Raw genomic sequence first — 144179 nt, forward strand, 5'->3', positions numbered from 1 at the left:
AATATCACTTGGGAGGACCGCCTCTGCCCCATAAACCATGAAAAAAGGTGTGTAACCTATTGATCTGTTGGGGGTGGTGTTGATGCTCCATAACACAGAAGGTAATTCTTCCACCCAACAACCCGGCGTCCACTTTAAAGGAACCATGATCCGGGGTTTGATACCCTCCAAAATTTCTTGATTAGCTCTTTCAGCTTGACCATTAGACTAGGGGTGAGCCACGGATGCTATATCAAGCCGGATGTGCTCTCTCTGACAGAAGTCCTCCATCTCACCTTTAGAAAGGTTTTTGCCATTATCTGTGATGATGCTATGTGGAAAGCCAAAGCGGAAGATAATCTTCTTGAGAAATTGAACCGCCGTAGCTGCGTCACACTTGCTTACGGGCTCCGCTTCAACCCATTTAGTGAACTTGTCAACCGCCACCAATAGGTGGGTCTTCTTATCCTTGGATCACTTAAAGGGCTCCACCATATCAAGCCCCCAAGTAGAAAATGGCCAAGTGATGGGAATCATCCATAGCTCTTGAGCCGGAACATGATCTCGGCGTGAAAACTTCTGACAAGCGTCACACCGCTTTACCAGATCCTTAGCATCAGCATGAGTTGTCAACCAATAGAACCCATGAAGAAATGCTTTAGCCACCAGGGACTTTGAACCATCGTGATGACCACAATCCCCTTCATGGATCTCACGCAGAATCTCTTGGCCTTCTTCAGGAGAAACACAATGCTGGAATACGCCTGAAACGCCACAGCGCTGTAACTCGCCATTGTGAATAACCATGGATTTTAATCACCGGATTATCTGTCTGGCTAGAACTTCATCATCTGGCAACTCGCCCCGGTTCATATACACCAGATATGGAACCATCCAATCCAGAATTATATGTAAAGCGGCGACCAATTGGGCCCCCGGATCAGGAACAGCCAAATCCTCCTTTGTAGGCAACTTAACAGACGGGTTATGCAAAATATCTAAAAAGGTATTAGGTGGTACCGGTTTACGCTAAGATCCCAGCCGGCTTAAAGCATTTGCTGCTTCATTTTTTGCGCCGATCAATATGCTCAACCTGATAACCTTTGAAGTAACCCGCCACAATATCCACCTCGCGTCTGTAAGCCGCCATGAGGGGATCCTTAGAATCCCAAGTGCCAGAAACTTGCTGGGCCATCAGATCAGAATCTCCAAAGCATCGTACCCGGCTCGAACTGAAGAGGGGAGGAAGTACCCCGGCGAAGACGCTAGTGTGGAAACCGACTCTGCAGACGGAGACGCCGCCACCCCGACAAAGAAGGGTCGGCGTCGCAACAGGAAGCGCAAGGGCAAGGCCGTGCTTGCCGTGAGGGATCCAATGACAACGGCGCTGCCAAGAAGGCCAAGGCAAACGACCCCGGCAAGGAAATTGCTGGGTACGCCGCTTGCCGGGCCTTGACGGCTACCAACAAGCCAGGAAGCTCCAACAAGTAGTACTGCAAGACCCACCGCACTAAGGGCCATGACTTCTAGAACTGCCGACAAGTTGAGCTGCTTGCTGAGAAGCAAAAACCTGAGTATGAGAGCCAGGACAAGGAGAAGGGTCAGGACTGTGCTGGGGGATCCGGCAAGAAGTGTGGTGGCCAAGAAGGACGATGCGGCAAGGATAACCAGCAAGAGAGGCCTGCTAGGGGCCGCGACAATAAGCAGGAAGATGATGATCATGACGAGGACGACGAGTCCGGTGACCATGAATTTCAGAAAGCTACGGAGGCCATGTGCATCAACGGTAGCGCCTCGCTGCACACCTCTCACCGCCAGCTCAAAGAGTGGGCGCGTGAGATCGCAGCGGCGCAGCCATCATTCGACGCTTAGAAGCCACTGAAGTGGTCGAGCACGCCTATCATTTTTTACACCAAGGACCACCCTGATCCCACAACTGCGGTCGGGTGTTTGCCGTTGTTGGTTTCACCAACGATATGCAACCTCAAGGTGACGAAGATGCTAGTTGACGGCGGGGCCGGTCTGAACTTGATCTCGCCTATTGTGATCAAAAGGCTGCAGATTCCTGATGGAGAACTCGAAGAGACGGGCACATTCCGAGGAGTCAACCCGGGAAGGAGTCAGCCAAAGGGAAAGGTCATGCTACCCGTGACATTTGGAAGCGAGTTGAACTACAGGACGGAGAGGATTGTCTTTGATGTAGCCGAGATCGCCTTGCCCTACAACGGGATCCTCGGCCACCCGACACTAGCCAAGTTCATGGTGGCATCCCATTACGCCTACAACACGTTGAAGATGCCTAGGCCGATTACCATCATCACCGTCCACTCAGACAAGAAGGACGCGCTGATCTCTGCTGACCAACTCTAGCGGGAGGCGGTTGCGGCGACTGCCGCCAAGGCACTTGCTCTTGCCGCCGAAGCTCCGGGAGGGAAGAGGACCGGCAAGACCTGCCGCACCCACTCCGGCAAGCACACCTCCTCGGAGTGTTGTGCTCCCATTGAGAACGTGCCAGAGAGCTCCACCGACAGGAGCAAGAAATCCAGAGCTGCACCACCAGAGACCAAGAAGGTGTCCGTCAAGGAGAATGGCACGGGAGGGACTTTCACCATAAGCTCCACCCTCGATAGCAAATAGGAAGGCGCGCTCGTCACTTTCCTGCGGGAGAATGTCGATGTGTTTGCATGGGAAGCATCCGACATCCCCGGCGTTCCCAGGGAGGTGATTGAGCACCATCTTGCTGTCTGTCCTCATGCGCGACCCATCAAGCAGAAGGTTAGGAAGCAAGCTTTGGAAAGGAAGGAGTTCATCATAGAGGAGATCAGGAAGCTGGAGGCGACAGGCTTGGTGAGAGGGGTACTCCATCCGACGTGGTTGGCCAATCCGGTGGTGGTGTGCAAGGCAAATGGGAAGTGGAGGCTATGTATTGATTACACAGATATCAATAAGGCCTGTCCAAAAGACCCTTTCCCGTTACCGCGCATTGACCAGATTGTTGACTCTATGGTTGGGTGTGACCTGCTATCATTCCTTGACGCCTACTCAGGATACCACCAGATCTTCATGACAAGAGAAGATGAAGAGAAGACAACATTCATCACCCCATGTGGCATGTATTGCTTTTTACGGATGAATTTTGGGTTGAAGAGTGCTGGTTCAACGTTTGCAAGAGCAGTCCAAATTGGTTTTGAGCCCCAGCTCATAAAAATATGGAAGCTTATATGGATGACATAGTGGTCAAAACCAAGGACAAGGCAACACTTGTACAAGATTTAGAAGAGACGTTTGCAAATCTGCGCAAGATCAACCTCAAGATGAACCCTGAGAAGTGTGTCTTTGGCATTCCGTTTGGCAAACTTCTCGGGTTCTTTGTGTCGCAGCATGGGATTGAGGCGAATCCAGAAAAGATCAAAGCCATTGAGCAGATTGAGGCGCCTAGGCGGATCAAGGACGTGCGTCGGCTCACTGGTTGCGTTGCCGCCATGAGTAGATTCATCTCCAAGTCTGCTGAGCGCGCCCTTCCCCTTTTCAAAATCTTGAAGAAGGCGGGCCCAATGGAATGGACCCCAGAGACCGAAGCAACATTGCAAGATTTGAAGAAATACCTCTCCTCCACGACAATACTTGTTGTGCCAAAACCACAAGAGCCGCTGCTGCTGTATCTAGCAGCAAAAAATCAAGTGGTCAGCTGCGCTAGTGGTGCAGAGGGAGGCCGACTAAGAGGTAGCGGCAGCGACAGGACTAGTGGATGGCGAGCCAGAGCTCCCCCCGGCAGGGCCTGATGCTGGCAAGGTGAGGCCCCGGCAGGGTCTGGCACCGGCGGGACAAAGCCTGCGCAACCAAACGAAGTGGTGCACAAGAAGAAGATGATGCAGTACCCGGTTTACTTTGTCAATTCCCTCTTGTAGGGGGCTAGGTCAAGGTACTCTGGTGTGTAGAAATTGCTCTTCGGCCTCCTTATGTCCTCGAGGAAGTCGCGTCATTACATCCAAGCGCACGAGATCACCATTGTCACCCACCTCCCGTTGCAATGGATACTGCATAACCCGGACGCAACCGGGAGAATTGTGGAATGGGCCTTGGAGTTGTCAAGATTTGGTTTGAAGTTTGAAAGCACCTCGATGATTCAGAGCAGAGTCTTAGCAGAGTTCATTGCAGAGCGGACCTCGACGCCCGACAAAGAGATCCAGGAGACCACTCTTCCCGGCAAGGAAACAAGTCGCAACTGGATAATGTACTTTGACGGGGCTTTGTCGCTACAAGACGCTGGTACTGGTGTGCTGCTCATCGCACCCACCGGAGAGGACCTCAAGTATGTAATCCAGATGCACTTTCCGAGGGAGATGTCGACGAACAACACTGCTAAGTACGAGGGGTTGCTTGCCGGTCTCAGGATCGCTGCAGACCTCAGGATTAAGAAGCTCATCGTCAGGGGTGATTCACAGCTTGTCGTTAGGCAAGTCAACAAGGATTATCAAAGCCCATTGATGGAGGCCTACGTAGATGAGATGAGGAAGCTGGAGGAGCCTTTTGACGGTATACAGGTGGAGCATGTTCCCCAAGTGGAGAACAACATCGCCGACTACCTGTCAAAGCGTGTGCCTTCAAACTACCTGTGGAACCAGGTACTTTTGTGCTTCCGTTAACTCAATATTTCGTTGAACCGTCGACAGAGCAGAACAAGCGGAGGAAATTAGGCCCCGGCAAGTACTTTCCCACCGAGCTCCCAGGAGCCACCGGCAAAGATGTTGTTGTGGACATTGAGCCTACCATGGGGCAACCGACTCCGACAGGGCGTCAAGCCCTGGTCGTAGAGACAGCCGCTCCCATGGCAGAGGAAATGCCTTTAGTCCTTGCCGTCGATCCCCAGGCTCCGGCATGGGCACAACATACCGTTTGATTCCTCCAAACAGGTGTGACACTCCAAAACATTTTGTGGTTTTTGTTTTCAGAAAGAGCCTTGCTTGGTTTAAAGAAGGTCATTTAAATCCTTCTTAAAAACCTCTCTTCTGAGTTTGCCCTCTAAAAATCTTTTCTTGGATTTAGTTTCTTCTAAAAAGAAAACCTTTTTGGTTTTGGGCTTTTCTTTGGTTTTGATCCCTTCCTGTTTTTACCATGCCTCTTATGGTAAAATTCTCCCAAAACCCTCCTTCCACTTTGGGACAACCCAAACATGCTGTCCCAACTAGTTAAATCCATTTTTTGATTTTATCTCATTTATTTCTTTTCCCAAAACATTTTTGTCCTTTATTTTGAGCCTAGGTAATTTGCGAAGCAAGTACCTTAATGCCTTTGAACTTTGGTCTCAAATCAACTCCTCTGGATAGTCCTTAGCACCCACAACCTAGAACCATCAAGATCCACTCTTCTTCTTTTCAAAATTTTAAAAATTCACCCTCTGCAAGTTTGGACCAGATTTGTAAAATTTGGTGAAATTCATATCTCCACTTCTCCAAAAATTCCACCAAAATTCAGGCAACCCCCAATTGAAATGAGAGACCACTCCACCAAAAACCAGCTCAAGGAAAAATCCCTACATGCCAAAATCATTCTGCCGAACACCTGGCCTCCACTGTTACTATACATCTTCGGAAAATTTAGTAAGTGCAGTGTCGTTTCTTCGCCAGAGTTCAGTCACGCGTCGACTGTGCGCCTGGCGCGTTGCGCACGACTCCACCTCCCTGTTCGGAGCACCACACGCGCTCTTGGCTCGTTCCTGGCGTCGGTGGCACCCTGGCCCGCCTGCGCCGGCGTGTTTCGCGGCGGCAGAACCCCCGTGGCGGCCGACAGGGGGGCACCCTGCGGCATAACGCCGTTCGGCACTGCCCAAATCATCTGAGAGCTCCGCGTGGCCATCTCCCTTGCCAGCACACACATGCAGCACCGTCGCCGTGGCCTGGCACGCACAGGGCGCGCTCTCTGCCGCCGACGTGCCGTACGGCCGTTCCGTCGGGGACAGGCCGTAACCACCCTTGCCATGTTGGGTTAGGCACTGGGATGGAACCAGTGATCCGTCTAGAGGATGCTCAAGCCCTTAAACCAGCCGTCCAGCCATAGCGCCGCCGTAATCGCTCGCCGGACTTATCCCGTTCACGGCAACCGCCTCGGGCCGGCTATAAATAGCGCTTCCGAGCTCGCTCTCGCCCCCGCACAACTCCACCACCTCACCAGACCCCGCCCAGCCACTGGAAGAGCCTCGAGGGGCCCTTCTTCCTCCACTCCGGCCACCTCCATCCGCCTCGGGCTCCGGCAGCATTCTCTCCGGTGAGAACTCCTCCACTGCCCTAGACTTGCCCGTAGTCTCATGGCACCTCTAGGAGACTAACCCCCACTCCAATTTGACCCCTGCAGCTCTCTCCGGCGAGGCCCACGACTACCCGAACCACCGTCCGCCGGAGCAAGGGCCGCTGTCGACACAGTGCTCACCAGCGACCACCACCACCACCCACCGACGCGGAAGGACGTACTGAACACGGAGGTACCACCCGATCCCCCTGCCTCGCTGTGGATCGCCGTCGGCGACCACCGCAGCTCTCGGGCGCCGTAGAGCCCCGTCTCCCTCATTTGAATATTCAAACCTGGCGGGTGGGACCCGCCTGTCAGTCTCTCATTCTTTTATTTTAAACCTGGCGGATTTTTGTTTGACTCTTTTTCTGTTCTCTTTAAAATTTTGTCTAGTTTTTTATCAGATTTATTTGAAAATTATTTACGTTACGTGCATATTTTCTTATACCGTAGATACCGGAGGAGGTGACGGAGCCGCGAACTTCACCCAGTTAAACTCCGACTACTCCGAACCAGGCAAGCATGTTTGAACTCTTGATATGATGAGTGTTTGTTGCATGTTTGCATATAGGAGTTTCATGGCATGTTTATGAACATTTCTTTGAATGTTATATTTCATGCACATAAGTGGAAAGTAAGTTTCGGAAAGCCATATGTTGTTGGATACATATTTGCATGGCCATGTGATGGCATGAGGATGGGTAAGATGGCAGTGTTGTGGCATGCCAGTCTTATGCCAGTCTATTTGACTTTAGTGTCATCGTGAATCAAATCACATTCCATTCATTTCCTTCCTGTACTGCCACTTGTTTTCCGCAAGGAATATGGCTTAGTAAGTTGCAAACCGTTTTCCTGGTACACACCAAGTAGAGAGGCCGGGATGAGGGTTCCATGGCCCTGGATTAAAGCCCGTCATCCGGTCAGGGGGCATGGGTGTTTCCGGTTGGGACCGAGAGGGGGGCACCCCTTAGAGCACGCGTATAGAAATTTGATTCCATGCTATTCGAGGTTGTGACCTCCCCGTCTCAAAGTTTTTCTTGGACGTGTCTAGGGTGATTCCTGGCATCGTGAGGTGGAATGGGTGTGTACTGGTTAAATGTGTTTCTACTGAAATACCATAAACGGAACTAGTCCTTCGTGACTACGGAAATCCGTTGGTTGTGGTCAGTCAGTACAAACTCTGCAGAGTCACAAATCCTTCAATCATCTTGTACATGTCCAAGTACTGTGTTCATCTTATCTTGTCAGATATCAGCCTCAGTGACAAGGACCCGGTGGACTACATGAGTTTAAAATCCGGTTAAAAGTTTATTCCTGTGGATGGACTAACCCGTTATTTACTTTTGATATAAGCCCTTTCTGTGATGTCGCTCAGACGTCCGACTGTGGCACACTTGTTATTTACATTTGATATAAGCCCTTTTTGTGATGTCGCTCAGACGTCCGACTGTGGAAGACTTGTTATTTACATTTGATACAAGCCCTTTCTATGACGTCGCTCAGATGTCCGACTGTGCCATTTCTTTTACAGGCCCTTTCTGTGATGTCGCTCAGACGTCCGACTGTGGCATTTCTTTTATAAGCCCTTTCTGTGATGTCGCTCAGACGTCCGAATGTGGCATTTCTCTTATAAGCCCTTTCTGCGATGTCGCTCAGACGTCCGACTGTGGCATTTCTTTCATAAGCCCTTTAAGTGGTGTCGCTTAGACGCCCGACTGCGGCATGAGCTTTAATTGTTTACCTTTCGAGGCATCGCTCCAGACACCCGATCGGTTTTCAGTTATTTTACTTATCAAGTCATGCATAAATATTATTATTGGAATGAGCATCATTATTTTTGTTCATGACGCATTCATGCATACATTTATTATATCTTTTGTCCGAACTGTCTTGCGAGTACTTTCAAAGTACTCTCCTGGCTTGTTGATTTGGCCAGATGTTGATGAAGGCGATATCATGGATGAAGAATTCAATAGCGAGTCCGACGCCTAGAGGAGTCCCAGTCAGTCCCGTGCGATCCTGCATTTGGTCACTGTATTACATCTGCTTCTGCCACCCCAGAAATAAATACATCGAGCCTCACCTCGGCGCTTGATGAACCGCCAGTTAGGAGTCAAGTTATCCACGACCACTTTTATCTCGAGCTAGTAGCATGTCACCACACCCCTGTGTCATAACCGCCCTTATGTAAGATATTGGCGAGTTTGTAATATATTTAATGCTACTGGCCCTCTGTTTATCAATGTTTGTCTACCAGTGAGGATAACTTTTCCTATACTAGGATCTAAAGATCGATTTTCTCAATAATTATTTTATTGAAAAACCGGTCGTGACAGACTTGGTACTAGAGCCAGGCTGACTATAGGAAGCCACTAGGTGCGATCGCTAATTGGTTATTAGCATGGTAGAGTTTATTCATGTTTTTACAAATGTAGTCATTTTTTTGACAGTCAGCATAAAATTTATGATCTGATCGCTCAGAATTTTTGCCTACTTTTGTAGATGGCTGGCAACGACTGTGAGTCACAAATGTTCGCCAACATGCCTGAGGAGTTCGTCAAGGTCCTCTCCTTCATCCTTCAAGTCGCGATGGGGCCATCCGTGCGCCTGGTCTTCACACTTTATCCGCACAAGATCAATGACAGTCTGACCATGCACCAGGCGCGGTGCAATTCAGGAGAGGGCATGCTGAGATACGCCGCTTCTGATTCTTGGGGAGAGCCATGCCTACAAAGAGACATGCTATGCAGATGGCTGCCCGCGAGGCGATAGCTCGTCTTCGGGGTGTCCTTCCTGCAATGAAGACACGTCGCTACCGCTACCTTCCAAGCCACGTGCCTTACACCTATCACTACTCATTCTCTTGCCCCAGAGGAGAGCGAGACGAGGCCTTTGAGATGCTTGCCAAGTACCTCCGAGCCCTGGAGGCAGCCTTCGACAGCATGGTGGACGACCTCGTAGCTGCCCGCATGGACTCAGTCCATGGCTCTGCCGCCAACAGGAGGGAACTCCTGCACACCGCTCCACCGCTAACTTTTATCTCGTCCTCATCTTCCCATTCATCTACCATTCTCGCCACTGCTCGTCGGCTGCCTACCACTGAGGAATTTAACCAAGCTATTGCACCCACTCTCGTTTGCTCTGCACCACTTATTGCACCCACTCCCATACGTGCTACTCCACCTATTCCACCCACTCATATTCGTGTTACTCCGCCTATGGCACCTGCTCCATTAGCTCAGCGCAACGTTTCTCGTCTGGAACCTATTAGTGAGGAGGAGGTTGAGTCCCCAGCGTCACTGCATCTCACCCTCGGCAGGCCAAGGGAGATCCTCACCATCTCCGACTGAGTACGCGTAGACGCCATGCGATGTACCGACTTGTGTGATATGTTTATATGTACATAGGTTGTGAGAAGTAGCATGTTTGCGCATCATGTAGGATCTGGAGAAGTGCACTAGTCTAAATAACATGTCAGGATTATGTACGCATATCCTGAGTGATGTAATGTATAATTATGCCTGCGTGTAAGATATGTAATAGTCCTTCTCCGCGCGCAATCATGTAGTTTCAAAAAAAATCCTGGAGTTTTATGTGTGATTTTATTGACTTTTGCGACTCTCTTTCTTGTCTTACGAGTTTCACAAAATATAACCACAGAGTGAAAGATGTCTTGTCCATGGACGCGCTCCATGCCAAATCAGCCCGGAGAAAATTATGGCACACCACCAAACCACAATTTCACTCAGGGATAGACAAGTCAACAGGACAGTGAAACAGCATTTACCCAAGTATGTCGTCTGTATGAACAGAGTCAGCAACAACACCAGGAAATGATGAACCAATTCATCAATATGGGAAATAACCGTGGTCAGTATCAGCATCAATCCAAGTTGTCTGAGTTACAGAAAACGCGTCCCCCAACATTTTCTCATACCGACAAGCCTCTTGAGGCCGAAGACTGGCTTCGAGACATGGAGAGAAAATTAATTATTGCACAGTATTCAGACCGTGAAAAAGTATTGTATGCACCACATTATCTCACCGGAGCAGCTGCATCATGGTGGGAAAACTTCCTGCACATGCACCCCAACGAAAATGAAATAACCTGGGAGGATTGCAAAGAAGGTTTTCGTGGGGCACACATTCCTAAGAGTGTTATGAAAATCAAGAAGAGAGAATTTGATGACCTCAAGCAAAGGACCATGACAGTGTCAGAATACAACAGCCAATTCACTCTGCTGTCTCGCTACGCCAACGAAGAGCGCATGACCGAGAGCAAGTTGATGGAAAAATTCTTGGAAGGCCTGGCACCCGCACTTAAATGCCAGCTGGTTGTGCATACCTTCCCAGATTTTAAAACACTGGTGGATAAGGCCATTACTCTGGAAAATGAGCGACGCAGTTTGGAAGATTTCCGCAAACGCAAAAGGGACCAGTCTACTTTTGCTCGCAGCCATAGAAGCAAGACAGAAATTCAGAAGGGTGGAATACACAAAACCCCGACGAATAATTCGCGCCCAATCAAGAATTTCCATGCAAGAGACAAGGAGTTCACATATCGCCCATGCGTTACTTGTTACGCTTGTGGAGAAGAAGGGCACAATGCCAAACAGTGCCCCAAGCCAAGGAACTCAACCCCGAAGCCTAACAATGGTGGCAATAATTCAGCGCCAAAGCGAAACAATTTCAACCCCAATAACAACCACCGGAAGGGTCACCTGAACCACGTGACCAAAGAGGAAGCACAGAACGCCCCAGATATCGTACTCGGTACGTACCCTGTCAACACAATACCTGCCATGGTTTTGTTTGATTCTGGAGCTTCTCACTCGTTCATTTTGAAAAGTTTTGCTTTGCAAAATAATTTTTCGATGCTTCCCTTGGAAAAATCCATGACCATCAAGTCCCCTAGAATTAAGCAAGTGACCCAGAGTTACTGTCAAGGTGTGGTTATTGAATTTGAAGGATTGAAGTTTTACGCCAACCTTATTGTATTGGAAAGCAAAGGATTGGATGTCATCCTAGGGATGGATTGGTTAACCACCAACAAAGGTTTTATTGACTGCTTCAACCGGACCGTGATTCTCACACACCATCGCGGGAAGACAATAAAAGTTTCAGCCAAAGGGAGACAAATACCTCGGCAACCGAGATTAAACAAGGTGGACGTTTCTGAGCTGAACAAGGTTCCAGTAGTATGTGAATTTCCAGACGTATTTCCAGAAGAACTACCAGGCATGCCACCGGACCGAGAGATAGAATTCAGCATTGAGCTAGCACCCGGAACCGCTCCCATTTAGAAGAAACCATACAGAATGGCACCATCCGAATTGGTGGAATTGACGAAGCAAATAAAAGAATTATTGGAGAAAGGATACATACGAGCCAGTTCCTCACCTTGGGGTTCTCCAATTTTATTTGCCAAGAAAAAGGATGGAACACTGAGATTGTGTATTGACTATCGAGCTCTTAACATGGTCACAATCAAGAACAAATACCCAATGCCCCGAATAAATGATTTATTTGATCAGCTCGCACAGGCCAAAGTCTTCTCAAAAATTGACTTGAGATCAGGATACCACCAATTAAAACTGCGAACGGAAGATATTCCCAAGACAGCCTTCACTTCCAGATATGGACTGTATGAGTTCACAGTAATGCCATTTCGGCTAACCAACGCCCCTGCATATTTTGTTCACCTCATGAACAAAGTATTTATGAAGTATATGGACAAGTTTGTTGTGGTATTCATCGATGATATTTTGATATACTCCAAAACACCAGAAGAGCACGCCGAGCATCTCAGGATTGTACTAGAAGAACTCAGGAAACATCAACTGTACGCCAAATTCAGCAAATGTGAATTTTGGCTAAGACAGGTGGGTTTTCTGGGCCACGTACTCACCCAAGAAGGTATTGCAGCAGACCCGGAAAAGGTCAAGGCCGTACTTGGCTCGAAACCACCAGCTAGCGTAACGGATGTACGGAGTTTCTTGGGAATGGCAGGCTATTATCGGAGATTTATTGAAGGGTTCTCCACCATAGCAAAGCCAATGACGCAGTTGCTAAAGAAAGGCAAGAAGTTTGAATGGACGGAAGCATGTGAGAAAAGCTTCCAAGAGCTAAAAAGCAAATTAACAACGGCACTAGTATTAATTGTGCCAGACATACACAAGAATTTTGAGGTATATTGTGACGCATCCCGGAAAGGCCTCGGATGCGTATTGATGCAAGAAGGTAAAATAGTTGTGTATGTCTCCATACAACTTCGCAAGCATGAGGAGAATTATCCCACTCATGACTTAGAATTGGCAGCGGTCATCCATGCACTCAAGGAATGGAGACACTTTCTACTTGGGAATCGTTGTGAAATATACACAGACCATAAGAGTCTTAAGTATATTTTCACACAGCCGGAACTTAATTTACGGCAACGACGCTGGTTGGAGTTGGTGAAGGATTATGATGTTGGAATCCACTATCATCCCGGAAAAGCAAATGTTGTGGCAGATGCCCTTAGTCGGAATCCCAGCACAGACAACGACAATATACCAAATTTGAGGCCAGAATTTCAACAGGAATTTGCCAAACTCAATTTAATAATGGTCACCGAAGGCAGTGTGTCGAATTTGGAAATACAGCCTACCCTGATGGAAAAGATTAAGGAGGCTCAGCATGGACACCCCAGCATTGATGGCATAAAAAGGAAAGTGAGTTTAGGCAAAGCCTCAGAATTCAACGTAGATGAGCAAGGAATATTGTGGTACGGAGAGAGACTTTGCGTACCAAATATCAAGGACCTCAAACAATAGATTCTGGCTGAAAGCCACACCGCTCCGTATTCAATCCATCCTGGAGGAACAAAAATGTACAAAGACCTTCAGGAAAATTTTTGGTGGCACGGTATGAAGAGAGACATAGCCACGTTCACTGCATGTTGTGACTTGTCAACGCATCAGGGCCGAGCACCAGAAACCAGCCGGGCTATTAGAGCCAAACAAGATACCCGAGTGGAAGTGGGACGAGATTGGAATGGATTTCATTGTTGGACTACCACGGTCACGACACGGAAATAATGCCATATGGGTCATCACCGACAGATTAACTAAGGTAGCACACTTTATCCCGGTGAAGACAACTCACACCACTCAGAGACTGGCCAGACTTTATCTTGCCCGTATCGTCTGCCTGCATGGAGTCCCAAAGACTATCATATCTGAAAGAGGCACACAGTTCGTCTCTAGATTTTGGGATCACCTACAACAGGCACTGGGAACCCAACTAGCATCCAGTACCGCATACCACCCCCAGACTGATGGGCAAATGAACGCGTAAACCAAATTCTAGAAGACATGCTGAGAGCCTGTGTCCTCACCTACGGAACCAGTTGGGAAGAAAGTTTGCCATATGCAGAGTTCGCATACAACAACAGTTGTCAAGCCAGCTTGCAAATGGCACCCTTTGAAGCTCTATATGGGAGAAGATGTCGTACCCCGCTAAACTGGTCAGAAACCGAGGACAGCCACATCTTCGGCCCAGATATGCTCAAAGAGGCTGAGGAGAAAGTTAAGACGATTAGAGATCGACTCAAGACAGCTCAAAGTCGGCAAAAGATTTATTACGATCGAAAGCATCGGGAAATCAGTTTTGAACCCGGAGAATTTGTATACCTAAGAGTTTCTCCTATGAGGGGTCTGCAGCGATTCAGGATTAAGGGAAAGCTAGCACCAAGACTCATTGGACCATTCCGTATAGTGGCCCGAAGAGGCACGGTAGCCTACCAGCTAGACCTACCCGGGGATTTATCCGATATCCACAACATGTTCCACATCTCGCAGTTGAGAAAGTACGTGAGCAACCCAGAGAAGCAAGTATCACATGAAAATATTGACGTACAACCAGACCTCACCTACCGGGAGCACCCAATAAAAATATTAGAAGAGTCTGAAAGCAGGACCCGACAAAAAACCATCAAGTTTTTCAGAGTTCAATGGAGCAATCACACCGAGAATGAAGCAACTTGGGAGAGAGAGTATTTTCTTCGAACGGAGCACCCACACCTGTTTAAGGATCAGCTGAAATCTCGGGGACGAGACTTTTCCTAAGGGGGTAGGTGCTGTGACACTCCAAAAAAATTTGTGGTTTTTGTTTTCAGAAAGAGCCTTGCTTGGTTTAAAGAAGGTCATTTAAATCCTTCTTAAAAACCTCTCTTCTGAGTTTGCCCTCTAAAAATCTTTTCTTGGATTTAGTTTCTTCTAAAAAGAAAACCTTTTTGGTTTTGGGCTTTTCTTTGGTTTTCATCCCTTCCTATTTTTACCATGCCTCTTATGGTAAAATTCTCCCAAAACCCTCCTTCCACTTTGGGACAACCCAAACATGCTGTCCCAACTAGTTAAATCCATTTTTGGATTTTATCGCATTTATTTCTTTTCCCGAAACAATTATGTCCTTTATTTTGAGCCTAGGTAATTTGCAAAGCAAGTAGCATAATGCCTTTGAACTTTGGTCTCAAATCAACTCCTCTGGATAGTCCTTAGCACCCACAACCTAGAACCATCAAGATCCACTCTTCTTCTTTTCAAAATTTTCAAAATTCACCCTCTGCAAGTTTGGACCAGATTTGTAAAATTTGGTGAAATTCATATCTCCACTTCTCCAAAAATTCCACCAAAATTCAGGCAACCCCCAGTTGCAATGAGAGACCACTCCACCAAAAACCAGCTCAAGGAAAAATCCCTACATGCCAAAATCATTCTATCGAACACCTGGCCTGCACTGTTACTGTACATCTTCAGAAAATTCAGTAAGTGCAGTGTCGTTTCTTCGTCAGAGTTCAGTCACGCGTCGACCATGCGCCTGGCGTGTTGCGCACGACTCCACCTCCCTCTCCGGAGCACCACACGTGCTCTTGGCTTGTTCCTGGCGTCGGTGGCACCCTGGTCTGCCTGCGCCGGCGTGTTTCGCGGCGGCAGAACCCCCGTGGCGGCCGACGGGGGGGCACCCTGCGGCATTACGCCGTTCGGCACCGCCCAAATCATCTGAGAGCTCCGCGTTGCCATCTCCCTTGCCAGCGCACGCATGCAGCACCGTCGCCGTGGCCTGGCACTCACAGGGCGCGCTCTCTGCCGCTGACGTGTCGTACGGCCGTTCCGTCGGGGACAGGCCGTAATCACCCTTGCCATGTTGGGTTAGGCACTGGGATGGAACCAGTGATCCATCTAGAGGATGCTCAAGCCCTTAAACCAGCCGTCCAGCCACAGCACCGCCGTAATCGCTCGCCGGACTTATCCCGTTCACGGCAACCGCCTCGGGCCGGCTATAAATAGCGCCTCCGAGCTCGCTCTCGCCCCCGCACAACTCCACCACCTCACCAGACCCCGCCCAGCCACTAGAAGAGCCTCGAGGGGCCCTTCTTCCTCCACTCCGGCCACCTCCGTCCGCCTCAGGATCCGGCAGCGTTCTCTCCGGTGAGAACTCCTCCACTGCCCTAGACTTGCCCGTAGTCTCATGGCACCTCTAGGAGACTAACCCCCACTCCAATTTGACCCCCGCAGCTCTCTTCGGCGAGACCCACGACTACCTGAACCACCGTCCGCCGGAGCAAGGGCCTCCATCGAGAAAGTGCTCACCGGCGACCACCACCAACACCCACCGACGCGGAAGGACGTACTGAACATGGAGGTACCACCCGATCCCCCTACCTCGCCGTGCATCGCCGTCGGCGACCACCGTAGCTCTCGGGCGTCGTAGAGCCCCGTCTCCCTCGTTTGAATATTCAAACCTGACGGGTGGGACCCTCCTGTCAGTCTCTCATTCTTTTCTTTTAAACGAATCATTTTCTGGACTTTTCTGCAGAACCCCCTCGGAGTTTTCTGTTTTATTTAGAAAGGTCCCTAAATCAAAACCCTTATAACTTTTAAACAGAAAAGGATTTTTGTTTGATTCTTTTTCTGTTTTCTTTAAAATTTTGTCTAGTTTTTTATCAGATTTATTTGAAAATTATTTGGATTATGTTTTGTGCACCTCACGGTATTTACGTTACGTGCGTATTTTCTTATATCGTAGATACCGGAGGAGGTGACGGAGCCGCGAACTTCACCCAGTTAAACTCCGACTACTCCGAACCAGGCAAGCATGTTTGAACTCTTGATATGATGAGTGTTTGTTGCATGTTTGCATCTAGGAGTTTCATGGCATGTTTATGAACATTTCTTTGAATGTTATATTTCATGCACATAAGTGGAAAGTAAGTTTCGGAAAGTCATATGTTGTTGGATACATATTTGCATGGCCATGTGATGGCATGAGGATGGGTAAGATGGTAGTGTTATGGCATGCCAGTCTTATGCCAGTCTATTAGACTTCAGTGTCATCATGAATCAAGTCACATTCCCATTCATTTCCTTCCTATAATGCCACATGTTTTCCGCAGGGAATATGGCTTAGTAAGTTGCAAACCGTTTTCCTGGTACACACCAAGCAGAGAGGCTGGGATGAGGGTTCCATGGCCCTGGATTAAAGCCCGTCATCCGGTCAGGGGGCATGGGTGTTTTCGGTTGGGACCGAGAGGGGGCACCTCTTAGAGCGCGCGTATAGAAATTTGATTCCATGCTATTCGAGGTTGTGACCTCCCCATCTCAATGTTTTTCTTGGACGTTGTCTAGGGTGATTCCTGGCATCGTGAGGTGGAATGGGTGTGTGCTGGTTAAATGAGTTTCTACCGAAATACCATAAACGGAACTAGTCCTTCGTGACTACGGAAATCCGTTGGCTGTGGTCAGTTAGTACAAACTCTGTAGATTCACAAATCCTTTAAATCATCTTGTACATGTCCAAGTACTGTGTTCATCTTATCTTGTCAGATATCAGCCTCAGTGACAAGGACCCGGTGGACTACATGAGTTTAAAATCCGGTTAAAAGTTTGTTCCTGTGGATGGACTAACCCGTTATTTACTTTTGATATAAGCCCTTTCTGTGATGTCGCTCAGACGCCCGACTGTGGCAGACTTGTTATTTACATTTGATATAAGCCCTTTTTGTGATGTCCCTCAGACGTCCGACTGTGGCAGACTTGTTATTTACATTTGATACAAGCCCTTTCTATGACGTCGCTCAGATGTCCGACTGTGGCATTTCTTTTACAGGCCCTTTCTGTGACGTCGCTCAGACGTCCGACTGTGGCATTTCTTTTATAAGCCCTTTCTGCGATGTCACTCAGATGTCCGAATGTGGCATTTCTCTTATAAGCCCTTTCTGCGATGTCGCTCAGATGTCCGACTGTGGCATTTCTTTCATAAGCCCTTTATGTGGTGTCACTTAGACGCCCAACTGCGGCATGAGCTTTAATTGTTTACCTTTCGAGGCATCGCTCCAGACACCCGATCGGTTTTCAGTTATTTGTTTTACTTTCAAGTCGTGCAAAAATATTATTTTTGGAATGAGCATCATTATTTTTGTTCATGACGCATTCATGCATACATTTATTATATCTTTTGTCCGAACTGTCTTGCGAGTACTTTCAAAGTACTCACCTGGCTTGTTGATTTGGCCAGATGTTGATGAAGGCAATCTCATGGATGAAGAGTTCGATAGCGAGTCCGACGCCTAGAGGAGTCCGAGTCAGTCCCGTGCGATCCTGCATTTGGTCACTGTATTATATCCGCTTCCGCCACCCCAGAAATAAATACATCGAGCCTCACCTCGACGCTCGATGAACCGCCAGTTAGGAGTCAAGTTATCCACCGCCACTTTTATCTCGAGCTAGTAGCATTTCACCACACCCCTCTGTCATAACCGCCCTTATGTAAGATATTGGCGAGTTTGTAATAATTTGTTGAGCAGCCTCAGCTCAACCCTGTAATATATTTAATGCTACTGGCCCTCTGTTTATCAAGTATCTGTGTACCAGTGAGGATAACTTTTCCTATACTGGGATCTAAAGATCAATTTTCTCAATAATTATTTTATTAAAAAACCGGTCGTGACAACAGGGGAACTTCCTGAGGAGCAGGAAGAAGCGGAGAAAGTAGCATGTTGGTCTGCCATGTATCAGTTCGTTGACAATGTTCTGTATAGAAAAAGACCAAACGGAGTGAAATTGAAGTGCATTCCCCGGGAGGAAGGACTATAGCTGTTGGCAGAGATACATGGAGGCATATGTGGCTCCCACACAGGGTCGAGGGCCCTTGCCGGCAAGGCCTTCCGGCAATGTTTCTTTTGGCCCACCGCCCTCCAGGATGCGACAGCACTAGTAACCAAGTGTGAAGCGTGTCAGTTCCATTCAAGGAAGCTTCATCAGCCAGCTCAAGTCCTTCAAACAATCCCTCTCTATTGGCCATTTTCGGTCTGGGGGCTCAACATTCTGGGCCCTTTCCCCCGCGCTGTTGGGGGCTTTGAGTACTTGTACGTTGCAATCAACAAGTTCCCAAAGTGGCCGAAGGTGGAAGTAGTGAGGAAGGTGACAGCACAGTCAGCCGCGAAATTCTTCAAGGGGCTAGTCTGCCATTTTGGTGTCCCCAGCAGAGTCATCACCGACAATGGCATGCAGTTCACAAGCCACACCTTCATGCAGTACACCCAAGACCTCGGCAGCAAGGTCTGTTTCGCTTACGTGGCACACCCACGGAGCAACGGCCTGGCGGAGAGGGCTGATGCTGAAGTACTGTGAGGCCTGAGGACAAAGACTTTTGACAGGCTGCACAAGAGCGGAAGGCGCTAGATTGATGAATTGCCGGCGGTTCTTTGGTCGATCAGAACGGCGCCAAATCGAGCCACTGGCCAGACACCCTTTGCCCTGGTATACGGGGCAGAAGCAGTTCTCCCCACAAAACTCACATACGGGTCACCTCGAGTGCTCGCTTATGACGAGCTTGAGCAAGAGCGATTGCGGCAAGATGACGCAATGCTCCTCGAGGAAGATCGTCTTCGGGCGGCCGTGAGAGCAACGCGCTACCAACAAGCTTTGTGCCGCTAACATACCGCAAGGTTCATACCCGAAGCTTTGAGGAAGGCGACCTGGTTCTTCGGCGCGTTCAATCGGCCAAGAATTCCAACAAGTTGACACCAAAGTGGGAAGGCCCTTATTGGGTAATACGAGTCACCAGACCCGGCACAGTCCGCCTGGAGACCAAAGATGCCATTCCAGTGAGCAACTCCTGGAACATCGAGCATCTTCACAAGTTTTACCCATAAGGCGCGGTTGCCGGCCCCTCGGCAAACCACCTTTTGTACAAGCCTTGCCGGCAAGGCATGTAACCCTCTGTACAAAGCCAGGCACAGACCCTGAGCATAAATAAATGAAGCGCTGGCGCCCTAAGTTGTAGGATGCATGCTAGGTTAAGTCTCTCCTCGGTTAGGGTTGATAGTGCTTAGCAGTGACTAACCCCTAGCATAAAGGTCGAGTGTGCGTCTCTCTGTTCCTTTCCGTCCTCTTTGGTTCACAAGGTACATGGACATTTCTACTGAGCTATTTTGAATAGAGAGAACAAGCCGGTGCTCCGGTCCCGGCAAGCCAAGGTTGCCAGGGGCTGCAGACACAAGGGTCCAACCACGGCAACCCACGGTTGCCGGAGGGCTACAGATTCAGATAAGTCCTTTATCCCCTGTTGTGCATTTCCGTATAGAATTGGGACGTATGAAACCACATTTTGTTCCTAGGCTACCGTGGTCCCCTTTTCCTATGCCCAAGAACTATTCCATGGGTCGGAACTTGGTTGTAGTCACGATAACAAGGAAACAAACGGAGGGCCTAACCCTACTTCGCCCTGCCTCCGCCAAGAGCGTGAGTATGGTCGAATGAAGTAAGGGGACGACAAGGCCTGTTGCCGAGCGATAATGTTTATCTTAAAAATAACAAGGATTCATTCCTTGGCATGGGTTTCGCTCATGCACAAAGAACCCGTAAAGCACCCTTTTTTCATAAATATGCCCATACAGGTACAGTTCATACGGAATGTAAACACGGGCAAGGGGATTACAAGGTTTAAATCTGACAATTGCCCGAAGGCTTGAAAACTAAAAAGAGATAAGATGCCCGTAATCCCTTTCTTGTCCCACTCCCCAGGAAACGGAACAAGATGATAGGAGGGTAAAAGGAGCGCCTAGGCGAAGTACAAGCAGCAGAAGACAACAAGAGAACATCCATGTGGCCGTCCGGAAGAGGGCTGGTGATGATGGTGCCGGGAGAAGAGCCGAAAGATGAGGCAGCGGGCCGGCAATACGAGACGAAGGCATCGGGTCCATCGTAATCCGACTGGACGGCCCGCCACCCGCCTTCTTCGTCTTCTCCGGCCTTCCCACGCCAGCCGCCCAAGGAGGTGACCCCAAGAAGTTCAAGGAGCTGGCCCCACCCCCGACAAATCACTCTATCGGGGGAAGGGCCAGGTGCTGATGCTGCTGCTGCCAGTGCCACCTAGGGACGGTGTGTCCGACGCCTAGTCGGACCCGTCATCCTCCCGCTTGGCGCCCTCGTCATGGTTGTCGCTGTCCTCCTTGCCACTCTCGCTTGAGGAGGAATCTTAATCATCGGAGGAGCTCTCCACGCAGCACCTCAGGTGAGTTCCCAAGTGCCCAAAGACCTTGATGGAGAGCAGACCGTTCTCCATTAATTTGAAGTGGAGAAGGAGCCCCTCCGACAGGCTGTGGGCACGAGCGAAGGCCTTCCATGCACGACGAAGATACATGACGTGAGGGGTGGGGAAGTCAACATCGACATGCATGCTGCCATTCCTGCAGCCCCTCATATGCAACCTCAGAGCATGTGGCGAGTCGAGCTCCATCTCCTAACCGAACGGAGTAGGGAGACGGAGACGATGATGCATTGGCCGGTATAGCTTGATGACAAACTCGCAGGGCTGGTCTCCGATGTAACCCTCCATTAGGGGAGGGGCCGCTGGTGGAGGCGAGGCCGGTGCACCGCCCCGTCCTCTTCCTCCCCGAGCGCCACGGCGACCTCGGCCTCGCCCCCTCCCCCTTCCTCTCACGATCGTTTCTGCTGCCACGAGCTCTTGGGAAGGGGGGCACGTTGTCGAGCGGAGACCCTCGTCGCCACCATCGGAGCACCGACGTGCCCTCTCGCCATAGCAGTGGATGGAGAATGGAGATGAAGGGGAGACGCGAGGGGATGCTCCTCCTCCTCCTCCTGGGTCCCCTTTTTATAGCTAAGTAGAGAAGACTAAAAGACTAGCTCTGAGCCTCTGAAGAGCCCGCTCGGGTCTGTCTAATTAAGTGGCGATGAGTAAGGCCATCGACCTCCCTCCTCACCCAATCAAGGCACGTGAGTATCGACCATCGCGTGCCTTCCCATATCCCATGCGTTTGCTGCCTACCCCACATAGTGCATGCGGCTTACGTGGCGCAAGGGGCGGGCATAATGGGAAACGTGGAACGATGGTTCCAAGGCGGAGAAAGTAAATGAGCACCGGCCCTGCAGTTTTAAAGGGACATGCAAGCCGCCTCTTTACTGTCCACTGCAGGGTGACGCAAGCATCCTGCGGTCACCCCACGCACGACCCCCACATCACGCATTCAACATGAGTCGTGGGGAAGCGTAGCCAGCGATGGAAGTTACCGCAGTAAAAACCCGCACCGCCTGCCCGCGCACTGTTATGGGCCTGGCCTAACAACACATCACGCTTATGTGTGGCCCAGGCCCGGGGGCCCGAGGGCTTTGTACCCCTTTACTTGTGCACGGGCAATTAGAGCCACGCCCGCGCCACACTTAGCAGGGTAGAGAAGGGAAGCCGTAGCGCAAAGCAATCAAAGCAATGCCAAGACTAGAGACACAAAGAGCAAGAGGGTGAGGTGGACTCCCCCGGCAAGACCCTTGCCAGGGCAGCCTCCACAACCCCAGTGAGAATCTTGCCAGGGCGACTTGCCCAGTGCTAGCGGAGCGCGCCACCCTTGAGCCCAAGGGTTCCAAACACCATCAACCACGTTGGAACCAAGGCTCGGGAGGCACCTCCATGGTGGCATGCAGATCTTTCTGAAGACTAGAAGCACACAAGATCAGATTAGAACCAGAAGACTACGATCCTCAGCAAGATCCTTGCCAAGGAAAACCACGAGACCTCCGGCAAAATCCTTGCTGGGGACGACCACGATGCCATGGAAAGACCCTTGCCGGGGGCCCGGCAAGACCCTTGCCGAGGATATCCACAGGGCCGCTGCCAGGCCCACACCCGCCAGGACTCCATCGCCGTTCCCATGCGGCTACCAGCCCACCAACTAGGCGAGCACATGCGTGTCGACGTGAGGCATCTAGGCCAACTCAGCAAGCACCTGCGTGGTGGCATGTAGATCTTCACGAAGACCCTACCACCACGCCAACTCAGCAGCCTGCCAGTCTACATGGCACTGCACGCCTTCTTGGCCTATACGCGTGTCGAAGCGAGACGGAGTGGCGACGGACGGGACGGGCCTCGTTTCCGTCAGCAATAAAGCAAGGGGACACCTAAGGGGCGCATTTGATGCGTCTTGTCTCGTAATGACAAGCGATAAGCTCAGCCACTATATACCTTTCCACCCCTTAACTATAAAAGGTGTCTCGAGGCATACTGGAGAGGGATTCGGATCCTTGGACGAGTGATGCACCGTAGCTAGGTCAAGAACTCCAAGAACACTCAAATAGACACAAAAGCAGGACTGGGGTATTACGCATCCTCATGACCCGAACCTGGGTAAACGATCTTTGTACTTGCTAACTCCTGATCCCGCTCTTTCCACAACCACGCGACCGCCAAACCGTAGTAGGGATTCCAGTGATCCCATAGGTGTCGTTTTCCACCAACAATTTCACTCTTCGCTGACTCCACTTCTCCATCGTCTTCTTCGAGAAACCACCTCACCGCACTAAGCTGGACGGATGACGCTATTATGTACTAGTAGTACTAGTACATTTACGCATCCTTTGGTTCAATGGACTTCCTGGATGCAAATAAGGCGGTTGTCTCGGCTTGCAGGCGGCACTTGCAAACAACTTACAGTGGTCTCCCTTAATGGTGTTCTCCATCGAGCGCACTTCGCCAAACCACAACGTTTGAGATATCGTCGATGTCACCGCAGTGGGGAAGGAAGGTAAATATAGTTACTACCTACATTTTTTTGTACACAAGGCCAATATATCAAAATTAAAATTTGCAAAAGGCCACTAACACTAATCAAGGCAAAATTGATGGGGTTTGCCTCGTACTAGTAACCAAGGACATTAATATACCCTGCATGCATGCGTAAGTGAGAAGGTTGGTTTGCATGGCGCTGCATTAATCAAGCGGTGAGGAGTGAGATGGTTAGCTCTTTGGGCTTTGGAGAAAAAATACGCATTAATTGACACATCAAACAAGGATTTGTATCGATTAATCCCGCGAAGGAAAACCCCGCCTTTCTTTTTTAACACTAGTACTCCTAGTACGTACGTACTTATCCTGTTTGGGTCTAGGCCTTGCATTACCATACTTCACCACACATTTTTGCCAAGCTTGCCTAAAGTTTTCAAAATGAAAAGGAGGTACACTTGCGCACGGCTATCGCGGTCGCACTGCACCCTCACATGGTCGCTCCTGCACCTCGCGTTCGCACCGCACCCTCACACAGTCGCTCATGCACGACGTAAACCCAACCAAGGGAACACACCGTCACTGACACACGTTGTCAAATGTGAACAAACCAAACTTAGCCATCCTACCGCATGTTGGGGAGGATCCGTACGGCCCATGCGGTGGTCTGTTGGGGAAGAAGAAGAGGTGAGTAAGAAGGGTTAGGAGATGTAGGATATTCTCAGGATATTCATCCAACCACCTGAAATGTTAGACTGACCCAAATGATGGAAGTAAGGCGACTTGCATAACAATATATGTTTTTACACAGCAAAAGATCCATAAAAACAACAACATAAAGAAAAACCATCACTGCTCGCGGAATGAGACAACCTCATTGTCTTTGGCTGCCGGCACGAACCAGTCGTAGCTGCCGACATGTGTCTTTGCACCGTGGTTGTCCTCGGCCTCCAGCTATTCGTTCACGCGGAGCGTGCGGGCGCACTGCACGGACGAGAGCACCACCCGGTTCAATTCGAGGACGTCTGGTTCCGCCTGCAGGAGGGCCTCGATGGCAGTGGCATCCGCGCGCTCCGCGCCGATTTGAGCCATCGCCACCCTGTTCAAGTCTAGGACGTTCAGTTTCGCCTGCAGGAGGGCCTCGATGACAGTGGCATCTGCGCGCTCCGCGTCAAGTTGAGCCTCCGCCGCCCGGTTAGAGTTCAGGATATCCGGTTCCGCCTGCAGGAGGGCCTCGATGGTAGCGGCATCCACGCGCTCCGCCTCAAGTTGAGCCTCCGCCGCCCGGTTCACATCCACGACATCCAGTTCCGCTTACAGGAGAGCCTCGATGGCAGCGACATGCACGCGCTCCGCATCGAGTTGAGCCTCTGCCTCCTGGTCCTCCTTTAGTATCACCAGGTTGAACCGCTAGTCCGCCTGCACCATGGGGGACTCGGACACCGGCACAAAGTTGACGTCCATCGTCTCATACCCATCATGGGCCTTCTGCGCCGTGATCTCCGCCATGAACATTGGATCGGCTTCCTCCTCCTCGTAGCTTGGCTCCAGAGAACTCGGGGATTGGCCCGCTGCAAAGCAAGCTTGGGAACAGAGGTCTGTGGCGCCGACCGCCACCGCGATTTCCGCGCGGCGCTCCAGCGTCAGCATCTTGTAGTACGTGATCTTGCAGCACACCATGGCTTTCCGGTGAACTAGGGGACGCTTGATACGGGCTAGGGGATCGAAAGATGGGGGAATGTGTGACGACCAGTTTTCCGGGTATTAATTTCCAGAAAATGGCCCTTGTGCTCACCAGCCCAAGGATTACTGTTAGCTGATGAGGCACCAACTTGATAAAGAAATTCCAAGCAAAATGCAAAATATGTAGTACAAGACCATTCTGGCCTGTGAGTACAATAATTTGGTTTCTAGTGGTTGATGGCGGAAGCGATTTGTGGATCATCAGCGTCTATGGGACTCCATTTCCCACAGGAACAGCTGACCAGGATAACTCCTATCTTTGCGAGGCTGCTATCACCATTGCTTAGGTTCCGGGGCTGTCATCACGGTCGCTCCTCTCCATGCAAGAAATCTGGCCAAGACAATAGCCAGGGACAAGCCAGTGAGTACTTTTGAATGTACTCGCAAACATTATGAACACGGGTATAATATAACAACGATAATTATGTACTGAAATATTTTATGTTCATGACGTCAGTCACAAATTAGAATCTCTGATGCATGCAAGCAGGTCATTTATATATATATAAGTATGCAATAACCGCATAGTATTAAAATGCACCGATCGGGTGTCTGAAGCGATGCCTCGAAAGGTTAGTAAACAATGAGAGATACATCAGTCGGGCGTCTGAGCGACACCACATAAAGGGCTTATAAAATAAATAACAAGCATGCCACAGTCGGGCGTCTCAGCGACACCACATAAAGGGCTTATAAAATAAATAAATAGCAAGCATGCCACAGTCGGGCGTCTGAGCGACACCACATAAAGGGCTTATAAGGTAAATAAATAACAAGCATGCCACAGTCGGGCATCTCAGCGACACCGCATAAAGGGCTTATAGAGTAAATGAATAACAAGCATGCCACAGTCGGGCGTCTCGGCGACACCACATAAAGGGCTTATAGAGTAAATAAATAACAAGGATGCCACAGTCGAGCGTCTCAGCGGCACCACATAAAGGGCTTATAATTAATCACAGTGAATATCCAGGAGGTAGAACCATCCTAGGGATATTTGATAATGCCAATAATATAACAGGTTAGTCCACAACAAAATAATAATCATAATCATCACAAGTCTCAAGTCGTGATCCCAGTTCTGGTTTAACAGTTTCTCCCCCGAAGACCGACACTAAGACCGACACTTGACCCATCCCAGACTGTAATCCTTAACCATGGACACGGCTATTCGAATAGGTTTAATCTCTGCAGATAGTGTACTCTTTATCCACGAGTAACGGATTCCTTTAGTCCATTGGGAATAATTCCGTCTACGGCCTTTTAATTGAAAACACACCTATCCGCACACACCACCCTAACTTACCGGTGTCTGTAATCACCCACGACACCCGTTAAGCGAAACTCTAAGTGGGGAGGCTACAACCTCGACGTAACATGGGATCACAAAATTTATACCGCGTGCAAGCTAGGGGAGCTACCCCTTCGGCTACAACCGAAACACCCATGCTCCCGGACCAGGTGGCATGCCTACCGGATGCCTCCGGTATCTTCCACCATGGCCTCTCTGTATGGTGTGTGCTAGGAAATGGTTTGACAACTTACTGAACCGTACCCTACCTATGGCAGGAACGAGTGGCAGCACGAAACAAGTATGGGGGTTACCGGAACAAGACTCGATCTACGGTCGACTTAGGAGGTTTAAATATTCCTTGCATGATTAGCATAACAATATATACTTCAACCAACAGACAGAAACACCATGCGACATACCCCCTCATGCCATACCGGACACGACCGTCTCGACAGAGGACTAGGGACAAGACCGTGTCTACCCAAGACAGAGGCCTTCCTGGATTCCCTTCCGGTATGCATGAAAGGCATATGACGGTGATTACCATCACAACCATATCAACTCTAATAGCATGAAATCATTAATATGCACTCATGAGTAGGAACACATCATCACATAAAATGACGTATGCCCGTGTTGGGGTGGTGTTGTCACCGTGTCAAATAACACACACAATATGATGCCAGGGTTCAGAATGCTTGCCTTCAAGTCGTGGGGAGGCAAGGTGTATTCGAAAACTCTTAAAAGCTTTCTCCTCTCTCCAAAAATCCTATTTAAAATATTTTGAATCAATATATAGTTTAAAAAAAGTACCAAAAAGTTTTTTTGAATTTTTTTTTGAAATAAATCTTAAAATAAACTAGACAATATTTGAGAGAGGTAGGAAAAAGAATCAACTCATTCAGAGTTATATTTAAAAAGTTATAGCTAGTCAAAGTTTTGGAAAGAATCTGTTTTTAATAAAAACAGAAAAAGAAAACGTTTCAAACGAGATTATGCTTTCGGGCAGAGGAGGCGTACTTGAGGTTTTACGCCTCCACTTATCTAGCGTGGACCGCGCGGGGAGTCACTGACAGTGTGTCAAGGGGGCCCACTAGTCATGTTTGACTGGTCTCCACTCCCTCTTCTTCCTCTGCCCGAGCAGAGGCGGGACTCCGGCGATCGTCGCCGGCGAACAATGGTTCCTCGCGGGGAGCTGAGGGCGGGGATGGATCCGCGGATCTAGGGCGGTCCTTCCAGTGGTTGTAGGGTCGTCGGGGGTGGAGGGAATCGCCAGCGGTGAGCTCTACGGCAGAGGGAAGGTTTCGGTGGATTTGGGGGCTCGGGCTAGGGTGATGCTCCGTCGTAGTTGGGGTTCTGGGCGGCTCCGCAAGACGATGAGGAGCCGAGTGGTGGTGATGGAAGGGTGGGGGAGGCCCTGGTGGCGCCGGGGTGAATCGGAATGAGGCGGCGTCCGAGCTGACCGGAGAGGTTGAAGATGGCCTTCTCCTCTTCAATTGATGGCAACGGGGGCCCTAGGGGGACGGTGTGACGCTGCCTGAGTGCTCGGAGGAGCTCGGGGGCTTCCTTTTATAGCACAACCATGTCGGTTCGTGGCGGCCGTGGATCAGCTCGTAGGCGGACCGCCCTACTGTGCTGCAGGGCGGCATGGCGGTGGCTGGCTAGCTCCAGGGGCTAACGACGACCACTCCACTGTCGAGGGAGGCAAGCTGGCGTGCTGTGGTGGTTTGGGCGGTGCCGCCCATGGCGGTAGCGGATGCGGCCGCAGGCATGCCGCCAAGAGGCTTGCTAGCAACGCCGTAGGGGGCGAGAAGGCGGTCGGGGCTTTTGGCGCGACGCGGCGAGAGGGAGAGGATCAGGATGAGCTCGGGGAAACTTATCCAGGCGCGTGCTGGCTCGGACGCGAGCACGTGCAAAACGCGCGCTCTGCTCGCGCTCCGGGCGTGCACAGCACTTGTTCGACGAAATGCCAGGGCGACCAAAGTTGCTAGAGAGCTAAAGAAAATCCACAGGCCTAGGTTAGAGACATATTGAAGGCTACTAGACAACTTGGTTTGGGACAAGGGGAAAGTTCACAACACAAAACCTTCAACCATGCCAAATCTGTCCATGCACGCAGGGTGTTTGACAAAATGCCAGAGGCATCTAGGAAGTACTTGGGGAGGTCAAATCTTCCAGAGTGGGGTCTCTTTAGATGCATGAGAGGGTGGTGAGGTTAGTTTGACAAATGAAGAAACTTGTTACTGCAAGTTTTGCAAAACTTCAATTCTGGACAGGGGGTAAATGACATCATTGCATGAACCAAAAATGTCCCAATGGGTGCATGCTCCTGGACATAGGGGTTTTGTAGGGTTGACTACAAGCATGAGAAAGCTCAAGGTCACTAGAGTAAAAATAAATAGGGTTGCAGTAGAAGTCACAAGGTTGGACCATAATGAAAAAGAGGTTGATTCACTCAATTTTTCCAAAGAACATCACTAGGTTTTTGCATAAAGTTGGATTGCATGCTACCACTGACATCCCACGATTTTGGTGGAGGCTTTAAGGAGATACTTAAATAGGCTGTAGTGCAAAACTGCCCACTAGACCAGATTTGAAAATTAGGTGTAGGACTCAAAATATGCAATGAATGAAATATATTTTTGCATAAAAGTGATTTAGAAACATCACATGACATCTCCAAATTTTGGTTGGAATTTTAGTTAAATTTATCAAATGGTGGTAGTACAAAAAGAGCTCCAAAACTAATGGAAGTCATTTTAAGGAATAAAGCTTAGAGAGATATAATTAAATAAATAAAATCTACTGATTAAAAATTGTTATATTGAGAGAGCATAGAAGTCCAATACATTTCTGGAAAGTTTCCACTTGGGTAAAACTCCTCAATATTAAAAAGAAAGGTTCTGAAATCAACAGAAAATCCAGAAAGAAAAAATTTTAAACTCCTGGCAAAATTTTAATAATTAAAACCTAGTTAAATTTTTGGGGTGTTACAATATTACCCCCCTTAATAAAAATTTCGTCCTCAAGATTTGCTAAGGAGTGTTTTTTTGAAAATAATACTTTTACCAGGTCAAAACAATTTCTTTACTTAAGCGGTAAAACGCGGCTACAGTGAGAGGGCAATAAGTGGTGTAAAACTACAGTGTGGGACACTGGCGTTGTGTGGAGAAATCCACGTTTTAGGAAAAAACGAGCGATTTCTACGTTGGATGCAGTAAATTTAGAATAAATTCTAAACTCTAAAATACGCTGGTCGTACCCAAGAGCACAGTGCTCCCTCTGGGTGACAGGTGGACCCAGGGCCCACTGTCAGTCTCTCCTTCTTCCTCTGGCTCTCTCTTCTTCCACTCTCCCGTGCGCTTTCCCGCGCTTTCTCCACCGGCGACGTCTAGCTCGTAGGGCATCTAGGGCGTACTGCGGTAGTGCGCGGCGTGCTTGTTGCCGGCGCAGCGTGCACTCACATCGCGGGCCAGTGCGCTGTCGGCACTACTCGTGGATTTGCCTCCGAACACCAGTGATCGGGCGACGAGCGGCGCTGGTGGACCTTGCCCACCGTACACCGATCTCGAGCTATAAAACGACTGCGGTGCTCCTTCTTCTTCGCACCTGGCCTCGCTTCCCCTCCTCCTTCTCCTCCATTACTGCTTATAGGAGCTCGAGATGAGGCTCTAATGGCGGAGGCGGTGCCGGACTGGTACGTGATCCTGGTGTGCGGAGGGCTGGCGGCAGTGCTGGGGCTTTCCGTGCTCCTGTGCGCGATGATCCTCGATGATCGCCGTGATGCTGCCGCTCGGGTGCTGGCTCTCCGCGGTGGCGGTGATCACGAGGACTAGGTGTGATGCCGGGTGTTAACTATTGTCGGTGTGCCGGAGGTGATTAGTATCCGGATGATTATCCGCTAATCTCTCCTTTGGAGGCTGTGGTGCGCTTAGGGAGGGAATCAGTGAGATGCAGCATGGTTACGTGCCTTTGTAAGCAGTGTATGAGTCCGAGTGGTTGTGGGTCTGATGCCGTGGTGTTGCGTGAATAAAAATAATCCATGTCATGAGAAGATAGATGATGCAGCAACTCAGGGAAAAGATATCTCACTCCAGTATTTTTCGCGAGAGAAATCAGAAAAATCTAGCGTTAAACCACATCAAAACTACTCAAATAAATAGAAAATAATGTATTCGCTGCACCACCTCGGGGTACCACGCATAAGTTACGACGCAATAATAAATGTTGCAATAATAAACACAGCAGTGACGTCTAAAATGAAGACGGTAACTGGACGGGGTCCCGAGAAAACGTCTCCGGTACTGGGACACACTCCTCTTCTATCGGGGAAAGTGGATTGACCAGTCGATGTATGTGTCTCTCCTAGTCGGGCCTCAGTGGTCTGCCGATGGCAATCTGAGGATTCAAATCAGCGAGACTCTCGAGATAACCCATTACTTGCTGGTTCAAACGTTCTTGAGTGATGACGTACTGGACAAGGTTGGCCAGTACTGGGTCTCTCTCAAATCGTCCATCGGGAAAAGATATTACTTCTCCGGGTGCTGCACAGCTCGGAAAGTAATAATATCCTCATTCGCTGGCATAGGGTACCGTGAATCGAAGGCGAGTAATTGCTTCGTGCGCAATAGCTTCTATGGCCATATGTGGGGTCGGCATAGATTTCCCCATGAAGGAGACCTCCGTTGGGTCTTGGTTGGAGTCTACGGGGGGGATGTGTACTGCTGCCCAATATTTCGAGGTGGAAGGGGAGATTCTCGATTTGAAAAGCTCGTACTGGGGTGGCTGGGTAGAACCCATGGTACTGCAGGTAAAGTCCCACAATATTTTGACAAAGCTACCGGGGGTTGCATCTGGGGTTCTCAGATAAATACTAGGGCTCGACATGGGAAGAAATGGCTATGAGGGTGGTGCACGAGGGGAGGGGTGCTTGGCAAGGTCACGAGGTGGCCTTCGTATATAGCATCCGGGCTGGGTTATTTACCATGGTGAAAGGTAATAAATTTGCTAGATCAGCTCCAAGGGTCGGGGTCAAAGCCATAGATACACATATCTCACAAAAGGGACGTGTTATTGTGGGTGTCGTCGGGGTTGGTTTTGGTAGTTGTGCCTGAAATAAAAATGCAACTGCAGGCTGACACAATTATGCAAGGTTTACTATTAAAACAAAGGCACAACAACAGGCTGCGTTTATTTACAAGGTCACACGATTACAAGCGAGGATACACTGAGACTCGGCACTACTCGGGTGACTTAGTCTACCTCGTTTACATCCAAACGGGCGTGCCTTGTGGATGTCAAGGCTTCTCCACGGGTCTCACCGTCGGGATTAGCTGGAGGTGGTTGAGGGGTTGCAGGGTCGGGGTGGCGATGATGACCATCACAGGGATTATTGGCCACAATCCCGTTGGAGTGTGCTCCCAAAAGGCGACGAATCACTTCTGGGGTCATCAAAGCACCTTGGTTGATGGCTGGGGCTGACCTCAGGGTCTCGATCGGGTGTTCGAATAGCACGACTGGGTTGTCGGCGTCGGGCTCGTCTTCCTTGCTTGCCGGGGATCGGCGAACCAGCTCTCCACGAGCTGCGATCAGATCAATGGTGATTTGATCGAATAGTGCCTCTAGTGCCCCTACATAGCGCACTAGGTGCAACAATGCAGGATCCGTCTCATGATCTCCGTTGGCAACTTGGGGTGGTCTACCATACCCTTCACGTCTGGGGTAGTAGTAGAACGAGCGATAGTTAACTCTGGGCGATAACTGTCGGAGTTGAACTATAGCCTCTCGAGCAGCTAGCTGGATGGCTTGTGGCTTGAAGGAAGTTGTCCTTCCGGTCAACCTGTAGGGGTGTTCTGGCGACAGATCCCTACTGTAGATGTGCACAGTGGCCCAGAATTGATGGCTCTCACCTCTCATGAGTCCTTGGTATACAACATATTCTGGGGGCTCTTCTAACGCATAGGCACGATGGGTGAGGTTTGCGAGTATGGTCACAAAGCCTCCAAGGTTGGTTGTTGTGGTCTCATTGTGCACTACAGGGCCAGGCATTATGGCTTGGTTCAGGGAGAGGCTGTGCTGTGCTAGGTTGAGGCTAGCGTGCCCTTTTTATAGAAAAGGGGACGGAGTCTTCCTTCCCATGCTTGCGGATGGGACACATTGGGCGTCGGTCACTGGTGCGTGATCGACAGGCTAAGATGATAGGTTGGGCACCGACTGTAAAAAGGTGTCAGGCTCACCGTGTGGCTATCTTGCACGGGAAGCTTGGTCGGGGTTTGGTTAAGGTCTGATGGGTTGGTTTACCTAGGCTTTTCGACCTGGCTAAGATAGGATTAGCCAATGGTCAGCCTGGCTCTGATACCAAGTTTGTGACGACCGGTTTTCCGGGTATTAATTTTCAGAAAATGGCCCTTGTGCTCACCAGCCCCAGGATTACTGTTAGCTGATGAGGCACCAACTTGATAAAGAAATTCCAAGCAAAATGTAAAATATGTAGTACAAGACCATTCTGGCCTGTGAGTACAACAATTTGGTTTCTAGTGGTTGATGGCGCAAGCGGTTTGTGGATCATCAGCGTCTATGGGACTCCATTTCCCACAGGAATAGCTAACCAGGATAACTCCTATCTTCGCGAGTCTGCTATCACCATTGCTTAGGTTCCAGGGCTGTCATCACGGTCGCTCCTCTCCGCGCAAGAAATCTGGCCAAGACAATAGCCAGGGACAAGCCAGTGAGTACTTTTGAATGTACTCGCAAACATTATGAACACGGGTATAATATAACAACGATAATTATGTACTGAAATATGTTATGTTCATGACGTCAGTCACAAATTAGAATCTCTGATGCATGCAAGCAGGTCATTTGTATATATAAGTATGCAATAATAGCATAGTATTAAAATGCACAGATCGGGTGTCTGAAGCGACGCCTTGAAAGGTTAGTAAACAATGAGAAATACCTCAGTCGGGCGTCTGAGCGACACCACATAAAGGGCTTATAAAATAAATAACAAGCATGCCGCAGTCGGGCGTCTCAGCGACACCACCTAAAGGGCTTATAAAATAAATAAATAGCAAGCATGCCATAGTCGGGCGTCTTAGCGACACCACATAAAGGGCTTATAAGGTAAATAAATAACAAGCATGCCACAGTCGGGCGTCTCAGCGTCACCGCATAAAGGGCTTATAGAGTAAATAAATAACAAGCATGCCACAGTCGGGCGTCTCAGCGACACCACATAAAGGGCTTATAGAGTAAATAAATAACAAGCATGCCACAGTCGGGTGTCTCAACGACACCACATACAGGGCTTAGAAATAATCACAGTGAATATCCAGGAGGTAGAACCATCCTAGGGATATTCGATAATGCCAATAATATAACGGGTTAGTCCACAACAAAATAATAATCATAATCATCACAAGTCTCAAGTCGTGATCCCAGTTCTGGTTTAACAGTTTCTCCTCCGAAGACCGACACTAAGACTGACGCTTGACCCATCCCAGACTGTAATCCTTAACCATGGACACGGCTATTCGAATAGGTTTAATATCTGTAGAGAGTGTACTCTTTACCCACGAGTAACGGATTCCTTTAGTCCATCAGGACTAATTCCGTCTACGGACTTTTAATTGAAAACACACCTATCCGCACACACCAGCCTAACTTACCGGTGTCTGGAATCACCCACGACACCCGTTAAGCAAAACTCTAAGTGGGGAGGCTACAACCTCAACGTAACATGGGATCACAAAATTGATACCGCACGCAAGCTAGGGGAGCTACCCCTTCGGCTACAACCAAAACACCCATGCTCCCGAACCAGGTGGCATGCCTACCGGATGCCTCCGATATATTCCACCATGGCCTCTCTGTACGGTGTGTGCTAGGAAAGGGGTTGACAACCTACTGAACCGTACCCTACGTATGGCAGGGACGAGTGGCAGCACGAAACAAGTATGGGGGTTACCGGAACAAGACTCGATCTACGGTCGACTTAGGAGGTTTAAATATTCCCTGCATGATTAGCATAACAATATACACTTCAACCAACAGACAGAAACACCACGCGACATACCCCCTCATGCCATACCGGACACGACCGTCTCGATACAGGACTAGGGACAAGATCGTGTCTACCCAAGACAGAGGCCTTCCCGGATTCCCTTCCGGTATGCATGAAAGGCATATGACAGTGATTACCATCACAACCATATCAACTCTAATGGCATGAAATCATTAATATGCACTCATGAGTATGAACACATCATCACATAAAATGACGTATGCCCGTGTCGGGGTGGTGTTGTCACCGTGTCAAATAACACACACAATATTATGCCAGGGTTCAGAATGCTTGCCTTCAAGTCGTGCAGAGGCAAGGTGTATTCCAAAACTCTTGAAAGCTTTCTCCTCTCTCCAAAAATCCTATTTAAAATATTTTGAATCAATATATAGTTTAGAAAAAACAGTACCAAAAAGTTTTTCTGAATTTTTTTTCAAATAAATCTTAAAATAAACTAGACAATATTTGAGAGAGGTAGGAAAAAGAATCAACTCATTCGGAGTTATATTTAAAAATTTATAGCTAGTCAAAGTTTTGGAAAGAATCTATTTTTAATAAAAACAGAAAAAGAAAACGTTTCAAACGAGATTACGCTTTCGGGCAGAGGAGGCATACTTGAGATTTTACACCTCCACTTATCCAGCGTGGACCGCGCGGGGAGTCACTGACAGTGTGTCCAGGGGGCCCACTAGTCATGTTTGACTGGTCTCCACTCCCTCTTCTTCCTCTGCCCGAGCAGAGGCGGGACTCCGGCGATCATCGCCGGTGAACGATGGTTCCTCGCCGGGAGCTGAGGGCGGGGATGGATCCGTGGATCTAGGGCGGTCCTTCCGGTGGTTGTAGGGTCGTCGGGGGTGGAAGGAATCGCCGGCGGCGAGCTCTATGGCGGAGGGAAGGTTTCGGTGGATTTGGGGGCTCGGGATAGGGTGATGCTCCGTCGTAGTTGGGGTTCTGGGCGGCTCCGCAAGACGATGAGGAGCCGAGTGGTGGTGATGGAAGGGTGGGGGAGGCCCTGGTGGCGCCGGGGTGAACCGGAACGAGGCGGCGGCCGAGCTGACCGGAGAGGTTGAAGACGACCTTCTCCTCTTCAATTGATGGCAACGGGGGCACTAGGGGGACGGTGTGAGGCTGCCTGAGTGCTCGGAGGAGCTCGAGGGCTTCCTTTTATAGCACAACCATGTCGGTTCGCGGCGTCCGAGGATCAGCTCGTCGGCGGACCGCCCTACTGTGCTGCAGGGCGACATGGCAGTGGCTGGCTAGCTCCAGGGGCTAACGACGACCACTCCACTATTGAAGGAGGCGAGCTGGCGTGCTGTGGTGGTTTGGGCGGTTCCGCCATGGCGGTGGCGGATGCGGCCGCAGGCGTGCCGCCAAGAGGCTTGCTGGCGACGCTGCAGGGGGCGAGAAGGCGGTCGGGGCTTTTGGCGTGAGGCGGCAAGAGGGAGAGGATCAGGATGAGCTCGGGGAAACTTATCCAGGGGGCGTGCTGGCTCGGACGCGAGAACGTGCAAAACGCGCGCTCTGCTCGCGCTCCGGGCATGCACGGCACTTGTTCGACGAAATGCCAGGGCGACCAAAGTTGCTAGAGAGCTAAAGCAAATTCACAGGCCTAGGTTAGAGACATATTGAAGGCTACTAGACAACTTGGTTTGGGACAAGGGGAAAGTTCACAACACAAAACCTTCAACCATGCCAAATATGTCCATGCACACCGGGTGTTTGACAAAATGCCAGAGGCATCTAGGAAGTACTTGGGGAGGTCAAATCTTCCAGAGTGGGGTCTCTTTAGATGCATGAGAGGGTGGTGAGGTTAGTTTGACAAATGAAGAAACTTGTTAGTGCAAGTTTTGCAAAACTTCAATTCTGGACAGGGGGTAAATGGCATCATTGGATGAACCAAAAACGTCCTAATGGGTGCATGCTCCTGGACTTAGGGGTTTTGTAGGGTTGACTATAAGCAGGAGAAAGCTCAAGGTCACTAGAGTAAAAATAAATAGGGTTGCAGTAGAAATCACAAGGTTGGACAAGAATGAAAAAGAGGTTGATTCACTCAATTTTTCCAAAGAACATCACTAGGTTTTTGCATAAAGTTGGATTGCATGCTACCACTGACATCCCACAATTTTGGTGGAGGCTTTAAAGAGATATTTAAATAGGCTGTAGTGCAAAACTGCCCACTGAACCAGATTTGAAAATTAGGTGTAGGACTCAAAATATGCAATGAATGAAATATATTTTTGCATAAAAGTGATTTAGAAACATCACATGACATCTCCAAATTTTGGTTGGAATTTTAGTTAAATTTATCAAATGGTGGTAGTTCAAAAAGAGCTCCAAAACTAATGGAAGTCATTTTAAGGAATAAAGCTCAGAGAGATATAATTAAATAAATAAAATCTACTGATTAAAAATTGTTATATTGAGAGAGCATAGAAGTCCAATACATTTTTGGAAAGTTTCCACTTGCGTAAAACTCCTCAATATTAAAAAGAAAGGTTCTGAAATCAACAGAAAATCCAGAAAGCAAAAATTTTAAACTCCTGGCAAATTTTAATAATTAGAACCTGGTTAAATTTTTGGGGTGTTACAATAGGCTGGAGATTATGTGTGATTTTGGGGCAGTGGCTGGCTTAGGCCGAGCAGCGAAGGTTCTGGTGTGAATAGTGGTTCCGATGACGACCGACCAATCGGTTTTGACTGTACATCGCTCTTGTTGTGTTCGCGCTGCACCCCCGCACGCTGGACCCTCCATGTCGCTTACCGAATGGAACGTGCTTCCTCTTGCGTTTTCGCTTGCTTGTGGGACCGCAGTTGAGAGCAAATCGACGTCCCCCCTCCCCCGCCCATGTCATTTAAACTACCACTCCCTCCATTTTATGTGGAGTAAATAAAAACAAAGGGAGTATACTACGGATGAGGATCCCCTAATGTGGCTTAACCCATTGAGTAAGTGACATGCAAGGCCTAGCAAGCATGGGGTCTGCCAGTAAGTGACCGAAAGGGAGGGTAAGGCAGGGATACCTACGTCAGAGGAGCCACTTCCACTACTACTCCCTCCTTCCATTTACTATACAGGGCCTAATGCATTTTTCGAGGCTAACTTTGGCCAAATGTTAGAGTAATAATATATGACATGCAACTTACACAAAGCAGACGGTCAAATTCGTATATGAAAGGAGCTTCCAATGATATAATTTTCACATTATACATCTCATGTACTATTAATCTTGTCAATAGTCAAATGCGGTTTTGAAAATCGCATTAGAGCATGGTTAATAATATAGCCAACCGATGACTATAAGGAACTGCCATGTCATCTATAGCCATCATCTATATGCACTCATACAGTAGTGTGTGCTATAAGGTTGGCTATTTCCCGCAAAAAAATATATAAGGATGGCCATTGTATTAGTACTTTTTCCATCTCCTCTCTATCTCTTTCTTCATATTTAATGTATTTAACTAAGAATGCGTATATAGCTAGGCTCTTACATGAGAGCTCACTCCCCTTACTTTTTCACATCTCTCTCCTCCACATAGGCCCTATATAAATGGAAGGAGGGAGTACTACTATGAGCACTGCATACTCTAGCACAGATGTTGTCAGTACTCCACTAGTGGGACAGGGAGCTTAAAAAGTTACTATTGGACTAGCTATACATGGCGATATCCTAGTAGGAAGAGCATGCGCGAGAACAAGCACATTCACGTGGTTGAAAACAAATCAGAAACCATCTCAAGTACAAATCTAGGAGTACGTACGAATCTAACAATATTGATTGGGCATTGTTGACTGTTGATACTTTTTTCTGTAAGTTTGATCAAAGTAGAGATACTTTGACTACACATAAAACTTATATGTAAACTAGAAACGATCAGAGGGAGTATATTGTATGTTCAACAACAAAACGAACATTGAATACCCTTTATATATGATTTGCGGATGTTATGATCACCGGTTCAAAATTTTGAATCAGCCTTAGGTATCACACATGCCCCCACTCGTTCTCTCTTAATTTCATCTTGGGGTCCGGAGATCGATTGAAAGAGGACTAGGGTGGGTACAATACGTTCGTTTCGCTTATGAACATACAATATACTCCCTCTGACCCCCACAGAACCCCCCCTCCCCACGTGCACGGATCATTTCTATCATAGAAACAGACCAAACCTTTATCTCCTTGCACGACACGCAATTGATCTCTCAACATCAATCGGTCTTGTCAACATGTGTCGGGGCATGAACCGAATGGGATGTCAAAACTAAGACGTGAAGCGACATGTAGTGGAGGCAAAGTGAAACTTTAAATGAACTATTTGTTTGTATGCATGTCAGACAAATTACAACATTGGAAATACAAGCATGGTCTAGGCCCACATGTGAATGATACTCGGCGGAATGTTCAAATGAGGCATGCGGGAGGATGGATCTCGACCGGAGGGCGGCATGATCGATGGATAAGAGGGTTGGAGAGGAATGAGAAATAAGCAAATGCCACATGATTATACTTGAATGGCTCAAATAAACAATAAGTTGTCTCGCTTAGCCTACATATTGAAAGGCCTAATGTGCAACACGGAGCACTGACGCTCGAATATGGCCTGGAAAACAGGGAAACTGACATGTGGGGCACACTTGTCAGGACAATGTAGCACAAACTAGTCCAATGGAGGAGCTGGCCCACGACCTCCTCGCGACCGGCAACCGTTCATGTGGGTCATGGGGGCCAGCAACATGGCGTAGCTCCAGCACCGCCTCTGGACACGGCGACTACGATGAGCGAGACGCTCATCTTTGCTGGACACGGTAAGTTTCAATGTGCCGAGGGTGGCATTAGCGTTGTGGCACGACCAGCAGATGAAGGGTTTGTTTGGTTTGTGCCCAAGGTTGCCCCATCAAAGCATTGGCTAGCCAAAATTTTGGTTGTGGTTTTGGTTGCCCATGATTTGGCCGACATTGGCAAGAAAAATGAACTAGAGTTGGCTAGAGTTCATTGGCATGCCAAAAAAATGGCAACCGTCCAAACAAAGACCAATCTTTGGGTCATGACCAAAATTTTGGTAAGGTGCACTTTGGCCACAAGCCAAACACACCCCAACACCCGGCTCGTCGAGGATACATGGGGCGCTGCAATGCATCCACGGAGTGGTGTAGCGTGGCCAACTGCATCCCCAGGACATGAGACCATGCCAGGTCTTGCTTTTTCAATGACATGCGGGGATCGCATGTGAGCAAAGGGCATCTCCAACGTTGCCACGGCCGTAGCTGACTACCCTGGCACACACAAAACCCTCGTCCCTCGCACCGTCGCATGGTGCATTCCCAGCCGGCGCCAACTGCCCGCATTCATGTCGTCCGTTCGTATGCCATTGTTAAGAGGCTCGGTGCCCGAGGAACCAACCCCGGTGACTTAATGACGCACCCGGACGCTTGGCTTCACCGGAATGCGCTACTTAAAGCGGCAACGCCCAGCTAACCTCCACACCATAGCGCATCGTCCTCCTACCTGGCACCACATCCGCCATGACCGCAAGCGCGAATGCTCTGCGAGAGAGCTTGTCTTCGGGGATGAAGCTCGAGTTTGCCGCCCTCGGTCAAGTCACCTCTCGCGACGCAATAGCAGCATAGCTGGAAGCAGACGTGACCGCACAAGCGGTGGCCATGCTGGCGGCCGACGACGGGAGCACCATCAGCCACGCATCCTACTTGCCGCCATCCAACATTCGGCACCGCCGAGGTTGGGGACTCCTCCGAGGATGAGTAGGGCATGGGAGGCTGTAGGGCATGGGAGGCGGTAGGCCATGGTGTGCCAACTGGTCGGTTTGTATCCCGTGTTCTACTCTTCCTCGCCGGAGACCGCACCTTCACTTCACGGGTCTTGAACCCCGCCCCCATACATAGAGATCGCAGATGGAGGACGCCGATCGCCGCCATAAAATAGGTTTAGGGTCGGGTTTCTTTTATTTTTCTGTCCTATAAAAGTTCGAAATGTAATGAAAATCTGCCGTGTTTGCATTAATCTCGACTGGTGTATATGAACTTTCACAATAATATAGTATATTGTAGGAGTAATAGCAAGATGCCCGTGCATTGCATGGAACATCAAAATCTTGTGGGAGAAAAGGATGAACGAGGTAAGGCCTTATCTGCAAACGTGGAGAGGAGTGCGGGTAAATTGTCATAGTTTCCTTCCTATCCGTTAGATATAGATCGGATGGCCTATATTGCAGGATGACATGCACACCATCATCACCAACTCTACTTTTTATTGAACCGAGACAAAGCTAACATGCGAAGTAAATAAACACATAGGGTCTATACATACACAATTTATCTTAGGCACTCCAATAGTACGTCCACTACACATTCACACATTTCACATCTTTCTACATCTACGGGAACCTATGAAAGGGTTAATGTAAATTGTCTCTCTCTCTCCTCCCCTAATTTTCATGGTGGTGGGCCCCTCCCTCCCCCCAATCTACAATCAACAGCTCACACGTGTCACATTACGTGTAACTGGGATTACGTAGGTGTAGCATTACTCATCCAAAAAAACCACGTAAACCAACCTCCCAGCATATCGCGCTGGAAAAGACCAGGCCGCGCCGTTTTAGTCAGGATTACTGGATTACTAGTACTAGTATCGATGGATCGCACAAAGCACCAAGTTTTTTTAGGGGGCAAAGCCCCTAGTTTAAAGGGACATTTACATTTATGCCCCTAATTTGCGCCCAGTCTCAGATTTACCCCTAAATTTTTTATGTGCTCAAATTTGCCCCTAAAAAGAATTTAAGTCGTAGGAATGCCCTTCCATCTGGTCAAAGTTGTTTGACCAAAACTTTGAAAATTCATAAGAAATTCATACGAAGTTAGAAAAATGCAAATAAGATATCAAAATGTTCATAAAAACATCACCTATACGCGCATGTCATTTACGTTCCTCACCTACATGTGCATTTATTTGAATTCATCCTAAATTGTTTTTTAATGTTATAAACCCTAAAGATCTTTAAAGAGTGCTTTTGTCATGAACGTAAATGACATGTGCATATAGGTGTTGTTTTTATGAGCATTTTGATATCTTATTTTGCATTCTTTTAAGTTCATATGAATTTGTTATGAATTTTCAAAGTTTTGGTCAAACAAGTTTGACCAGCTGGAAGGGCATTCCTGTGACTTAAAATGCTTTTTAGGGGCAAATTTGAGCATATCAAAAAGTTACGGGTAAATTTGAGTAGTGGGTTCGAGTTAGGGGCACAAATGTGAATGTCCCTAGTTTAAAAGGAAAAAAGGCGGTACACTCACAGCACCCCTGTCACGGTCGCATTGCACCCCACACACATTCGGTCCTGCACACGGCTCACGCAAATGGAATGCGCTTCGGCTTGCCTCTTCACTAACACGTGGAACTGCACTTGGAGAAACCGACCATGGGCCAAACTCCCCCAGCCCACCGCGTGAAAATCCTCCCCTCCCCCAAAAAAAATTCTCCCCAAATCCTAAATTCAATTGCCCTACGACCAACTAGCCAATAATATTCCCCAAACCCCCCTCCCCCGCCCCCCTCCACTCCATTCACTCCGCCAAAGCCGCCCTCCCGCCACACTGATACGTCGGTGCCGCGGTCCGTCGAGGGGATGCACAGCGATCCTCTCGCTCCCACAGTATGCTCTCGTAGACTACCGTCCTCTAGCCATGCTGCCACCGTCGGCGACGTTCTTGTGGAGGCGCACGGCGGTCAGCGTCGCCACCGCTGGCGACGTTCGTGTGGAGACGCACGGCGGTCAGCTTCTCCCACGATACACGCTTCTAGACTAAGGCCCCGTGCATGTCGGTGTAGCGCTGAATGTTAGCTGATAGACGCTGTTAATCTCACGGTTTTCCGAAGTAGTTTACAGTCAATATGCTCTGCTTAAGAAGCTTCCTTGCCCTGTTCTGCACTCAATCTGCTTAGCTGAGATGGCATGCCAAGGCCGATTAGTTGCTAAAATATCTTGCCATATATTTACTGTGACGTAGATTGCCATGGTCTAGTAGCCAATCTGTTAGGTGAAATAGCTCTACACTGTTTTATACTCGATCTTTGTTGCTGCGATGGCCTTCGATAGTTTGATGGCTGTGTGCTCGGCCTCATTGACTGCTAAAATAGCCTGCCATAATTTAGCACTCAAATTTGTTTGTTGAATTAGCTTTACATATATTTTGTTACTTAGATCTGCTCATCCAAATATCTTGCCATGGCTTTAAACATCGACCTAGGTATTTTTTTTCTGGACTTCATAAAAAAGCATATATGTTTTTCCTGTAATATCTAGTAGAATAACTAATGTGTACGTCTAACAGATGGACATGACTTGGATAACTTCTACTCGAAGATTCTCCGCTGCATATGTCGAGGGGGTTGAAAACTTCATGAACTTTATCAGAGCTGAGTACGGTGGTCCGAAATCAGATGTGCTCTGCCTGTGTAGCAGTTGTATGAATTTAGTTACAAGACCCCAGTCAACTGTGCAAAATCATCTACACTTGTATGGTATGTCAGTCACATATACTAGGTGGGTTCATCATGGTGAAACTATGAACGTCAATGTTATTGACTATGTGGAAGCAGCAGATCACCATCCTGATCTGCCTGATGCTCAGGTGGAAGAGGGGGAGCAGGTGGTGGTGGCGGAGCCAGTGAGTTTGACCAACATTGAAACAATGCTACGAAATGCTCGTGCATTTCGTGAACTTTCACGTGCAGAAGAAAAACGGTGGGCCTGCATGTTGGAACAATGCAACGTGGTTGTCACCCCAGGAAATAAGCTGTCAGTATTCTCAGCTATGGTCACCTTTCTTCAGGTGAAGACATCTGAGCGGATGACCAAAAAATCATTCGATGCGATGTTGGCTGCTTTCCGTAAATCTTTCCCAAATGCACCTGAGCTGCCACACACCTACAGTAAAATGAAGAATTTCCTTCTTGCAGTTGGATTTGGATATGATATTATCCATGTTTGTAAGAATAATTGTATTCTGTTCCGGGAGTATTATGCCAACTTAAGTGAATGCTCGAAATGCAAATCATGAAGATGGAAAGATGGTGATGCTATGAAGAGGATTCCTCATAATGTTCTGAGACATTTTCCAATTATACCAAGATTGCGGAGGTTGTTTCATGATGCTGAAACAAGAGAGGATGTATTGTGGCATTCTAGGAACCTGGAGTACAGAGATTAGAATGTAATGAGCCATCCATCTCATGATAGTGAGTGGAACAACTTCAATTATAAACACAAAAAGTTTGCTGCTGACTCGAGAAACATTAGACTTGGCTTAGCTTCAGATGGATTTAACCCATTTGGCCACCAGAGAGCCACATATAGCATGTGGCTAGTGCTTGTTATCCCTTACAACATGCCTCCAAATGTCTGCACCAAAGAATCAAACTACATGATGTCCTTGCTCATCCCAGGTCCAAAAAGTCCTGGAAAGGATTTTGATTTATTCATGGAGCCTCTTGTGGAGGAACTTCAACAGCTATGGAGGGGTGTTCTCACTCGAGTCCTGGAAAGGATTTTGATTTTGATTTCTTTCTGTGTGTTGTTATAATTTGGTGCATCCATGATTATCTGGCTTTGGCTATGTCAGGGAGAATGACACATGGTTACAATGCATGTGTTCGCCGTGATAGCAATCCGCTGTCATACGCAATACTTAGCAAGATCTGTTATATTGGACACTGTTGTTTCCTTGCCAAGGACAAGCCGCATCCTAGAAAATACCGAAGACATGTGTTCAATGCAAAGCATGAAAACCGTAATGCGCCAAAGAGGCTCACCGCCGATGAGTTGCAAGTGGAATTAGAGAAGGTCAGGCATATTACACCAGGAAACCATCTTGGTAATGGTAGCAGGAAAAGGAAGCATGGCAGGGTAGAAGAGAGATTATTGTTTACCTGCAGGTCCACTTTGTGGGACTTGGAGTATTGGAAAGATTTGGGTCTGCGGCATAATCTTGATGTGATGCACATCAAGAAAAATATATGTGACAACATTATCGGCACACTTCTTAATATTGAAGGCAAGACGAAAGATACCTTAAAATCTAGGATTGATTTAACACACCTGGGTATCAGACAGGATTTGCAGGTGCAAGATGAAGCTAAACAATGGGATATGGCACTAGCTGTGTACGTATTGGACAAGGTAAAAAGAAAATAATTCTGCGAGGTCCTGTCACGTGTGAGATTCCCACATGGATTTGCTTCCAACCCTAAAAGGAGAGTCAATGCAGATGGAAACAAGGTACAAGGGTTTGAAACTCATGACTGCCACGTCCTACTTCAAAGGGTTTTACCTATTATCCTTAGAGGATTGGGCCTCCTTGACTTATACAGAGTAGTTGCAGAGTTGGGACAATTCTTCAGGGAACTCTGCAGTAGAAATACCAGGATAGATGCTTTGGAGCGTCTTAGACACAAGATACCAACTATCCTATGCGACCTTGAGAAGATATATCCTCCAGCCTTCTTTGATGTGATGGTGCATTTGGCTATTCATCTACCTGATGAGGCACTACTTAGAGGTCCAGTACCGTATGGCTGGATGTACCCTCTTGGAAGGCGGCTAGGCACTTTCAAGGGCTATGTTCTGAACAGAGCTAGACCTGAGGGTTCCATTGCATTGCAACAGAAGCGTTGACATTCTGCTCAAAATACATTGAAACAGCTGATCAACTTAGCAAAGAGGTGGGTGAAGACAATCCTGGGCTCAATGTTTTTGATTATTCTGTTCGAGTTACAAGGAAGAGGCGACAAGATGACAATCATAAAGATTTGGACAAAATGGTTTGGTAAGTGTTGAATAACTGTCTTGAGATACTACCTTATATCAAGTAAGTGCTAACTACTGCAGCTTATACATTGTAATCTACTAAACTTGCAGCACATTCTTAGATATTTAGATGTTTGACGTGATCACTATGTTGCGCAGCATCTACAAAAAAGGAGTTACTGCCGCTAAATCCAAGAAACATTGACAAACTGGTTATGGCAGGATTTGCGAAATGGTTCAAGAGCTATGTACGCTTTTGAATTGAACTGTCAGTTTTTTAATATATTGAGTACATAAGATGATCAGCTTGTCTATTTTCTAACCATAGGTTAAGAAGATGTGGGGGGATGGGCAAGCAGTCGATGATGCCCTTTACTCACTAGCAATGGGTCCTGATACTCGGGTAAGACATTATGAATATTGCGTTGTTGGAGATGTGCACTACAACACCCTTGCATGCGACGAAGGCTAGAAGACACAAAACAATGCCATCATGACCACAGATACGTACGACAAAGAGACAACTGGAATGTATGCTAACATAACAGACATTGTCCAGTTGTAGTATATCTCCAGTTTCGAGGATCATCTGTGTGTGGTTCTGTTGTGGTGTCGTTGGTATAACTTGTTTTCCAGGATTGCAAATCCCAAAGCTGATGATTATTTCAAATCCATCAACGTCAAGGCGGTGTACCAGACCAACGAGCCTTTTATTTTGGCAAATCAAGCAACATAGATATTTTTCTTGGAAGACACATTTGCACGTAGCAATGACTGGAGAGTATTGCAAAGGTTTGAGCAGAGGAATTCGTTTAATGAAGTTGCACAACAAGATGATGCTTACACTGCTCCTGATGTAGAAGATAACACAGATGTTCCTAAAATCTTTGAGAACCATCACATCAATGATGCCGGCGAAAAGATTGACTGTCGTGTTGTGGACGTACAAGAGTTGATCAAGAAGAAGCCAACATTCAAGGACGTTGAGGATGAAGAAGAAGATGACACTATGGGGAATTACGATTCAAACTGATACACATGGCCAAGATGTTGCTGCTGCTGCTGCGGATGATGACTAGATTGTTTTTGTCGTGTTGTGGACGTACAAGAGTTGATCAAGAAGAAGCCAACATTCAAGGACGTTGAGGATGAAGAAGAAGATGACACTGTGGGGAATTACGATTCAGACTGATACACATGGCGAAGATGTTGACGCTGCTGCTGCGGATGATGACTAGATTGCTTTTGTCGTATTTGCCTATCAGAAGATGTTTTTTATCTACTATGTGAAATTGTGTTTGCTATGACAACTGAAACCTGATGAATGTGTTGTTTAGTATTTTGCTATGAGAACATCACTTGTTATGTATGCTGATTTGTGTTTGGTGATTGTATGACGACTAAAACATGATGACATTGTTGTTTAGTTGTACTCATATTTGGCTGTGAAACTTGAATTTGATGACATAGTTTGATGTTGGACTGCAATCTGCTCGACGTCTTCGAATGAGAACAAAGCTGACCCGACAAGGCCTCTGCTAATTTATTTATTTATTACCAAAAGGGCCTCTGGTATTTATTTATTTATGAGCAAAAGGGGATACCCCCTGATTTCCATTAATGGACATCATTAGATGTTCACAAAAGGGCCCAACCTGCTACACAAGTTTCATTCATTACTAGTTTCAACAAAGTGCTCATGTCATAGCCACTGAATACATCACGAGTGCTACATACACTGCAAATAAAGATACAATCATCCTACAGAGCACATCGATTTTGCCCATTATCTTCACAAGCTCTTTCATCTCCTCAATGTTGTCAAGGCCGTTCAGCAGCTATTGCTTGGCCATGATCAGAGTTACTGCATCTTTAACCTTCTGCTCTGCATCTTCCTCTTCTCCAGTTCCTTCAGTTACTTGTCCAACACCCCAACCTGCTGGTATTGGGATTACTCAGCTAACCAAATAATCAGCGTAGTTGCATTCCCCCACATCAGCAACTTCCACGAAATACAAATCACACTAATATTCCCTTTTCTACATGAATCAAATTGGAAGATCATCAACCAAACTATTAAAAAAATCAGCAACTAAAAGCATAAGAACAACACTTAAACATATTATTACCCCATGATTCGGGCATTTGTAGAAGACTCGGCCAGGGTTGAGGATTGTGGTTGAGACGCGACAGATGACTCTGCGTGATTTGTAGTAGTGGCACCACACCAATGGCAGCGGGTTGCGATGAGCAACCGGCTGCGGTGCATGTGCCGGCGGGGGTGTGATGAGACCCATAGGCGATGGTACGGGTGGCGACTTGGCACATATCTGGTTGTAGCCTGCTGAAGAGCAGGTGGACAGAGCAGCCAACAGACATGGTTGTTGCGGCCAGACCTTTTGATGCTAGATAGAGTATGTAGAGAAGAGGAGAAGCGAACGTTGGATATGTCAATTTCATTACTTGCAGAGTAGCATAGCACCATATATAGTCATAGTCTAGGTTTGGATTCGAACTAGCTACAGGAGCACGTCTCTCTTTTTTCTAAAACTCAGCAACGTCTCTTTACTGGTACACTAGCTTGTTCTGTACACCTTCTCAAGTGTTTGATTTTCTTTCTTTTTTGCGAGTAATGAAGGAGGACAAAATTGAGAGTTCCTGGGACTCAAACCCAAGACATCTCGGTTGGAAACCAAGGGTGCTAGTCACTTATGTGGCGAACGTTCTGTGGGAGGAGGACGACAGACGAACACATTTTTCTTGCAGTTTTAGTTGCGACACAAGATCGAATAGTCGCAGTTTTAGGAGTGTTATCAGGTGAACGAGCCCAGATTTTCTTTTCTTCATATATATAAAAAAGTATGCTACTTGGTGTCGGCTTAGTCAACAAACAATTGTGCCAACCTTGACCATTGGATTAACATTCAATGTCTGTTGTGTTTCTTCAGTCTCTTCTTCCTCGAGCCACCAAAGTCAAACCAGCACCGGCGGGACCGCCTGCTCCCGCCTCCCACGGCTGGTTGTGCTGCCGCGCACGCATCATGGCCACATCGCACCCTAAAACTCTATGCATCTTCCCCGACTCCTGTTCATTCCCGTCCGAGGCCTCACCATTATCCTCCGCCTTAGTTCGCTCGCTGCCGCGCCGCCCTCCGGTGCTGTCAACATGGTCAACAACCGAGAGGAATAAGGAGATGACTGTACATGGTGAGGATGATAGTAAGGACCTAGGAGCGCGCGCAGTAATTTTGTTTTTTCGGGATGGAGAAGGGTATCAACTGGGTTGTGCGAGAGTTGTGGCCCGTCTAGCCCAGGCTTTTATTTCATATGTTTAGCACATGACCTGCCCAGTTTGTTTTTTTCCTTTCTAAAAATGGCTAGCTAGCTATTTTGTTTTTTGCAGAATAACCAACATAGGCCTACTACTTTTCTACGCCCTGCTGGGCCGGAAATCTTTCAAGACGAGGAGGGATGCATTTTGCCCGGAAAATGGGCTATAAGTAATAAGAAATGGACTATAAGTAATAATAAATGGGATGTAAAGTGAAAAAAATACAGCAAACAGGCAATTAGTTCCAAAATACTTTTTTCTTTCGGATTTTGATATTTTAAATTTCATTGTTTTTGTGCTGGTAAAATTTCATTGAATTTAAATTAAGGTATATTTAGTTTTAAAATTAATTTGAATCTGGCTAGAAATTTCGGGTTGTATGCTGTTTGGGACAGATTTGGAGGCTGACTTGTGGGTCTACTAGGTTGACGTGTACGAAAGGCTTTGTCAACTTAGTCCACAAACGATTCTAGCAGCAGTGACCGTTGGATGTAAATCCAACGGCTGTGCTGCTTCTTCAATATCTGATCTTCTTGCTCCAGCCTCCCAAACCAGCGCCGGTGGGACTGCCTGCTCCCGCCTCCCGTGGCCGGCTGTGCTGCCGCACAGGCCGCACCGCCCCACCCTACTCCATTGCTGGCCATCCCATTCCTCTACTCACCCACACCTCCTATTATTTTCCAGCGATGGCAGCCGGACCAGTAAACCCTCGTACTCCCCACCAAATGGGCAACCATTGCCGAGTCTTCCCCGGCTCCGTGTCATTCCCTTCCTAGGCCTCGCCGTCATCCACCGCCATGGTGCTCACAACGTGGCCTGGTCAACATGGTCAACGAACAACATACATCGGACGTGGACTGTACGTGGAGAGGCTGACAGCTGGGTCCATGGCAGCACACAAGGAAATGCCTCCTTGTTACACGCAAAATAATGATTCATGTACCTGACATCTAGGACCCACTGGAAGGGCCTCTGTATTTCACGAAAAAAACGTGCCCCCGGCTGACAGGTCGGACCCACCAGCTATATCTTTGCATGCAAGGAAGTGCCTCCTTATTACCGAGCATAGTGGGAGGTTGACTTGTGGGCCTACCAAGTTTACGGGGACGGAGGGCTTTGTCAACTTAGTCAATATGAACGATTCTAGCTCCAGTTACCATACAATGTTCATCCAACGGCTGTAGTGGTTCTTCAACCAATGGTCTTCTTGCTCCAGCCGCCCAAACCAGCGTCGGTCGTGCCGCGTCCTCCTACCTCCTGTGGCCAGCTGTGATGCCGTGGAGGCCTCACCGCCCCCTACTACTCCCACCGCTGGCCAGGCCATCCCTCTACTCACCCACACCCCCTGTTATTCTGCAGCGACGGCAGCCTCACACCGCAGCCGAACCAGTTAACCCTCGTACTCCTCTCCGTGTGGGCATCCACTGCCGCATCTTCCCCAGGCTCCGCGTCGTCCCCTTCCTAGGCCTCACCATCGTGCACCGCCTTGGTGCTCTCGGTGCGGCATGGTAAATGTGGTCAATGACCGACTTCCTGGGAAGAGTACTATAGGTGGAGAGGCTGACAGCTGGGTCCATGGCCGCAGTAAGGACGTGCCTCCTTATTACGCGGAAAATAAAGATTCCTCCACCTGACAGCAGGGACCCAGTGGACAGGCAATCATATTTCGCAATAAAACATTCCCCCCTTACTGCTGGGACCTACCAGCTACATCTTCGCATGCAAGGAAGTGCGTCCATATTAGGGGCAAAAAAATGATTCGCCCCCTGACTGCTGGGTGTTGGGGAACGTAGTAATTTCAAAAAAATTCCTACGCACACGCAAGATCATGGTGATGCATAGCAACAAGAGAGGAGAGTGTTGTCTATGTACCCTCGTAGACCGAAGCGGAAGCATTGACGCAACGTAGAGGAAGTAGTCGTACGTCTTCCCGGTCCAACCGATCCAAGCACCGTTACTCCGGCACCTCCGAGTTCTTGACACACGTACACCTCGATGACGCACCCCGAGCTCCGATCCAGCAAAACTTCGGGGAGGAGTTCCATCAGCACGACGGCGTGGTGACGATCTTGATGTTCAACCGTCGCAGGGCTTCGCTTAAGCACCGCTACAATATGATCGAGGTGTAATATCGTGGAGGGGGGCACCGCACACGGCTAAGGAACGATCACGAAGATCAACTTGTGTGTCCATGGGGTGCCCCCCGCCCCCGTATATAAAGGAGCCAAGGGGAGGGTGCGGCCGGCCAAGGAGGGGCACGCCAAGGGGGAGTCCTACTCCCACCGGGAGTAGGACTCCCTTTCTTTCCTAGTTGGAGGAGGAGGGGGAAAGAGGAGGAAGAGGGGAAGGAAAGGGGGGGCGCCGCCCCCCTTCCCTTGTCCTATTCGGACTAGGAAGGGGAGGGGCGCGCGACCACCTCCTGCCTCCTTCCCTCTTCTCCCTCGAGGCCCATGTAGGCCCAATAACCCCCCGGGGGGTTCCGGTAACCTCCCGGTACTCCGGTAAAAGGCCGATTTCACCCGGAACGATTCCGATGTCCAAATATAGTGTCACACCCTAGCTAGTCATGCATTAGAGTGTTGCACCATGTTTACTCTTTCAGCAGAAACTTGAAATGGGGATGACAGAACCCCCAGTCCCCTCTGAAACCAACTAGGGTTTACTAAAATAATTTTCAATGAACCTGAAATGCCCTTCTAAAATGCCCATCATTTTTGTCTTGGTTCAGAACCTCTCCAAAAGTGGTGCACATTTTCCTAGGCCATCCTAGGGTTTTTGAATTAAATCATAACTATTTGAATTTGGGCATTTAAAATTATTTAAAATTATATAAAATATTTAAATGCTCAAATATCTCCAAACTAAAATGTTTCATGTTGGAAATAATCCAACTATGGACCAGGAGTAGTTTGGTGATTTTTGGAGTTGTCTAGGTATTTTATTTAATTCAACAAAGTTGCAGATATATTAAATAAAACAGAAATAGAAAAAAAAGGGAAAACCCTACCTGGCGCCACCGCAGGCCCACTAGCCAGCCCACCTGCCGGCCCAGCCCAGCACCGCTCCAGCGAGCTGCTTGCCGGCCAGGCAGGCAGGCAGGTGCCCGACGGCGACCGCGGCGTGCGCCACGCACCTGCTCGCCGCCTCGCCGCTCCCCTCGCCAGGTGACGACGTGGATCAGCCTCCCTCTCTCCCCCGAATCCCCCAGACACCCCCTCTCCTCTCCAGCTCCTCCCCCTCGCACGCCCCAGCCATGGCCGACGCCACCATCGCCGCACCACCGTCGTAGCCGTGCTCCCCGTCGTCTCCACGCCGTCTCACCGTGTCCAGGAGCTCCGCCGCTGTCCACTTCATCGAGCAGCCGAGCCCCGAGCGCTCGCAACGCCCGAGACCACCGCACCGACCTCGCCCGAGCTCACCGTCGCCGGAGATCCCCTTCAACGCCGTCGTCGCTCCGGTCCATCTCCGGCCGCACCAAGGACTCCGTCGCACTCACTGTGAGCTTAGCCATCTTCCCCTCCCTTCCGTTCTTGCTCCCGAGCCGTGTAGCAACCTCCCGGAGCTCAACCGCACCCACCGCCGTGGACCTCTTCGTCGACGTGCTCCCGGTCATCCTCCGGCCACAAGATGGTGTCCATCTTGCTCACCGCGTTCCACAGCACCTAGCTAGCCACTCCACGAGCCTCACCGAACCCTCTAGCACCAAGTTCACCTCCGACCGAACCTCGGTGGCTGCCAAAGTCGTCGCCGGCGTCGACTCCGGCCACCCCGACCCCAACGGACTCCGCCAAGAGCTGCGGGTTGTCCTCAGCTCCACTCCGGTGGCCTCCGCGGTCCATTTGGTGGCCGAAATGGCCAAAACCACTCCCGCCGCCGCGTCGGGCTCGCCGGCGACTAAACGCCGGCAGCCGACACTGACTTTGACCACGGGTGGGCCCTGGTTGACTTCCCTGAGTCAATGACAGGTGGGGCCCAGCCCTGCTAATTAAACAGGATTAGTTTTAACTAAGTTTTAATTAAATTAATCACCCTGACATGCGGGACCCACTGTCAGGTTTGACCTGGACCAGTTCCGTTGACCTGCTGACGTCACACTGACGTCAGGCTGACGCAGTAATTGAATTTCTGGATTTAAATTAAATCAGGAAATTCCAGAATATTATTTAAACTTCAAAAATTCATAACTTTTATCCTGTAACTCCAAATTGGACAAATTATATATGAAAAATGATCAGAAAAATCCAATCTATCCATCTGTACTATTTTCATGCATGATCAAACAAGTTAATTTGATGTTTTAAGCAGAACAAGAAAAAGCACTTTAAAAGGCCATATTGAATTTGAAATTTGAATCCTTGATTCAAATTTGTTCAAACACATCTGGTTTTAGTTGCATTAGCCCAACACACTCATATTGCCATGTTTCATGCATGCATCATATTGTTGCATATTGTTTGGTGATGTTTGTGTATCGGTGTCCTTTGCGACAGGATCTGTTCCCGAGGAGTACCGTGATTACCCTAACGAAGAACCGTATCCGTGCAACGAACCATCAGGCAAGCAACCAACCTTTTGATCATATCGATACAATCCCATGTTCTCGCTCCTGCTCTCTTTTACTGCATTAAGACAACGCGATTCAAACTGCTGTGTGCTACGGTAGTTGAACCCATTTCCTCTGCATGACCTGTCATTGCCACAGTAACTAGATGAAACCCACTAGCATGTGTAGGAGTTGATTGAGCCATATGTATGTGTTGTTCCTACCTTGCTATGCCTGCTATGCTTAGAGTCGTGTCAGGTCTGGTTCATCTGGGTGATGGGCTAGAGTGAAATGATTACGTCGGTAATGAGAGTGGTGTGGTGAACACGATTTGGTAAAGGTATCGATGAGAGGCCATGTAGGAGTACATGGTGGGTTGTTTCATTGAAGCCGACCTTAAGCACTGAGATCTGTATGTGTGATTTAAGAATCAGCTACTACCATACATTGGGCCCTGAAATATGACCCCGCTCGACTTCTTATTCACCCTAGCTCTCTGTCCAGGAGTTGCAAGTAGTTTCTGGTGTTTGTAGCCTACTGGAGGCCGTGGACAGCGCTGACCGTAGGGGTGGGCTGTGATGCGGTAGGTACGTGGCACGGTGTACCGAATACCCGTTAGGTATCTCGGGAACCCTGTTCACATCGTTCGGGGCCGTATGGGAAACCTCGGCCGGACTCCCTGCGGATGGAACCTGAATAGGCGATAAACCTGGACTAGAGGCTTAAGTGTTTAGGTAGGTCGTGGTCTACACCCACGTCGGCTTTCGCTTTAAGTCTGCCGAGCACATGTCGTGTGCAGACGCTAAGTGGTGGAAACATGTATGAAGAAGTACACCCCTGCAGGGTTAACATGATCTATTCGAATAGCCGCGTCCGCGGTAAAGGACTACTTGGTTGCCTATACAGTTCATAGACAAGTAAATGGAAACTACTAAAAGCCTCAAGATAAGTGTGAGTGCCGAGGATGGCTTTTCCGTAGGAAGACGGAGGTGGATCCTCGGTAGTGTATTGAAGTGGTGAGTAGTGGACTCGTGTGCGCAAAACTATTTCAACTTGGAGTATCGTAGGATAGCCTAGCCAAGAGTCAAAGCTGGCTTGCTGCAATAACTCCACCAACCCTTCTTGATACTATACATGTATGTAGGATCTGATGTAAGTCTTGCTGAGTACCTTTGTACTCATGTTGCTATAATCTACATTTTACAGAAGACGCTGCAACCCCTTCTGATGGGTTCTATGTAGACGTTGACATCAACGAGTAGGCTAAAGACCCAGGTGGTGACCCTGAGCTTGTGAAGGACCACGTAGTATAGCTAGGCTTTCCAAGCCTCTTTTATTTTACTAGTTGTCTGTACTCAGACAAGTTACTTCCGCTGCTGGTTTGTATGACTGTATGACTTGTATGTGGGGTCGTGAGACCCGTATATTTGTGTATGTTATGTATGGCTCGCTGAGCCTTAAATAAAGTACTTGTGTCGTAGAGTCATGTTGTGATGCTTCGTTGTATTCGCACATATCGAGCATATTGTGTGTATGATTGAAATGCTTGGTATGTGTGGGATCTGACTATCTAGTTGTTTATCTTTAGTAGCCTCTCTTACCGGGAAATGTCTCCTAGTGTTACCGCTGAGCCATGGTAGCTTGCTACTGCTCTGGAACACTTAGGCTGGCCGGCATGTGTCCTTCTTCGTTCCTGTGTCTGTCCCTTCGGGGAAATGTCACGCTTTGAGTACCGGAGTCCTGTTAGCCCGCTACAGCCCGGTTTACCGGAGTCCTGCTAGCCCAGTGCTACAGCCCGGACCCACTTGCTGATGACCGACACGTTCGAAGCTGGGTCATGGATGCCTGTCCCTGTAAGTCTGTGCCACTTTGGGTTTACGACTAGTCATGTCAGCCCGGGCTCTTTATCATATGGATGCTAGCGACACTATCATATACGTGAGCCAAAAGGCGCAAACGGTCCCGGGAAAAGGTAAGACGACACCCGTGGGGATACCGTGCGTGAGGCCGCAAAGTGATATGAGGTGTTACCAGCTAGATCGATGTGACATCGAGTCGGGGTCCTGACATATAGGCTTCCAATATATCGATCTTTATGTCTCGACCATTTCGAGACTCCTCGTCATGTCCGTGATCACATCCGGGACTCCGAACAACCTTCGGTACATCAAAATACATAAACTCATAAAGAAACTGTCATCGTAGCTTTAAGCGTGCGGACCCTACGGTTCGAGAACAATGTAGACATGACCGAGATACGTCTCCGGTCAATAACCAATAGCGGGACCTGGATGCCCATACTTGTTCCTACATATTCTACGAAGATCTTTATCGGTCAGACCGCATAACAACATACGTTGTTCCCTTTGTCATCGGTATGTTACTTGCCCGAGATTCGATCGTCGGTATTCAATACCTAGTTCAATCTCGTTACTGGCAAGTCTCTTTACTCGTCCTGTAATACATCATCCCGCAACTAACTCATTAGTTGCAATGCTTGCAAGGCTTAAGTGATGTGCATCACCGAGAGGGCCCAGAGATACCTCTCCAACATTCGGAGTGACAAATCCTAATCTCGAAATACGCCAACCCAACAAGTACCTTCGGAGACACCTGTAGAGAACCTTTATAATCACCCAGTTACGTTGTGACGTTTGGTGGCACACAAAGTGTTCCTGCGGTGAACGGGAGTTGCATAATCTCATAGTCATAGGAACATGTATAAGTCATGAAGAAAGCAATAGCAACATACTAAACGATCGGGTGCTAAGCTAACGGAATGGGTCATGTCAATCAGATCATTCAACTAATGATGTGATCCCGTTGATCAAATAATAACTCTTTGTCTATGGTTAGGAAACATAACCATCTTTGATTAACAAGCTAGTCAAGTAGAGGCATACTAGTGACACTCTGTTTGTCTATATATTCACACATGTATTATGTTTCCGGTTAATACAATTCTAGCATGAATAATAAACATTTATCATGATATAAGGAAATAAATAATAACTTTATTATTGCCTCTAGGGCATATTTCCTTCAGTCTCCCACTTGCACTAGAGTCAATAATCTAGATCACATCACCATGTGATTAACATCGATAGTTCACATCATCATGTGATTAACACCCATAGTTCACATCGCCATGTGACCAACACCCAAAGGGTTTACTAGATTCAGTAATCTAGTTCACATCACTATGTGATTAACACCCAAAGAGTACTAAGGTGTGATCATGTTTTGCTTGTGAGAGAATCTTAGTCAACGGGTCTTTCACATTCAGATCCGTTATGTATTTTGCAATTTTCTATGTCTACAATGCTCTGCACGGAGCTACTCTAGCTAATCGCTCCCACTTTCAATATGTATCTAGATCGAGACTTAGAGTCATCCAGATCGGTGTCAAAACTTGCATCGACGTAACCCTTTATGACGAACCTTTTGTCACTTCCATAATCGAGAAACATATCCTTATTTCACTAAGGATAATTTTGACCGTTGTCCAGTGATCTACTCCTAGATCACTATTGTACTCCCTTGCCAAACTCAGTGTAGGGTATACAATAGATCTGGTACACAGCATGGCTTACTTTATAGAACCTATGGCCAAGGCACAGGGAATGACTTTCATTCTCTTTCTATCTTCTGCCGTGGTCGGGTTTTGAGTCTTACTCAATTTCACACCTTGTAACACAGGCAAGAACTCTTTCTTTGACTGTTCCATTTTGAACTACTTCAAAATCTTGTCAAGATATGTACTATTGAAAGAAAAACTTATCAAGCGTCTTGATCTATCTCTATAGATCTTGATGCTCAATATGTAAACAGCTTCATCGAGGTTTTTCTTTGAAAAACTCCTTTCAAACACTCCTTTATGCTTTGCAGAATAATTCTACATTATTTCCGATCAACAATATGTCATTCACATATACTTATCAGAAATGCTGTAGTGCTCCCACTCACTTTCTTGTAAATACAGGCTTCACCGCAAGTCTGTATAAAACTATATGCTTTGATCAACTTATCAAAGCATATATTCCAACTCTGAGATGCTTGCACCAGTCCATAGATGGATCGCTAGAGCTTGCATATTTTGTTAGCACCTTTATGATTGACAAAACCTTCTGGTTGCATCATATACAACTCTTCTTTAATAAATTGATTAAGGAATGCAGTTTTCTTTATCCATTTGCCAGATTTCATAAAATGCGGCAATTGCTAACATGATTTGGACAAACTTAAGCATAGATACGATTGAGAAACTCTCATCGTAGTCAACACCTTGAACTTGTCGAAAACCTTTTTGCGACAATTCTAGCTTTGTAGATAGTAACACTACTATCAGCGTCTGTCTTCCTCTTGAAGATCCATTTATTCTTAATGGCTTGCCGATCACCGAGCAAGTCCACCAAAGTCCATACTTTGTTCTCATATATGGATTCTATCTCAGATTTCATGGCCTCAAACCATTTCGCGGAATCTGGGCTCATCATTGCTTCCTCATAGTTTGCAAGTTCGTCATGGTCTAGTAACATGACTTCTAGAACAGGTTTATCGTACCACTCTGGTGCGGATCTCACTCTGGTTTACCTACGAGATTCGGTAGTAACTTGATCTGAAGTTACATGATCATCATCATTAGCTTCCTCACTAATTGGTGTAGTAGTCACAGGAACAGATTTATGTGATGAACTACTTTCCAATAAGGGAGAAGGTACAATTACCTTATCAAGTTTCAACTTTCCTCCCACTCACTTCTTTCGAGAGAAACTCCTTCTCTAGAAAGGATCCATTCTTAGCAACGAATGTCTTGCCTTCGGATCAGTGATAGAAGGTGTACCCAACAGTCTCCTTTGGGCATCCTATGAAGACATATTTCTCCGATTTGGGTTTGAGCTTATCAGGATGAAATTTTTTCATATAAGCATCACAACCCCAAACTTTAAGAAACGACAACTTTGGTTTCTTGCCAAACCACAGTTCAGATTGTGACGTCTCAACGGATTTAGATGGTGCCCTTTTTAACGTGAATGCAGCTGCCTTTAATGCATGACCCCAAAACGATAGTGGTAAATCAGTAAGAAACATCATAGATTGTACTATATCCTATAAAGTACGGTTATGACGTTCGGACACACCATTATGATGTGGTGTTCCAGGTGGCACGAATTTGTGAAACTATTTCACGTTGTTTTAACTGAACACCAAACTCGTAACTCAAATATTTGTCTCCGCGATCAGATTGTAGAAACCTTATTTTCTTGTCACGATCATTTTCCACTTCACTCTGAAATTCTTTGAACTTTTCAAATATTTCAGACTTATGTTTCATTAAGTAGATATACCCATATCTGCTCAAATCATCTGTGAAGGTCAGAAAATAACGATACCCGCCGCGAGCCTTAACACTCATCGGATCGCATACATCAGTATGTATTATTTCCAATAAGTCAGTTGCTCACTCCTCTGTTCCGGAGAACGGAGTCTTTGTCATCTTGCCCATGAGGCATGGTTCGCAAGCATCAAGTGATTCATAATCAAGTGATTCCAAAATCCCATCAGCATGGAGTTTCTTCATGTGCTTTACACCAATATGACCTAAACGGCAGTGCCAGAAATAAGTTGCACTATCATTATTAACTTTGCATCTTTTTGGTTTCAATATTATGAATTTGTGTATCACTACGATCGAGATCCAATGAACCATTTTCATTGGGTGTGTAACCATATAAGGTTTTATTCATGTAAACAGAACAACAGTTTATTCTCTTACTTCAATGAATAACGGTATTGCAATAAACACGATCAAATCATATTCATGCTCAACGCAAACACCAAATAAAATTTATTTAGGTTCAACACTAATCCCGAAAGTATAGGGAGTGTGCGATGATGATCATATTAATCTTGAAACTACTTTCAACACACATCGTCACTTTACCCTTAACTAGTTTCTGTTTATTCTGCAACTCCCGTTTCGAGTTACTACTCTTAGCAACTGAACCAGTACCAAATACCGAGGGCTTGCTATAAACACTAGTGAAGTACACATCAATAACATGTATATCAAATATACCTTTGTTCACTTTGCCATCCTTCTTATCCGCCAAATACTTGGGGTAGTTCTGCTTCTAGTGACCAGTCCCTTTGTAGTAGAAGCACTTAGTCTCAGGCTTAGGTCCAGACTTGGGCTTCTTCACTTGAGCAGCAACTTGCTTGCCGTTCTTCTTGAAGTTCCCTTCTATCCCTTTGCCCTTTTCTTGAAACTAGTGGTCTTGTTAACCATCAATACTTGATGTTCTTTCTTGATTTCTACCTTCATCGATTTCATCATCATGAAAAAACTCGGGAATCATTTTCATCATCCCTTGCATACTATAGTTCATCACGAAGTTCTACTAACTTGGTGATGGTGACTAGAGAATTCTGTCAATCACTATCTTATCTGGAAGATTAACTCCCACTTGATTCAAGCGATTGTAGTACCCAGACAATCTGAGCACATGCTCACTAGTTGAGCGATTCTCCTCCATCTTTTAGCTATAGAACTTGTTGGAGACTTCATATCTCTCAACTCAGGTATTTGCTTGAAATATTAACTTCAACTCCTGGAACATCTCATATGGTCCATGACGTTCAAAACGTCTTTGAAGTCCCGATTCTAAGCCGTTAAGCATGGTGCACTTAAACTATCAAGTAGTCATCATATTGAGCTAGCCAAACGTTCATAACGCTTGCATCTGCTCCTGCAATAGGTCTGTCACCTAGCGGTGCATCAAGGACATAATTCTTCTGTGCAGCAATGAGGATAAACCTCAGATCACGGATCCAATCTGCATCATTGCTACTAACATCTTTCAACACATTTTTCTCTAGGAACATATCAAAAAAAACATAGGGAAGCAACAACGCGAGCTATTGATCTACAACATAGATATGCTAATACTACCAGGACTAACTTCATGATAAATTTAAGTTCAATTAATCATATTACTTAAGAACTCCCACTTAGACAGACATCTCTCTAGTCATCTAAGTGATCACGTGATCCAAATCAACTAAATCATAACCGATCATCACGTGAGATGGAGTAGTTTTCAATGGTGAACATCTTATGTTGATCATATCTTCTATATGATTCACGCTCGACCTTTCGGTCTCCGTGTTCCGAGGCCATGTCTGCATATGCTAGGCTCGTCAAGTTTAACCTGAGTATTCCGCGTGTGCAAAACTGGCTTGCACCCATTGTAGATGGACGTAGAGCTTATCACACCCGATCATCATGTGGTGTCTGGGCACGACAAACTTTGGCAACGGTGCATACTCAGGGAGAACACTTCTTGATAATTTTTAGTGAGAGATCATCTTAAAATGCTACCGTCAATCAAAGCAAGATATGATGCATAAAGGATAAACATCACATGCAATCAATATAAGTGATATGATATGGTCATCATCATCTTGTGCTTGTGATCTCCATCTCCGAAGCACCATCATGATCACCATCGTCACTGGCGCGACACCTTGATCTCCATCATAGCATCGTTGTCGTTTACGCCATCTATTGCTTCTACGACTATCGCTACCGCTTAGTGATAAAGTAAAGCAATTACACGGCGTTTGCATTTCATACAATAAAGCGACAACCATATGGCTCCTGCCAGTTGCCGATAACTTCGGTTACAAAACATGATCATCTCATACAATAAAATATAGCATCATGCCTTGGCCATATCACATCACAACATGCCCTGCAAAAACAAGTTAGACGTCCTCTACTTTGTTGTTGCAAGTTTTACGTGGCTGCTATGGGTTGAGCAAGAACCGTTCTTACCTACGCATCAAAACCACAACGATAGTTCGTCAAGTTGGTGCTGTTTTAACCTTCACAAGGACCGGGCGTAGCCACACTCGGTTCAACTAAAGTTGGAGAAACTGACACCCGCTAGTCACCTGTGTGCAAAGCATGGCGGTAAAACCAGTCTCGTGTAAGCGTACGCGTAATGTCGGTCCGGGCCGCTTCATCCAACAATACCGCCGAACCAAAGTATGACATGCTGGTAAGCAGTATGACTTGTATCGCCCACAACTCACTTGTGTTCTACTCGTGCATATAACATCAACGCATAAAAACCTGGCTCTGATACCACTGTTGGGGAACGTAGTAATTTCAAAAAAAATCCTACGCACACGCAAGATCATGGTGATGCATAGCAACGAGAGAGGAGAGTGTTGTCTATGTACCCTCGTAGACCGAAGTGGAAGCGTTGACGCAACGTAGAGGAAGTAGTCGTACGTCTTCCCGGTCCAACCGATCCAAGCACCGTTACTCCGGCACCTCCAAGTTCTTGACACACGTACAGCTCGATGATGCACCCCGAGCTCCGATCCAGCAAAACTTCGGGGAGGAGTTCCGTCAGCACGACGGCGTGGTGACGATCTTGATGTTCAACCGTCGCAGGGCTTTGCCTAAGCACCGCTACAATATGACCAAGGTGTAATATCATGGAGGGGGGCACCGCACACGGCTAAGGAACGATCACGAAGATCAACTTGTGTGTCCATGGGGTGCCCCCCGCCCCCGTATATAAAGGAGCCAAGGGGAGGGGGCGGCCGGCCAAGGAGGGGCACGCCAAGGGGGAGTCCTACTCCCACCGGGAGTAGGACTCCCTTTCTTTCCTAGTTGGAGAAGGAGGAGGGGGGAAAGAGGAGGAAGAGGGGAAGGAAAGGGGGGGCGCCGCCCCCCTTCCCTTGTCCTATTCGGACTAGGAAGGGGAGGGGCGCGCGGCCACCTCCTGCCTCCTTCCCTCTTCTCCCTCGAGGCCCATGTAGGCCCAATAACCCCCCGGGGGGTTCCGGTAACCTCCCGGTACTCCGGTAAAATGCCGATTTCACCCGGAACGATACCGATGTCCAAATATAGGCTTCCAATATATCGACCTTTATGTCTCGACCATTTCGAGACTCCTCTTCATGTCCGTGATCACATCCGGGACTCCGAACAACCTTCGGTTCATCAAAATACATAAACTCATAAAGAAACTGTCATCGTAACTTTAAGCGTGCGGACCCTACGGTTCGAGAACAATGTAGACATGACCGAGATACGTCTCCGGTCAATAACCAATAGCGGGACATGGATGCCCATATTGGTTCCTACATATTCTACGAAGATCTTTATCGGTCAGACTGCATAACAACATACGTTATTCCCTTTGTCATCGGTATGTTACTTGCCTGTGATTCGATCGTCGGTATTCAATACCTATTTCAATCTCGTTACCGGCAAGTCTCTTTACTCGTTCCGTAATACATCATCCCACAACTAACTCATTAGTTGCAATGCTTGCAAGGCTTAAGTGATGTGCATTACCGAGAGGGCCCAGAGATACCTCTCCGACATTCGGAGTGACAAATCCTAATCTCGAAATACGCCAACCCAACAAGTACCTTCGGAGACACCTATAGAGCACCTTTATAATCACCCAGTTACGTTGTGACGTTTGGTGGCACACAAAGTGTTCCTCCGGTAAACGGGAGTTGCATAATCTCATAGTCATAGGAACATGTATAAGTCATGAAGAAAGCAATAGCAACATACTAAACGATCGGGTGCTAAGCTAACAAAATGGGTCATGTCAATCAGATCATTCAACTAATGATGTGATCCCGTTGATCAAATAACAACTCTTTGTCTATGGTTAGGAAACATAACCATCTTTGATTAACAAGCTAGTCAAGTAGAGGCATACTAGTGACACTCTGTTTGTCTATATATTCACACATGTATTATGTTTCCGGTTAATAAAATTCTAGCATGAATAATAAACATTTATCATGATATAAGGAAATAAATAATAACTTTATTATTGCCTCTAGGGCATATTTCCTTCACTGGGACCCACCAGTTACATCTTTGCACGCAAGGAAGTGCTTGACAGTCGGGACCCACCTGGTCGAAGCGTATGTAGCGTTGTCATTCTGGTCGCGAACGTGTACATACTGGTCGATGTAGAGGCATGCACGTGTCATAGTAGAGGCGCGCACATAGCATGTACACGTACGTACATCGGCCAGGGTGCAAGAAAGTAAATACAGTCACGTACGTACATACAGGCGGGGTCTCTAATGCCTACTCGTGCATACGTACGGCCAGGGCTCGTGTACATGGCTGGGTCGGGACGAAAAAACTGTGTCATCATCGTGTTCATGGGGAGCCAATGGTTGGGTCCGAACGGAATGCGTCGTTGTGTTCATCGGGAGGGCTTGGACGGAACAGACGATGGAAACGAGGCCGGGCGTACCGCAGAATGGAGGAAATGACCTTGTGTTCGACCGGCCACATTTGGAACGGGATCCTGTTCATTGGGAGGGGTCTGGCGTACCACAAAACAGAGGAAACAAACTTCTGTTGCACCTCCTATGGTCAAAACGGGGTCCTATTGATCGGGAGGGGTGTGGCGTACCGAAAACAGAGGAAATGGACTTGTGTTGGAGTGCTACGGTCGAAATAGGGGTCTTGTTCATCGGGAGGGGTGTGGCATACCGCAAAACGGGACTCCACGGGGTATTGTTCATTTCCAACATCGACCTCCTCCAGCCTCCACGGGCTACTGTTCATCCACCGTCAACCTCCTCCAGCCTCCACCTGCGAATGTTCATCCACGGGCTCCTGTTCATCCGGCCTCTACCGCGCGCTCCTCCGCCGGCTACTATTCAACCAGCCCTCGCCACGGGGTCCTCTTCAACCACCCCTCCACGGGCTACTCTTCATCCAGCCCTCCACCGGCTACTGTCCAACCAGCCCTCCACCGGCTACTGTTCGACCTTCCCTCCACAGGCTCCTGTTCATCCAGCCCTCCACGGGCTCCTGTTCATCGATGCCCAACCGGCTCAATCGATCAAGGTCCTATTCATCCAATGGCAACACCACGGGGTCCTGTTCATCCAACCCCCACCGAGAACTGTTCATCCAAACCCCCCAAGAATACTCACTATTCATCCAGAGGCAGCATCGATCAGCTTCAGTTAGCAGTAGTAGCGAAGGAATCGCTCGATCTGGTTCAGTTAACAGCCATCAATCAATCGCTCGGGTTCACTAACGCGTAGCCTGTAGCGCAATCGCTCGGGTTCAGTAGTCGAACGACTCGCTCGGGTTCAGTTAGAGCCCAACGCCTCGCACCCACACGCATGCGTGTGCAAGAGAAACGCACAAACCTCTGTGCATCGCTCGGCCCAGGCCCACCCACTGTAATTGGGAACACCCTGATATTTTCCTCGCCCTCGCTTCTACCACGGTTTTTTCCATCATGGACGGCCCAAAGAATGTCATGCAGCTGCGTCTCCGGCTCGCCCAGGACCAAAAGCCCATTTTCTGTCATGATTTTTTTTAATAGAAGTAGGAGCCCACCACATCTATGATGATACCGGGTTTTGTCACAATTATCATCATAGAAGTGTCATAAGTATGACAGAAAAAAATTCGTTTGGCCCAAAATGTCACGGATGTGTCTTTTTTTTGTAGTGTATGTTTGTCAACTCTCAACAACTTTTATTCATCATACTCTTTATATGTGAAGTCATTACTCTCCATAAGATCAATATTCCCTCAAGATCATAGCAAGATAGCAAAGCCCTCAACTCAAAACTAATATTTATTATATATAGCTCACGGACTCGATTACATAGATAGGGATCAAAATAAAACTCAAAGCTAGATAAACTAAAATTCTACTAGATCAAGATAAAACCAAAAGGATCAAAGTAAGAAAATCAGTAAAGATAGAAGTGTGATGGTGATACAATACCGGGGCACCTCCCCCAAGCTTGGCAGTTGCCAAGGGGAGTCCCCATACCCACGTATTTATGTCTCTTTCTTCGGAGGTGGTGATGATGGAGTTGTTGATGATGTTGGCTTGTAGTCCATCTTCCAAGGAATAGGCTCACCATCATAGAAGGACGATCGAGTCTCTGGGATCCTCAAATCTGCAGCCAAACTCATCCTCTTGAATCTATATTCATACTCACAGTTTTGGTTTTGCAGGTCGTAGATCTAGGCTTGGAGGTGATCGATTTTCTCGTGAAGCTTGAAGATGGTCTCCCCAATGTTCTTGGCATCCAGCTTGTGGTTGTTGATGAACTCCGTGATCATCATGTGGTTGGCATTGAGTCTGCGCTCCACCATCCCTTGGCACTTGAAACCTTGTTGCTCCATTATTTCGAGTCTTGTCTCCACACTTCCGGTCCTCCTTGGTCCCTCAACATCATGGATGTGCAGCACCCCCTCACACATCTCAATGGTTTGAGGGTGTTGTAGCACCTTTGCGAGGTAAGGGTTGATGACCTTCTCGAAAAACTTGTCCTTGGGGGTGCTTGGAGACGTCATGGTGATCTAGATCAGTTAGAAAAACAGCTCGAAACAAAAGCAGAGGGTTTTGCGGGGTACGTTGGTCAAAACCTTCGGGAGATTATATAATGAATTTTTAGTGACCATAAGAAGTATCGTGCAAGAAAACGGTGTCCGGAGGGCACATGAGGTGTCCACGAGGCAGGGGCGCGCCCAGGGGTAGGGCACGCCCTCCACCCTTGTGGATGCCTCGTGTCTCTTTCAGACTACTTTTAATTTTCCTATTTTTTTAAATATTCCAAAACAAAAAAAGCTATTTGTGCAGTTTTGGAGTCCGTTTACTTACCGTACCACATACCTATTCCTCTTCGGAGTCTGAAATGTTCTGGAAATTGTCCCTTATGTACTCCTCCGGGGTTACGGTGTCAATAACATTGGTTTCAACATTTATGGGATTACCTGAGATATAATGTTTGATTCTTTGACCATTCACCACCTTCGGATTTGAGCCTTCGACGTTGTTGATTTTTATGGCAACAGAGCGATAGACCTCCTCGATGACGTAAGGGCCTTCCCATTTAGAGAGAAGTTTACCTGCAAAAAAACTTAAATGAGAGTTGTATAGCAAAACATAATCACCTACATTAAACTTGCGCTTTTTTATCCTCTTGTCATGCCATCTTTTAAATTTTTTCTTACACAATTTGGCTTTCTCATAGGCCTGGGTTTTCCATTCATCAAGTGAGATAATGTCAAAGCCTCTTCTCACCGGCAAGTTTGAAATTGTAATTGAGCTCTTTGATGGTCCAATATGCCTTATGTTCTGGTTCGAGAGGTAAGTGACATGATTTTCCATAAACCATTTTATACGGAGACATACCCATAGGATTTTTATATGCAGTTCTATAGGCCCATAATGCATCATCAAGTTTCTTTGACCAATTATTTCTAGATCTATTAACAGTCTTTTGGAAGATCAATTTAATCTCTCTACTACTCAATTCTACTTGGCCACTAGACTAAGGGTAGTATGGAGATGCAATTCTATGATTAACATCATACTTAGCAAGCATTTTACGAAAAGCACCATGAATAAAATGTGAACCACCATTAGTCATTAAATATCTAGGGACTCCAAACCTCAGAAAAAGAACTTCTTTAAGCATCTTAATAGAAGTGTTATGATCGACACTACTAGTTGGAATAGCTTCTACCCACTTAGTAACGAATCAACAACAACTAAAATATGTGTATACCCATTAGAGGAAGGAAAAGGTCCCATATAATCAAAGTCCCAAACGTCGAATGGTTCAATAACAAGTGAATAATTCATAGGCGTTTCTTGACGTCTACCAATATTACCAATTCTTTGACATTCATTGCAAGACAAGACAAACTTACGGGCATCTTTGAAGAGAGTAGGCCAATAAAAACCAGATTGCAATACCTTATGTGCAGTTCTATCTCCAGTGTGGTGTCCTCCGTAAGCCTCGGAGTGACACTTGCATAGGATATGTTCCTGTTCATGCTCAGGTACACAATGTCTAATAACACCATATACTCCTTCTTTATAAAGGTGTGGGTATCCCAAAAGTAATGTCTTAAATCATAGAAAAAACCTTTTTTTGCTGGTATGTGAAACTAGGTGGTATAAATTTAGCAACTATGTAATTAGCATAAGCAACATACCATGGAGTAGTATGAGAAGCATTTATGGTAGCTAATTGTTCATCAAGAAAGCTATCATCAATAGGTAGTGGGTCATGAAGAACATTTTCTAACCTAGACAAGTTGTCTGCAACGGGGTTCTCAACTCCCTTTCTATCAATAATATGCAAATAAAATTCTTGTAGCAAGAGAACCCATCTAATGAGTCTAGGTTTAGCATCTTTCTTTTCCATAAGATATTTAATAGCAGCATGATCAATGTGAACAGTTACTTTGGAATCAACAAAATAAGGTCTGAACTTATCACAAGCGAACACAACTGCTAAAAATTCTTTTTAAGTAGTAGCATAATTTCTCTAGGCACTGTCTAGAGTTTTACTAGCATATTGGATAACATTTAATTTCTTATCAACATTTTGTCCAAGAACAGCACCTACAGCATAATCACTATCATCACACATAATTTCAAAGGGTAAATTCCAATCAGGTGGCTGAACAATAGGTGGAGAAATCAAGGCTTTCTTAAGTATTTCAAATGCTTCTACACAATCATCATCAAAAAACAAAAGCGGCATCTTTTTGTAAGAGATTAGTCAGAGGCCTAGAAATTTTAGAGAAGTCTTTAATAAACCTCCTATAAAAACCAGCATGACCAAGAAAACTTCTTATACCTTTGATGTCTTTAGGATACGGCATCTTTTCAATAGCATCTATTTAGCTTTGTCAACTTCGATACCTCTTTCCAAAACTTTATGCCCCAAGACAATACCTTCATTAACCATAAAGTGGCACTTCTCCCAATTGAAGACAAGATTAGTTTCTTCACATCTCTGCAAAACTCGATCAAGGTTGCTTAAGCAATCATCAAAAGAAGTTCCGTAGACAGAGAAATCATTCATGAAAACCTCAACTATCTTTTCGCAAAAGTCAGAGAATATAGCAGTCATACATCTTTAAAAGGTAGCAGGTGCATTGCAGATACCAAAAGGCATATGTCTATAAGCAAAGGTACCGAAAGGGAAAGTGAAAGTGGTCTTTTCCTGATCCTCTTTCGACACAGGAATTTGCGAGAAACCAGAATAACCATCTAGAAAGCAAAAATGTGTATGTTTGGATAGTCTTTCTAGCATTTGATCAATAAAAGGTAGAGGGTAATGATCCTTTCTAGTAGCTGTATTTAATTTGCAGAAATCAATTACCATTTATAACCTGTAATAATTCTTTGTGGGATCAATTCGTCCTTATCATTAGGGACAACAGTAATACCTCCCTTCTTAGGGACACAATGGACAGGACTTACCCACTAACTATCAGCAACAGGATAAATTATACCTGCCTCCAGAAGCTTTAGTATTTTATTTCTTAGCACTTCTTTCATCTTAGGATTTAATTTTTGTTGATGATCAACAACTGGTTTAGTATCTTTCTCCAATTGTATTTTGTGTTGGCATAGAGTGGGACTAATGCCCTTAAGATCATCAAGGGTATATCCAATAGCAGCACGGTGCTTCTTCAGAGTTTTCAATCATTTATCTTCTTCATGCTCTGAAAGGTTAGCACTAATAATAACAAGATATATCTTCTTTTCATCCAGATAAGCATATTTCAAAGTATCAGGTAATTGTTCAAGCTCAAACACGGGTTCACCCTTGGGTGGAGGAGGATCCCCTAGGATTTCAACAGGCAAGCTGTGTTTCAAAATAGGTCCCTGCTTAAAGAATACTTCATCAATTTCCCTTCTTTCATTCATAAACATATCATTTTCATGGCCTAGCAAATATTGTTCTAAAGGATCATCAGGAGGCACGACAATAGAAGCAAGACCAATAATTTCATCTTTACTAGGCAATTCTTTATCATGGGGTTGTCTACGAAATTTAGCAAAATTCAAATTATGAGACATATCCCCTAAACCAACAGTAACAATATCCCTTTCGCATTCTATATTAGCATTAACAGTATTCAAGAAGGGTCTACCAAATATAATGGGACAAAAGTCATCTTGTGGGGAACCAAGAACAAGAAAATCAGTAGGGTATTTAATTTTCCCACACAAGACATCAACATATCTAACAATCCCAATTGGCGAATGATACGTCTCCGTCATATCTATAATTTTTTATTGTTTCATGCCAATATTATTCAACTTTTACATACTTTTGGCAACTTTTTATATGATTTATTTGGACAAATTACTTATCCAGTGCCCAGTGCTAGTTCATGTTTGTTGCCTGCCTTTGTATCGCAGAAAATCCGTATCAAACAAAGTACAAACATGATACAACTCTACGGAGAATTATTTTGCAATATTTGTGATTTTGGGGAGTTAGAATCACCGCAAACGGAGGCCCACACGTACCACAATACACCAGGGCTCGCCCCAGGCCCCTGGCGTTGCTGGTCAGTTGTGCTCACCTCGTATGTAGGTTGGAGCTGTACTTCGGGTGCAAGGAAGCTTATATCGGGAAAAAATCGTGTAAAAAGATCAGCGCAACCGGAGTTACGGATCTCTGGGAATATAGGCAGTTTTCGGCCAGATCTGGGGAGCGCAAAACAGAAGAGAACAGAGAGGGAGATCCAATCTCGGAGGGGCTCATGCCCCTCCGCCGCCATGGAGACCAAGGACCAGAGAGGGAACTCTCCTCCTATCTAGGGGGAGGCCAACAAAGAAGAAGGAGGAGGGGGGCTCTCTCCCCCTCGCTTCCGGTGGCGCCAAAGTGCCGCCGAGGCAACGATCAGGACGGTAATCTACATCAACAATCTTGCTACCGTCAACAACATCACCTTCCCCCATCTATATTCAGCAGTCCACTCTCCCGCAACCCAATGTACCCTCTACTTGAACATGGTGCTTTATGCTTCATATTATTATTCAATGATGTGTTGGCATCCTATGAAGCTTGAGTAGATTTTTGTTGTCCTATGGGTTAATCGTGATCTTGGTGGTATGATTGTATATTTTATTTTGGTGTTGTCCTATGGTGCCCTCCATTCTCGCACAAACTTGAGGGGCCCCTGCTGTAGGGTGTTGCAATATGTTCACGGTTTGCTTATTGTCAGTGTTGCGGGGGTGACAGCAGCCTAAACGTGGATAAGTGGGTCATGGCGTATGGGAGTAAAGAGGACTTGATACTTAATGCTATGGTTGGGTTTCACGACCTTAATGATCTTTAGTAGTTCGGATGCTTGCTAGAGTTCCAATCATAAGTGCATATGATCCAAGTAGAGAAAGTATGTTAGCTCATGCCTCTCCCTCGAATAAAATTACAAGAATGATTACTGGTACTTGTTATTGATTGCCTAGGGGCAAATGACATTCTTTTTAACAAAATCTATCTATGTTTACTTTCCCGCAATTTATTCATAGTTTTATTCTCGCAAAGTACTCGAAGTTTTATTCTTGCAAAATAGTTTCATACTTGTTTTAGGTAAAGCAAATGTCAAGTGTGCATAGAGTTGTATCGGTTTTCGATAGAACTTGAGGGAATATTTGTTCTGCCTTTAGCTCCTCGTTGGGTTCGACACTCTTATTTATCAAAGAAGGCTACAAACGATCCCCTATACTTGTGGGATATCAAGACCTTTTTCTAGCGCCGTTGCCGGGGAGAAATAGTGTGGGGTTAATATTCTCGTGTGTGCTTGTTTGCTTTATCACGAAGTAATTTTTATTTTGTGCTCTTGTTTTCTTTCTCTAGTTATGGGTAGGAAACGCAAAATACCAAAACTAATTAGTTGTACCTACTAAACCAATGGTTGAAGAACCACCCAAAATACATCATCCTACTGAAGCTTTCTACTTGGATCATCTTTGATCCATTTGTGATCATGCTAAAAACCCAACTAGCTTAGTTGAGGGGAAGTCATTAGATGAGCATGCTTGTTTTGCGCGACACCATTTATCTGAAAAAGGGAAAATTTTACAGCATGAAATTAATACTATGCAATGCTATGCTTGGAATTTATGTGAATTATATGATGTTACTTGTTGTTCTGAAGACCCTAAGAAACACCTTCCCTACCAATGTGAGTTTATTGATAATGGAATCGTATCTTCTTATGCCAAAGGTGTTTATAATTACTTCGATATCAAACAAATTGAAGATTTTTTTGGTTTTAAGGGTGCTTATGAAATTGCTTCTTTGATTGAAAAGTATGATGCTACTCTTTACAAATCTAAAAATCTTGCCATACTTAAATATTGTTATGATAATTATGCTTATAATGCCTATGTTAAACCATATATTGAGGACTCCTTTGCTGTCCAAGAAGAGACTAATATTTTGCAGGAGTCTATGGAAGAAGAAATTGATGGAACTATGAGCTCATTGGATGAAAAATATGATGAGGAGAGCGAAGAACAAAAGGAGGAAGAGCGGATTAGCTACCCATGCCCACCTTCTAATGATAGTAACTCTTCAACTCATACATTGTTTAATGTCCCTTCATTCTTACCGAAGGATGAATGCTATGATAATTGCTACGATCCCGTTGATTCATTTGAAATATCCCTTTTTGATGAACTTGATGCTTGTTATGCTTGTGGCCAAGATGCCAATTTAAATTATGCTTATGGAGATGAACTTGCTATTGTTCCTTATGTTAAACATGAAATTTTTGCTATTGCACCCACACATGATAGTCCTATTACCTTTTTGAATTCTCCAAACTACACTATATCGTAGAAGTTTGCATTTGTTAAGGATTATATTGATGGGTTGCCTTATACCGTTGCACATGATAATTTTGATGAATGTAATGTGCATGTGCTTGCTGATCCTACTTGCAATTATTATGAGAGAGGAACTACATCTCCACCTCTCTATGTTTCCAACACGAAAAAGTTGCAAGAAACTACTTATGCTATGTATTGGCCTTTACTTGATGTGCATGAATTGTTCTTGTATGACATGCTAATGCATAGCATGAGAGTTAGACTTTGTCATTGCTTGATATATGTTGCTTTGTGCTCACTACTAAATGCCAAATCATTGTCAATTAAAATTGGCTTTGATATACCTTGGGATCCGGGTGGATTCATTACTTGAGCACTTTATGCCTAGCTTAATGGCTTTAAAGAAAGCGCTGCCTGGGAGACAACCCGGAAGTTTTAGAGAGTCATTTATTTCTATTGAGTGCTTTTATAAAGTTTAAAAATAAAAAAATATAGAGGGGAACCCAGAACTTTTCAAAAAGGAAAGTGAAAGTGAGAGAGACAAGCATTGTTGAAGTGGGGGAGCTCCTTGAACTTTGTTCATGCTCATAGAAACTTTGTGAATCTTAATTACAGAAAATTTTAAACAAAAATAAGTATCCCCTTGTACAATTCCATTGTATTATAAAAATAATGTGCCAAGATTTGCCTTTAGGATGGGTAGATTTCTTGTTGGTTTGTGCGGTGCAAAACAGAAACTTTGGCTGTAGTGCGCAATTTTACATTTTTACTGGAACGTCAAATGGTTCTGAAACTTTCTGCACTATCTTTCTATACAAAAATTTTATTTTTCCTAATTTTCTCATAAATTTAAGAATTACATAAGTATGGTGGGTGTTCAAATCTTTACAGACTGTCATGTTTTCACATATTGTTGTTATAGCTTCATTATTTGCGTATGTTTGAATTCTTGTTGAAGCCTCCTTGACTTGGGGCCATAGAATTGTGATAGCATACAGTGGGTAATGTTTGTTTATAATTATACAATAATGTTGCAGAAGTACATGACGGGATTTCATTGCCATTTTCACTAATCCCGCCACTAAAAGTTTGTTTAAGTTTTGTGTGGATGAAGTGTTCGAAGATCGAGGAGGTCTCAATATGAGGAGAAGGAGGAGAGGCAAGAGCTCAAGCTTGGGTATGCCCAAGGAAACCCAAGTAAATATTCAAGGAGACTCAAGCATCTAATCTTGGGGATGCCCCGGAAGGCATCCCATCTTTCTTCAACAAGTATCGGTATGTTTTCGGATTCATTTTGTTCATGTGATATGTGCAAATCTTGGAGCGTCTTTTGCATTTAGTTTTCACTTTTCTTTTATGCACCATGCTGGTATGAGATAGTCCATGGTTGATTTATAGAATGCTCATTGCACTTCACTTTTATCTTTTGAGCATGGCTTTATAGAATGCTTCATGTGCTTCACTTATATCATTTGAAGTTTGGATTGCCTGTTTCTCTTCACATAGAAAACTGATGTTCATAGAATGCTCTTATGCTTCACTTATATTTGTTAGAGCATGTTATTTTTTAGAAATAATTGAACCCTCATGCTTCACTTATATCTATTTAGAGAGTCAAATGGAATTGGTCATTTGCATGGTTAGTCACAAAATCCTACATAAAACTTATGGATCACTAAATATGATATGTTTGATTCCTTGCAATAGTTTTGCGATATAGAGATGAAATATGTGGGAAGTACTAGTAAACAGTTGTGGTTAGTAAGAATATTGTTGTTAAGGTTTGTGATTCCCGAAGCATGCACGTATAGTCTCTCATTATGCTATGAAAGTTGGAGGGCAATTTATCCTTGATTATCTTCCTTATGAGTGGCGGTCGGGGACGAGTGATGGTCTTTTCCTACCAATCTATCCCCCTAAGGGCATGCGTAGTAGTACTTTGCTTCTTGGGCTAATAAACTTTTGCAATAAGTATATGAGTTCTTTATGACTAATGTGAGTCCATGGATTATAAGCACTCTTACATTTCCACAATTTGCAAGCCTCTACGGTACCGTACATTGCCCTTTCTCACCTCGAGAGTCGGTGCAAACTTCGCGGGTGCATCCAAACCCCGTGATATGTATGCTCTATCACACATAAGCCTTATTATATCTTCCTCAAAACAGCCACCATACCTACCTATTATGGCTTTTCCATGGCCATTCCAAGATATATTGCCATGCAACTTCCACCGCTTCCGTTTGATGACTTGAGCATTCATTGTCATATTGCATTGCATGATCATATAGCTAACATAGTAGTTGTGGCTCAGCCACCGTGCAACATTTTTCATACATCTTACGCTAGATTATCTGTCAGAGCATTCATATAGAGTCATATTTTGTTACAGATATCGAGTTGTCATTTTTATTCCTTTTGATTTATAAGTAAATAGAAGTGTGATGATCATTGAGGGAGTCCCGGATTAGGGGGTGTCCGGATAGCCGAACTATCATCGTTGGCTGGACTCCTGGACTTTGAAGATACAAGATTGAAGACTTTGTCCCGTGTCCGGATGGGACTTTCCTTGGCGTGGAAGGCAAGCTTGCCGATACAGATATGTAGATCTCCTATCATTGTAACCGACTCTGCGTAACCCTAACCCTCTACGTGTCTATATAAACCGAAGGGTTTTAGTCCATAGGAGGAACAACAATCATACCATAGGCTAGCTTCTAGGGTTTAGCCTCTTTGATCTCGTGGTAGATCTACTCTTGTACTACCCATATCATCAATATTAATCAAGCAGGAGTAGGGTTTTACCTCCATCGAGAGGGCCCGAACCTGGGTAAAAACATCGTGTCCCTTGTCTCCTGTTACCATCCGCCTAGACGCATAGTTCGGGACCCCCTACCCGAGATCCGCCGGTTTTGACACCGACATTGGTGCTTTCATTGAGAGTTCCTCTGTGCCGTCGCCATCAGGAAGGATGCCTCGTCCCGTCTTTAAAGACGGCACCATTGCTGAAGGAGCTTTGGCCATCGGCCAAACTCTCCGGCTAGGCGGTTTTCTTATGACCGCCTGTTCGGCCGCCACGCCGACGATGACTTCTCGGGACATTAAAAGCAATCTTCACGTCAACTCGGAACTCGCCAAGCAGTTAGATCTGATGGAGCTCTCTTCCTTAAACGAGCTCTTGGATCGCATCGCTGCCCTGGGAGTCGCTATAAACTATGACCAGATTGGGCCTAAAACCGATCTGAGAGAGATTAACTCTCCCCAGGCTACCCACCATGTTGATGTGGTAGAGGAACAATATGGCGACCCTTCTTCTATCTTAAGGACTAGCTATGTCCGGATTCCTGACCCCTCCATGCCGGATTCCCGCGAAGGGGAGAACACCACTCAAGCCTTGAATTTAAAGTCAGGCAGCGGACTAGATTCATCGGACAACGTCCAAGAACCCAAGCTTCCAAGTTCGGAAACTTCTTGGCCCCTGAGTCTTAGATCGGACGGAGTTTAGAATTTAACTCCACCCTCCCACCCAAACATAAGCGATCTATCCCAAATACGGCAAGAGCCTACTGAAACAGTACATCATTACTGGGCCAGATTCCTCCTGGTCATGAACAGGATAAAGGACTGCCATGAAGAGGACGCAATTTCATTCTTCTGCATTAATTGCACGGACGAAGGAATCCTCAACGCCGTAAGTCGTCATGAAATTCCACGCTTTGCTGACTTGGCGTCCATAGTACGAAAGTACTGTGCGATGGAGAGCGCCTGGAAAACCAAAATCAAATTTTGGGATAATCCGGCCTTGAACACAACCCTAGCCCAAAGTAAAAGGGTGCACATTACCAGGCACCTGGGTTAAATACCAAAAAGCAAAAAAAAAACTAAAGGGCATTGAACCGTACTGGAGGGATGGCTCAATGGACCCTGCAAAATTCATAGTACAGAGGGTGCCACGCCAACTCATAGCCTTAGAGCATGTTGGATACTAAGGCAGGTGGCCAAAAGTGGTGAAGAGCTTCTAGCTCCAGAGCACCAGCCCAGCAATACTAGTACGGTATAAATAGTCTTCAAAATTTTCGCATCAAATAATATGCGGAAACGAACACTCTGCAGCCTTGCCGAAGTCCACCAGGTAGCAATAATAAATCCATGGAGTGACACGGCTATTACCTTTAACGCCAGTGACGAACCTAAATTTTGGACAGCCCAAGCACCAGCCGCATTGGTCCTCAGTCCAATAGTGGACAGCTTTCACCTTACCAAGGTACTCATGGATGGCGGCAGCGGATTAAACCTCATTTACGAGGAAACCCATCGAAAAATGGAAATAGACTGGAGCCGCATTGAGCGAAGCAGCATAACCTTTAGAGGAATAATCCCCAGTCGGGAAGCATGTTGTACAGGAAAAATCACACTGGATGTGGTGTTCGGCACGCCGGATAATTACAGGTCCGAGGAGGTCGCATTCCAAGTGGCCCCGTTCAGCAGCGGATACCACGCTCTATTAGGGCGAGAGGCATTCACAATTTTTCAAGCTATACCCCATTATGGGTACATGAAGCTCAAAATGCCCAGACCCAACGGAATCATCACTCTTGCTAGTGACCCGGACATAGCACTCCACGCCAAAAATAAAACAGCCGCACTTGCCCTTGAGGCACTATCCGAAGCCCTAGCGGCCGAGGAACTCACTGCGCTGCGCTCCACGGTGAACAGGGACGATGTGATACTCGATAAGAGATCCAAGTCCACCTCTTTTAAACCGGCGGACGAAATAGTCAAATTCCAAGTCCATCCAATGGACCCTACAAAAACGGCCTCCATCGGGGCACAATTAAACCCTAATGTAGACGCCGCACTACGAGAATTCCTACGCGAAAATTGGGACATCTTTGCCTGGCACCCTTCAGACATGCCAGGAATCCCACGCCGGCTGGCCGAGCACAGCCTAAATATCCTAAAAGGATTCAAGCCAGTCAAACAAGCTCTTCGGTGTTTCTCTGAACCTAAGAGACAGGCCATGGGAGAGGAGCTAGCCAAACTATTGGAGGCCGGATTCATTAGAGATATAAAACATCCGGACTGGCTAGCAAACCTGGTAATGGTACCAAAGAAGGACAAATCTTGGCGCATGTGTGTCGATTTCAAGGACCTTAACAAGGCTTGCCCAAAGGATCCCTTCCCCCTTCCCCGCATTGATCAAATTATCGACGCTACCGCAGGACACGATTCATTGTGCTTCCTCGACGCATACTCCGGCTACCACCAAATTAAGATGGCAGAGCCAGACCAAGCCGCAACGGCATTCATCACTCCATACGGCCCATTCTGCTTCAACACAATGCCCTTCGGGCTCAAAAACGCCGGCGCAACATATCAGCGCATGATTCAGACATGTCTGGCAAACCAGATCGGCAAAACAGTGGAGGCATACGTAGATGATGTGGTCGTCAAATCCAAGCATGTCGAAACTCTAGTAGACGACTTGAGGCTCACATTCGACAATCTCCGAGCATATGACATTAAGCTCAACCCGGAAAAATGCGTTTTCGGCGTACCAGCCGGAAAGCTCTTGGGCTTCATTGTATCCGGTAGAGGAATTGAAGCAAACCCAGCCAAGATCCGAGCTCTGTCACAATTGGATATCCCAAAAGACCTCAAACAAATACAAAAATTGACTGGATGCGTGGCGGCTCTAAGCCGCTTTATCTCCCGCTTAGGAGAAAAGGCATTACCCCTTTATCGCCTCCTGCGGCGCACCGAACACTTCGAGTGGACGGATGCCGCCACGGCCGGACTCGAAGAAATCAAAGCCATATTGGCAACAAATCCGGTCCTGGCCGCGCCCAACATGGGCGAACCAATGCTATTATACATCGCGGCAACCCATCAAGTTGTAAGCGCGGTGCTCGTTGTCGAACGAGAAACGGACGGACACAAGTTCCCTCTCCAAAAACCAGTTTACTACGTGTCCACTGTCCTAACTCCATGCAAGTCACGGTACCCGCATTATCAAAAGATAGCATATGCGGTGTTCATGGCATCCCGGAAGCTGCGACACTACTTCCAAGAGTGTTCGATAACAGTAGCCTCTGAAGTACCTCTTAGTGACATTATAAACAACCACGACGCAATGGGCCGGATTGCCAAATGGGCCATCGGGCTCCTCCCGTTCGACATAACCTACAAGCCACGGCGAGCTATTAAGTCGCAAGTTTTGGCCAACTTTGTCGCCGAATGGACTGAAGCCGAACTCCCTAAAGAGTACGGCGCATATTCCAACTAGACCATGCACTTCGACGGCTCCAAAATGTTGGCTAGCCTGGGGGCTGGCATTGTTCTAACGTCCCCAACTAGAGATACAGTCCAATACGTGCTTCAGATAATGTACACGGACTCCAACAACGCAGCTGAATACGAGGCCCTTCTACATGGTCTTCGGATGGCAGTCTCCATGGGCATTCAGCGCCTAGAGGTCCGCGGGGATTCAAACCTCGCAATATCCCAAATAAATGGAGACTTTGATGCCAAGTATCCAAAATGGCAGCTTATCACAACGCCGTCCTAAAAATGTCAGCTCGGTTTGAGGGCCTCGAATTTCACCATATATCCCGGGAGAACAACCAGGCAGCAGACGTGTTGGCACGCATTGGCGCAAAGCGCGATGCCGTCCCTCTCAACATCTTCCTAGAAAGGCTTTTCAAGCCATTCGTATTATGGGAGGGAGAGTCCAGAAATAACATCCCGGACCCAACCACACTACCCCACACCGAACATTCTGACATAGTTGGTGGTTCTACCAACGAAATAACACCGTCAGCCCACACAATAATGGCAGTCATTGCCCCGTGGACAGAACCATTCCTAGCCTACCTAACTAGGCAGGAACTTCTCAAGGACCAAAACGAGGCCCGCTACATAGTGCGGCGATCTAAAGCCTATAAGGTCCATGAGGGAGAGCTTTATAAGAAAAGCACAACCAGAGTCCTTCAAAGGTGTATCTCCGAAGAGGAGGGGCGGAATCTTCTGGCTGAAATTCATGCCAGACTCGGCGGGCACCACACCGCAGCCCGGGCCCTTGTAGGCAAGGCCTTCCGTATAGGATTTTATTGGCCGACGGCCCGGGCAGATGCTCAGGACTTGGTCCAATGATGCGTCCGATGCCAGCTCTTTGCTAATCAAAGCCACATGCCACCTACCGCCCTCAAAACTATACCCGTCACCTCGCCGTTCGCGGTCTGGGGGCTTGATATGGTTGGACCCCTTAAAGGAGGAACCCACAAGCAAAAATACCTATTGGTCATGGTGGATAAATTCACCAAATGGATAGAGGCAAAGCCTGTTAAGACGGCCGAATCCGGACCGGTGATAGACTTCATATCAGGGGTAGTACACCGTTACGGCGTCCCCCATAGCATCATCACTGGTAATGGCACGAACTTCACGGCCGACGAGGTCAAACTCTAGTGCAAAAACATGGGCATCAAGCTCGACTACGCTTCAGTCTATCACCCTCAAACTAACGGTCAAGTCGAGCGAGCAAATGGTCTAATCATGAGCGGCATTAAACCCAGACTAGTGCGGTCCCTCAAGGAATCTAATACGCACTGGGTAGAGGAGCTCGACTCCGTACTCTGGGGGCTGCGGACCATGATGAATCGCACTACCGGATTCACACCATTTTTTATGGTGTACGGTGCAGAGGCAGTTTTGCCCTGCGACATAATTCATGACTCACCTCGCGTGCGCATGTACGAAGAAAGAGAAGCCGAGCTCGATCGGCAGGACAGTTTGGATGCCTTGGAGGAGGAGCACGACGTGGCAAAAGCCCGTTCCGCATTCTATCAACAGCAGGCTCGAAGATACCAAAGCAGAGAAGTAAGGGCCAAAGCTTACAATGTTGGCGAATTAGTTCTATGCCTGCCGGACAAGAAAAAGGACAAACTCAAGCCCAAATGGGAGGGTCCCTTCATCATCGACCAAGTCCTGGCCGGCGGAGCGTACCGTCTGCGGAACGCATCGGATAACCGACTTGAGCCGAACCCATGGAATGCAGCCCGTCTCCGAAGATTCTACGCCTAGCGCCGGACTCTGAGTTCGTCTCCTTCCTCCGTCTATATTTTATACTTTAAACTGTCTTTTATTTCTCTCCTTCTCCCTCCTTTTTGATGAAGCCGTTGGAGGCTCGTTTGCGCACTGTTCGCACACACTTGACGCGTTATCCGCGCTCAGTATACCTGGGGGCTTCTTTAACAGAAGCTTATTTATACGGGCTTTATGCACAACACATGTGTCACACTTCCGCATGTACCTTTTATTCACCATTATATGCATCGATATGACTTAAGTTTTGGCCAAGCTGGGTTGCCTGGCTCCTGTGCTTACCCCTACGTTCCCGATTGTTCGGCTAGGTGGTAAAGGGAGCACCTCTGCGATTGTTACCGCTGGGTCAGCCGGACATGTACCTCAGACTGGGTGAAGCCGAAAGCTAGCATTCTTAAGGGAATATTCGGTCGGTGAACTAAAAGACAATTTCTTACTTATTCATTTATCTGCCCCAGATGTTTTTCTGCTTTTTTCGCAGTCCGGACATGCACTTTAGGGCATGCCTCCCAGGGAAAGGAACCCCTAACGGAACTATTCTCCCTGGAAGATGTTTCTTACTAACCATGTAATATAACATAACTAGTTGGGCACTTGTCTGATAAAGCACTCATGACCCCTACGCCTGGTCTCCACGCATGCCCCAGTTCTTACATAACCGCGAGGGTATTCGGACACACTCCGGACTGTCGGGTCCCGAGGTTGAAGCGAAAAGGTCCGCTACGACAAACGATCTATAATCCGGCTAGAAGGCATTTTACATGTCATTTTAAACTACATAGTCAAATTGACTGATTGCATTCCTCTTCAATACCATCTAATAGGTTGTCTAGTTTATAGTCCCGCTGGGAATACTTTGCAGCCAACTCTACTTGGCCTTACACTAAGCTCACAGGGATCTCCTTCCCATTGGGCCCCACAGGTCTGACCTCGGCCATGTGGTTTGGGTCAGCCTTCATGGACCGCGTCTTCACCATGGCCCAGGCCTCCCTGACACCTTGACGGCAGGCCGATATCTTCCATAGCCGGAAGCGCCGTCGTGCTCCCTGAAGCCTCTCTGCAAGCTCTCCAAGGCCTTCGGGTAGGGAGATGGATGGCCACAAGGCATGGGCGACGCCTCTCATCACCTGCTGGACTCGTCCGTGCAGTTGCAGCAGCTCAGGAAGTAGGTCACCCGTTGAACCGGGCATTTCCTCTGTAGGACGACCTGTGAGCATACCTACAGACATATTTATGTTAGTCGACTTCGTCACCGAACTCTTCTTTTCAAAAGTTCGCTCAAGCACTTACTATAAATGCCACGACGAAGCCGTCGATTCTCCTTAACGGAGTCAGACAGCTGGGCTCGAACATCCTTTAGTTCCTCACCCAGCTGGGTGTTTGCATCTTGGAGATTATTTTTCTCTTGCCTCACCCTTGTAAGCACATTCTCGTCGGCCTTTAACCGGCGTAGGAGTTGTTGCTTGTCCGGATCTAGTCCGGCTCCATCTGTAATATTATTGTCAGACTTATACACACGCCACACTTCACAAACTACTTATCTTTCGAAGTATATATTACCGGAGGGGGTCTCTGTGGCTCCCCAATGGCAGCTAGTGCGGCCTCAAACTGGGCCTTGCACTCTTCAAGCTCCTGAGACGGTCGGGTATTGTTTTCCGTAAGATCCTGCATAACAAATGATCCTTAAATCAGTTCTCCTAACTATTTTAAGTCTCGGAGGCTACTGGCATATATAACTGTCAAATCTCCTCACCCGTATGTCCTTTACATACTGCTCCGTGGCTCTGGCTAGACCATCTTGAGCGGCATGGAGGTGCGCGTCTCCCGAATTGAAGGCGTTCAATGCCTCTTGGGAGAAACATCCATCACGAAGAACTGTCAGGCGGTGCCTGTGATTCATGGCACTCTCCACCTCGGAGTTGGTGGCGGACAATCTGTTGGCATCCTCTTTCGGAGGAGCATCCGACGCACGCCTCATGTTCACCTCCGCTTCCGGACCCGACGTTGGAGCCTGGCTGGCGGAGGCTCGATTGGCCATCTCTCCAGACACAGTCCGGTGAGCGCTCTTTTTCCTGAAAGGAGCACCAGTGTTAACATACCTTCCCGGAATCAATCCCGGGAATATGGTGACACGCCTTACCGTTGCGGCGGCGTTTCAATCCGGACCGCACTTCTTTTTAGCCTGCGTGGCTGTGCTGCCCCTTGTTGGCTAGCCGCCGCAGGCTCGGCCTCCCGCCTCGAAGGCACCCCCTGCGGAACACCATTGATATACGGTGATCAAAAATAAGCACGGATGGGTCATTATCAAAGTACTGGGGCTTCGGTCTCAGTTACCTGTGAGGCCGGAAGTATTCCAGCGTAATCGGTCGTAATGGCAACCAAGGCATTATCGATGCTTAGTTGGTGAAATACCCCATCAATCAGCTCCACCAATATGTCTGGATCCTCTTGGGAGGCCGGATCGAGGAACCGTTCCAGATCCTCGGGTTGCGGAGGTGGGCTGTTGTCAGGACCCCGACTCAATGCCACATCGATCTAGCATGTAACACCTCATATCACTTTGCGGCCTCACGCACGGTATTCCCACGGGTGTCGCCTTACCTTTGCCCGGGACCGTTTGCGCCTTTTGGCACACGTATATGACAGTGTCGCTAGCATCCATATGATAAGGAGCCCGGGCTGACATGGCTAGTCGTAAACCCAAAGCGGCACAGACTTACAGGGACAGGCATCCATGACCCAGCATCGAACGTGTCGGTCATCAACGAGTGAAACCAGGCTGTAGCACTGGGCTAGCAGGACTCCGGTGAACCGGGCTGTAGCGGGCTAACAGGACTCCGGTATTCACCGCGTGACATTTCCCCGAAGGGACAGACACAGGAACGACGAAGGACACATGCCGGCCAGCCTAAGTGTTCCGGAGCAGTAGCAAGCTACCATGGCTCGATGGAAACACTAGGAGACATTTCCCCGTAAGAGAGGCTACTAAAGATAAACAACTAGATGGTCAGATCCCACACATACCAAGCATTTCAATAACATACACACAATATGCTCGATATGTGCAGTACAACATGGCATCACAAAATGACTCTACGACTCAAGTAATCTATTCAATAGGCTCCGAGGAGCGAGATATTACAAACATGGGTCTCATGACCCAACATTCAGAGCATACAAATCAAGCACAAGCGGAAGCTATCATGTCTGAGTACAGACATCTATAAATGAAAAAGGCTGAGAAGCCTGACTATCTATCAGATCCTGCCGAGGGCACAAGATCGTAGCTGAGGTATCAAGCTAATCGTCGAAGACCACGCGGAAATACTAGTGAGACTGAAGTCTCTCTGCAAAAATATAAAATAGGCAAACGTGAGTACAAATGTACCCAGCAAGACTTACATCAAAACTATCTACATATGCATCATTATCAACAAAGGGGTGGTGGGGTTTAACTGCAGCAAGCCAGCTTTGACTCGGTGGCTATCCTGAACTACGACTATGAGTAACTCTTTTGAGGTGGCGCACACGAGTCCACATATTCACCATAGCAATACACCACTATGGATCCGCTCCCGTCTCCCTACGAGAACGCCATCCATAGCACTCACGCTTATCTTGCGTATTTTAGAGTATCCACTTTCACTTGTCTATGAACTGATATAAGCAACCCAGAAGTCCTTTTCCGCGGACACGGCTATTCGAATAGATGATGATAACCCTGCAGGGGTGTACTTCTTCATACATGTTTCCACCACTTAGCGTCTGCACACGACATGTGCTCGGCAGACTTCAAGCGAAAGCCGACGTGGGTGTAGACCACGACCTACCTAAACACTCAAGTCTCTAGTCCAGGTTTATCGCCTATTCGGGTTCCATCCATGAGGAGATCCGGCCGGAGTTTCGCTCACAGCCCCAAACGATGTGAACAGGGTTCCGTGACACCAAACGGGCGCCCGGTTTACCCGGCCACGTGCCTACCGCATCACAGCCCACCCCTACGGTCAGCGCTGTCCACGGCCTCCAGCATACTACAAACACCAGAAACTACTTGCAACTCCTGGACAGAGGACAAGGGTGAATAAGAAGTCGAGCGGGGTCATATTTCAGGGCCCAATGTATGGTAGTAGCTGAATCATGGATCACAAACACAGAACTCAGTTCCTGAGGACGGCTACAATGAGACAACCCACCATGTACTCCTACATGGCCTCTCACCGCTACCTTTACCAAATCGTGTTCACACACTTAGCTCACACACAGTAGGACATGTTCACACGCCTCTGATTCATCCCCGATGAATCAGACCTGACTCAACTCTAAGCAGTAGCAGGCATGACAAACAAACATGAATGAGTAGGCACAACAGGGCTCAAACAACTCCTACTCATGCTAGTGGGTTTCATCTATTACTGTGGCAATGACAGGTCATGCAGAGGATAAAGGGGTTCAGCTACCGCAGCAAGTAACAGATGAATCGGTGTTGTCCTAATGCAGTAAAAGAGAGCAGGAGCGAGAGAGTAGGATTGTATCGGAATGAACAAGGGGGTTTTGCTTGCCTGGCACTTCTGAAGATAACATTGAGTCTTCATCAGTGTCAACGATCACATCATCGGTACACGTCTATCGAGAGGGGACAAATACCGGCAACACAAAAAGGAACACAATCAATGCAATGCACAATATGATGCATGCTCATGACATGGCAAAATGAATGTGTTTTGGGCTAATGCAACTAGCAACAGATTAAATGAAGTTGGTTTGAATACAAGATTCAAATTCAACTCCATATGTGATTATTTAAATGCCCTTTAATTGATTTGCCCTAAACAGTAGTGATAAGTTGTTCTAACATGCATGAAAATGGTACAGATGGATTCCTTGAATTTTTCTGATAATTTTTCATATATAATTTATTTAATTTGGAGTTACGGTTAATTTTCTATGATTTTTAGAAGTTTATATAATTTTCTGGAATTTATAAATCATTTAATAATTATCTAAATTCCAGAAAGGAATTATTGCGTCAGCACTAGGTCATGCTGACCTCAGCATAGTCAACAGGGGCTGGTCCGGGTCAAACCTGACCAGTGGGGCCCACTGGTCAGTGACACAGGGGCTAATCCCGGTCAAACCCAGCGCTGACTGGGGTTTGACCAGGGGTGGGGCCCGCTGTCAGTGGCCTAGGGGTTGATTAGTGTGGGGGGGTTAGCCGCTAATGATGCCCACGTCATCATCGCCGGACTTACGCCGGCGGCGACCAAAATGGCGGCGGCAACGCGCCGGACTTGCGCTAAAGGCGACGGAGGCGGTGGCTGAGGGCACCAGGGCATAGCCCTCGCTCTTGCGCATCCAGAGAGCCAAATGGGAGGGGTTGGGGTGGTTCGGGCTCGCCGGGGTCGAGCCCGTGGCGGCGGCCGGCGTTCGGGAGCAGCCGAGTATGGTGCTAGAGGGCACGGGAGGCGAAGCTACTGGTAGCTGCAGGTTCGTGGTGGCACGCTGAGCACACCGGTGTACTCGGGTGAGAGCTCCAGTGGCTGCCGTGACGGCGGCGACGAGGTCAGCGGCGGCCGGAGATCGGGCCAGCATGGCGCAGTGGCTGCAGCGCGTTAGCCAGAGAGCCGAGGAGCGCGTCGGGACCCTGGGGACCTGGGGAGCACGCGGGGGCTACTGGAGCGAGCAGAAGAGCGCCGGGACGCGAGGTCCACCGGCAATGGCGATGGCCGGAGCTCGGTGCTTGCAGGGAAGGCGGCTACGGCACGGGAACGAGCAGAAAAGGAGGGGGAAAACGAAGAAGATCTTACGGCGGTCCTGGAGATCAGCACGGGAGGCTCGGGGACGGCCTGGCTGCAGCCAATCGACGACGGAGGGGTCCGGCGACCGGCGGTGAAGAAGATGGCAATTGCGTTGCTTCGGTGCCTCCGGGCTCGCGAGATTCACCGGAGAGGAGCCGCTCGAGGTAGCAGAGGCGATGGACGACTCGAGGAGGCGAGGCGTGCGCGGTGGCTACAGATACGGTTGACGGCGGCGAGAGGCGTGCTCGGGGCTGCGAGAGAGAGGGCAGCAGGGGAGAGAGGAGCCGACAGGGAGGGAGTGAGAGGGGGTCGGGGGTGTCGTGGCGTCGCGGAAAGCGACCAGGGCGACGAGGGGGTAGCCAGGCAGGCAAGGAGGAGCTGGCGCGGCTCGCCTGCGCGCCGGGCACGCAGCTGCTTCGGGGCGAGGGGAGGAAGACGACGGAGGGTAGCGGTGGCGGGCTGGGCCGGCCAGGTGGGGGAGCTGGGCCGGTCCTGATGGACCACCAGGTAAGCGCCAGGTAAGATGCTTTGCTCTTTTTATTTTATTTCTATTTTAGTTACTGTTTTCTATTTTCTGTAATTGTGTTTGGATTTATTAAAAATGCCAGAGCATTTCCAAAAATCATGCAACTGACTGTGGCCACTGTTTGGAATATTTCCAGCAGTAAACATTTCAGTTTGTGATTATTTGAGCATTTAAAATATTATTAGCAATTAAATGCCCAAATGCAAATACTATATAATTTAATTCAAAAATCCAGGAATAGCCTATAATTATGTTCATCATTTTTTTGGAAGAGGTTTTCACCTCTAACAGAAATTATGAACATTTCCAAAGGGCATTCTGGGTTATTGAAAATATTTTTATTGAACCTAGTTAAATTTCATTTGGTACTAGGGTTTCAACAATCCCCATTTCAAATTTCTTTGGAATTTAAACATGATGGCATGATGAACAAGCAAAGTCAAGCAAGGGCTGAACTGGGGCTGTGACAACTCACCCCCACTAAACAAGAATCTCGTCTCGAGATTCAAGCGTAGGGTAGGGTGAAGGGGTAACGCAAGCTAGTATAATCTTCACGATCCCGGTTGCACTTCAAATGAACGTTGATTCATTCACCATCATTGTCTTGAGGTCTTGTTCTGAGAACTCCAGCTAATCATGACAACGAGAGGAAAGGAAGACCCTAAAAGAATCGTTCTACTCGAAGGTTGAGCAACTCAGGATTAACTCACGAAATGGGACATAGAACCATCCCTCGGGTTGAGACACGAGATACACATCAAGAGGGGTGGAAAGAAACGGATGACGAAGGTTCACTAGGTGGACAACAATTCCACACCTAAGAAGGTGGTAAACGATTGTCAACGTAGCGAGGAGTTGAGTTGCCATGATACCACGACGAAACATCCTGGAGGAGGGTGATTCGTAGATTATTATCTTAAGTGGCAAAAAGAATTACTTTTGATTCAGAGATCATTGAAACTCTTTAAACCAGCCTAAGACAATTCACAAGCGATCGTTTGGAGGGGGTCGGTAGAATGGCATACTCAAACTTGGATGATGTGGATTACCTTGTTGAAGACAACGTAATGGATGATTTTGCTTATCACCGGAAATGGAGGGGAACATTGGTGGTGCAAGCTGGGAACAAAATGCAAATGCTGGGAATGATTCTGGTAACTGGGGAAGAACCCAACAATAAAGAGTGAATTCACTGTTGGAGTGGTTATAGCATAACCGAAGAATCTGGGGCAATCCCAGCTAGTGCCGATGATAAGACGTAGCGCTTGTGCGTGCTCTCAAGAACTTAAGCATTTCCACATTCATCAAGGTTTTACCAACATCCGTGTCAAGGGTCCGGTAGCACAACTTACTACCATGATGAATGGTGATGGAGGATGCAGATGCAAAGGAAGATAACACTTTCTCAGTTTTCACCTTAGCGAGGCCAAGGAAACAAAATCTGGATGATCGACCGAGAGACATTTAGCACTCCGCTTCTAATGTTCTCCTTGACGTGCTAGTGTATCCCATTCATAGATATGGTTTGATAACTAGAACATCAAGTAAAAGGTCGGACATCGGGAACACAATAATCATAAGGCACAACTAGGAAGTAAATCCTACGAAGTCCTTATGGGAAGGTGGCCAACTGCTTCAATCAAGATACCACAATAATAGGTCCTTCGGCTGGGTGGTGCTGGCCACGACATCCACTTTACCGGTTATCGAGGGACCAATATTATAGTTCTTGGGAAATGTTCCAAACCATCATATCTGCCTGAGATTCAGATCTGGTTGGTGTCAGGATATTCCAGACTCATCGAGTCTAGGAAGAAAATGAAAGTTTGCAACACAAATCGACGAGATGACGTTGCGGGATTCTCGGGAGATGAACTACGATAGCAAGCTCCAAAACATGAGCTGGTTCTGCTACAAACATGTGAACATGTTGTCCAAGACAAGCATGATCACAAGGTAGTCTTATAATAAAACACTACCGAGTTCAGGAGGGGGAACCATCATTAATGACATCGAAGTCTCCACGCGTGGAAGTCCAAAGAGTTCACCTTGGACAGACTCCTTTATCTTTGAACAACTCAATCAGTGGCTTGGTGTGCTAGGATATACATATAGAATGGAGGTTGCAAATCTCCAGACCACAGAATACTTCGCACGTATGCATGACTGACTTGGGATGATTCCAGAGGAAGCAAAACTAACTTTCTCAAATTCACGGCGGCATCTTTCACCAAATGCACGTGTATAAAAGGAAGTCACTCCTTTCATCAACAAATACTTCATGAGCTAGCATGAAGAAAATGCTTTCAAAAGTTTCCAACACTAGCTTAATGTCCAACAAAATTATGGAGGAGATAAGGATGTTGTCAATGGGCTCAACAACAATTCATCTGGGTTTCCTTTTAAAAGGAATTCCATAGTTAAGTGAACAAGTGATAGCATTGGTCAGGCCAAAGATGTAATGGTGTATGCTCGAGGGATCAACCACGAACAAGACAACATTACGAGCATCATTGGTATTGATTTGATTTGACGATAGCCCACACTCAAATCAAAGGATTGATAAGGCAATAGGTCCAGCAACTGATCACAGGGACCAACCGATGAAGATATCATCTTCTTCAACACACACTACACAAGAATATCCCTTTGGAACGAACTAAGTCAGGCAAGCTTTTACCTTCCAACTCTCCAAGTTGTTGTCTAGCTTAACCAACTAGCTCAGGGATATCCATCACAGATTCTTGGAGAAAGGGTGGTTTACAATAAACCAACTTGATCACGAGCTCAACATAGCGGTCAGGTGACAACCTGGTAGTACTTCCGAGAAGATCTTCGGAAAATCACGAACCACCGATATGTTACTAAGCTCGAGAACAATCTTGCTTTTCGGGGCAAGATGATATGATCAAGTGAGCGAGGGCTTGACAAGATCCTAATTCATCAATCGAAGGGTGCACCGAAATAAGGACTAGGTAGCACGATCAGTCTTAGAAGGATGATTCAAAAACCAACATACTAAGAATGAAATTATTATCCTTTAACTACCAAGCAACGAGGTTGCTGGGAGTATTGATCTCACACATCACAACTCATTTGTCGGTATTCCGGTTGCATCAACACGAGGGCCGAGGAATGACTAATGATGGTGAGAAGTATCACTGTACCAAGAGTTCATAGGATGGTGTGCAATTCCTATAACAATCTCGATATAGAATAAGGTAATACTCCAAGGTAGAACAGAACCAAAAGCTGGATTAGCAATTAGATCTGCGGAGCACAACTTCTTTGACCCAATCCTGGATATGGAAGAGGTACTGGAGTTTGTTTCTCCAAGTCATTCAGGACAGAATGGCTTGACGGACCACAAGAGTAATAGGCATCGATAAACGAACGCACGCATACTCTTGACTATCAATTGATAGACGAGGGTCAGAATGCAACTACGGAGAACAACTCAAAGGAACATATAATTTTCTGAGTTGTGGATGCATAGATTAGTATGTCGAACCAAGTTCAACATATTTCTTCCGGATAACCCATGCAGAAAGGTAGAACTGGCAGAGTCACGATTTATGAATGGAGAACTCCTCAAGAGTACTCTAATTGTGATCTTTTGATCCAATAAACATCTGCCATAAGCGGTTCATAGTATTTGGAAGAAGGAAATACCACGGACCTCGAGGACTATCGCAAAGTTACTAATATCCTGAAGGAACTAGCAAACACTATCAACATGAAGTAAGTAGAGTGAATCTCGGGTTCAAAGCCCAAGGAATAGAATACCTACTACTAGATGGCATCACGGGATGCTTTCGATAATAAAAGCCAGAATCATCACACTGGGGATCACAAAACATTGCTAAATTACTAGGTGACTCCCTAAACACCTAGGGCCATAATAGTATCTCCAACATATATGTCAAGGTAACGGAGTACCTCAACTCACTGATTAGTGTGGTTAATCTGGCCCATGGGAACATTGAAACAGGAAGAAAGGATTTGCAATTGCATCAGACTACTTAGAAACCTGGGATGACTCGGACAGCATAACGGCTGTAAATGCTCAGAAAAGATTTGAGACATTCACAAAAATGGTGGCATAACCACTCAGAAGCACAATATCAAGGTCTCGAGATCAATAATTAACATACAGAAGTAGTAGGAACTGAAACGAGGCTTAAGTCCAACAATCTTATAAGTCTACGGATTAGTAACACGTGATCCTGATGGAAAGAAGAGATAGCCTAGTTCTTAATCCCCGCAGGAAAGATAAGATGACTCAGATTAGAAGGCATAAGGTATAAGGAGTAAAAAGAGCCTTACGTTCCATCCCACAATCAATTCCCTTATATAACTAAAGAATTTCTAGACTCAACTTCGACCAGTTTGGCTTGGTAATCCTACAGGCAGTCAAGCTCTGATACCAACGCTGTCAGGACCCCGACTCAATGCCACATCGATCTAGCATGTAACACCTCATATCACTTTGCGGCCTCACGCACGGTATTCCCACGGGTGTCGCCTTACCTTTGCCCGGGACCGTTTGCGCCTTTTGGCACACGTATATGACAGTGTCGCTAGCATCCATATGATAAGGAGCCCGGGCTGACATGGCTAGTCGTAAACCCAAAGCGGCACAGACTTACAGGGACAGGCATCCATGACCCAGCATCGAACGTGTCGGTCATCAGCGAGTGAATCCAGGCTGTAGCACTGGGCTAGCAGGACTCCGGTGAACCGGGCTGTAGCGGGCTAACAGGACTCCGGTATTCACGCGTGACATTTCCCCGAAGGGACAGACACAGGAACGAAGAAGGACACATGCCGGCCAGCCTAAGTGTTCCGGAGCAGTAGCAAGCTACCATGGCTCGGTGGAAACACTAGGAGACATTTCCCCGTAAGAGAGGCTACTAAAGATAAACAACTAGATGGTCAGATCCCACACATACCAAGCATTTCAATAACATACACACAATATGCTCGATATGTGCAATACAACATGGCATCACAAAATGACTCTACGACTCAAGTAATTTATTCAATAGGCTCCGAGGAGCGAGATATTACAAACATGGGTCTCATGACCCAACACTCAGAGCATACAAGTCAAAGCACAAGCGGAAGCTATCATGTCTGAGTACAGACATCTATAAATGAAAAAGGCTGAGAAGCCTGACTATCTATCAGATCCTGCCGAGGGCACAAGATCGTAGCTGAGGTATCAAGCTAAACGTCGAAGACCACGCGGAATTACTAGTGAGACTGAAGTCTCTCTGCAAAAACATAAAATAGGCAAACGTGAGTACAAATGTACCCAGCAAGACTTACATCAGAACTATCTACATATGCATCATTATCAACAAAGGGGTGGTGGGGTTTAACTGCAGCAAGCCAGCTTTGACTCGGTGGCTATCCTAAACTACGACTGCGAGTAACTCTTTTGAGGTGGCGCACACGAGTCCACATATTCACCATATCAATACACCACTATGGATCCGCTCCCGTCTCCCTACGAGAACGCCATCCATAGCACTCACGCTTATCTTGCGTATTTTAGAGTATCCACTTTCACTTGTCTATGAACTGATATAAGCAACCCAGAAGTCCTTTTCCGCGGACACGGCTATTCGAATAGATTATGTTAACCCTGCAGGGGTGTACTTCTTCATACATGTTTCCACCACTTAGCGTCTGCACACGACATGTGCTCGGCAGACTTCAAGCGAAAGCCGACGTGGGTGTAGACCACGACCTACCTAAACACTCAAGTCTCTAGTCCAGGTTTATCGCCTATTCGGGTTCCATCCATGAGGAGATCCGGCCGGAGTTTCGCTCACAGCCCCAAACGATGTGAACAGGGTTCCGTGACACCAAACGGGCGCCCGGTTTACCCGGCCACGTGCCTACCGCATCACAGCCCACCCCTACGGTCAGCGCTGTCCACGGCCTCCAGCATACTACAAACACCAGAAACTACTTGCAACTCCTGGACAGAGGACAAGGGTGAATAAGAAGTCGAGCGGGGTCATATTTCAGGGCCCAATGTATGGTAGTAGCTGAATCATGGATCACAAACACAGAACTCAGTTCCTGAGGACGGCTACAATGAGACAACCCACCATGTACTCCTACATGGCCTCTCACCGCTACCTTTACCAAATCGTGTTCACACACTTAGCTCACACACAGTAGGACATGTTCACACGCCTCTGATTCATCCCCGATGAATCAGACCTGACTCAACTCTAAGCAGTAGCAGGCATGACAAACAAACATGAATGAGTAGGCACAACAGGGCTCAAACAACTCCTACTCATGCTAGTGGGTTTCATCTAATTACTGTGGAATGACAGGTCATGCAGATGAATCGATGTTGTCCTAATGCAGTAAAAGAGAGCAGGAGAGAGAGAGTAGGATTGTATCGGAATGAACAAGGGGGTTTTGCTTGCCTGGCACTTCTGAAGATAACATTGAGTCTTCATCAGTGTCAACGATCACATCATCGGTACACGTCTATCGAGAGGGGACAAATACCGGCAACACAGAAAGGAACACAATCAATGCAATGCACAATATGATGCATGCTCATGACATGGCAAAATGAATGTGTTTTGGGCTAATGCAACTAGCAACAGATTAAATGAAGTTGGTTTGAATACAAGATTCAAATTCAACTCCATATGTGATTATTTAAATGCCCTTTAATTGATTTGCCCTAAACAGTAGTGATAAGTTGTTCTAACATGCATGAAAATGGTACAGATGGATTCCTTGAATTTTTCTGATAATTTTTCATATATAATTTATTTAATTTGGAGTTACGGTTAATTTTCTATGATTTTTAGAAGTTTATATAATTTTCTGGAATTTATAAATCATTTAATAATTATCTAAATTCCAGAAAGGAATTATTGCGTCAGCACTAGGTCATGCTGACCTCAGCATAGTCAACAGGGGCTGGTCCGGGTCAAACCTGACCAGTGGGGCCCACTGGTCAGTGACACAGGGGCTAATCCCGGTCAAACCCAGCGCTGACTGGGGTTTGACCAGGGGTGGGGCCCGCTGTCAGTGGCCTAGGGGTTGATTAGTGTGGGGGGGGTTAGCCGCTAATGATGCCCACGTCATCATCGCCGGACTTACGCCGGCGGCGACCAAAATGGCGGCGGCAACGCGCCGGACTTGCGCTAAAGGCGACGGAGGCGGTGGCTGAGGGCACCAGGGCATAGCCCTCGCTCTTGCGCATCCAGAGAGCCAAATGGGAGGGGTTGGGGTGGTTCGGGCTCGCCGGGGTCGAGCCCGTGGCGGCGGCCAGCGTTCGGGAGCAGCCGAGTATGGTGCTAGAGGGCACGGGAGGCGAAGCTACTGGTAGCTGCAGGTTCGTGGAGGCGCGCTGAGCACACCGGTGTACTCGGGTGAGAGCTCCAGTGGCTGCCGTGACGGCGGCGACGAGGTCAGCGGCGGCCGGAGATCGGGCCAGCATGGCGCAGTGGCTGCAGCGCGTTAGCCAGAGAGCCGAGGAGCGCGTCGGGACCCTAGGGACCTGGGGAGCACGCGGGGGCTACTGGAGCAAGCGGAAGAGCGCCGGGACGCGAGGTCCACCGGCAATGGCGATGGTCGGAGCTCGGTGCTTGCGGGGAAGGCGGCTACGGCACGGGAACGAGCAGAAAAGGAGGGGGAAAACGAAGAAGATCTTACGGCGGTCCTGGAGATCAGCACGGGAGGCTCGGGGACGGCCTGGCTGCAGCCAATCGACGACGGAGGGGTCCGGCGACCGGCGGTGAAGAAGATGGCAATTGCGTTGCTTCGGTGCCTCCGGGCTCGCGAGATTCACCGGAGAGGAGCCGCTCGAGGTAGCAGAGGCGATGGACGACTCGAGGAGGCGAGGCGTGCGCGGTGGCTACAGATACGGTTGACGGCGGCGAGAGGCGTGCTCGGGGCTGCGAGAGAGAGGGCAGCAGGGGAGAGAGGAGCCGACAGGGAGGGAGTGAGAGGGGGTCGGGGGTGTCGTGGCGTCGCGGAAGCGACCAGGGCGACGAGGGGGTAGCCAGGCAGGCAAGGAGGAGCTGGCGCGGCTCGCCTGCGCGCCGGGCACGCAGCTGCTTCGGGGCGAGGGGAGGAAGGCGACGGAGGGTAGCGGTGGCGGGCTGGGCCGGCCAGGTGGGGGAGCTGGGCCGGTCCTGATGGACCACCAGGTAAGCGCCAGGTAAGATGCTTTGCTCTTTTTATTTTATTTCTATTTTAGTTACTGTTTTCTATTTTCTGTAATTGTGTTTGGATTTATTAAAAATGCCAGAGCATTTCCAAAAATCATGCAACTGACTGGGGCCACTGTTTGGAATATTTCCAACAGTAAACATTTCAGTTTGTGATTATTTGAGCATTTAAAATATTATTAGCAATTAAATGCCCAAATGCAAATACTATATAATTTAATTCAAAAATCCAGGAATAGCCTATAATTATGTTCATCATTTTTTTGGAAGAGGTTTTCACCTCTAACAGAAATTATGAACATTTCCAAAGGGCATTCTGGGTTATTGAAAATATTTTTATTGAACCTAGTTAAATTTCATTTGGTACTAGGGTTTCAACAATCCCCATTTCAAATTTCTTTGGAATTTAAACATGATGGCATGATGAACAAGCAAAAACAAGCAAGGGCTGAACTGGGGCTGTGACAGCTGTTTATATCTTTTACGGCCTGGCGCAGTTCCTGCGTCAAAATCACAAAATGGGAGTACGGATCGGATGTGCAAAAAAAGGAAATGTCTGCTTACCCAGCTCCGAGGATTGTTCATAGAAAATCCGTTCAATGGACTGACGCGGAGAAAATCCTCCTCTTCCCCCTTGTACAGCGCGGACAAGATCTTCACCAGATCAGCGACCAATCCCGGCCCCGTACGATCCTGACGGGTGGCATTGTCCTCCCCGTTGAAATCCCACATGGGGTGGCCCCTATACTGGAGTGGCTGCACCCCCCACATAATGCAGGTGGCCATGACACCGATCATGGTCAGTCCGGAATGAGCTACCAACCTTATTCGGCTCATCAGGTAAAGGACGTCCCTGTCGTTTTCCCTCTGGGGGCTCCGTGGACGCCAACTTAGGCGTTTCTTCAAGGGAGCATTACTGAACTCCAGGAGGCCGATCCGAATGGGATCCAGTAGCGGGGCGTCTTCTATATAAAACCATTCCGAAGGCCAGTCTTTGGACACCTTCTTCGGGGTTCCGGATAGATATCTGGTCCCGGCGATGCGCCATAGCTCGGCTCCACCCACTTCATATATTGACCCCTCATGAGAACGGGGTACGGGGCAGAATAATCTCTTCCACAGTGCAAAATGACCCTCGATGCCCAAGAACAGTTCGCAAAGGGCCACGAAGCCCGCGATGTGCAGAATGGAAGCAGGCGTAAGGTGGTGCAGCTGGAGGCCGTAGAACTCCAGGAGCCCCCGGAGAAACGGATGTATTGGAAATCCAAGTCCTCTTATAAGATAAGAGAAAAAGAATACCCGCTCTCCTTTGGAAGGATCGGGGACGCTCTCCGCTTGCTTTCCGCCCTTATAGGTGGTGAGTCCAGCTCGAACCGGAACCATGAAGGCTGGGGGAAGAAATCCCTTGGTTTGGAGCGTCACTAGCTTGCTATGCGGGACTGAGCATCTCTCCCAATCCCCGGGCTGGGGGCTGGGAGCGCGAGAGGAGGAGCCGCGTCGACTGTCCATGATGGAATGGATTTTTTGTCAGAGGCACTCCGATGAAAGCTTGCGGAAGGGGGATGGTGTGATTCGGATCTAGATCCTTGTCTCTTTTTATAGGCGGCTCATTTGCGCAGCTAGGGGGGAAAGTGTAAAAATACCCTGGCTTTTCGCATTCGTTCGACACGTGGAAGATGGCCATTATTGGGCGTGGAAGCCAAGGAGCGCAGCATTTATCAGAAGCCGGACACTATTCGACAAGTATATGGAATTTGGAGAAGAACCCGCCTCGCAATGCCGAAGACAATTTACGCACCAGACTCGTCATCATTGAAGCCTGGTTCGGGGGCTACTGAGGGAGTCCCGGATTAGGGGGTGTCCGGATAGCCGAACTATCATCGTTGGACGGACTCCTGGACTGTGAAGATACAAGATTGAAGACTTCGTCCCGTGTCCGGATGGGACTTTCCTTGGCGTGGAAGGCAAGCTTGGCGATACGGATATGTAGATCTCCTATCATTGTAACCGACTCAGTGTAACCCTAACCCTCTTCGGTGTCTATATAAACCAGAGGGTTTTAGTTCGTAGGACGAACAACAATCATACCATAGGCTAGCTTTTAGGGTTTAGCCTCTTTGATCTCGTGGTAGATCTACTCTTGTACTACCCATATCATCAATATTAATCAAGCAGGAGTAGGGTTTTACCTCCATCGAGAGGGCCCGAACCTGGGTAAAAACATCGTGTCCCTTGTCTCCTGTTACCATCCGCCTAGACGCACAGTTCGGGACCCCCTACCCGAGATCCGCCGGTTTTGACACCGACAATCATCATTTTTAGAGCAGTGCCCTAGTGAGGAAAGGATGATGGAGACTATGATTACCCCACAAGTCGGGATGAGACTCCGGACAATGAGAGGAAAAAAGAGATAGAAAAAAATGAAAGAAAAAAGGAGGGAAATAATAAAAGAGAGAAGGGGCATTGTTAGTATCCTTTACCACACTTGTGCTTCAAAGTAGCACCATGTTTTTCATATGGAGAGTCTCATATGTTATCATTTTCATACACTAGTGGAAAATTTTCATTATAGGGTTAGATGCACACCCACTGAGTTTTCATATGGAGCTTTCATACACTTATAGCTCTTAGTGCATTCGTTGCATGGCAGTCCCTACTCCTCACGTTGATATCAATTGATGGGCATCTCCATAGCCCGTTGGTTAGCCGCGTTGATGTGAGACTTTCTTACTTTTTCTGTCTTCTTTATATTTACCCCTATCATCATATTCTATTCCACGTGTAGTGCTATATCCATGGCTTGCACTCATGTAATATGTGAGGGTTGAAAAAGCTGAAGCGCGTTAAAAAGTATGAACCAATTGCTCGGCTTGTCATCGGGGTTGTACATGATTTATACTTTGTGTTAAGAAGACAAAGCATGACAAGACTATATGATTTTGTAGGGATAGTTTTCTTTACCGTTGATATTCTGACAGACATGATTTTTTGTTGGGATGCCTGAGTATTGATGTCTTTATGTCAAATTATAGACTATTACTTTGAATCACTTATGTCTTAATATTCATGCCATGACTAGATATATGATCAAGTTTATGATAGGTAGCATTCCACATCAAAAATTATCTTTTTAATCATTTACCTACTCGAGGACGAGCAGTAATTAAGCTTGGGGATGGCGATACGTCTCCGTTGTATCTATAATTTTTGATTGTTTCATGCCAATATTATTCAACTTTTACATACTTTTGGCAACTTTTTATATGATTTATTTGGACTAACTTACTTATCCAGTGCCCAGTGTCAATTCCTGTTTGTTGCCTGTTTTTGTATCACAGAAAATCCATATCAAACAAAGTCCAAACATGATGCAACTCCACGGAGAATTATTTTGGAATATTTGTGATTTTTCGGAGTTGGAATCATCGCAAACGGAGGCCCACACAGACCATGATACACCAGGGCACGCCCCAGGCCCCTGGCACGTGGTGGTGGGTTGTGCTCACCTCGTATGTAGGTTGGAGTTGTACTTCGGGCGCAAGGAAGCTTATGTCAGGAAAAATTCATGTAAAAAGATCAGCGCAATCGGAGTTACGGATCTCCGGGAATATAAGAAACGGTTTTCGGCCAGATCTCGGGAGCGCAAAAAAGAAGAGGACGGAGAGGGAGATCCAATCTCGGAGGGGCTCCTGCCCCCATGTCGCCATGGAGACCAAGGACCAGAGGGTGAACTCTCCTCCCATCTAGGGGGAGGCCAAGGAAGAAGAAGAAGGAGGGGGCTCTCTCCCCCTCGCTTCCGGTGGCGCCGGAGTGCCGCTGGGGCAATGATCGGGGCGGCGATCTACATCAACAATCTTGCTACCGTCAACACCATCACCTTCCCCATCTATATTCAGCAGGTCCACTCTCCCGCAACCCGCTATACCCTCTACTTGAACATGGTGCTTTATGCTTCATATTATTATTCAATGATGTGTTGCCATCCTATGATGCTTGAGTAGATTTTTGTTGTCCTATGGGTTAACCATGATCTTGGTGGTATGATTGTATATTTTCTTTTGGTGTCGTACTACGGTGCCCTTCATTCTTGCGCAAACGTGAGGGGCCCCCGCTGTTGGGTGTTGCAATATGTTCATGGTTTGCTTATTGTCAGTGTTGCGGGGGTGACAACAGCCTAAATGAGGATAAGTGGGTCATGGCGTATAGGAGTAAAGAGGACTTGATACTTAATGGTATGCTTGGGTTTCATGACCTTACTGATCTTTAGTAGTTGCAAATGTTTGCTAGAGTTCCAATCATAAGTGCATATGATCCAAGTAGAGAAAGTATGTTAGCTCATGCCTCTCCCTCATATAAAATTACAAGAATGATTACCGGTACTTGTTATCGATTGCCTAGGGAGAAATGACTTTCTTGTTGACAAAATCTATCTACTTCTACTTTCCCGCAATTTATTCGTAGTTTTATTCTCGCAAAGTACTCGCAGTTTTATTCTTGCAAAATAGTTTCATACTTGTTTTAGGTAAAGCAAACGTCAAGTGTGCATAGAGTTGTATCGGTGGTTGATAGAACTTGAGGGAATATTTGTTCTGACGTTAGCTCCTCGTTTGGTCCGACACTCTTACTTATCGAAGAAGGCTACAAACGACCGCCTATACTTGTGGGATATCAGTGAAACAGTATCTCTATTGGCAAGCTTAGTAGTAACATCAATATCTTCCATCTCAGCATGTGCAATATCATGCATAATTTCTTTGTATAAGGAATGAGGTATTGCACTCACACTAGCACCCATATCACATAAGCCATGATAACAATGATCTCCTATTTTAACAGAAACAACAGGCATGCCGACAACAGGTCTACATTTACATTTAGTATCGGGTTTAGCAATTCTAGCAACTTCATCACAGAAATAAATAACATGCCCATCAATATTATCTACCAAGAGACCATTAACCATAGCAATACTAGGTTCAATTTTAATTTTCTCAGGGGGTGTAGGTGTTCTAGCATTACTCTTATGAACCACAGTTGAAGCTTCAGAATGATCCTTTTTTCTAACAGGGGAAGGTGGTTTCTCAATATAAGCAGTAGGAACAATAGGATCAAAATTATAAGTAATAGTCTTTTCTTCAACATTAATAGGTTCCACTACTTTCACTTCAATGGGAGGATCATATTTAAACCACTTCTCCTTAGGGAGATCAACATGAGTAGCAAACGATTCACAAAAAGAAGCTACTATTTCAGAGTCAAGTCCATATTTCATGCTAAATTCACAAAAAGCATCGGTATCCATAAAAGATTTAACACAATCAAACTTAGGTGTTATACCTGACTCCTTACCTTTGGCGAGTTCCCAATCTTTAGAGTTGAGTTTAATTCTTTCCAATAAATCACACCTGAATTCAATAGTCTTCAGCATAAAAGAACCAGTACAAGAAGTATCGAGCATGGAGCGATCATTAAGAGAAAGCCAAGCATAAAAATTTTGAATAATAATTTCTCTTGAAAGCTCATGATTGGGGCATGAATATAACATTGACTTAAGCCTCCCCCAAGCTTGAGAGATACTTTCTCCTTCACAAGGACAAAAATTATATATATAATTCCGATCATGATGAACCCGATGCATAGGATAAAACTTCTGATGAAATTCCAATTTCAATCGGTTGTAGTTCCATGATCCAATATCATCACATAGACTAAACCATGTCAATGCCATTCCCTTCAAAGATAAAGGGAAGACCTTCTTATTAACAACATCCTCGGGCATACCTGCAGGCTTAAATAATCCACAAACTTCATCCACATAGATTAGGTGCATATCGGGATGTAATGTTCCATCTCCTGTATAAGGATTAGCTAGCAGTTTCTCTATCATACCCAAAGGAATTTCAAAGTAAATATTTTCAGTAGGTTCAGTAGGTTGAGGAGCAACTCTTTGTACTTCTGGTCAAGGTGAATTTACCCCGAACAAGCCCCTCAAAGGATTATTTTCCATAGTAACAAGTGACAGTAAATTTCAGCACAATATATAAATGTTTCCTTACCAAATTCCACCTACCAAAGGCGCTTCACTCCCCGGCAACGGTGCCAGAAAAGTGTCTTGATGACCCACAAGTATAGGGGATCTATCGTAGTCCTTTCTATAAGTAAGAGTGTCAAACCCAACAAGGAGCAAAAGGAAATGACAAGCGGTTTTCAGTAAGGTATTCTCTACAAGCACTGAAATTATTGGTAACAGATAGTTTTGTGATAAGATAATTCGTAATGGGTAACAAGTAAAAAAGTAACTAAGGTGCAGAAAGGTGGCCCAATCCTTTTTGTAGCAAAGGACAAGCCTAGACAAACTCTTATATATAGCAAAGCGCTCCCGAGGACACATGGGAATTTCTGTCAAGCTAGTTTTCATCATGCTCATATGATTCGCGTTCGTTACTTTGATAATTTGACATGTGTGTGGACCGCTGCTTGGTTACTGCCCTTCCTTGGAAAAGCATCCCACTTATGATTAACCCCTCTCACAAGCATCCACAACTACGAAAGAAGAATTAAGGTAAACCTAACCATAACATGAAACATATGGATCCAAATCAGCCCCTCACGAAGCAACGCATAAACTAGGGTTTAAGCTTCTGTCACTCTAGCAACCCATCATCTACTTATTACTTCCCAAGGCCTTCCCCTAGGCTCAAACAATGGTGAAGTGTCATGTAGACGACATTTACATAACACCACTAGAGGAGAGACAACATACATCTCATCAAAATATCGAACGAATACCAAATTCACATGATTACTTATAACAAGACTTCTCCCATGTCCTCAGGAACAAACATGACTACTCACAAATCATATTCATGTTCATAATCAGAGGGCTATTGAATAGCATTGAGGATCTAAACATATGATCTTCCACCGAATAATCCAACTAGCATCAACTACAAGGAGTAATCAACACTACTAGCAACCCACAGGTACCAATCTGAGGTTTTGAGACAAAGATCGGATACAAGAGATGAACTAGGGTTTGAGAGGAGATGGTGCTGGTGAAGATTTTGATGGAGATTGACCCCCTCTCGATGAGAGGATCGATGGTGATGACGATGGCGACGATTTCCCCCTCCTGGAGGGATGTTTTCCCGGCAGAATAGCTCCACCGGAGCCCTAGATTGGTCCTGCCCAAGTTCTGCCTCAAGACGATGGTGCTTCATCCTGAAAGCTTCTTTATGAATTTTTTTTCCAGGGCAAAAGACACCATATAGCAGAAGATGGGCATCAGGGGCTTGCCAGGTGGCCCACGAGGCAGGGGCGCGCCCAGGGGTAGGGCGCGCCCTCCACCCTCGTGGCTGGTGGGTGGGCCCCCTCTGGTGCTTTCTTCACCCAATATTTTTAATACATTCCAAAACTAACTTTCGTGGAGTTTCAGGACTTTTGGAGTTGTGCAGAATAGGCCTCTAATATTTGCTCCTTTTCCAGCCTAGAATTCCAGCTGTCGGCATTCTCCCTCTTCGTGTAAACCTTATAAAACAAGAGAGAGAAGGCATAAGTATTGTGACATAATGTGTAGTAACAACCCATAATGCAATAAATATCGATATAAAAGCATGATGCAAAATGGACGTATCAATGACCTATAAAACAGAGGAAACACAACATATTCAGTTAACTAAAAAAGTTCAGTTAACTATTAGGGCATACTCAGTTAACTATAAAAAAGAGTAAACACAACATATTCAGCAGCATCCACCATAAATCATAGATCACCAACCAATTGCAGTACCCTAATCTGACCCAAAACCCTAATTCAGTCTAATAGATCAATCTGATGCAGAACCAGTGAAGCAATATGGAGCTTTACCTGGTGTTTGGTGCACCTGTAGAAGACCCACCCCTCGTACTCATCGGTGCCAAAGCGGTAGAAGTTGACTTGCTTGCCACAATCAGGGCATGGGATCAATGGAACTAAAACGGAGCGGCAACATACCCTACATCGAACATAGCTCGAAGATGACATGACACTACAAAAAAATACACTTCGTGATGATACGTGTTTGTCACAATAGGTCGCATTTTTTGTCATGCATGTACATCCATGACGATTTTATGACAGAATCAAGATAATCATACCTGTGTTGTCGTAGAAGTGTTCCATGACATTACCAAAATTATCATCACGGAAGTGTCCACTTCCATGACGATAAATCGCGCGTCACAGAAGTGCTTTCGTCAAGGGTGACCGACACATGGCATCCACCGTAACGGAACGCCGTTAAGCTATCGGGTCGGGTTTTGGATCCGATAACCCGTTAACAGCCCAGACCAATGGGGATTTTCCACGTATAAAATCATCATTGGCTAGAGGAAACACGTGTCGGCTCATCATTGGGACAGATGTCATCCACTCATTGGACAGAAGGCGCCTATGATACGTCGACACGTGGCACGGCCCAACAGAGCCTCATTCCTGTGAAAACGCCAGCCAGTTTGACTTGGTCAAAAGGTGGCGAGTCGGCCCATGGAAAGCCTGTTAACGGCATGTTCGCATATAGCCCATTTACAGCCCGCTAACCCAAGGCCCGTTACGCCCTATCCGAATTAGGCCCAGTAGCGTCATCTGGGCCATCCAATATGATTCCAGCCCGTATTCACTTCTGGCCCATGTATGGCCCATGACGTATTTTGGCCCATATGAGGCCCTTTGTAACTCTTGGCCCATTAAAGGCCCGTCGTGAAACTGGCCCGTAATGAACAGTGTATCACTTTACAACCATTAACGGCCCTTGCTGAAACTGGCCCGTAATGAACAGTGTATCACTTTATACCCATTAACGGCCCGTTATTCCGTTGGGCCGTTTCCAGCCCATGTTATCTTTCGGCCTTCTCAGAGCCCATTTATTCTTGGGCTCATTTCCAGCATTCGTTTACTTACGGCCCGTTACTGTCATTTTCTGCTTGTGGGCCAAATTCAGCCCGTGCTTACAGTTGGCCTGTTTGTGGTCCGTTAATACATTGGTTCATTTTCATAGCGTCATCAAATACGACCTATTAACGATGGCCCGTTATGTTCCATTGAATGATTCCAACTCTAGCCCGTTTATGGCCATAATGCGGTCTGTTTGGCCATGTTTGGCCAATCGATCATACGGCTCGTATAAGGCCCATTGATGATACGGCCCGTAGAAGGCACATTGTTTCTACGGCCCGTAGAAGGCCCATTGTTTCTACGGCCCGTAGAAGGCCCAGTGTTTCTACGGCCCGTAGAAGGCCCATTGTCACTATAGTAAATATTAGCCATGGTTATTGTGGCCTAGTTTCAAAAAATAGGTTATTGCAACCACTAGCAAACCGCGGAAAAAGAACTGCAATGACTACAAGCAAACAAATAAACAAGACAACAAGGAAATAAATAAGCAAGCAACTAAAGCTAGTCTATCATAGCTATTACACATATTACATCCACTGGGCATCAAAGTTCGCCACCAGTGCAAATATAGGGAACAAAGCAGCATATCATATACACTGGTCGTCAAATTTGGCAACCAGCGCAAATAAACGCCGCAGCAAAACAAATCCAGAACTGAAACCACTTCAGAAGAGCTCAAGAAACAATATCCTGCGCAGCCATAATGCTGGCAAGATGCTTAGCAAGCTTATTAACTTTCTCTTGTTTGGCGCTTAAGTCCTCCAGCACTTGTTGTTGCACCAGAAAGTATGCATCTGAATTCTGCAGGGACTTCCTCAGTCCTTCAGCTTCCTGTCGCATAACATCTGATCGATGTCTTTCAACTTGAAGTTGAGACTCAAGAAGCTGAACTGATTCAGGCAACGAGTTTGAAGAGCTGGTGCCAGCAGTAGTAGCCAGTAACTCGAACACTACATCAATACAGGACTTTGGGGTTGTCTCAGTGTCTTGAATATAGTTTTTATCAGCTTTCTTAGAGACCAACAGGGATGTATCACTATGTTGAAGCTTATCTGCATTACTTCCATTACCATTGCATAACGGGGTACTCTACTCCAATATTTTATCTGCATTCTAAAAGAGAAACAAACAAACACATCACAGGTTTACAATGTAGTATATGAAACTCATTTTGGTAAACCAGTTCAGTAGTAAGGTGGACAGGATAACAGCATGAAACAAACATATATCTATGTAGTATGGTCACTGTATGGTCTATATCAATCTAGTTTATGTTGCCAAATCAAGATAGATACAGTTCGAATCATATCTATTTAAGACAAAGCAGCATAGACAGAATATAAGTGTGGGAAACTACACAGCAATAACAACACTTGTAATGTGCATGGCATGAGAACATAAGTGTTTATTCAATTGAAACTGAAATCAACATAGAGCAAGTTACAACAGCAAACAGCCAAACACGTTGAAGAAACAGCTTTAAAACATACTTGTTGCACCATTGGAGTTTCAATTGCATCCCTCAAATTTGAAATTAGTTGGTATGAGTAAATATAGTGATGCAAGAGGAAAGTAGTATGAACCATAGCTACGGAACCTGACCTGAGAACAGTTCTTCTTCTTCTTTAAGCATTGACTCGGGGTTCAGAGTGGTGGTCCTCATACTTTGGGCACTGCAGTTGCCTTACTAACTGCTCGTGTTTGGGTGCTCTGTGGTGGAGACGGTGTTGTGTCAACAAGAACTGGGTGTCTATCTGTTGGGGTTGGGGTTAGAAGGGGTGTAGTTGGTTCTCTGTCCAACTGGGTAGGGGTACAATCTGCATGAGTGTGGGTTATGTGTGGTGGGGCTGGTTCTTGGGCAAGTACAATCGTGGTTCTATCTGCATCGACAGGTAGCGCGATCTTTTCTGAAGACCGTGTTTTTACTCCCACAGATACTGCCATCACTCCCTCCAATTGAAATGGCTGATAAACAAGCAAAGTAATTGAATGTACAGACATTGTGGGATAGACAGGTGCAATGGATAGTAGGGAAGAAAACAGGGCATGAAATAATTCACTTTTATGTTGTCTAACCAAACAGAATAGCAGGACATAATTTCACATATATGATGGCTAATTAAACAGGATAGCATGACACAATTTCACATGTATGATGGCTAACTAAACAGGATAGAATGACATACTTCAAAATATGATGACTATGTAAACAGGATGACATGATATAACTATACGATGTGTCTATTAAAGTGGTTGGCATGCCATAAATCACAAACATGTCGTGGATGGAAACATGATGGCATGATATAATTCACGAATAGAATGACATAATTTAAAATATGATGACTATGTAAACAGGATGAGATGATATAACTATATTATGTCTTTAGAAAATGGGTTGGCATGCCATAATTCAGATACATGATGTCTATGTAAACATCATGGCATGACATAATTCAAATATATGATTTATATACTAAGGAAGTGAGAAGAGGGCAATCACATATATGATGTGTCAACTAAGGAGATGGCATTCAATATTGTGTATATGATGTAAAAACTAAGCATTACAATATAACATATGCATGATATGAGTAATATAACCCTGCCAAGTTTGAGCATACACCTCAGGGGATAATAGGACTGGTCATCTGCCTCTGAATCCTCCTCTGAAGAGCTATCTGTAACCAGCAAGATATCTACTTCAGCAGGTAGCAGTGTCTGCTCTGAAGACCTTGTTTTCACTCCAGATTTCTCCATCACCAATTCAAATGGCTGATGCACAGGAAGAGCGGTTGAATATACAAACATTGTCGACAAAAGCAATGAGAAATACAAAAACAGGACGGCATGATATAATTCACGTATATGACACTTGCCTAAACAGCATGGCATTGCATAATTCACATACATGCCTTGCAACAAGATAACATTGCATTATTCACATATATAATGTCTTGCAACAAGATGGCATTGCATAATTCATATATATGGTAATTAGACACTAAATAGGTGGCATTCACACAAAGCATGTCTAAACTAAGCAAATGACATAGCAATGCAAGATACCATACGCACAATATGAGCAACATAACCCTGCCAAGTTAGAGCATGCACCTCGAGGGGGGGGGAATATGACTGGTCATCTGTCTCTGAATCCTCCTCTGAGGAGCTATCTGTAACCAGCAAGACATGTGCTTTGTCAGATAGCAATGTCTGCTCTGAAGACCTTGTTTCCACTCCAGATTTTTCCATGGCCGTGCCGAATGGCTGATGCACAGGAAGAGTAATTGAATGCACTAAAATTGTTGACAAATTTAACACATACTAAAAAAATGAGGGCATGATATAATTTACATATAAGATGACTGGCTAACCAGGGTGGCATTGCAAAATTCACATATATGATGCCTGGCTAAACAAGATGGCGTTGCATGATTCACATATACGATAAAGAAACTAAACAGATGGCATTGACACAAAGCATGTCTAAACTAAGCAGATGACATCTTTAATGTATACAGTAAGAAATGCAAGGCACCATATGCATGATATTACCAACATCAGCATGCCAAGTTAGAGCGAAGACCTCATGGGGTAAATAGGAGTGGTCTTCTCCTTCTGAATCCCCCTCAGAACAGTTATCTTCCTCTTGATTACGATCCAAAATGGGTGGAGGGGGGCTGCCTTTGCACCCACCATGGAACGACGTCTACATGAAGTTTTATTGCCACGCAAGGCTCGTCTCTTTTGCTCTACATGATCAGTTCCATTGTGTACAATAACTGGCATGCATAGAAATAAAAGATAGTGAGATTATGTAAGGAGTGCATGCACAAATCCAGAGTGATGGTAGCAAACTGTGGACACACCCAAAACCAATGATAGTAGGCAGATAATAGCTTTAGTTAAAAAATACAGATAATGGCTCCTTTAATGTTTGTTTGCACCCAACATGAAACTCATAGTAGAAACCAGAGATTAACCAGATAGTAGACAGATAGTACTGATTGTTGCCCCAGTATGTACCCCACAACCATTTAAAAACTCAAGTTTCAGCATTAGTTTGGACCTAACTCGGAGTCTAATAGGTGAAAACGACGATAATGTAGCATGTCATCATATTAAGCGATGCATAACGTAAGCAGACACGGAAGAGTGCAACCTCTGTTGCGGACCCGTGTAGTCCTCAAGGTCATCTGCTCAGTTGATGATGGTAATGCAGTTGTCATGGCTGCCGGCGGCGGGGAAGAAGATCTGAGGCGGCGAAAGACAGTCTGGAGAGCGGATCCATGCTGTGGTGAACCCTTCCGTCGTTGGAGCAGCTGAGCTGGGGTGGAACACAGTGCCGCAGGAGCAGGACAAACCACACAAGGTTTTCTTTGACACATATCTGTAACAGAAGTAATTGAGTAAGGGCTTGTTTGAATTTGAGGACTCTAACAATGCAGGGATAGGAAATAGACAGGAATAGGATAGGAATGCACGTGCAAAACAGAGAATTTAAAAACACAAGATTTCTGCCAATCTGGGTGTTTGATTCACAACAATTGGAAGATCACAGGATGCAAAAAAGCATGGTGATATTAAGTCAAACCACAAGAAAATGTACGGTTATAATGCTATTATGCTACTATCTCTTAGTCTTGTGCTTGATGAATAGGAATATGAAAAGGAGGACAAGTGGAAATTAGAATTCCTACGGTTTTTCTTTCAAGGAGACACTAAAGGAACAAATCGTATAGTTTTCCTTTGCTCCATTCCTTTGCACCAAATTCATGAAAAGTAGTACCATAGGAAACTTTCCAATTCCTATGTTTTTCATTCACTTTTCCTTTCAAGCACTGGTGATTCTAGTAGGCAGGCTTGAGCAAGGAAAATCCTACACTAAAAAATGTTTTTGTGCTACTTCTATTACTTTGGACCCAGGCCACTGCCATACTAGCTCAACTCCCAGGCCCATCGACAAATGCACAGCTCAAACGCATAGAGATAAATAATGATGGCGTTCAAGAGAGTCCATCACGGATAGCTAAGTTGCCTGGTACCTCACTGCTTGTCATATAGTAGGATAAAATAATCGTATTTCCCGTTACTACGAGTGCTCAGTGGACAATATATATAACATGTAGAGTAAAAAAGAGATGCAACAAGTGCGCAACCTCTTTGGCGAAGCCATGTCGATCTCAGCATGATTGGGTTGGCCGGTTAGGATGCTCCAGCTGACTTGGCTGTCGGAGGAGGGGAAGAATATCTTAGGCGTCTAGAGATGGATCCCGAGGTACTGTTCCACTGTGATGGAGGGTTTCGTCGTTGGAGCAGCTCCGGTGAGTTGTACAACGCCGAGGCTGAAGCAGAACAAGAGAGACAATGTTAACCTGAGTGGAATTCTAATAGCATCTCCAATGCATGACGTAAAATACATAACCACAAAGTGCTAGATGTAAAATACATCAGCTGCTCATATCTGAACTTAACTATCGAAACTGAATTTAACTGTCGAAACTGAATTTAACTATTGAAACTGAACTTAACTGTCGAAACTAAACTTAACTGTCGAAACTGAATTTTGCTATCGAAACTGAATGCACTAGCAAGGTGAGGCTACACATCGGTCAACTGACTTTTTCATCTATGGTCAGTCGATTTTGCAGTCGTTGGTTACGTAATCAAGGGCATGCGGTTCATCTTCCACCTCCACCCCCCTGAGCCGCCAGCCACCACCGGCCAAACAGCAGCCCCCTGCCGCCCGCAGCCGCCGGTGCGCCGCCCCGCCCGCCCCAAAAACACTCCCCACCGCCGGTCCGCCACCGCCCCGGCCATCCATCTAGGCCCCCCCATGCCGAGTTTTTTCTCCGGTGATCCCCATGTCACCGCCCCGCCACCGCCGGTGACCACCGCCCCCACCTTGAACCCTAAGATAGATAGTGGGGTACCTCTCCGGCGAGCCCCCCTCCCTGTTGCGGCTGGTTCTTACTTCACCTCGACGAGCCCCCCCCCCCCACCCCCTGAATATCGACTGACCCAAAAGTCGATTCAGTCGACTGAAGTGTAGCTAAATCGGAGCAGCATCACAAGCAAGAGCAAGAGCGAGAGCAGCAGCGCGAGCAAGAGCAATAGCAACAGCAGACCAGGCAGGGAACCGAGAGCAAGAGCAGAGCAGCAGCGCGAGCGAGAGCTAAAGCAGCAGCCGCTCCTACTGATGTGGACGTCATCACCGAGGGAGCGACGTCGTGGAGGAAGTGGTCGGCGACACCGCCGTGGATGGAGCCGCGCCGTGTCGGCTCGGGACCGAGCGCTGGCAGCGCCGTGAGATTGAATCAAGAAGAAAAAGCGGATATTAGTGTACAACCTCTTTGGTGGCACCGATTAGGCCGCAGCTTCATCCGAGGAAATGGTGATGATGATGCTCTTCCGGTGGTGCAGGTGAAGATGGCGGTGTGGGAATGGAGGTGGTGCAAAAGACAAGGGGAACGTCGAGGCAGCTCCTTGGAGGTGGAGGACGGGGTGGCTGAACCGGCGGGACGACAAGACCGACGACGGATCCTCATCCGGTACGGTGGATGAGGGACGTCGAGGTGTTGCTGTGGATGATGTCATCGGGAAGAGGCTCCGACTGGGTGGCGGACGGAGAAGGGTGTGGGGATTCTTCGCGGGTTTTCACGGCCTCCGTGTATGAATGGGTGGGCGGATGGGATGGCAGTGGGGAACCATGGCTTAGGGACGTGCTTGTCCGAAATGTGGGGTAAGTTACGAAAGTATCCCCACCGATTTGAGGCGGTTCTTTCGGTTCAGGGCTACCACGGGCATTTCACATGTCGGGATTTCACAGGAGGTGGGAGTTTTCGCGCGTGTTGTAATTTCGGAATAGCAAGGCGCGGGTTGAGATGGAGGGAGTTGTCGGAGCACGACGAGACAAAGATATATCTTAAATATTTCGGGCTAACAAGCCGCAGGTTGAAGAGCCGGGAGTTTCGCAGCACAATAGACAGAGACGGTAGCTTGAATTTTTGGCATAACAAGGCGCGGCTTGAAATTTTGGAAGAACAAGCTTAACGTGTACCCAAAAATAAGACAATTTGCACCTCAACACGGACAACACACACACAACACACACACACAAATACCATTTAGACTAGAGAAAGGTACACGTGCATTGCACGCATGAGATTTTGCAACCAAATTATGAATAAATACCACATTATAGCATGTAAGCTTTGAGTCATATATGCATGATGTATATGTTTGTTTAATTCTTATAGTTCATTTCATTCAAAATCATCTAGTTTTTATAAGAAAGCTAAACTATTTTAAGATTCATGGAATTGTGCGTTGTAAAACATAAAGTAAAAACAAATAATGACAAATCATGTAGAAAAACATTTGGGCAATTCTGATACGGAAGATTCTAGAACAAAGAAGAAGTTTGTGCATTATGCTTAAGTTAAACCATGGAATCTTCTAGATTATACATGTGGCGAAATCTGGTGGAATCTAGATGATATCCAACGGCAAGTAGTGCTCAAATTTGCCATCTTTGGACCATCGGATTCGCCTCATCCAACGACCATCTTTCATAGTTAAAGTTACCCGCACAGAATATAAAAAATATAATATATAATATATATAGGGGTATAGATATAGATATGTGATGCGAAAGCCACCCATCATCTCCAACTAGAATAGTGTGTCCATGCACGGATGCGACGTGGCCAAATGATATCTGCCATCGGTATCTCAAATTCAAATCAGTCTGACCTTGTTCAATGTGTATACATTACAACATGCTCGTTTCCAAACCACACCGCGCAGATCTCCATTATATTCATGCATGCATGGGTTTCAAACATCAGGATCTCTTATTCAAATATTTGAATTCAACTTTACATTGATTATCACCTCACCTAGTCTTTTACACCCACACGGTCGTCTTCTCTTTATAATTGTACCACTAACTTTCTCTCGTGCATGCATGCACACACACTACCAGTCGGCATTATCCATCACACACATGCAATCTTTTTCTTCAGGTCGGTCTCCCATGAAGGCACACACCCACACACATCCCCCTCTCCATCATATCGGGCATTCTTTATCTCTCACGCGTGCATGCACAACGATCGATGTTCCTCTATGTATGTGTGCATATAGCTAGGTCTTTCATAGTTTTCCACATAAACCGATCAATCGATATATCCAGTGAGGTCTCACTCTCTTTCCCACGTCCACATCGATCAATCTATACCTCTCTATATAAGATTAACATATATAGCTAATACACCCACATTAATTATATATCCAACGTCCCCCTCTCATCATACATGCCTTCCGCTTCATCTCTCAGACACACACACAATGGCGAAGACAGGGGCAATAAGGGCCCTGCCCCCCCCTCCCCAACATCACTATATATCGAGGCTAATATGAATGTGATCATTAGGCAATTACTGCTAAAAATGGTTTAAGTTCATGAATTGACCCTCCTCGTAAAGGATTAGCAATGCTTGGCCCCCTAGCTCATTTATTTTTCGGGACAATCGGTTTTATACCCTTTGTTGGGTACCACTCGTCAGGATTGCCCCTACTTTCGGAAAACACACGGTCTTGCCCAACTCAGTTTGCTTGTCTTGTACTTTTGCCCTTCTAGCACGACTCCGTCCAGTCAGCGCTGTTTGACCATAAGTGGCGCTAGATTTAGGACATTTTTGCCCCTGTCAGTGCTAAACTTAGTACCCTTTCGTCCATAGTGAGCTCGCGCTGAAGAAAACAGAGGAGTGGAGCTGGGGACGCGAGGCCCGACGAGGAAGAAGATGGAGCGGTGCAGCACGGCGAGCTCGGGCTCGTCCATCTACTCGCAGGCGGCCGGCGAGGTAAGTGAACATGAGCTCGTGCGGCTCCTCCACCCCCAATTTGTTCTAGGGTTTCTAAGGTTTGTGAGATTTGGGGGAAATTTTGACCTTCTTCCCTTCCATTTGGTTTAGGTTGATGGGGTCGGGATTGTGCAGCTCGTCTCCGAGTTCTATCTTCCCGATGACACCTACTGTGGATTGGAGTATCGTTCAAAGCATCATTGCCCTGGTCACGGCCTTGTTCCAGCCCGCCGTGTTTCTTGGGGAGGGGCAAGCACAGGCCGCCGGTTTTTAGGATGTCCTTTAGACGTAAGAGATTGTGAATTTGAGCATGTTTTAGAGAACGGCGTTTCGGTGCCCCGGTGCATCTGCACCCGGACAAAAAACATTTTGTAAAAAATTCAAAAAAATTCAAAAACTCCCAAAAAAATTGGGTGGTAGACAATTTGATGCGTGAGGTACGCTCCAATTTTCAAAACATTTGGACTTTTGTGCAGCTCTCAGCAAAAAAGACAAATCAAACCAGAATAGTATATGAACAGTACACATTTTTACAGACCTCCGATTTGTCTTTTTTGCTGAGAGCTGCACAGAAGTCCAAATGTTTTGAAAATTGGAGCGTACCTCACGCATCAAATTGTCCGCCACCCAATTTTTTTGGAATTTTTTGAATTTTTCTAGTATTTATTTTGATTTTTTTTGTGAGCGCAGGTGCAGATGAGCTCGGGCTCAGATTCGAATTTTCCCATGTTTTAGTTCTTCTTTATAAAAAATCAATTTTTTGGTAAATCTGATGTGCAATCAGTTACCACAGGAGTGTGAGTGGGTGGTTTGGGTTGATCCTCCTCCTCCATTGCGTGTTGCCTTGGCTTTTGAAGACCTGCACGCAGAGGTAGAACAGAGCTGGATCAAAAGTCACAAGTTGAAGAAGGAAAACATGGAGCTGTCAAGAAAGAATCATGTTTTGAAGAAGAAGCTAAGAGGAAGAGATGAGATGATGCTTCTTTTGGCATTGTTGTTTGTAGGAATTTGTGTTGTAATGTTGTTCATGCTGTAGTTGTATCAGTTTGTGCTTGTTGACCGAATGGTACAACCTAGTGTGATGTATCTGAAGACGATGATGCACTGTTGTGGTCAAGATGAAATGATATTTTGTCTATGCAAACTAGATGGAGTGGATGGATGCAAAGCAGATGTTGCTTTAGATGTATGCCAAAGTAGATGTAGGTTTTGTCATCGACGATGTCGATGACAAAACTATGCAAAGGTAGATGTAGGTTTTGTCATCGACGACGTCGACGACAAAACTATGCCAAAGGTAGATGTAGGTTTTGTCGTCGACGACGTCGATGACAAAACTATGCCAGAGGTAGATGTAGGTTTTGTCGTCGACGACGTCGATGACAAAACTATGCCAAAGTAGATCAACAGCAATCCCAACTTATTAAACACCACAGTGAGTGCAAAGAATTAAGAATAAGAATTTGATCATCACACATGTACCAAACACTGGGCATAACTAGTGCATAAAGCATTAAGAAGTTGATCATCACAGTGCATAGACAACAACATCAAGTGCATAAAGCACTAAGAACATAAAAGTATTGGTATCACAGTGCACATAGTAACAACATCAAGTGCATAACAGTTTCAAACATAAAACTGAAGTAACAGAACTAAAACTGAAGTTTCTTGCTCCTAGTGTTTTTGGCTGGGTTTGGAGCCAGCTTTGCCTTGCTTCTAGTGTTCTTAGCTGGATTGGGGGCAGTGGGTGGGGCTTCAACTACTTTTGCTTCTTTTTTGGCTGGAGAGACACCCTCGCTGTCAACCCTGCTTCCAGTAACTGAGCAAAATGTAGTTGTTGGTCCATTTTTCTTCTGCTTGCAATACCTTGGAGAAGCTCCCCTCTCAGCTCCTCTTTTATAATTCTTTCTAGGACTAAAACAAGTTCAAACATAACACAATTTTTAAGATATGAACTAATGAAAACTGAAACAAGGGCAATATAAAACTGAAACAAGTTGCTGGCACACACCTCACTACACTAGCTTGTGTAGATGCCTCATGTGAGGTTCCTTTGGTGGTGGCATCTACTGCTGAAGAACATCAACTTCTGGCTCTTCCTCCTCCTCCTCCTCCTCCTCCTCTTGTACTTCTGCTTCTGCTGGCTCATTAGCTGTTGGATGATCATCTGCATTATCTGCTCCCCAATGTTCTTCTTCTCCAAAGGCTGGATCAATAGATTCTTTGCAGCCTTTGGTTTTTTGTCCACATCTTCCACATCTCTTGCACTTATACTTCCTAGGACCAAGACCCTTTCCTTCACTGGTAGATCTTATACTCTGCTTTCTTTGTCTTCCTGGTGGTCTGTTCTGAACAGGAGCACACAGCTTGAATCCTGGATCTACACAGTCCCACTGTTGTTTGCCTTCCAGAGCTGGTAGATTGTCAGCATAAGTTGCTCTAAACAAGTCAACTGAGTAATATTTGTGGACATACAGATCTATTCCACTAGCTTCACCTCTTAGAGCAGTGATGAAAAAAAGGGCATGGATGCAGGGTTTACTAGTGATCTGCCACTGCCTACAACTGCAAGACCACTTCTCTATGTCAACAGGGTACCTCCATTCTCTTTTCTCTCTATCAGTAGCAGTCACCTCAGCCTCTGTTGGGCTTCTCCTAACTATACTCATCTCCAAACCTTTTGTCTTCTCCATCAAAATCTTCATTATTGCTGGTATGATGTTGTGCCCAATGAAATGGCCAGTGGTAATTCTGTTTCTTAAGTCAAATTTCTCCATGATGTATTGCCTAATCTTGTCTAGCAGGTCAACTATGTGAAGACTCTTGTATTTCCTGATTCTTGAGTTGAATGATTCAGCAAGGTTGTTGTTCACATAGTCAACCTTGCTCATCTCATTGAACTCTGCTCTTGCCCAGATTTTTGTGTGGTGCTCCTCCAGATATTCCTTAACTTTGGGTTTGCTTTTGAGCTGGTTCAGATGATAATTATGCTTCTTGATACTATAGGTTAGTTAACAAGGCCATAAGTTATCATCAAAGAACTTTCCCTTAAATTTCTTACTGAAATTCTGAGCCAAGTGTCTCATACACTCTCTATTTTCCACTCCAGGGTACACATCATCAACTGATGTTTCCAATCCCTTGCAAGCATCAGTATGTATCACTAAACCTTCTGGATGACCTACCATTTTCTTCAGGTTTGTGAAAAACCATGTCCAACTCTTAGTAGACTCCACTTCTAGAACACCATAAGCAACTGGAAACAACCAGTTGTGGCCATCCAGTGGACAAGATGCTACAAGCTGCCCTCTAAACCTACCATTCAATGTTGTAGCATCTACAGCTAGGTATGGCCTGCAGCCCTCCAGGAAACCCTTCTGACAAGCTTTGAAGCAAACAAGCACTCTTCTAAAACACTCCTTGTAATACTTCTTGCCTTTAATCTGATACTCAACTGTGTGCCTGTCAATTTCTACTAGACTGCCTAGTGATGCCCTCTCCACTTCAGCTTTGAAAGAATAAAGAAGTTGGAAACTATCACTATACTTGCCATATATTTTTTCCAGTGCCATCTCTTTGCCATTGTAGCGCCTGTCATATGGCACCTCCACACCATATTTCTCTAGCAACTTCATCTGAATTTCCTTAGGACCAATAGATGGATTTTGTCTGATCCAGGGCATAGATGCATCTGCAATCCACCTCCTTTTTGCAGCTCTCAATCTCTGAGATCTGTTGACATTAGGACAAGTATGCTGGTGTTGGTTCACTTTAATCTGAAACAAAACAACACAACAAATAGTAAGTACATATAACAGTAGTGAGTGCAGAAAATATAACACATTACAGAGATCACAACATTTAATACCTGAAACATTGTGCTCCTCCTCATTAAAGAAGCATGTAGCCTCCATTTACACCTGTCATAAGAACATTTGACAATAAACCTAGTTGGGTCACTTTTTAGAATAGAGAATTCAGTTTCAGCTTTGATTGAGTAGGTTGCAACTGCATTTCTGCAATCAACTGCAGAAGGGAAGACCACACCTTCCTCAATAGATGGATTTTCCCTGTCATACATCATGACAGGTCTGTCCTCATCTACATCTTCAAAAGCTCCCATTTCATGATCCTCTTGCATCTCATCAGCATCTGTATCTGAAAATTCTGCAGGGATATAGTCTTTGTCTGCCTTTTCTTCTTCATTGTTGTGTTGAACATACCCAGGATAAAGTATCTCATCCTCCAGACCTGGTGCATCAGGCAATGCCTCCTCCACAACTGGATCACCTTTTTTGTTTGCTTGTTCCTGACTTTCATTAACACTTGGAGTTCCAGGAGCAGTAGAGGTGTCACTTACTGCCCTACTTCTACTGCTAGCCCTAGTTCTAGCCCTTGTCCCTCCAGCAGTGGGATTAAAACAAGATGGCCTAGATGCAGAGGGCCTAGAAGTTGATGGGTTTTCAAACATTTGTGCTCTAGTTCTCTGTATCACTGTGATTTTCAAGTTGCATGACATAGTTTGTGCATTACTTCCAAACATCACACCTAACTCTGAATCACACTGTACAGGGACCCAACAAAGGTTACTACTATCCCAATATCTCATCTCAACAGCATCAAACAATCCCCGTGGATACTTAGCACAAATGGCAGCCCTAAAATCCTGGTATGAAGTAGTGTTGTCCACAAACAATGGAAAAGTGAAGCCACAATCTTTTCCTTTAGTACCCGCAGAAACAAGAACAGTGGTCTCCATTCTAATAGATAGATAGAACGCGGTCGCTGGATACATCCTACGATAAAAACATGCCATCTCCCGTGAAAAAACAAACAAAACCTAGCCTAAAGCATAGTTGAATCAACCCTACAGTAGTAAACACGAGCAAATCTAGGTCTAATACTTACCCCGCAGGAATTTCCCGTGCAGATCCGTTGCCCTTGTCGCCACTGGCGCCGCCGGTGTCGCCTTGTCCGCGCTCCCGTGCAGATCTGCTGCCCTTGTCGCCGTTAGCGCCGCCAGCGTTGCCTTGTACACGCTCCCGTGCAGATCCGCTGCCCTTGTCGCCGTGGGTACCATCGGCGTCGCCTCCTACGCTCTCCCGTGCAGATCCGCTGCCCTTGTCGCCATTGGCTCCAGCAGCACCGCCGCCTCCAAGCTGAAGTGAGGATGTGGTGTCCCTACGGCGGCGGGGGGGCAGTGGGGAACGAGAGAGTGTGAGCTGGTTAGGTCGACCGGGGGGCAAGACTTGTCCCAAATCTAGCGCCGCTTATGGTCAAACGGCGCTGACTGGACGGAGCCATGCCGGAAGGGCAAAAACACAAAGCAAGCTAACTGAGTTGGGCAAGACCGCGTGTTTTACAAAACTAGGGGTATTCATGTCGAGGGTGACACAACTAAGGGCTCAAATGCAATTATCCCTTATTTTTCATGGCTCCGCCACTGCACGAAACAGTGCACGTTCTCGCCCCCTCTCTCTAAATATCGATCTCGCACTTGAGCATTCCTTCATAGTCTCCCTCCACTCGGCCCCTCGCACCATCTTCTAGCCCCCCACCAGATTTTGCCACATGTACAATCTAGCAGACTCCATGGTTGAACTTAAGCATAATGCACAAACCTCAAAACAACAGTGGTTCTCTCTTGTTCTAGAATCTTCCGTATCATAACTACCCAAACTTTTTTTATAGTTGAATTGCCATTATTTGCTTTTACTTTATGCTTTACAACGCACAATTTCATGAATCATAAAATAGATTAAGGGCTTCTTTGATTCAAAGGATTCTCAAAGGAATTTTGGAGGATTCTAATCATTAGGAATTTTTCCTATCTTGGTTGTTTGATTCGTAGATTGTAAACCATAGGAATTTTTCCATATGATTCATTTGCACTAGATTTCATAGGAAACATCCCATCCACTCAAACCTCTTTGAAAGAATTCTGCGTTTTTTCTATGCACAATCAAACACTCGTACAATCCTGTAGGATTCAAGACGACATTCCACTATAATCCCTTGTTTTTCCTATTCCCGCATTTTGGAAATCCTACTAATCCAAGAGGCCCTAGCTTTTTTATAAAAACTAATTGATTTTGAATGAGATGAACTATAAGAATTAAACGAAGGTCTACATGAGGCATATATGACTCAGAGCTTACATGATATAGTGTGGTATTTATTCATAATTTGGTTGCAAAATCTGATGCGTGCAATGCACGTGTACCTTACTAGTACTTCGAGTATGTGCAAAACACGTAAATTAGAATTCCAATGGCCCGCTACACAGTGTCTCTCTTATAGTACATGAAGCCACGTGGCACATGTGGAGGCGTTGTCGCGACCTCCTTGTGTGGATTGATCACAGTGACATGCTGCTGGTTCCAGAAGAATGTACTCGTCCTTGTGTCCCTGAGCCATACTGGTGGTACATGCACGAAGCGAAGATGTGCACGCACACCACACACGCACTCATTCCCTCGCACGCACACGCGGGTACACGGGCAGACGCAATTTTGTACCAAGATCCACCCCATGTGATAATTTGACGCGTGTAAAGTCGTTCACTTCATTGATGGTCAATTAATATAGCGCATGCAAATTGAGTGGACGCGAGGGCGGAAGAAAGACATTATTACTCCACTGCGCGCATGCGAGTAGTTAAATCATGGGTCGCTAGTAGTACTTCCATTGGTCTCCTTCGTATTTTGTGCCAATTTTTGACAGTAACATAATATTTACGCATTTGAGCAGTGTAGTCTACTTGAAATTTATGTTCCACTAAACTCATCGGGAGCTGTTTCGGGCCTTGAAACCAAAACCATCAATTAATATTTACCTTGTTCCCATCACATTCGAAAGCCTGGTCACACCTACTAGTACGTACCAAACATGAACGTGTTCCCACTATGCAGGTATTAGTACTAGTGCTAGTACTTAGGTTATAAAAAGGGGAACTACCTAACCAAAAATTACTCTGCCTTTCCTCCTCATAAGTGCTTATTCTTTGTCTGTCATTGCCATGGCCGGTGAGCAGAGCTCTAGGTCGAGAACTACTCGTAACAAGGGAGCGGCAACCAAGGCTGTGGAAAAAAAAGAGGGCTCGCCACCACGCAGAGACCTCAAAAGATCTCTCACGGGCAGGCGATGGCTCCCAGGAGCGCCCTAGCCGCGGAGGCGAACATGCCGAGCTGGCGGCGCTGGAGTCGTTATCCCACAACGGCATTCCCGGTCAGCTCAATAAGCACCTCAATAAGCAGAAGGAGTTCATCCAAGGCTTGGTAGAGCTGCTGAAGGAGAGCCTCGACGACATGCCCGCTGAGCTCAATAAGCAGGGGGAGTTGACCGCCGGCTTGGTGATGCTGCTGAAGAAGAGCATTGCCTCAGAGAAGAAGGCGACCGGCGAAATCCTGCGACTTCAAGAGGACAAGGTGAAGCTCTGCCACGAGATCGACATGTTGAAGGAGAAGAACGCCGGCTGGAAGAAGCTGCATGAGAATAGTAGTTCCTCGATGAAGATGCTGCAGGCCCTCGTCATGGAACAGAAGGAGGAGTTGGTGAAGCTCCGCATCGAGCACCCGGCTGCTGTCAAGGTATGTAATGTGGCCGTGGAACAGATGATGAAGGCTCGCGTCGAGAAATCTCGCGTCATGGATAGAATGAAGAAGATGGCGGAGGAGACGCACAAGGAGATGGAGGTCGTGGAGGCGATGAAGAAGCAGTTATGACTCTGCGGCGAATTAGATCATTTGGGGTGATAATCTTCCTTCTTATTTTGCTCCTGTGTTTCATCTTTTGCTTCGGGTGTTTTGCCGCACGTGTCACGTTCTCTGGAGGCATGAACAGAACAATGTTTTTTTGAGGGAATGAATAGAACAATGCTAACAATGAGATGACTAGCAAATTAGATCATTTTTTATCGCCATATGGCACTGGGCTATCGTGTTTCATGCTCCTCCGTCGTAGTACTACTCCAGTGGAAAACTTGAGTATACCGCACGGTTCTTTGCTCCTCCTTAGGTCGTCGGCGCATTTATACGAGCAGTCAAATCACAAGGCCCCGCCTTCCAGCAGTAATGAGCCATCAAATCACAAAGGCCCTCGCCTCTCGTGAAACCGACCATGCTAGACCGCCCCGCCCTCTAGCCTTTTAAAAAATGTATACTTTTGTACAGTAGTAGTATCAATGGATTGCGCCATGGAGCAAAACTTGAAATTCAAAAAAAGGTGGTACATATAGAGAGCGCTCGTCGCCAAATTATGCATATAGTACTATTAAAAAAGGCTAGTCACAATAATGGTGTCCAGCACAACCCAGCCCTCAAATAAAACTAAGCATCCTGGAATTCTTTGACAAAACTAAGCACCCTGAAATTCTTTGACAACTAAACTGCTCGCTATATGATGTTGGCCATATATATTGTACGTATATAATGTGAAGAAACGAGTGGTAGTACTATACCAACTAAAAGATGAAATGTAAGAAATACTAGTAGTATGTACGTACTAAAGAGTTAAAGTAACGAGAAGAAACATAACATAGTTCTGTTGGGGGCTCAGCACAACACACCCCTCAAATTAAATTAAGCACACCTGAAATTAAACTTTGCAACTATTCTGGTAGACACTGCATTAGAACCACCATGAGCAATGACACTGCCACCTTACTCGGAGTCCTCATCCACGTCCTCGACTTCGTCCTTGTCCCTCTTCCTCTTGGCCGATACTTCTTTGCTTGAACCGCACACTTGGGCTCTTGCTCTTCATCCAACCCTTGTTTATATTGAAACAAAGGTAGCCATCCATTGCAGCATAGTGGATGTGGTCTATATCTAGTACATTCCGCTGCCATGCATAACGGTGAAACGTGTATCGAGGTTTCTCCAGTTTACCATACAAAGGATGAACCATGGCTCCTGCCAGGGTCAACATTGAAGGATGACGAGAGGTCACCAACCGATTCTTCTGGAGGTCGAAGGGGTTGCCTACAACGAGGCCTATCCGACCCAGGACTTCTTTGTCATTCCCAAAGTCTACAGTAACGAATTTGACTAGGTTGCTCTCGAGGAAGTCCTTAAAATCTTGGCATTCAATGTCGGCATGGCATATGTGGTAGACCAAGCATAAGTCATGCATGCAAACCTGGATCACGACGGGCTTCTTCCCTCTTTGTCCTTTAGATCCTTCTCTCATCCCAGGACTGTGGTGTGCTCAACATCTAGCCCAACGACCCACTCATCATCTGAGTTTTCGAACATGCGTCTGAAGCGAGAAAGGCATCCTTTCACCGTCATGGAAGAACGGGTGTAGATGACGTTGAACTCATCGTCGGTAATGGTTCTAACCTTGTACTCACTGCTGATTATGGAGATTTGGGACCCCATGGATTTGGGAGGAGGGTTAGGATTAGTGGAATGCCGTAATGTGAAAGGACGGGACGACTAGGAGCGAACCGCCGTAATATTAAACGACGTGCGGGGACGAGTAGGAGCGAACTGCCAGCGTGCGAACGGCAGGGTAGTGGCTTTCCATTCTCCCATGATACGGGCTTCCGAGAGCCCTTGGATCTGAGATCGAACGGTTGCATGGCGTGATTCTAGACCTATGGGTGAATATCCTATCCTGGAGGGTTATTCTGCAAATTTTTAGCAACTTAGCATGCGACCATTTGATCTCAGATCCAAGGGCTGCCAGCAGCCCGTATCATGGTCGCGCCTACCACGGCCGTCATGTCGCTCCCGCGGTCGCGCCCTTGGAGATTTAACACTGTGTGTTAGGCTATCTGATGTTGGCATGTCATACATAGTCATCACTTAGTCACTCATACTACAACAAGGTTAGCTATAAGGTTGGCTATAAGTGTATTTTTTTACTTCCCTCTATCTCTTTCTTCGTACTCCCTCCGTCCCATAATATAAGAACATTTTTGACACTAGTGTAGTGCCAAAAACGTTCTTATATTATGGGACACAGGGAGTACTAGTATTTTTTGCATTTGCCAAGGAGTGACCTCTTCCAATGAAATGATGTGCTTATTAGTTTTTTGTTGCTAAGTTTGCTTCATTTAATTAGCTATAGACTCAAAATTGTCTTTTCACCTAGGTACACGCGCACTGTTTCTTCCTTGGGTCACCAAACTAGTCTCTCTCTTCTTGATTAACTTGCCACATCAGACTTTATGCCTATGTGGCAAGCTTAGCACCTATAGGAGCAAGTAAGGCTGCTTGTAATGGGAGTAGTATCATACAAAAGTATCATATGCATGATACTAGTATATGATACTCTCCATTACGACCAACCTAAGTACAATAGTGCGCTTTACATGGCATTTTTGCATATGTGGAGGAAAGAGAGGCAAGGAAAAAGTGGAGAAGTGGGCTCTCATGCAACAGCCAGCCTCTACTACAGTCTACATGGTGGAGCATTGGGAGAGGCACCTGTATGGAGGTGGTCAGGAATCAGGAGACTCACGCCGGTCGTAACGCCGCAGTTAAAATGATAATGGCAAGTCAAATCACAGGGCCCCACCTGTCCAGCAGTAACTCGCTGTCAAATCACACAGCCCTACGTTTGCAGCAGCCTACTCCCTCGTCTTCTCGCGTCTCTGTCGAACTGACTAGGCGTAACTGCCCCACCTACCGCGCAGGAAAAGCCCCGCCCTTGACTTTTAAATAGTACAGTATACTAATTTTGTATCCATGGATTGCGCCATGGAGCAAAGCCTCTAGAAGACGGTGGTACACATGTACGGAGTATACAGCACGCTCCTCGCATTCGCGTCGCACCCCAGACGGTCGGTTGGTCTGGCATATCGTCCACATATCGTGCAGGCTGTGTTGTACATGGTTGTAGTTGTGGTGAGAAATCTAAAAAAAGGTTTCTTGTCATCTCGCAAAATTAGGTGTCATTTGCTTCGGATCACTGCGAGGGTTAAACAGCGACAACTGAGTTGGTCTAGTCATTGGGGGCACATGCACGAAGACTACTCGGCTGCCATCTAGGTCAAGCCGGCTATGTTAATTAGGACATCTATCGACGGACCCCTTTTCTACGAGTTTATCTTTAATTTGAGCTTTGTTCCTCGTCTAGTTTGTCCGTCAGGATTCATGTTGTCTCCTTTGGGCAGTGAGGTTATGATTTCTTGTCAGGTGGCATTTTTTGTGTTATATGTTATAATCCGGCGCTTCAGATCAAAATGACGACAACTGCGCCTCCGGGGCACGTGCATGAAGACTTCTTGACAGTCATTGACGAGGTCAAGCCGGCTCCGGTAGACAAAAGAAAACTAGTACTTCTCCACTATATAGGCAGGAGCCTCCGCGCTTGCTTGCTAGTGTTGCTCTCTTCACACTGTCTCGTCCTCTCCAGATCTAAACACGACAACGGTGGCCACACTCTCTCTCTCTCTCTCTCTCTCTCTCTCTCTCTCTCTGCTCACCGCTAGTCACAGATCCATCCGGATCCTCTCCATCGGGGAAGGTGAGAAGGTGCAACGTTCACGCGGTCGTCCTCGGCGACAGCTCTTACCCACTGATGGTGCGTCCCAATCAGCCTGCCTTGTCGTTCTCTCCCCAACACTGCTGGCAAGGGAGGGCCTCCGACCCCTTCTACCTCGCTGCCGTACTGTGGGCAGATTCGGCCTCCCGCCGCCCACCTAGCGACATCCCGGCGACCATCAGGTATAACTTCCTTCGAAACTGGCCTTGCTCTACTTCCCGAGCTCCTGACGTCGCTGCATTTGTATCTTTTACTATTTCTTAGCCCCCTCGTAGATAGGATCGATCAGCTATTCGAAAACCACCTAATTTTTTTACGTTAAGAGGTAAAACTAGTTCATGCACTCGAATCTAGTACTACTTGGTTCAAACAAGGAAGAAATGGGGTGGGGGTGGGGGAGGATTTGTTACCTGAATCTAGGACTTGGTCGAAAGAGGAAATAATGGGGGCAAAAAGTAGCAGAGACTGGCTATCCAACTGGTCTCTAGGTCTAATAGGGAAATAAAGGGAAACACAATACAAACTCAATATAAACCCGATCTATTGTTTGAAAAGGGAAAGAAAGTGGGGATTGGGGGACAAGTCAACAGAGTAAGTCCAACACTAGATTTGCCATCCTCACATAGTATAAGGTGGCTATACCGAACAAAAATGGGACCAACCCAGATATCCTGTTCCGATGTTTGTTGCCCCGAGCCACTCTTATGTAATGCCACTGGTAAAATGTAGCAGTCGCACTGTTAAAAGTAAGGACATGTTAAACCAATGTTGTTTTCAATGTAATGCCTCCAGTAATATGAATCAATGGCACTTTTTTACATGTCCTGCTAAATTTCCCATTAAGATAAGTTGGTTCTTTTTGTTAGAAATCCAACTGTCCTGGTCCGCCTACTCTCCCGTGCCCAATGTAATGTCGTATTAATGGTTGTCATGCCCACAATAATATCTAGCAATGACACTACTTTAGAAATTGCTACTGTCCTTGTAGGATTGCCATTCAGATAAGGAACGTGCTTCTTTTCATTTCATGCATGTTTCATCACTTGTTAGTCACTCTCCTTTCCACCTTTTTTGTGCAAACAGAGATATACATTTCATGCTCGATCTTAGTTGAACTGCACAAATGATATCCAAATTATAGTTGAGCATTCCAGGAGCTTCACAACCAACCTTGATGTTGCTCAATTTTATTGCAACTAATGAAGAATAAGTTGTGTGGGTTTCGTTTTCTAATGGAAATGGAACCGGGGCTGGAGCCCTTTTCTTAAAAAAAATTGAAGAAGAAGTTGCTAGCTCACGGGACATTGCTTCATTTTAGGTGAACTGCACCAAAAGGTCCCATGAATTGAATCATCCATGTTGGTGACTGAAAGAGCCAGCTTCAGCATCCCAGTCTAACCACCCCCGGCCTCCATCCTTGCGACGCACGGTACACCTTGTTTGCCACCTGCTCGACCCTAGTGTCACTGATAAAATGAAGTAATAATACAGTTAAAATAGAGCGAGTGTCCTCTCTATCATTTCATTTCTGATGTAGATAAAGAAAGTGCTTCTCTTTGTTAATGTATGTTTCATCAACTAGTCCCATTGTTAATGTTTAAGCATTTCTGCAAACTGGGGTGCTTAATTTTAGTTGATCTGTAAAAAAATAGAGATTTGAATGTCTCAAGGCGCCTCCTTGTACTACCGCTGTACACTGATGTTCATCACTGGCAGAAGGTGTATCTGGGAGACTTGGGACGATGTCCAATATGAGGCGTACCGTATGAGGAGTCGCAGGGCCAATCTCGCCCTCGCAGCATGGCATACTATGATACTATCGCAATATTTTCTTCTATTTATTTTGTGTGTTTCATCAACTAGTGCCACTATAATGTAATCACGCTTTTTCATTATCTGTGCAAACAGGGTTATTCAGCTGCATTTTGGTGGAACTGCACAAATGTATGTATGGAACCGGCATATATGCAGAGTGCGAGGTGTGCCAAGTACCGACACCAACCATGCTGCATGCACGCATTGGCATCCACCACCACCAGTGGGATGTGTGGCGCTCTCTGTGGACGAATCTTTCTCGGCAACAAATCCTCTAACCAAATACTAGTAGCTTATATTGGCAGTTTTCTAGGGAGTACTCTTTTCTGAAAGAAGCACCAATCTATTTTTCTTTATTTGTACATTGTGTCACAACTTTGACCCAAAGGTCCAGAGCTATTTTAGGGTGATTGGCGTAGTACTCGGAGACTGATTGTAAGCATGATTTTCATTAGCTGTCACACTGATTGTAAGCATGGGCAGGTGGAAGATTAGGCTAGTGTGTAGCTTACCTTAAACCCTACCGCCGCCGTTGAAACGAGGCGAGCATCGAGGGAACCGTGGAGAACGGCGGGGAAGCGAGGTCGCGCCATACGGCCTCCTCTTGCAATGGGAGAACGAATAATCCTGTGGCTCCGGTTGGCTCTGCACCCTCACGAACGACACACCATACTCAATCGATTCGTTATCCTCTGGGTGCTTGACCTTCGACTTGTACGCCCACCACCTCCGCCTGACTGTCGCCTCGGGCGAATCTATCTGCTCCATCGCCCAGAGGAGATACTCGATGAACTCGGAGGACTGCGGCGTGACTGCCGCCGAGGAGTACATGTACATCACCGCCCTCATCATCGCTGTCTCGCTCTTTCGCATACATTGCCACATGGCCCGCACCATCCTCGAAATCTCCCACTCATTATCAAACCAAGTAAGGATCTCCTTCAACCTGGTTAACTTTGCCTGGTCGCCGCCGGTGATCTGCCTAATTCACTGTTGCATCCTCTCCATAGATGTCCTTCTGAGTGGTCCGGTGCTAGCTTTGGAAGATGGGAGGAGAGACAGTGGTCTTGCAATAGAGAAGAGGGAGAGGCGAGAAGGTGGTTTTGGAATGGAGATGATGGAGAGGAGGAGGTGGTTTTGCAATTGAGATTATCATAAGAGGGAGAGGCGAGATGGTGGTTTTGGAATGGAGATGATGGAGAGGAGAGGAGGTGGTTTTGCAATGGAGAAGAGGGAGAGGAGCGTGCGGCAGCGATTTAGGACTGGAAGAGAGGGCCGGTGCACTGTGACTGGATCAAAATCAAAATCAATTTACCCTTCAATTAAGAAAGCGACCCCACATTAACTAGTCTCCCTTTTATTCTGGGTCATAATTGACCATGATTTTCGCACATAAAATATATGTTATATGTTGCAAAAAGAATATAATTTGAAAGTACATTCAGATACGAACCAAACGATACAATTTTTGGGGACATGCATTCACATTTTGCTTGTCAAATACAGTATGTGGTCAAACTTTGACCCAAAATACGCAAAACAACAAAAAAAATACTTCCAAGACCAGCGCCGCTCTTCTGCTCTTCTCCTCTTAAACCACCGCCGCTCCTCTCCTGTTCCAATCTAAATCCAGTGCCGCTCCTCTCCTCTTCCATTTCAAAACCACCGCCCCTCCTCTCCTGTTCCAGTCCAAAACCAGCGTTGCTCCTCTCCCGTTCTAATCCAAAACCAGCGCTGCTCCTCTCCTCTTCCATTCAAAAACCACCGTCGGCGAGTGAAGGTGCTGTGGAGAAGTAGATCAATGGAGGAGTACAATCGATACATGAGGATCACAGACGGCGACCCTATGAAGCTAGCTAGGATGTTGGAGATACAGTCTTGGTTTGACAACACGGACCAACTAGCGGCGACGGGGACATCCATAGCCAAATATCTGCAACAGAGCGAAAAGGCGGCGATACACCCGGAGGGAGTCGCGCGGGAGTACATAGAGCTGCTCCTCTGGGCCATGGAGCAAACAGATTCACTGAATCCGATCGTGAGGGAGCGGTGGTGGGAGTATCGATCCCAGATGGAGCATCCACCAGAGATTGAAGGATCGAGCATCTATAGGGTGCTGTTTGTGAGGGTGTCCTGCCAGAGCGAGCTGGTGGAGTCTTCGTCGACCGAACCCAACTGCAAGAGGAGAAAAGCAGTTGGCCCAACGACGCTTCCCCTCCATCCTCTCCCTCGCCGTTCACATCGTTTCATGGGGCGGCTATCTGCCGCCGAGTAATAGGAGGGGACTGCCCCCCCCCCAGCCCAATAGTCGGGTAGGTTGTGAATTGTCAGGAGAAGCTTAGGGTTGTCAGTATTTGCAGGTCATGAATTGTGTTTTGTGTTGTGTATTTTGAGAGTACTTCCATATATGAATGTCTTTTGAATTTCAGATTTGCAGTTGAGCATATGAAGTATTTTATGAATTCTAGAGATATATTTTTAGCACTTAAAAAGATGTAGTTTCATATGACATTGGGGCCCATGGGTTTGTCAACATAGTTAAATTTTTTTAGGTGCTTCAATGTAGTTACTATAGGAGATAAATTGACAATGAAGCCGGGGAGCTGGCAGGTATCATTTATTATCACTGGGGCAGCAAGTATCAGCTGGATTTTGGGCTGCCCCGTCTAGGCTTTCATTTTTAACATGCGCAGCCCACGACCTCGGATGGGAGGTCCATAGGCCTGTTTGTATTTTCTTGAGGGCCGTCATGTATCGACCGGCCTATGGACCTCCCATCCGAGGTTTTATTTTTCCTGAATATCGGCAGCCCAATTTATGTATTTTTTTTTGAAGAAAACGCAGAGGTCTGTTCTATTTTACTATATAAGAATAGGAACGCCAGGTCCAACTTATGTTTCCCTTCTAACTATATTATATATATTTAAGTTATTTTATATGTTATTATATATTATTTTTATTGTCATCATATATTTAACAGATACTTACATATGTAAGAAAACAATATCCCACATCTTATTAACTTATAAAAATAATTTCTTAACAATAAAATCCTGGATTGTTTTGGCACGAAAATCCTAGTGATTGTGTACAAAAGCTTGGTAAGATTTAAGGAGGAATGTAATAATATCACTTATTATTTAAATATATTTATAACAAAATTCTCAGCCCCTTTTTATTTTTTCATAACATTGCTGGCCCAACCCAACATTATAATTAGAATCAGCCCAGCAAAATCGTGTATTTCAAGAAAGTGCAAATGGCTTGTAATTTTTTAAGAAATAAAATAAATGGGCCGCATGGACGCTACATTATTTGTTCACCTAGCCCAGCTAATGGTTGTAATTCAAAAAAGATCAAATTGACTATAAATTCTACCGCGTAAAAAAAGGACTGTAAATTCTAAAAAAATGGGTTGAATACGTGCCACATTTTTGGAGGCTGAAATATGGGCCAATAGGTAGAAGTCAACGCAAGTCGTTGTCAATTTAGTCAACAAATGATTCTGACATGTTAGCCGTTGGATTTACATCCAACGACCGGCATCCATCTTCAATCTCTTGTCTTCTTCCTCCAGCGCCGCCAGGACCACCTCCCACCTCCTGCTACTAGCAGCTCTGCTTAGCACGCTTCGCTATGAAGCGCTACTCCACCATTGGCCAGGCCATCCCTCCACCCCTCCACACCTCTTGTTCTTCTCCACCGACTGCCGAACCACATCGCACTAGAACCAGTTAACCCTCGTACACCTCTCCGTCTGCGACTCTACTCCCGCGTCTTCCCATCTCCGGCTCGTTGTTGTCCGGGGCCTCACCTTCGTCCACCACCTTGGATGTGCTCGGCGCGGCGTGGTCAACAAACGACACCATCGGAAGTAGATTGTGCGTGGAGAGGCTGATAGCTGGGTCCACGGCCGCACACAAGGAAATGCCTCCTTATTACGCGCAAAATAATGATTCCTCCACCTGACATCTGGGACCCACCGGAAGGGCCTCTGTATTTCGCGAAAAAAACATGCCCCCGCTGAAAGGTCGGACCCACCAGCTATCTTCGCATGCAAGGAAGTGCCTCCTTATTACGCACAAAAAAATGAATACTCCCCCTGCCAGCTGGAACCCAACATAGTGGGAGGCTGACTTGTGGGCCTACCCAAGTTGACAGGGACGGAGGGCTTTGTCAACATAGTCAATATGAACGATTCTAGCTCTTGTTACCATACAATGTTCATCCAACGGCCATAGTGCTTCTTCAACCTCTGGTCTTCTTGCTCCAGCCGCCCAAACCAGTGCCGGTCGTGCCGCGCGCTCCTGCCTCCCGTGGCCAGCTGTGATGCCGCGGAGGCCTCACCGCCCCTACTACTCCCACCGCTGGCCAGGCCATCCCTCTACTCACCCACACCCCCTGTTATTCTGCGGCAACGGCAGCCTCACACCGCAGCCGAACCGGTGAACCCTCGTACTCTTCTTCGCGTGGGCATCCACTCCTGCGTCTTCCCCGGCTCCGCATCGTCCCCTTCCTAGGCCTCGCCGTCGTCCACCGCCGTGGTGCTCTCGGTGCGGCGTGGTCAATGTGGTCAACGACCGACTTCCATCGGAAGAGTACTGTGCGTGGAGAGGCTGACAGCTGGGTCCACGGCGGCCGCAAGGAAGTGCCTCCTTATTACGCGTAAAATAATTATTCCTCCACCTGACAGCAGGGACCCACCGGATGGGCCACCGTATTTCGCGATAAAAACATTTCCCCCTGGCTGCTGAGACCCACCAGCTACACCTTCGCATGCAAGGAAGTGCGTCCGGGCAAAAAAAACAAGTCGCCCCCCTGACTGCTGGGACCCACTAGTTACATCTTCGCACACAAGGAAGTGCCTGACAGTCGGGACCCACCTGGTTGAAGCGTACGTAGCATTGTCATTCTGGTCGCGAACGTGTACGTACATACTAGTGGATGTAGAGGCGCGCACGTGTCGTAGTAGAGGCGCGCACGTGTCATAGTAGAGGCGTGCGCGTAGCATGTACATGTACGTACAGCGGCCAATGTGCAAGAAAGAAAATACGGCCACGTATGTGTACATACAGGCGGGGTCTCAAACGCCTACTCGCGCATACGTACAGACAGGGCTCGTGTACATGGCTGGGTCGGAACGGAGAAACAGCGTCATCATTCTGTTCATGGGAAACCAACCAGCTGGGTCGAAACGGAATGCGTCGTCGTGTTCATCGGGAGGGCTTGGATGGAACAGGCGATGGAAATGAGGCTTGGCGTACCACAGAACAGAGGAAACGACCTTGTGTTCGACCGGCCACGTTCAAAATGGGATCCTGTTCATCGGGAGGGGTCTGGCATACCGCAAAACAGAGGAAACAGACCTCCTACGGTCGAAACAGGGGTCTTGTTGATCAGGAGGGGTGTGGCGTACCGCAAAACGGACGAAACAGACTTGTATTGGAGCGCTACGGTCGAAACGGGGGTCCTGTTCATCGGGAGGGGTGTGGCGTACCGCAAAACGGGACTCCACGTGATAATGTTCGTCTCCACCGTCGACCTCCTCCAGCCTCCACGGGCTACTGTTCATCCACCGTCGACCTCCTCCAGCCTCCACGGGCTCCTATTCATCCAGCCTCCATGGGCTCCTGTTCAACCACCCCTCCATGGGCTACTGTTCATCCATCCCTCCCTCATCTACTATTCATCCAGCCCTCCACGGGGTCGTCCTATTCATCCATCCCTCCACGGGGTCCTGTTCATCCACCATCAATCGGCTCGATAGAGGCAACGCCATGGGGTCCTATTCATCTGTCGGGTTTCGGGTTCCGGCAGACCCTCAAGGTTCGAACTCTGGGGTGCGCGCGGAGATCACTCCCCCTACTGGCTCACATCTCGTCGCCTCGCAAAGGATCTAGGCTACACAACGAACAACACAAGGGACGCAAGGTTTATACTAGTTCGGGCCAACATTGTGGTGTAATACCCTACTCTAGTTGGTGGCGTGGTGGATTGCCTCAGGGGCTGATGATGAACAATACAAAGGAAGAACTGCCTCGTGAGGGGAGGGGTTCTTGTGTTATGGTTCTGGCTAGGGTTCGATTGGTCTACCCTCAGATGCCCCTATACTATGGTGGCTAGCCCTATTTATAGAGCGAGGCCCTGGTCCTCTTCCCAAATATTGAGCGGGAAGGGCACCAACAATTGGCCGAAGGGGAACATCTAGTACACTTATCCTGACTAAAGTTGGTCCTCGCCTGCCAAAGACTCTGACGATGACGCCTTCCTGGGCTCCATGATGACCTCCATCCTACCGTTCTGCTGGTCTTGGTCTTGTTGCACCGAAATGGTTGCCTTTGCTTGATACCCTTGCCTGCGCTTGCCCCTTTGCACCAAAGAGGAAACAAGGACACTGCACAGGCCGGCGCCCGCCTGGCTCTGGTCGTCATGGCTTGCATCACGGGCACCTTGTGAGGTACCCCGCCTTGAACTCTCCGCCTCCTCGTGAGCCAACCTGACGAGGTTGCACCTGAGGAAGCTTCCCGTCGTCCGCCCCGCGAGGCTTGGCCCCTCGCGAGGGTCTTGAGCTTGTGTTGACGAAGGTGGGCCGTACTGGGCCACTCCTTGAGCCGCGCCGCAGGCCGCAGGCAGGCAAGTCTGGGTACCCCCATTCCCAGAACGCCGACAGTAGCCCCCAGGCCCAAGGAGCGCCTGGACTTGGCTTAGCAGAGAAGCGAAGGGGCAAGTGCGAAGCGCCACGGGCCCCAACAGCCTGCGGCCTTGGGCGCCGCGTGGCGGTTGATTGGACGTGGGCGTCCCTGTTTCCCCACGATGCGTCGGCAATTGCACGACTTGACAAGTCCCTGCATGCAAAATGGGTCATGATTACCTGTGATCGTGGAGGCCGACAGTTGGCCTCCTCCGGCTATATGTACGGACGGCGCGAGCCATTCCAGTCCATCCCTTCCTACTACTCTCCTTCTTCTTCTTCTTCTTGGCCACTCTCCATCCCCATGGCCCCGCCGAAGAAGTTCTCGACCGTGGAGAAGGGAAAAGCTCATCAGGAAGGGTCTGGCTCTCCCCCGACCAAGTGTGGCTGGGGCCGCCCCGCAAGCATCCTACGGCCTCCGTGGTGGCTTCCCGTGGTCGTGGAGGCAGTCCTCTACGAGGAGGTGGGTGCCCGGCTGCCGATGGGAGGTACACTGCAGCTGCGCGACCCCCCAGGCCGCGTTCCCGCTCGGCGGAGGTGCTGCCGGAGTTCGTCGTGTGGTCAGCTGACCCGACCAGCACCTGGCTCCAGCTCCCCCGCTTCTTTGTAGGTGAACTTACGGCTAGTGCTCCGGGCGGCCTTTGGCTTCAGGCGGATGGTTGCTGCAGCAAGGCCTCCTGGGACACACTGGAGGTCTCCGCCGCTGGGGAGGTGGCCCTGACCAGCGGCTGGCAAATGTTTGCTTGTGCGCGCGGCCTGAACCGACGGTGCACCCTACACTTCAAGTTTGACGGTGATGCCACCCTCTACGTGAGGATTTCGGGGAAGACGGTCGCCGCGCAGGGTGCTGCCCCGAAGATGATGACCGCAGCCGTGCGCCCAGCCCCGGCGTTGATCAGGATGAAGGTGGTGGCAAGCGCGCAGGCAGCGGTGCCCGAGGCCCGCCAAGCTATGGTGACTCTCCTTCAGACGGCAGCTCCTCCAGCGGTGGTCGCGACCATCCCCCGCGCCGTCGCGCCTGCCTGGGAGAAGGCAGTGGGTCGGTCCGCCGCCGCACCCTGGTGAAGCGGGAGATGGAATCCAGCTGAGCTCGGGAGGCAGTACGAGCCCTTGTCGTGAGTCGGTGCCGGGCAAGTCGCACCCATTTTGCTTTTCTTCCTTCCCTGCGCAAAAAGAATGTAGTCTGGGGCCTCGCGGGGGCGTGTTGAACTGTTGATGTTTAATTATCGCGTTGTTCCTGCTATTTCTGCACTATGCTTTCATTCCGCGTGCTCATGTGCGGAAATTCCTTAGCTCAGGGAAGCTCGTCGTGGCCTTCGCCTCCTGAGGCTAGGGCCTCACTGTGCGTCTTATGTCCTGCAAGGGTTAGTCAGTGGGGGTAGTTTCCAGCCTTAGCAGCGGGGACGACCAACCCAGGTCCCGCGATCGCATCGCGATGCCCGTGGGGCATGAACTGGGAGGGGTGCTCCCACAGCGGATTCGGATAGGGAAGCTTCAAACCACCGGGGTAGAAAACACTCGCGAGGGTGCCCGCGCATCTCCCTCGCGAGACTTGCAGGAGAAAATGAAACAAACGAGTGAAAAGGACAAAGGGTCACGAGCTAGAGACGGTAATAGCTTCAATAAAACTTCAAATAGGAACGAACAAACCAACTGCAGAAAGCAAATGAAAAAGACGCGTCCGGCACCTAATCTAGTCTTTGACGTCTTCTCACCAGCGTGGAGCTAAGTGCTGCCACTGGGCGTGGGCGGGAGCCCCCGAGGCCCGAGGGCGGCACTCTGGAGACTCCGGGGCGTGTACAGCCCCAGTCATTATTACGTGAGAGTGTCACGGGCGGCGAGCTTCACAGGCATTTGCCTTCTTCACGGGCACCAGGCCTTTTCCAAAATGCGGCAGCTTCACAGGCATTTGCCTTCTTCACAGGCACCAGGCCTTTTCCAAAACGCAGCAACTTCATAGGCATTCGCCTTCTTCACAGGCACTGGGCCTTTTCCAAAACGCAACAACTTCACAGGCACTGGGCCTTTTCCAAAACGCAGCAACTTCACAGGCATTTGCCTTCTTCACAGGCACTGGGCCTTTTCCAAAACGCAGCAACTTCACAGGCATTCACCTTCTTCACAGGCACTCGGCCTTGCTCAGGGGTAAAATCTTTGGAGATGTTGAATGTTCCACGCGTTCTAGACGGGCACCCCCTGCTGGGTCTCCAAGCGCGCGAAGCCGGGCCTGGAAACATGAACAACCTTGAATGGGCCCTCCCACATGGGAGAGAGCTTATGCAGACCCTCCCTAGAGAGAACCCGTCTGAGAACGAGGTCCCCTACCTCGAGAGTCCTAGGGCGGATGTTGCGGCAGTTGTATCGCCGCAGCGCCTATTGGTACCTTGCCGCTCGTAGTGCGGCTTCTCGACGGTGTTCCTCCCCCAGCACGAGATTCGTCCCCCGCATGGCGTCCTGCTGCGTCTCGTCGAATGCCAGGACCCGTGCGGAATGATGCCTGACCTCGTCAGGGAGAACGGCCTCAGCTTCGTAGACCAGGAAGAACGGGGTCTCGCCAGTCGGCTTGGTCGCGGTCGTGCGGATAGACCACGGCACGGATTGGAGCTCGTCGTACCAGCCCCTGCCGCAGGCCTCCAGCTTCTTCTTGAAGGTCCTGGTTTTGAGGCCCCTCGGGACCTCCGCGTTGCCTCGTTCGGCCTGGCCGTTGCTCCGGGGGTGTGCCACCGAGGCATAGCAGATATGCGTTCCAACGTTAGCACAGTACATTGTGAAGAGATTGCTGGTGAACTGCGAACCGTTATCGGTGATAATGCGGTTAGGCACCCCAAATCGGCTCACGAGGCCCTTGATGAACTTGACTGCTGAGCCCGCAGGTATGGTGCAGACAGCTTCCACCTCAGCCCACTCGGTGAACTTGTCCATGGCGACGTAGAGGTAACGGTAGCCCCCTGGCACCCGAGGGAACGGGCCCAGAATGTCCAGCCCCCAAACTGCGAACGGCCATGAGAGGGGTATGGTTTGCAGTGTCCCTGCCGGCTGGTGGATCTGCTTGGCGTGGAATTGGCAGGCTTCACAAGCCTTCACCAGCTCAACGGCGTCGCTGAGCGCCGTGGGCCAGTAGAACCCGCTGCAAAACGCCTTGCCAACGAGGGTTCGTGGATGAGTGGTGCCCATAGTCTCCATTGTGTATGTCCGCCAACAGCTCCTTCCCTTGCTTTCTGGGGATGCAACGCAGGGACACGTCATTTGGTCGCCTTCGGTAGAGCTCCCCATCCTTGATGTTGTAAGTCGTGGCCTGTCGTGCCACACGCTCTGCGTCTTGCTCCCTCTCCGGCAGAGTCCCTTGCGCCAAGTAGTCTTTGAATTCTGCCATCCAGCATCCTTCCTGAGGCTCCAACACCAGGAGCAGGCGTGCCCCTGAGGCTGGGCCGCAGGCCGAGGCTCCCGAGGCAGTGGCTGAGGGAGTTCCTCCCTAGGTTGCGATGTGCTTGATAACGACAGTGTCGCCGAGGGTTTGAAGAGTCGCTCCTCAAAGATGCCAGGCTCCTGAGGCAGCCGCCTGGATGCCCTCTTGGCGATGTCGTCGGCCTCTTTGATTGGTACCGCGAGGCACATGCTGCAACTCCAGCCCCCAAAACTGTTTCTCCATCTTGCGGACCTCCGTGAGGTATGCTTCCATGTGCTCATCCTTCGGCTCATACACTTTGTTGGAGAAGTTGACGAGGAGTTGCGAGTCGCCCTTGACGGTGATTCACTTTACTCCCAAGGTGATGGCTGCCCTTAAGCCCGCTATCAGGCCCTCGTACTCTGCTATGTTGTTGGAAACCTTCTCCCCATGCTGAAAGCAGAGCTGCACGACATAGTAAAGCTTGTCCTGAGTGGGGGATATGAGCACTGCACCAGCCCCTGCGCCCTGCCGCGCGAATGCTCCATCGATGTACATTACCCAACCGTCCGGCGCTTCGCTCCCCGGGGAGAGCGACCGGTCCTCGCCCATTTTGAGCCCTGGCGCCTCTGTCCATTCCGCCACGAAATCTGCGAGCGCAGCCCCTTTAATGATCCTGGTAGTGCTGAATTCTAACTGGAATGCTTGCAGTTCGATGTTCCATTCGGCGACCCTCCCTGCTGAATTGGGGCTCCTGAGTACCCTGTCCAGGGGGTAGGCTGAGACGACCTTGATGGGATGGCCTTGAAAGTAGTGTCGCAGCTTGTGCGAGGCTACCAGCAGTGCGAGGAGGAGTTTTTGAGGCATTGGGTACCGCGCCCTTGCATCCCACAGCATCATACTGACGAAGTACACAGGGTGCTCGACGAGATTGAGGGTGCTGGCGCGGCCCGCGTCTTCTGGAGGTCAGGGCGCCTCCTAAGGCGGCGTGGCCCTCAGTCCTTGGTCGCCTGAAGGGGCCTCCTCTGCTCCAGGTGCGCCACCTTGGTGGGGCTGATCCTTCTCCGCTGAGGTCGTGGTCTTTGCGAAGCCTTCCTGGCCCTGCTCTGCCTCGGCCGGGAGTGCGACGGCGGCCGAGGCCTGGCGCTCCTTTCTGACTGCCACCAGGGCTGCGCTGGCGGAGTAAGGGGTGCCTGCAAGGTAGAGCACCAGGGGCTCTTGAGGGCATGGGGCCACCATCACCGGGGTCTGGTAAGGTACCTCTTGAGGTCTTGGAATGCTTTGTCGGCCTCTTCAGTCCATTTGAAGGGGCCTTTCTTCTTCATCATCTTGAAGAAAGGCAGCGCCCGCTCTCCCAGCTTGAAGATGAAACGTCCTAAAGCGGTTACACGCCCGGTGAGCTTCTGCATTTCCTTGAGGGTCTTTGGCGGGCTCATGTCCTCGACTGCCTTGACCTTCTCTAGGTTAGCCTCGATGCCCCTGTGAGATACGAGGAAGCCTAGGAGCTTGCCCGAGGGGACTCCAAACACACACTTCTCCGGGTTGAGCCGCAGGTCCACTTCGTTGAGGCTCGTGAAGGTTTCTTCCAAGTCCTGTATCAGGGTCTTCGCCTCCCGAGACTTCACCACAATGTCATCAACGTAAGCTTCAGCGTTCCTCCCGAGCTGTCACCCCAGAGCAATGTGCATCAATCGCTGGAAGTTCGCGCCTACATTGCGCAACCCAAACGGCATGTAGGTGTAGCAGTATACTCCACACGGGGTCAGGAAGGCCGTTTTCTCCATGTCCTCCACCGCCATTTTGATCTGATGATAGCCCGAGAAGGCATCCATGAAGCACAGTAGGTCACATTCGGCGGTGGAGTCAATGATCTGGTCGATGCGAGGGAGCAGGAATGGATCCTGCGGGTAGGCTTTGTTGAGGTTGGTGAAGTCGACACACATGCATTCCTTTCCTCCCTTCTTTGGCACGACGACAGGGTTGGCCAGCCAATCAGGGTAGCGAACCTCGCGAATGACCCCTGCTGCTTCTAACTTGTGGGTCTCTTGGACGATGAAAGCCTGCTTTTCAGTGGACTGCCGCCTTGCCTTCTGCTTCACAGGGCACATGTTGGGGCACACGTTGAGATGATGCTCAATTACATCCCTCGGGACTCCCGCCAGTTGATTAGGCTCCCATGCAAACACCTTCTTGTTTGCGCACAGGAAACTGACCAGGGCCTTCTCCTGCTCAGGCTCGAGGTTGGTGCCTATTGTGAAGGTAGCACCGGTGGTCTCGTCCTCGTCGACGGGTACCTGCTTGGTCTCCGCCTTGTCTTGGCTGAATAGCTGCTTCTTCTTGGTCGGCGCAGCCCTCTTAGGCTCGGGGGCGACTGAGCCGGCGGGCTGCACCACCGCCGCAGTCTTGAAGGCAAGCTTGAGTGCTTGCAATGCATCCCTGGTGTCTCTGGACACGGTAAGGACGCCGTTGCTCCCGGGCATCTTCATGAGGTTGTACGTTGGGTGAGTTGTGGCCATGAATCGGGCCAGGGCTGGGTAGCCGAGGATGGCGTTGTACGGGAGGCCGATGGGGGCGATGTCGAAGTCGATCAGCTCCGTGCACAAGTTGTCGTAGGTGCCGAAGGTCATCGGGAGGCGGATCTGTCCCAGGGAGCCGGTGAAACCGCCTTCGACGCCCAAGAAGGGCCGGCTGGGCTGAAGCCACTCTGGCGGCACGTGGAGGAGGCTGAAGGCTTCCACTGAGAGCACGCTGAGGCCTGCACCACCGTCGATGAGGGTCCTGGTGACGGCCACCTGGCAGATGGTGGGGGTGCACAGCATTGGGAGCGCGCCCGAGCAGGCTGAGTTGGAGGGGTGATCATCCAAGCTGAAGGTCAGATCGGCCTTGGGTGCCGCCCAACCCGGAGGAGCCCCATGTCGCGCGAGGGCGGCGCTGATCTGGCGGACGAATGGCTTGATATGGCGGCCCGAGGGTGGCGCCTGCGAGCCACGCAGGAGAGCTGCAATGACCGGGGGCGCCGGTGCAGCATGATGGGCGAGGAAGAGGCCGCGCAGCTCCTCCCAAGAGGCCACAGAAGCCGTTGGCAGGTGGAGCAGCCAAATGCGCGGAACGCCGGAGAGGGCCATGGGAAACCAGTTAGCCATGACCCTGTCGTCGCCCCCGGCCTTGAGGACGACCTTCTCGTACGCCAGCAAGAAAATGAGCGGATCCGCCATGCCGTTGTAGCGCGGTGGCATCTCTCGCCTGAACTTGTGCGGCCACTGCACCTGTCACAAAGCGGGGGCCAAGGCTCGGAGCCCCCTGGCCCCAGGGCTGGCATCGGCAGCCGGAGCAGGCGGCGCGTTGCCCGTCATGAGGGCGAAGCGCGGTGCTGATGGAGAGCGGGTCGGCGGAAGGGAAAGCTCCGGCGCACCCCTACCTGGCATGCCAAATGTCGGGTTTCGGGTTCCGGCAGACCCTCAAGGTTTGAACTCTGGGGTGCGCGCGGAGATCACTCCCCCTACCGGCTCACGTCTCGTCGCCTCGCAAAGGATCTAGGCTACATGAAGAACAACACAAGGGACGCAAGGTTTACACTAGTTCGGGCCACCATTGTGGTGTAATACCCTACTCTAGTTTGTGGCGTGGTGGATTGCCTCAGGGGCTGATGAACAATACAAAGGAAGAACTGCCTCGCGAGGGGAGGGGTTCTTGTGTTGTGGTTCTGGCTAAGGTTCGATTGGTCGACCCTTAGATGCCCCTATACTATGGTGGCTAGCCCTATTTATAGAGCGAGGCCCTGGTCCTCTTCCCAAATATTGAGTGGGAAGGGCACCAACAATTGGCCATTTTGAAGGGGAACATCTAGTACACTTATCCTGACTAAAGTTGGTCCTCGCCTGCCAAAGACTCTGACGATGACGCCTTCCTGGGCTCCACGATGACGTCCATCCTGCCGTTCTGCTGGTCTTGGTCTTGTTGCACCGAAATGGTTGCCTTTGCTTGATACCCTTGCCTGCGCTTGCCCCCTTTGCACCAAAGAGGAAACAAGGACACTGCACAGGCCGGCGCCCGCCTAGCTCCGGTCGTCATGGCTTGCATCACGGGCACCTCGTGAGGTACCCCGACTTGAACTCCCCGCCTCCTCGTGAGCCAACCTGACGAGGCTGAGCCTGAGGAAGCTTCCCGTCGTCCGCCCCGCGAGGCTTGGCCCCTCGCGAGGGTCTTGAGCTTGTGTTGACGAAGGTGGGTTGTACTGGGCCACTCCTTGAGCCGCGCCGCAGGCCGCAGGCAGGCAAGTCTGGGTACCACTGTTCCCAGAACGCCGACATCATCCACCCCCACCGCTCACTGTTCATCCAACCCCCCCCCCCCCCCCCCCCCCCGTGCAACACTCACTGTTCATCCAGAGAGGCAGCATCGATCGGCTTCAGTTAGCAGCAGTAGCGAAGGAACCGCTCGATCGGGTTCAGTTAATAGCCATCGATCGATCAGTCGGGTTCAGTAACGCGTAGCCTGCAGTGCAATCGCTCGGGTTCAGTTAGAGGCCAACACCTCGCTCGGGTTCAGTTAGAGCCAACGCCTCACACACATGCACGTACGTGTATCAGAGAAACGCGCATCGCTCGGCCCCCGACCACCCATCGTAACCGGGAACTCCCCGAAATTTTCCTCGCCCTCGCTTCTACCACGGTTTTTTCCGTCATGGACGGCCCAAATAATGTCATGCAGCTGCGTCTCCGGCCCGCCCAGGACGAAAAGCCCATTTTCTGTCATGATTTTTTGTCATAGAAGTAGGAGCCCACCACATCTATGATGATACCGGGTTTTGTCACAATTATCGTCATAGAAGTGTCATAAGTATGAAAGAAAAAAATTCGTTCGGCCCAAAATGTCACGGATGTGTCTTTTTTTGTAATGTGAGGAGAGATGGTAGCGGTAATGGTTGTGGCGGCGTAGAGAAGGCGGCGGCGACGCGGCAGAGGGCGGCGACGACGATGGAGTTTGCGAGCTAGGGTTGGGAGAGCAGAGAGCGAGGGAGAGGGCAGCGGGTGGGCTCGGCCGGAGCGGGTGGGCTCGGTCAGACCAGGTGGGGGCACATTGTTGGCTCGATCCGACCAGGTGGGGGGATCTATTAATAACTGGTAGTTTTGCAAAAAAAAATTGTGTGCACGCGTATTCGAGCGAGCTGGGCACATGTTGCAGTCAACGCCCACATGGATCGACTTGACCAGTGCCAAATCAGCACATACATAGAGCAAACCGCATTTTGGACCGTATGTGACCCCCTAGAGCAAGTTTGGTGATGTATTTTCGGGTATTTGTAACCACATGGACTAAAGTGGGCACCAACGCAAGTTATAGGCCCTGTAGTGAATTTTTCTCTTCTCTAAATAACCGCTGTTTACTGGAATATGGGGAAAAACTCTCAATCATTTCCTGTGAAGTGTCCATACACCTAGGGATAACACTATTAGTACCGCAGTGTAAAGACCTAACAGTAGCATGGGTGCCCGCGCTACTGCTAGCGCTACAGCTAACTTTTAGAAGTAGCACCGGGTATAACCTCGCACTACTGCTGCACAAAATTAGCATAAGTGTGGGTCCACCCAGCGCTACTGCTAACTATCTGTAGCGCTGATATGAATCCCCCGCCACTGCTAAGTCTACGTAGTAGTACCGCTGCCCTAGCGCTGCTGCTATTCTCTTACCCTGCGCCACAGGTAAGATTTTCTATATTTTTTTCTTCCGCAAGTTTACATAGTATTTATACAGATTTTATACAATAGCAACATATACATACATTGAAACTATATAAGACGAGAATGTCTCATCATCATCGAAGTGCTACAACATAGTCTCATCATCATAATGATCCAATACAAATGTGTCATCATCATCTCGAAATAGCGACACAAGTTATTACAAGTCTCGAATACATGCAACTACATGGTCACATACACATGTTTCATCATCAATCTAAACTATGATATACAAGAGAAGAGCGATCACTATGAGCAAGAGTGGGATTACGAAGTAGTTCTTAAGCCGGTTATGATTCCTCTCTCGCGCTAGCGTGAACCTCAATTAATTAGCTTTCGCTTGGATTCTACTTTGAAACCCTTTGTGGCTGCCGCCTGGGATGCGGTTGACTTGGGCCTGACACTCTGGCCACTCATCGTATACTCCTGGAATCCTCCCTATGTACATGGCCTAGAACTTCTTCGCTATCGATCTATATCCCTGACAGAGATGCATCGTCATCAGGCGAATTCATCGATAATATGCAACATAATATATGTAAGCAAAACAAAGAGAAAGTGTTAGCAAATAGAAGCAACATATAGTAAACATAATTAATGAAGTTCATCGTCAAACTAATTAACTAGAGCGCTACACAAGTTTAGGAGGACCGTTTACATCACAAAGTTTTGTTGTACAGAAATTCAAAGTTTCATTCTACAGAAAGTACTAACTGAGTGGACATCATCATCATCGTCATCAATCACTATAGGTCAGTTCGTCCATGTCCGGGAGGATGCACCCTAGCTTCGTGAAAGGCGTCATGTCCTGACGTTGTTGGCCTAAGCGAGTTCGGACGTCAGCCTGCAATACAGGGCTGCCATGGAACATCCCATTTTCTTTGACGACGTCTTTGATGATGATCGTCACAATGTCATGTTGGATGCGATGAAAGTCATTTCCGAGTTTTTCATCCGGTTCGGCTCCTAAGGTTGCGGCCCACTTGCGGATATGGGCATCGGCTGTAGATGGCATGCGAAGTTCTTGGTGATCCCTTCTGAACTCCAGCATGTGATGGATGATGTAGAATCCATCCTTCTTACTTGTTGTCGGTTGTTGGATGTAGCAGAAGTCGGCATTATGGCTAAAACACGGCATATGCCCATCCTTTGTTTCTTGATCTTGATGTGGCCACCCCTCATGCCCAATCCTACAAGAGCATGATCCAGAACATTCTATATGTGTGTGTAGTCTTTCTTCTCTGTGTTTATGGACTAGTCCAAACACGGAGCATAGGAGACTTGCGGGTAAAGAACGATAAGGACAATGCACCCCTAGCTGCATAAAATAAATATACCTCAAATTAGCCTCCATACGTGCAAATGGATGATTGAAATGTATGAAAGATGTGTTATAGCGGCTACCTAGGAATGACTTACAAAGGATGATAGGGCAGGAGAATCGTTTCCATGTCCTTAAATGCAGTCTTTGATGTACTTCTTGGCAGCTTCATGTTCCATGCCGCTGTTTCCCAAGAAGCCCTCATGCATGTAGTAGGGTTCTGCTACTATGATTTTGAGATTTGTTCTTTCCTGATGAGTGTAGTTCATATGTGACGGATAAAGGAAGACGAACGTAAAATCAAGCCCCTCATGAGATACATCTCGAAGATGTAATCAACCCGCAAGAAGAACAGGTCCATGGGGCTAGTGTCGACGAAGCCTCTTTCAGTCGGCTCATCAACCGCTTGCGGGTATCCTAGTTCTTCCGATTGGAGAAGGTCCAACTCTGACAATAGCACACGGTCATGCAGTCTCCTGAGATCCCCAATTATGGCCTCGAGCACTTTCTTTGGTAGCACCGGCTTGCCCGCGAGATGGAGGAATGGCGCATTTATGATCGATACACTATCCTGAACCCGGAGCGCCGAAGGCGGCTGGCTGCTGGAAGCTTTGGTGGCAGCAGAGCCTTTCTTCGGCGGTCTCTTCCTCTGCTTCTTCCTGGGTTCAGGTAGTGAGCCTATCGGACCCTCCTTGACCACCGTCCCCAATGTGGTCGGGCTTAGCACTACACGACGCTCGGATTGTTGACCCTGGGTTGAGGCGGCATCTAGAGGCGTGTCCTGGGAGGATTGCATGAACATAGATTTTTTTTTCATTCAACCCGAGGACGTTCCTTCTGTGGTACATCATCATGCATCTCAGCATCCTGATCTTCACGCTCATCACGGTGGTCATAGCCTGAGTCATATTGTTGACTCATCATTCTTCCATTGTTAGATCTAGTATTGATGTACCAAAGAGGGTCCTCCTCCTCCATGACATCATCCATATCTTCATCCACGGGGGCGACATGATCAGCCATCAGAACGGTTCAACCCTCTTCTTCGTGTGGTCCGCTCTTGCCCAGCACGACAGATGGTGGTAATTGCGTAGGTAGGGTGATCATACCTTGCATCGCTATTGCCGTTAGTGTTATCCCGGCCACCTCCACACGACGAAGATTCTTTGACCACAACATCAACCAATTCTTGTATTGGCCAAGATGCATCGGTCGCTCGTCATCCTCCCCCCAGTTCGTAGCGGAGGATCCAAACCCTCGTAGCCCGCTTTCACACTTGCGGGCAGCTCGGTGTTGACCCTGGTTCTAGATAGTGGGGGCACTGTTCCATTGCCGAGTCTGTAGGTGTTGAATGGCGGCTTCAGTTTTTCTGATGTATGTTTTTGTCATGCCTTTATTAATAATTTGATAAATATGGATGTGTGCATCTTTGGATGCAAAGGCCAGGGGTTCAATCTCCTTTAAAAAAATGTATCTTGTATTC

Source organism: Triticum aestivum, chromosome 2B (assembly GCF_018294505.1).
Source record: "Triticum aestivum cultivar Chinese Spring chromosome 2B, IWGSC CS RefSeq v2.1, whole genome shotgun sequence".
NCBI classification, from domain to species: Eukaryota; Viridiplantae; Streptophyta; class Magnoliopsida; order Poales; family Poaceae; genus Triticum; species Triticum aestivum.